At 40.6% G+C, this 124,790-nt stretch overlaps 1 long non-coding RNA gene and 1 pseudogene across 1 annotated transcript; both read right to left on the bottom strand.

The window, feature by feature from the left end:
* Positions 1–4,486: 4,486 nt before the first annotated feature.
* Positions 4,487–65,933, bottom strand: LOC116589345 (annotated as a pseudogene).
* Positions 65,934–72,773: 6,840 nt separating this feature from the next.
* Positions 72,774–78,347, bottom strand: LOC116588494. Its single transcript, XR_004284972.1, has 3 exons — positions 78,270–78,347; positions 77,849–77,989; positions 72,774–72,853 (listed from the first exon to the last, which is right to left on the bottom strand). It is a non-coding gene; the product is annotated as an uncharacterized LOC116588494 (long non-coding RNA).
* Between the last annotated feature and the right edge of the window lie 46,443 nt (positions 78,348–124,790).

The following is a 124,790-nucleotide window of genomic DNA, read 5'->3' as shown; positions in this document are numbered from 1 at the left end:
CCCAGGCACCCCTTTTCACCTTAATTTTTGAATACTGTTGTTTTCTCTCAAAAAAAATAGTCTTATTACAATTTAATTGAAAAAATAGGTGATAAAACATTTTCCCACCTTCCTTCAAGAAACTCATTTTTCCTGCCTCCTACCCTTATCTATGTACAATACACACTTGTGCACATGCCTCATGTTCCTGCAAATGTATCCTCATCCCAATCCAGCTTTCCTTTCTCTCCTTCTTCTCTGTGGAAGCTACTTCTTTTCTTGCCTCCCTAGAACCAATCTCTACACTTGCTTTTTAATTCAACTGTTACTGCCTGTGTTCATTTTCTATTGCTGCTGTAACAAATTGTCACAAATCCAGGGTTCTAAAGCAACACAAATTTATTCTCTTACATTTCTGGAGGAAAAGGTCTGAAATCAATTTCGCTAGGCTAAAGTCCGGTTTTGGTAGGGCTGGTTCCTTTGGAAGGTGTGGGAGAGAATCCATTTCCTTGCCTATTTCAATGTCCAGGGACTTCCTGCACTCCTTGGTTCGTAGTTCCTTCCTTGTACCAGTCCAACCATCCATGGCCATGTCTCCCATTATTCACTTTGAGCCTCCTGCCTCTGTCTTAAGAGGATACTTGTGATTATATTGTGCTGATCCAGATAATCCAGGATAATCTCATTACTCTCAAAATCTTTACTCACACCTGCAAAGTCTCTTTTTCCACGTTCACAAGTTTCAGGGATTAGGACAGGTTATCTTGGTATTATTCTCTCAACCCCTCTATATCTCAACTTCACCATCCCCTTTGCTTCATGGAGTCCCCATCTGTTCTGCATACTCACTTGTTTTCTCCTGTCTGTAGGATCTATCCTCTCAGCTTAAATCTCTCCTGTTTTATTTAAGTACTGGCATCTTTTTACTATGATGATCTAATTGCATGATGTTATTCACTCCCTAATCTTATCTATTGCTTATGAAAAAAAAAAAAAAAAAGACCTCTAACTCTTTTACTTTCTGGTCTACCCAACTGCCCGCTGAGAATCTCCACCTGCATGGCCTCAAGGTATCTTAAACTGGGCATGTCCAAAACTGAATGCCAAAGCTGCTTTCTCCTTCCTCTAATTCCTGGCTCAGTTATTGGTTTCTCAGTCAGCTAAATTGAGGGAGAGAATCATTTTTAAACTGCACTCTTCCCCCCTGCATTTAATTGTCCACTGTAGTGGATATAATTATGGATATTCACTTGCTCAATATCTATTCCAATCTCCTTTTACTGTTTCTTCCTGTACTAAAAAGGCCTGAAAATTAAACAATGACATTTCCCAGATGCCCTTGAAGCTAGATCTGACAGTGATTCAGATGCAGTCACGTGAGGCTTGATTAAAAATTGAGTTTAGAAGGATGAGAAGCCAGACACTAGGCATATATTTTGCTGGTGCACATTAAAAAAACAGATCAGGATCAGGAACGAGTATTAGATAGTACCTACTTTCAAATACCGAGAATCTCAACTACTTCAGAAAAATCTTTTGCATCTCTAGTCTTTTCTCTCCATTTCTACTCCCACATCTGTCTTTATTGCTTACCTGGAACAGCTTCCTCTGGCTGCCTTTCGCTTGAGGCTCTGTCTCATTTTCTTCTCTAGCACTTTTTAAAATGACCTTATTTTATTTTTAAAGTCTGTTTCCTCATCCAGACTATGAGTTCTTTGAGGGAAAGGATCCAGTTTTGCTCACCTTTTTAAACCTAGCACAATACACAGCAGATGAGAGATGCTCAATAGATTTTTTTTTAAGATTTTATTTATTTAGGGGCGCCTGGGTGGCTCAGTGGGTTAAAGCCTCTGCCTTTGGCTCAGGTCATGGTCTCAGGGTCCTGGGATGGAGCCCCACATCAGGCTCTCTGCTCAGCTGGGACCCTGCTTCCCCCCCTCTCTCTCTGCCTACCTCTCCACCTTCTTGTAACCTCTTTCTGTCAAATAAATAAATAAAATCTAAAAAAGAAAAAGATTTTATTTATTTATTTGAAACAGAGGGAGCATGAGCAGGAGCGGGAGGGGCAGAGGGAGAGGGAGAAGTAGGCTTTCCACTGAGCAGGGAGCCCTACAAGGGGCTCAATCCTAGGACCCTGGGATCATGACCTGAGCCAAAGGCAGACAATTTAACCGACTGAGCCACTCAGGCACCCTGTTCAATAGATGTTTTTTGAAACAGCTTCTTTTAGCTCAGAAAAGACCATCCAAGTGACAGCGAGTGATTTTCCAAACTCCTGTTAAATATTTGAGACAACTATGAACCATCTCTTCAGCTGTTAGGATAACTGGATTTTGAAATCATATGCAATTGTAGTCTTCCTTTCAAAGTTCTTTTGTGTGTAAAAGAACTTTGTAAACAGTAAAGAATGATCTCTATGTAAATGACACTCATTATTATGTTATTCCTGAGACAACTGTGGGATCGCGAATGCAGATCTGGAGAAATAATGAACGACCCTTAGCCAACCAGCCACTCAGACCAGGGCTCAAGTCTTCTGATGCGAGCAGGCACCGTGAGAACTCTGCAATTTTATTTATTTATTTATTTTGAGCGGCTTTCCTTGGACTCCCTACCAATGGCTAAAAGAACCCAAGGGGAGGGAAAAGTTAAGTGACTGAGGCTTGACTTCACTTCTGACTGGCTCTGGATTAGCTCAAAATCCCAAAGTCATGATCAACTGAAATAATGCATGCTAACTTCTACAGTCTATGAGAACTCTGTGTGGTGCCACTTCTATTTTCTCCCCAGGCCTTGTAGATCACCGTGATAGTCACTGTGACTTCTCCTGGCTTTGTAACACCAAAATGGAAATGATCAATTTAGTGAAAGGCACTATAAATGCTAAATGCATTTTAAATATATATATTTATAAGTTATATATATATTTACAAATTTACATACTATATAAATATATAATATATATTTATGATATATATGATGAGGCTATAATAACATAAAAAATAAAATAAAGTAGAATACAAACAGGCCAAGGGGACAAGTGAATCCTCTATTCCAAGTCTCTTAATAGTAGAAAAAGAACTGAGCATTTTTGTAGCTTCCTTTCTTTTTAATCACTCCAAACATAAAATAAATACAGAGATCTAAATCCATGGCTTAAAAAAGGCCATTAAAACCTGAACCAAATGCGTTTGTACCAAAAATAATTGAACGTTTGCCTTTCAGTTACATAGATCCTATTCTATTAGTCCTTTCCTAAAAAGATTTCTATATTAAGTTGCTGACATTTGAGTGGTAGGTGAGGCCAGTTTTGAACGCCATTTCAGTTCATGTTATGATGCTTAATTATGGCTTAGTAAATTAACAACATCAAGTGTATCCTTTCCTAGAGATTTGAAAAATCCCAGACACAGGTCTTTAAGAAAAATCCCTTTAACCTAGTCCATCATTCCTCCTCTCACCAGTGATGTTCAGAATCCTGACCTAACTCAGAATCTCTTCTCCACAAGGCTCCGGGGAAGAGACCCCACGGAGGGTAAGCTTTTACGCTGAATGCATCCAGTGCATTTGGATAAAGACCCAAAGAACTTTTCCCAAAGGGTTTTTACCGATCCTATCCTGCTCTGCTGTTTGCCAATGTGATCACGTAAAGCCTACTGCATTTCCAAAGCTTTAGGACCAGCCACAAGTTCTTTGTGAGGCCAAGAGTCCCAGTGCCCTGCTACCCCACCCCGATTCAAGGGCTTGTCCTGAGGCAACGCCTGTGTCCTTTCAGGCTGAAAGCCCTATTTGTCCTCAGTTCCGCCGAGACCCCGGAGACAGAGCTGCTTTGACAACCACCCACTCTCTGAGGGGGTCACCTGTTGCCTCACCCCGGTCAAGGGAGGTCAGCTTCTCAACAGGAATTTTTAAAAAAGAGGCAGGCACGGGTCTGTCCATAAAAGGATCTCTTTGAGGTTGGTGGAAAAAAAAAAAAAGAAGAAGAAGAAAAGCAGGGCATTTTGTGTTCCCAGTTAGACCCTCTGGAACGAGGCGGCCTGAGAACAGGCCTGTGAGCATTTCTTACTGGAGGGCGGCCAGCAGAGGCAGCCCAGACGATTTTCACAGGACCTCTTGCTGCCACCGATCACCCACGACAGCCTAAATTGGAGTCGGGGCGGCCGCCTCCCGGCCCTGCCTCCCGCCCCCAGCCTGGGCGGCTTCGGGCTTGACGGGAGCAGCTTGCCTTCCGACAGGATCAAGTAATTTAGGGTCAAGGACAGGAAGCCAGATGTACACAGACAAGCAAGCTGAAAAACTGACATGTGCTGACGACCATATGGAGCCTTCACTCTTCCAGCCTCCTTCCCCAGCACTGTAAAGATCCAGAAATCCATCCCAATCCCTTTCCCGCACGACACCCCTTTAACGCAATGTACCTGCTGAATAAGCTTTAGGGCAGGTTTTGTCCTAAGTAGGAGGTCTGTGCGCGGTTCCGGGGACTGTCGTTTGGGGTCCCTTTGCCTCCTCATCGTCCCGCTGGAGACCTCGGGGGCAAGCAAGGGAAGAGCCCCGCGGGGGGGGCTTGCACAGAGCGTGGGAGATCAGGGGCGAAGGGCAGGCGCGGGTAGCGCTTGGGCAGCTGTGGGAAGGAGCCCCACACTGTTGCTGCTCGCTCATTCCTAGAGAAGAGAAAAGAGGCCGCCTTCTTCTCCCTCCCTCCCCCAGCATCAAAGGGACCCCCAAGCAGAGGAGAGGTGTCTTACAGCTCAATAGAATCCCAGTGCTTTCTCCTCTCTTCTGCCTGCCCCCACTCCACTAGGACAGCCAAGCATTTAAAACGATAGAATTTGAAACAATCTGAGAGTTCAGATCATGTGAAATCCAAAAGAGTTTAGGGTCAGGGCTAATCCCTCCCACTCCCCCTTACTCCCAAGTAGCTAAACCTCCCCTCCCCTGGGAAGGTTGTCTGAAACAGATATTTTCTTTACTGCACTGCATGAAATTAATAGTTTCTACTTTTATATTTGAAAAAGAAAATGTGAATACCTCTAGAAAACCCTGAGTATGCCTCAGTATTTCATGCCTCAGTCTTGGGGCTCATGCTTTGTTTCTGTCTCCCCAGGGCCACGATGTTATCTTGCCTTTCTTCAGATCTAGTTCAAACATTGCCTTCTGGGAGAAGTCTTTTGTGTGCCCTCAAATACTCCCTCTTCTCTACATACTGTACTACAACTATTCTATACTCTGGAATTACAACTACTACTTGGTTTTAATGGCGTTTCTTAGCTACTGCCAGTGAAGCATGGATTTTAAAGGCTCTTCTCCAAGCACAGCAGCATGGAAACTTCACCAACATCCTTAACCCAGTGCCCCTGTGGCCATGCCAGGCGCTGGTGGGGTGGCTGGAGGACACTGAGGCTAGCAACTCCAAGAGCTTGAACTCACAACCTGGACTCCACTTGATCAGAATTCTAACAAGTCCTTCCGTGGCTCCAAGCAACCCAGCTCCAAACAACCAAGAGGCAGCACGATTAAAGGCAAGTCTACTCACTATCATGGGGAGTGGAGACTTGGGACCATGGCTCCCAGAAGCAAACCTATCCAAGAAGAAGATCCAGGAGGAAAACAAAAGAACGCCAGCATCATTCCCAACACAGCCTCTTGTGGCACCAAGTCTTTATTAGATTTGGTGTGTGTTCTTCTGGAATCTGCACATGTTTTATTATTGTCTGTTCAAGCCTGAAGCAATCTCGTCTCTCTCGGCTCGCTCGCTCATCAGAGGCTGAGGGATGCCAGTTACTGTTTAGCTGCTGGTGGGATGCTATTTGAATGAACCACATCTAAGGGCGTTGGTGCTGGTAAAGCATCTTTTTAGTTGAATAATGGAAGACAGCACATTTGGGGAGGTGGATGTCATGCGGTGGTAGTTCAGAAGGAAGACAAAGAGGAAACAGACCACTGACTCTGGTGGGAACCATGGTGGTATGTGGCATCCCTCACATAGAGACAAAGATCCCAGTAAATTACCACAATGCCAAACAGAGGGCCCTGACAGACATAATGGAACCGTATCCCTCCTTTGTCCAACATCTGAGAAGAAAATCAGAGTGTGAGCTTGTGGCATGCTCAGCCAAGAGAACTAAAAGGCATGTTTAGTCTCCCTTGAAAATGCATTTGAAAACTTCCTCAGGTGAAGAGCAACAGGACGCGTGCTTCCATTGTACTGCAATGACTATCTCAAACTGTTGAGCTATTTCCCTTCTGGACTTACTTGTCTCCCGTTGCACTCGTACTGGTTAATTCTTCCAACTCCACAAAGGCCACCTGGAAGTCTCCAAGTTGCTAGTACCTCTTCCTTCTTCAGACCCCATTTTCTTCTCAGCAAGCTTCACTCCAGGGCAAGGGCCCCCCGGGCAGCTCTTGAGCTTGCCAACCCCACTTTGGGCAGGGGCTGCGAGGATGGGGCCCAGCCTTCTCTGCTGATGCATCTGGCCCTACGCCGTTGCAGGACACCTCTGAAGGAAGTAAGCACTTGTTGTCCACGGTTTTGTGCAAAGTTCATTATCAGGTCCTTATTGTTTTATTTTTTTTTTTATTTTTTTTTTTTTTTAAGATTTTATTTATTTATTTGACAGAGAGAAATCACAAGTAGACGGAGAGGCAGGCAGAGAGAGAGAGAGAGAGAAGCAGGCTCCCTGCTGAGCAGAGAGCCCGATGCGGGACTCGATCCCAGGACCCTGAGATCATGACCTGAGCCGAAGGCAGTGGCTTAACCCACTGAGCCACCCAGGCGCCCCAGGTCCTTATTGTTTTAATCCAGTAATAAGAAGGAAGAATAAGACGCCCCTGGGCTTTTCTGTGCTTCAAGCTCCCAAGATATTTTACAAAAACACATTGCAGATGCCAGAGACTTTTAAGGCTATTGAAGAAATTGTTAAGACTCTCCTGAGCTTGCTCTAAGCTCCACTTCCCTCTTCTCCTCCCTGAGGGAGTCCTTGAGATATCTCAAGTTCAGCCTGAATGGGAGTCAGGCTGAAGAGAGATAAGGAATCTTCAAAGATTACTTAAAACTCATACAAGGTGCTTAAGATCTGCTGACGAAAACAGTATTCGAAAACAGTATTCTTTCGTACAAACATAAAGCTCACGAAGAATGCTTTGTGAATGAAAGGATGCTAATGTCTTATAATGATGAAAAATTGCCTTTGGAAAAATTCAAGTCACAGCTTTGACAAATAAAGCACAAAAAATATACTTTAGACTTAGAATATCCCATTGGCTATCCCCAGGAGGCATGGTATGCATGAAGAGCCAAATTGATGCAAGGCTCCCCTCAAATGCTGGAAGTTGAAAAGTACAGAATATTTTTCAAAATAGAGCCTTGTGTTATAAAACTCTGGGGTGGTCTTCCTCAAAGCAGTACCCAAAAGGCTCAAGATGACTTTAGGACATAGTAAAACCTAAAACAAAGGAAACCAAATAAAATCTGCAGAATCATTACATGGTAGGAAGCCAATTTGAGGCTGGGAATTTAAGAGCTGTGACCTCTGACCATCCTTGATGCCATCCTCTGCCCTTGAGACCCCAAGTCTTGTCCCCATATAACATTGCCTCTCTGAGGTGCCTTGGTGACACTCATTCATTCATTTATGTTTTTTTCAAGAAATGTTTACTCAAGTGCCCACTATTTCAATGCAGTGGGTTAGGTATTGTTGGATTTTCATGCATTTTTCATGTATTCCTTATAATCCCACCCTACAAAGTAGGTATTGTTGTTGTTTCAACCAACAGATGAAAAAACACACCTTCCCATAGACACAAATTTATTAAGGGATTTTTCTGGAATACAAATACAGGTGCTCTGACCCCAGCACCCAGGTTTTAACCAGCACACAACATTAAATAGAGGCATAACCAGCTCTGAGGAACTTACACTCTAGGGGAGGAGATAAAGCATGTCCATCGGCAGATAAACCACATGGCCCTGAGTTACCAAACAGGAGCCTGAAGTTCAAGGAAGTGGGCTAGGAGGATGGGATCACCGATGGCGGAGGAAACGGTAGGTAGTTTGAGAGGGAGGCAGGATTTGAGCTATGCCTTGAAGGATGGGTAAGATTTTACAACTGTATTGTTATCATACCTCAAACCTAAATAAAACAGAATAACCTATGATCATCCTGCTCTTTTTTTATGCCTCAGTCATGGAGTGATTTTTTTCTTGTTTTAGCGGCCCTTCACCAAGTCTTTGGTTAAAACATTTGAAAGACTCCTGAACTCATTTTCTCTTCGCTTCCTACAATTGCCAATTTGGTTCAAGACTTGGTTAAGGCTCACCTGGAACACCTCTACACTAGAATTCTCCCTCCTCCGCTGCAGTCCTCCTCACGGCTAGGGCAGGATGAATGACCTTCTTACTCACTGCTGGGGTCCAAGGACTAGAAGAGCACCTACCAAGGCCAATAGGAAGTTCATGGGATGGGCCAGGTGTATAGGTTTTGAGGACGTACTAGGACATGTACATGATCTTCACCTGGATAAGTGATGGAAATAAGAGCAGCAGACTGGGTACATACCATACTCAAGCCATTGTCTTGGGCCTGAGAGGTATTCAGAGCACACAAATTCAGAGCAGACAAAGACCCAGTTTGTATCTTCACATGGTATCACTATTGTTTTGAGCCAAGCATAGGCATATGATGAAACAATGCTACAAGGTCAGCAGAGGCTGAGTGAGTGCGGTGCATTAGACCTGGGATTGCTGTCCTGAAGAGGGAGGTGCCAATCACAACTGAGGTGGCCCATTCCCAGAAAGTCAGGTTTGAGCAAGAAGCTGAAAATGATCAACATTTAAGCAAGTGGAAAGAAGTATAAAAGGTATTTCAAGGGAGAAGATGACATATTTATTCTAGCATTTCTCAGAATGATGTCAGTAAGTACGTCACTAAAAAAGAGACAGGAGGTTTTTTTTTTTTTTAACTTTTTTAAATTTATTTGAGAGAGAGAGTGAGCATGAGTGGAGAATAGGGAGGCAGAGGAAGAGTGAATTAGACTCCTCAGTGAATGAGGAGCCCAACACAGGGCTCAATCCCAGGACCCTGAGATCATGACCTGAGCCAAAGGCAGAGACTTCACCCACTGAGCCACCTGGGCACCCCCAAAAGAGGTAGGAGTTTAAGTGTTCAAGGGATTAACACAAAAGTAAAATGATACCTTCCCCATGGAAACTTTCAGAAATACTAAATGGTAATGTGTCTTATAAGGGGAAAATATGATATACAAGCTTCTGCATCTTGGAAACTAGGGTTAAACAAAATGCTCTGCTTCTATCATATATATATATTATATGTAATATATATATATATATATATGCTGTATGTACCTATATGATATATATGTGATAATATATAGTATTATCACAGGTAGCACGAAGTACAGAGGATGATCAGGCTTCAGAGCTGGTTGATTCAGTTACTCAACAATATCAGGTAAGACCCATGTTCCTTCCATATCCCTACTCTGGTATCCACAGCACTGAGGCTGGCTTTCCTCAAGATCAAGAGTTGACCATCAGTAGCTACTAGAACAAACACATCCCTGTTCACACTCAGCAGGACAGAGAGAAATTTGGTCCTCTTTCCCAGAAGATTCAAATAAACCTTACCTTATGTCTCACAGCTCCAAACTGATTTAGCTCGCCTGTCCTCAATTGATCACTGAAAAGGGGATGGAGGTGGACAATGTGTACCACCTACACTTTGGAAACATGGACCTTTATTCATTCATAATCTCAATATTTCATCTCTCCTTCCAAACTCTATTAGCTGAGCATCAACTATGCTTCCAGGTTACCAGTCTCTTCCCCCAGGAAGCTCACCATCTGGTGAGAGAGGAAGATAACACTGCCCTATAATTTGTGTGCGGAGGACATTGTGGGGTACAGTCGAGGGAGCCTAATGAGAACTTCACAGGATGGATACATAGCTCTGCTGGGAAGAGAGGGGTCAATAGGAAAACTTTCCACATAGAAGTTGTATTTTGGTGGTCTTGGGGAAAACACACAATTTGATGAAAAGACGTTAAAAAAAAGAGAGAAGCCATTGAAAAAGAACAGAAGAGAAGGAGTAGTAGCACTAAGGAGATCAAAAAGAAAGAATGTTTCAAGGAAACCCTAATGCTGGAGTAAGATAAATGAGAACAAGACCAATGACAACTTACGAAATATCTAGCACAGCCCATTTTAAACCTTGCAGCAGAGGAGGAACCCAGGGCTCAAATAACTTCCCCCAGGGCAGGTAACTAGTAAGCTCCATGCTTGTGTCCCCCCAAAATTCATATGTTTAAACGCTAAAAATTCATATGTTGAAATCATCTTGGGATGCAATGGTATTTGGAAGTGGGGTCTTTGGGAGGTAACGAGTTCATGAAGGTGGAGCCCTCGGGATGAGATTAATGCCTCTCTAAGAGGAGCCATGAGAAAGCTTGCTTTTTCTCTTTGGTCTCTTTCATGTGAGGACCCGGGAAGATCGTGGCCATCTGGAAACTAGTAAGAGGGCTTCTCACAGAACTCAGCCATGTTGGCACCCTCCTCTCAGGCTTGCCAGCCTCCAGAGCTGTGAGACATTAATTTCTATTGTTTCAGCCACCCACTCTCTGGTATCTTGTTACAGCCCCTGGCACTGGCTAGGACAGGAACCCAATCAGGATCCGAATCCAACTAAGGCTAGTTCCAAAACACACACTCATTTACGTATTACTGCATTTTTCAGTGAAAATGGGGAATGGATTTTGAAAATAAGAAATGCAGTGTCGGTAAAGAAGGAAAGGAGAGGCCGACTGGGGATGTGGGGAGGACATACCTGCAGACGCTTGGGCTGAGGAACCGGCCGTGTGATGAAGCAGCTCACTAACTCTAGTACTTTTTTTTTTTTACCCACGTCTTTAAAGTCATGTCTGTTGCTGTCTCTGGGGCTCTTTTTTTCTCTTCGGATGCAAGTTTCACACTTTCTCTGCAACTCTTCAGCTAATCCTATGCTGGCTTATTGGTGCTTATTCCTTCTTTTGCTCTATCCTCTTCACATTCACGCCCCTCCGCACCATCCTTTTGCTCCCTCCTGTTTCATCTCTGGAGACAGAGTCAACGATCTAAGCTGGAAATGTCTGTCGCTGAGCTCAGAACTTGTGGCTTCTAGCCCGGTGGGATGTAATTTTGGATGCACATACGAATCAACCAAGAGCCTTTTAAAAAAACACAGCTTCCTAGTCTCCCTCTCCCTCAACCTCTTAAATGGAAATTCTGGAGATAGAGTTCAGATACTCCTATATTTAAATTTGCTCAGGTAAACCCATGCAACCGACCTGGCACTGGCTCACTACTAGGAGCCATCGCTCTAGTTTCTGAGTCACTTTTTTATTATTTAGACTTTGCCATTTTCTGGGCTTTGAGCTCCAAGCAAAATAACCCTTGACCACAGATATTTTGTTACTGTATCTCTTTGCCTACAGAGTCATCTCCCGTGGCTTGGGAACACTGTGGGAAATTATCTTGGGTTGACTCTGTATTTACTGCAATTTTAAAATCATATCATAATTATATCTTATCTGTCTCCTACACTTCCCTTGTCTGGGGCCCGGATCTCCTCTCACTGCTCATGTCAAGAGATAAACTGTTCCTAGCTCGAGTTAATCCAGAAAGGAGCGCTATTCTGTGCCTGTCTGCTCTGGCAGTCATTGAAAATCAAAGTCAGTTATCTCTGCCTTTATTCACTTAGTCTTTACCACCTTTCTCAGAGTCCAGATTCACATGCCTGACCTGACTGGTCATCATGGCCCACTCTTTGTCTCTCAATTCATCTTTTCTTCATCTGAGTGATATATGTCTCACACCCCCATTACCAGGAATACAGACTGGGGGCGCACTGGGTCAGGGTAGAACAGTCAACATTGGGATGGTGGAAATGTGGTAGGGGAGGATGGGAAGCAGAATCACTGTGCATCCGGGGGGAGCTTAGGGGTGGGGTCCCCCTTTGCAGATCTCTAGGGTGGGGGTCAAAGCCTGGGGTCATTTCCTAGGGATGAAGAGGGGCTGAACTGGAGCCTTGGAAGCCTCACTGTGATGGGCATTCCTGGGAAAAGAAGCCTGGACTAAATTCTGTGATTTCTGGGCCTTTAAGAGGGACCTATGAACCACGAGAACAAGGAGTTTGAGGAATGAGAGAACCAGCATTGTGAGGGGGAGGCCCAGTGCTCTGACAGAACACAGCATTCTAGGTGGAAGTTTAGAGGCCAGGGGCGCTTCTAGAAAAACCAAGTTCCAGTTCCCTATGCGAGTGATGGTAGATAAGCTTAACATCTGTGTAGTTACTGTGTATTAAGGGAGTATAGTGGGAAGGACCAGGTCTGAGAAAAGTGTGAGGAAGAGCCAGGAAGACCCCAAGGACTTTGAAGGTCTTCAGTGCTTAGAGTTCTGTCTAGTCAGTACTTAGTACACATGGAAACAATGGTTGGTTAGACTTTGCTCAGTTACCTTACTACTAATTGCCAGTCAAGAATTTCTCTTTCAATGGTTATGATCTCTCTGCTTTTTTAACTTATAAGAGAGTTTTACACAGCCTTTTTGGGTATGAAAACCATAGAACACTTGCATTTCCATGTTTGTATTTTATGTATTATCCTTTTATGGAAGTTCTTTGTGGCTACTCTATGGCAGATGTTATTTTAGCTTCATTTTCACTTCTTCCGGAATTATTTTTTCACTCTCCTTGATTTAATTTAATTTCAATGTACAAGATATGCAGTGTTATCCAACCAAAAGAATATTAATGAGAAGCGGTGTCTATTTACCTGGTAATGCAAAACGATTATCAGGTGCTAGATCAGAATTTATATACAAATCGAATATCTTTTCAAAAACATCCATTCCAAATTCATAGGGCCAGACTAGAAATGACTCTTGGTTTCAGCAAATCAATGGTCTTAAGATCAAATAAAATGTAGCTGAAAATTGAAAAATTGAAAATGAAAATATTTCTCTTTTCCCTTTTAAGAAAATGCTTTGTTTAATTCGTTCAAATGGAACAGGGAATTCCTATACTCAACCACCACAATGTTCCTAATTTGTTAAAGATGTTTCTTCTTATGATGGGGAATCATCAGATGCAAGAATGTTAAAGCTAACCTAGGGTTTATTACAAAATAAAAATTGCCCAATGACCTCCCCACTTCCTTTCCATTTGGTTTCTTTATGAATGAACTCTTTGGAGAGAAACATTACAAAGATGCTCTCAGATCTCTTGATAATATGGAAACAAACCACAGAATTAAAGTGTTTTCTAGTCCATAATAATTTTCCTCTTGATATCGTAAAGCTTTAGATCAAACCAGTGAATCCTTTGCATTCATTTAATAAAGGATGAAAGAGTCTTAACAGTTTATAATTTACTAGTAGGATTTCATTTTTACAAAAGATCTTTATTTTAAAACTATGGCAAAAGTTAGTCATTTTCAATTAAGGAAAAAAAGTAGATTGAACACAGCTTTAAACATATTCAGGAGTTGTTCAAGACCCATGTCAATCCACACAGCTGAAGATTAAATATTTCTAGGATACTCACTGGTCAAGTCACTGTCATCATTATCACAGATACATTTTCTGAGGAGAAATTTCTATGGACATAAAATGTATTTCATGACATTCAGCAACAACCACCCCACCCCTGTCTTCTGTTAACTTCTAGTGAATGTCAGTAAGTATGCATCAGTAAGAAGGAACTCACAGCAGTGAATAATTATAGTAAATGTCTTGCTCAACCACTTATTCAGTGACTTGAAAATAGGTGTTTACATCAAATAATTAAATCATCTAATTAACTGGTCTAATCAGTAGTTCTCTTCTAGTTAGTGGATGGTTCTATTACTATTGGTACAGTTACATTCGGTATCTAAAAATATCACATGAAATTGTTCTGTTTTTAGACCCCATGTGAAGAATAGAACTTGAATGGAGGATACAATATATCCACATCATTGGGGAATATAAGCATCATTAAGGCAAACCTCATTTTTGTTAATTCTTCTGGGCCAACAGTAAGCTTTAGGTAGAAAAGAATTGGCTCTTGCTAATTATAATTCGCTTCATTTTTTTCATGGAAGCTCTTCAGTGTTGACATAGAATTATGCTCATTTGTTTCTGGGACTAGAGTAAGTTGATATTTGGGGGGACCTATTTAGCATGTGTACCTATCCTACTCTTTCCACAGGCATGGTTCTTCCCTTTCCCTATAGCCTTCAACAATCTTCCTTTCTTCTCATTACATTTTCATGAGCTAAGCACCTATGTATGTGACAGGATGCTTTCCCCTAGCATGCTGGTAATTGAGAGCAATGAAAGGTGTTACAAAATGATTCTGATTCTGGCAGAATGGATTCTGCCAGGTTATTAAGAAGATGCTACATGCCCAGCACCCAAAGTAGATGCTGAGGAAACAAGAACGGATATGGCAGAGCTCCCATCCTCAAGTACTTCACCAAGTAGAAGTGAAGGTTCCTATACAACAGTGTGAGAAACACTAGCATAGTTACAGGCTCCTAATTTTATGACAAGATCATAGGGAGTATTACCTATTCCATCTGGCCAGGACAATAAGAGTATTAAGGTATACAAAAGAGAAGACATCTCCTAACATCTCCTAGCATCTCCTAGCATCTCGGGATCTCCTAGCATCTCTGGTCACCAAATCCAGAGGTTCTCATAGACCTAATCTCATAGAACCAAAAAGTTAAAAAAAAAAAAACAACAACACAAGAGAGATATGTCAGGTTGTCCATTTTTATTTTGCCAAGAGGGGACGCTAAAATCAGATAATCAGATAATTGGCTTAGATCTATTGTCACCACATGCTTTCAGTATCTACTGCTTTGTAACAAACTATCCCAAAACTTAATGGCTCACAGCAACAGCAGTTTATTATTTCTCCCAGTTTTCTAGTTTGACTAAGAATGCATGCTTCACATGGTGCCCATTGGGATGGCTGGAAAATCGAAAGGAGCCTCACTCACAGTTCAGCTTGACAATGATCTGGAGCTGCCAGACTAAGGTATTACTTCTCCTTCATATGACTACTTGAGCTTCCTCACCAGATGGTAGCTGGGGAAATATTTGATGAAATGAGGGTGGAAGCTACATATCCCTTAAATCCCATCCTCTGAAGTTAAATAAGCATTGGTTTTGCTTCGCTCTGTTACTGAATACAGCTCATAGGGCTAGCCCAGATGCAAGGGAATTAAAAATAGATTCTGACTTTTGATGGAACAGTGACACAGTCACATTGCAAAAGGTCATGTGGGAGGGGCAATATTGTTGTCACCATGTTTGGAAATACTGTCTACCACTTCTCATTTTAAAAAAGGACGTTGAAAAATGATGTATTTAGAAGGACACAATCTGAGACTAAAGGCTGGGTAATCATTTGAATTGAATAAATCTAACTTAATGAAAAACACTATGTTAGGTTATATAAGTACCAGAGACAACTTCATCAAGGACTAGTACTGGTTCAAAGACCAGCCAAGGTTTAGAGACCAATTATTTAAGCCAACAGTTTTCACATCTACTTAATGATTCACAAGTAATAATCTCAACAACCCAGTGAGCACTTACATGTACATAAAACCAATCAAAAGTTTCATGGATCTTGTACTTTCAAATAATTTCTCTTCTGCTCTTTCTGTTTCATTAAAAATAATGATGTTAATATTCCACTAAATTCATTTCAGGATCTAATAATTAGGAAATAACTATTGTCTGAAAAAAACGGTGATAAATCCTTCCCTCCGTATTTTCTCTATTGAACACCTTGAGTTCCGATGACACAACTGTCTACCAAGTCAGTCCTTATTACCTTCAGCAGTTCTTATTGTTAGAAAATCATCCTTTTATTTTATGGGCTTTTAAAAAAAAAGTTTATTTATTTATTTATTTAGTACTCTCTACACACAACATGCAGCTCAAACTCAGGACATAGAGACTAAGAGTCTCATGTTCTTCTGACTGAGCCACACAGGTGTCCCCATCCTTTTAATTCAGGTGAAATTTTCTTCCTTATGGCTTTCATATATTCTTTGTTGGGTCCAAGTCTAAAAATTTCTTCCATCTGAGAAATCGGTCTTCTAGTATTTGGGAACAGCTCTCATATCCCTAAAGTCAGCTTGTCCTTGTTGCTCCCTTTCCTTTATCTGATCTTCTGAGAACAGCCTCCTAAATTCCATGAGGACACGGCTAAAAGAGTGGGCTCCAAGGTCAGTCTGCCTGGATCTAAATCCTGGCTCCAGCTTTTATTAGTTGTGACTTTGTGTTAGGTACTCAGCTTTCCTGAGCTTCTGTCTCCTCACGTATCAACCGAAGCACAAATATAACGCCTAGATCACAGGTGACTGTGAAGGTGAAATGACAGAATGTGGTAAATATTCACCGTGATACTTGGTGAGGATCAAATATTTGAAAATTTTTAGATATTGTTTTCATACTTACCACTGTTTAGTTTGTCCCTACTCCATTTAAGATGTAGTACTGAAAACAGAATACCATATTCTATGACATTGATAATATATATTTTTCTCCATTGCCCCAGGCAAACAAGATGTCATCCTTCCTAAAGGAATACACTTTGCAATTTTCCCCCAGATTCCCTTGGAAACAACGTGCTTCCTGTAAAATGTGGTGGTCCATTTACCATGTACAGTCCATCCAATCCTCAGAGTGTCTAGAGCAGCAGGGAGACTGCCATCTTGTTCCAAGAAAATTAATTGTTCTTGGTCAGCAGAGTGCAGTCTTTTGAATCAAGTAGTCTCTTTAAAGTGAAACCTGCATTTTTTTTCAATCACTACATCTTCCCAGTAAATTCAACAGTAATTGAGATTGTCTCTGTTCCCCAATATTTTCACTTTAAAAAAACCTTTTTTTTTTAAAAGAACAGTTTTAGGTTCACAGAAGAATTGAGTAGAAGTTACAAAAGTGGTCATGTACCCCTTGTCCCCACAGAGACAGCCTCCCCAAAAAGAACATCTGGCCCACAGTGGTACATTTGTTATTATCAGTGAACCCACACTGATGCATCATTACCACCCAAAAGCCGTAATTGGCATTAGAGTTCATTCAAAGTGGTGTATATTCTATGTATTTTAACAAATAAATACAATGAAAGTGTTTCTACCATTATAATGTATATATTGTATCATACAAAGTAGTTTCACTGTCCTAAAAATCTTCTCTGTTCTACCTATTAATCCCTTCTTCCATCCTAATCACTCTTCTTTTCACTGTCTGCGTAGTTTTGCCTTTTCTCCAATACCATTTGTTAGAATCAAACAGCATGTGGCTTTTTCAGATTAGAGTTTTTCACATAGTAATATGCATTTAAGTTTCCTCTATGTCTTTTCATTGCTCAATAGCTCATTTCTTTTTAATGTTAACTACTATTCTATTGTTTGGATGTAAGACAAAGGATGTGGAGCAGATACAGCTATCTACCCACTGAAGGATGTCTTAGCTGCTTCCAAGTTTTGGCAAGTATGAACAAAATTTCTACAAATATCCAGGTACAGGTTTTGTGTGCACATAAGTTTTCATTTCCTTTGGGTAAATACCAAGGAGCATCATTACTGGGTTTTGTGATAAGAGTATGTTTAGTTTTGTAAAAACTTCCAAATTGTCTTTCAAATTGGCTGTACCATTTTGCATTTCCACCAGCCATGAAGGAGAGTTCCTGTTGCTCCACACCCTCACTTGGTGCGGTCGGTGTTCTGGATCGTGACCATTCAAACAGGACTACAGTGGCAACTTTTTGTTTTAATTTACTTTTCTCTGGGGACCTATGAAGGGGAACATCTTTTCATGTGCTTATTTACCATCTGTATATCTAGTCACACCTTTTGCTCATTTTTAAATTGGATTATTCATTTTTTTATTATTGAGGTTTAATAGTTCTTTGTGTATTTTGGCTAATAATCCTTTATCAGATATATTCTTTGCAAATATTATCTTCTAGTCTGAGGCTTATCCTCATTCTCTTGATAGTGTCTTACACAGAGCAGAAATTTTCAATTTCCGTGAAGTCCAGCTAGTCATGTATTTCGCTGAAGGATTATGACTTTGGTGTTGTATCTAAAAAGTCATCACCATGCCCAGGTCAACTAGATTTTCCCCTATCTTCTAAGAGTTTTATCATTTTGTGCTTTCATTTAGGTCTATGATCATTTTTGAGTTAATTTTTGTGAAAAAGTTTAAGGTGTGTGTCTGGATTCAATTCTTTTTTCTTCTTAATTAATTAATTGATTAATTTTTGCCTATAGATAGCCAATTGTTCTGGTACTATTTTTTGAAAAGTCTATCTTTTCTTCATTGTATGTTTTTGCCTTTTGTCAATCATCAGCTGACTATATACGTGACTATTTGCAGGCTCTCTATTATGTTCATCTAATCTATGTGTCTAATATTTCTCTACTACCACTCTGTCATGCTTACTATATGTTTATAGTTAGTCTTAAAGTTTAGTAGTGTCTTTCCCCTGACTTTCTACTTTTTCTTCAATATTGTGTTGGGTATTCTGAGTCTTTCACCTCAAGTATACTTTTTTTTTTTTTTTACTTGTTTTAGTGGTTGCCCTAGAGTTTACACATTTACAACTAACCCAAATCCACTTCAAATAACACTATCCTGGTTCACAGGTATTATAAGTACTTTATAATAGTAAGATATCCTAATTCTTTCCTCCCCTCCCTTGTATCATTACTGTCATTCATCATATATATATACACACACACATACACAGAGAAGCAAATACATTGTTGCTGTTTTTCTAACTGAACTATTACTGTTAGATCAATTAAGAGTAAGAATAAGAAGAGTTTTTATTTACCTTCACTTATTTCTTCTCTAATGTTCTTCCTTTTTTTATATATAAAGTTTCTGCCTTAGGGCTGGTTTACTGGCAATAAATTCATGTTTGTTTGTGAAAGTCTTTACCTCTCCTTCATTAATAAAGCGTAATTTTGCAAGATGCAGAATTCTAGCTTGGTGGTCATTTTCTTTGAGCACTTTAAATATGTGACCCCACTCTCTTCTTCTTTACATGGCTTCTGAGAAAAAGTTAGGTGTATTTCTTGTCTTTGTTCCTCTATAAGTAAGTGTTCCCCTCAAGCCCTTTGGCTTCTTTTAAGACTTTTTCCCTTTATCTTGATTTTTCTCCAACTCGAAGATGTTATGCCTAGGGACAGTTTTTTGTTTATTTGTTTGCATTTGTCCTGCCTGGTGTTCTCTGTACCTCCTGGCTCTGTGGTGTGGTGTCTGACATTAATTTGGGGAAATTCTCAGTCATTATTGCTTTATATATTTCTTTTGTTCCTTTCTCTCTTTATTCATCTGATATTCCCACTGTGTGTGTGTGTATATATATATATATATATATATATATATATAACCATTTGTAATTGTCCCACAGTTCTTGGATATTTTGTTCTGCTCTTTTTCCCCAGTTTTTAAAATTTTCTTTTCGATTTTCAGATTTAGAAGTTTCTACTCACATGTCCTCAAGCTCAGAGATTATTTTCTTATCTGTGTCCAGTCTACTAATGAACCCATTAAAGGCATTCTTCACTTCTGTTACAATATTTTTGATCTCTAGTATTTTTTGATTCTCCTTTGTATTTCCATCTCTGTTTGCATTATCCATCTGTTCTTGTATGTTGTCTACTTTATCCATTACAGTCCTCAGCATATTAATCATAGTTGTTCTTGAATGTCATGACCTGATAATTCCAACAGCTTTTCCATATCCAAGTCTGGTTCTGATCTTGTTCTATGTCTTGAAAGCATGTTTTTTTGCCTTTTAGAATGCCCTTGCAATTTTTGTTGAAAACCAGACATGATGTACCATGTGAAAGGAACTTTCACTAAACAGGCCTTTAGTGTTGTGGTGTTTAAGTGTGGGAGAAGAGGAAGCATTCTATATTCCTGTGATCAGATCTCAGCCTTTCAGTGAGGCTGTGCCCTTGGCTGTGAACTTCATAGCCTTAGATGGGACAGGATGGCTGGAGGATGCTGAGTTTAGGTATTTCCCAACCCAGCAGGTTAATCTCTGGTAAAATAGTTTATCTTGAGGACAGGCCTTGTTAAGAACAGAAAACTCTGGTATATTTCAAAATGGTTCTTTCCCCCCTGCTCATATAGGAAGCACAAGGATTTTTTTTTTCCTCTGATCTTCATGATGAAAACCTGGTAGAACTCCAGAAGGTAAAACTCACAAAAATGTACCCTTCTTCCATATCCTAGAGAATTTTAACTCACAGACGCGTCCATGGTAAGCTTCCAGCAATTCATTGATTATAGTTCAGGTTTACCCCTCAGGCCCTAATGGTTTCTGCAAAAGTGGATCTCTGTTGCAATAAGTTCTACTATCTCTATCAGTCTGTCAGACTCTCCAATTTTGGGGGCAGTACTTTCCCCAATGAACTCATCTCTCTGATGGAGTTAAGAAGAGTTGTTCCAAGCTCTTATGTACCAGTGAAAATAAGAAGTCTTTCTAATTTATTTTTACAGCCTGTATCATTGCCTGATAAATTAGTGGTAACTTGTTGTCTGCTTTTTTTTTCTTTTCTTTTTACTCTTTTCCCCTCTCCCCCACTAGAATGGAAGTTCCATGAGGGCAGGAAAGTTATTTTGTTTTATTCATTACTATGTTGCTTGAACTCACATCAGTACCTTGAACTCTTCTAGGTTTTCAATAAACCAGGTGCTGAATTAAGGTTTTTTGAGTAAATGAAAGAATATCAGTTTTTGTGTTACTCCTAGTTCAGTTATGTCATTTTTATGAGCAATCTCAACCAGGAAATGAGGATAGAAAAGCCTTACTCACAGAGCTGCTCTGTGATTTGAATTTGTTGAAGAATCAATATAAGGATCAGGAATAAATGTGGCTTCTAGCAGGTATCTATTTTGTTAAGGCCACATTTCTATGTCTGTTTTGTTTTGCCTCATTCATTTCATGTGAATCATACAGATTGGTATGAGAAAACAAGGACATGGGCTCTGGGCAGACATGAATTTACCCTGACCTCCATGACTGACTTAAAGTTTCACGTGGTGTAAGATGTGGTAAATATACTTTTGGTTTATAATGTTGAGAAATTTGAATTTTAGAACAGTTTTAGATTTACAGAAAAGTTGTGAAGATAGTACAGAGAATTTCTGTATACACTATACTCATTTCTTCTATTATTAACATCTTACATTATTGGTGCATCTATCACAACTAATGTACCAATATTGGTACATTATTATTAACTAAGTTCTATACTTTATTCCTATTGCATTAGTTTTTCCCTGATGTCCTTTTTTGTGTCCAAGATGCCATCCAAGAGACCACATTATGCTTAATCATTGTATTTCTTTATGTTCCTCTGGACTTGACAATTTCTCAGACTTTCCTTTTTTGTGATGACCTTGACAGTTTAAAGAGTAGAGGTCATATATTTTGTGGACTATGCCTCAGCTGCAATTTGGTGCTTTTCTCATCATTAGATTAGGATTAGAGGTATCAGGGAGAAAGACCAGAGAGGTAAGACACCTTTCTTAACACATCATATTAGGGACACGTGCTAGTCACACGACTTATCACTGATAATGTTAATCTTAATACCCTAAGGTTGCATCTACCAGCTTTCTCTTTACTGTGCTCTTTAGAAGAGTTGGGTATTTTTTATTTTCGGAGTGGGATGTTATGCTCCATCTCCTTGAGGGCAGAATATCTATACAAATTATTTGGAATTCTTCTGTATAGATTTCCTTCTTCCCCCTTCCCCCTGCATTTGTTTGTTTATTCAATCATATATTAAGCCGATGGTTGGTGGATTTTTATTTTAGTATTTTATTTTTATTTATTTTATTTTTATTTTTATTTTTATTTTATTATTTTATTTTTACATCACAATACAATGCTACTCTATTTTGATTCATACACTGTACTTTATTTGGCTATCAAATGCTCTTTCAGTAGATTCTTATGTCCTTTTGACATACTCCTGTCATTTTGGTTGAGCACTTCCCTATACTATAAAATGATCCAGGTTATTTCGTGTATTCTGTAACCAAGTTCTAGGACTTGTCACTTGTCCAAAGGTCACTGATTCATTTTATTGCAGAACGGTATTAGAAAACAAGATCTGGATAGGGATTATGCTCATTGATGTTGGAAGAAAACTGTTTCTAGCCCGTTTTAGCAGACAGATCTGCGAAATACATGCATGTACATTAACCACGCGTACACACGTATCTAAACCTATTTCCATATATATCCACTGGTATTGATATTAAGGTAACCATGAGTTCATAATCATGTCTCCAACTCTAATCCAGTATCACTTAATTCATTCTAGCCTTGAATGGTGTTTTTATAGTTTAAACTGTTACAACTGGATGAGATTGACTGATAAGAAAAACACTGGAGGTTAGTTCGAGACCTCACTAGTCCAGGTGAGAGACATTGGAGTACTATTTTGAGCAATCCCTGGAGATGCAATGAAGGGAGTCCATGCAAGAGTAGGATGATGTATTGACTGCATCTAACATGACAGTGGCAGGTATTAAATAGATGCCCACTCTATGTACTGGCATTAAATAAAGAACTGGCACAGATCCAAAATTATAGACCTTACTTCTCCCATTTATTTATTGAACAAACATCTTTTAACAGTCTACCATAGAGCAAGCATGGAACTGTGCTCTGGGTATGTGATAGTGAACAAAACAGACATGCTTCTCACCCCTGGGGCACTAGACCATGAATGAGAAGAGAGAGAGACAGGTAACAAATAAATGCTGTGTAAGTGTATGGCTGCAAACCCCTGGGCTGTGCGCTGTGAAGAAAGAGAATATGAGTGAGATTACAGGAGGAACCTAATTTGGATTCACAGTCTGGTTCCAGGTTCTGGGTTTCCTCTGAGAACAGAGGGAAGGGCTTCCACCTTTACAGAAAGATTTGGATTTAGGCATTTTTAACTATAAAGGATGCTTAATGTTGGAGCGCTTTTTACCCAAGAGAAGTAGGACACTTTCTTCTCTGCCTTTTTTGAGAAGGGCTAATTGGCAGATACACATCCTCTATTAATCCTTTCATACGAGTCATTTTCAGTTCTGCATTTCCAGGATGGGAGAGAGGCCCAGATGCCACTCTGGTGCCTGGGTTCTTCATGTGGTTTGTCTCTAGAAAACTGAAAAATAAGCTCTTTATCCCCAGTGTTTACAGGAATCTCAAACAGGGCTACATAAAAGTAGCAATTTATTTACATGCAGCAACACAGGAATAGAAATGGCAGTCCTGTTTGCTGACAGAAAAATTTTGCCTAATGTCACTTATTACAAACAAAATGCCTTTTGTAAACTCCCCAAAACACTTATTAAATATATATCGCTGTGTTTTGAGAACGTCTGGGAAGTGGCTTGGTAATTACAGCTCAGAGTTAACACCACTTACCCCCCTCCCCTTGTTCAGTTCCAGTTTTGAGATTCCCACTGCTTTGCTGGGACCCCTGTGGACCATCCTGACCACATCTTTGCCTTCTTGATACTTATCTTTCAAACCTAGCAATTATCAACCCAAACTTCACTACCACCAGAGTGGTCAGAACCTCCTGACCTTAAGGGTTTGCCAGGACTCAGTATTAAACAGCCTTTGGTTCTCCCTGCTGTACCACTGACAGCTGAGTTCCCCACACCAGGACTGTGCAAACCCCATTCCAAAGAATGCTCTCTCCTGAGCGGGATGCAGCTCATTCTTATTCATAATTTATTTAATGTAGCCTTGTCCTCCACAGGCCCCTTTTCTTTCCTTCCTTGTCCTGTATCAAACTCATAATTTGTTACCCCCTCTGCCCTTGTGAAGCACCTTTCTCTCTCTGTTTCACAGCACTCTGCATTTTCAGGGATCAGATTCAGAATGCCCTTCTCTCCCTTGCCTGTGCTGCATCTCAATTCCAAGTGTTCTGTTCTGATTTTGCTGAGATGCAGCTTGGTGTAATAGTGAAGAGCCTGGACTTTTGGGACAGACTTCCTCAGTTGGAATCCTGTGAAATCTGAGGACAGCTTTATCTTTTTTTAGCCTCAGGGTTCTCATCTATCCGTTGGCAATAATGAGGATACCTACCTCAAAGTCATAGTGAGGATTTGGTAAATTAACATATGTTAAGTGCTTAGAACAGTATCAGGCATATAGTAAGCCCTATAGAGAGCTACCATTACTATTATAATTATGTACTTCCTAAGAATAATTGACTGCGTAGTTATATAAGCTCACTGAGTCAGACTTCCGGGTTTTCATTTCACTATCACCAACTCCTTGCTGTGTGACTTGGGCACTTTCATCTTCCTTGGAGTCTCTGTTTTCCTACTCTGAAGATACAGATACTGGTAGTACCTTCCTTAGAGGGATTTGTGAAGATTCAAATGAGATCATGAATATAAAGCACATAGCATGGGGCTTGACACATGGTTAAAAAAAAAAAAAAAACCAACTGGAAATTCTACAACTGAACAATAAATTACAAAAACTAAGAACTCACTAGACAGGTTTAACTGAAGTTTAGATACAGCAGAAGAGAGAATTTCTGAGCTGGAATATAAGTCATTAGAACACGTTCAGATTGGAACAGATAAAAGAGGATGAAATGTACTGAAAAAGAGCATTAAAGCAGATGAGACAGATAAAAGGTCTAACATATGTGTCTTTGGACTCCCCAATTTGAGGGGAAAGAAGAGAAAGCATATATGATATTTGAATATTCATCAAATATTGCACATTTGAATATTCATCATTTTTCAAAACCAATGAGAGGTATCAAACCACTTCAGAAAGCTCCAGAAATTCCAAGAAAAATGAATACTAAGAAAGTCCTGGGCATTAGAATAAAACAGTGGAATATCTGGAATTCTATATTTGGAAAAAATACTCATCAAATTGAAGGGAATGTAAAATTATTTCTTGACAAAAGCAGAGAATTTGTTACCAGCATACCCACACCAAAAATGTACTCATCAGAATTCTTCAGGTACAAAGAAAATTATCCCATAAGAAATTTGAGACAGAATGAAGATCAACTTACAATTATAGATACAAGATGAGAAAAATAGTCCAATGGAAAAAACCCAGAAAGTCCAGGAATAGAATAGAAATCAAACACACACACACAAAACAAAAACAAAAACAACAAATAAAAAACAAAACACAAAACAAAACACACACACACACACACACACACACGCAAAATAACACACATAAAAACACACACACACAGGGGGTGCCTGGGTGGCTCAGTGAGTTGTGCCTCTGCCTTTGGTTTGGGTCATGATCTCAGGGTCCTGGGATCAAGCCCTGCATCGGGCTCTCTGCTCAACAGGGAGCCTGCTTCCCCCTCTCCGTCTGCCTGCCTCTCTGCCTACTTGTGATCTCTCTCACTCTCCGTCAAATAAATAAATAAGATCTTAAACACACACACACAAAAGAAATAAAAAACAGACCTGCATATATACAATCATTTTATTTATGACAAAAATGTATGTTACTGGTTGAATTGTGTCCCCCTCAAAATATCTATTGAAGTCCTAACTCCTGGTACCTCAGAGAGTGAATTGATTTGGGAAAGGAGAGGTTGCAGATGTAATTAGTTAACAGAAGGTCTTACAGGAGTAAGGTAGATCCTTAATCGTGTATTACCTCTATCTGTATAAGAAGAGGGACATCTGGGCACCTGGTTGGCTCAGTGGGTTAAAGCCTCTGCCTTCAGCTCAGGTCATGATCCCAGGGTCCTGGGATTAAATCCCTCATCAGGCTCTCTGCTCAGCAGGGAGCCTATTTCCTTCTCTCTCTGTGCCTACTTGTGATCTCTCTCTCTGTCAAATAAACAAATAAAATCTTTAAAAAAAAAAAAAAGAAGAAGAAGAAGAAGAGGGACATCTGAGCCCAGACATAGGACACTGTGGGAGAAAACCTTGTGCTGAAAAATGCAGAGAGTGAAGGGCCACAGCTGTAAGCTAAGAAATGCCCAGTATATTGCCCACAAACCACTGGAAGCTAGAAAGAGGCAAGGAAGGATTCTCTACAGCTTTCAGAGTCAACATGCCCTGCTGACAACTTGATTTTGGACTTTCAGTCTCCAGAACTGTGAGAAATAAATCTCTGTTGTTATGAGCCACACAGTTATGATATTTTGTTAGTTCCTTAGGAAACTCATACAATAGCACTGCCATGAAATGGGAATAATGATCTTTTAACAAGTGCTTCTGGAAAAATTAAATATCCACTTTTAAAAAAATGTATCTTAATATTACACTAAGAAGGATAAACATCTTATTAAAAAGAATAAAGTATATCTTGATATTTTGTGGATGAAAATATTCAATCAAATACTAATAAACATGAAAAAGTACTTAATATCATTAATTTTTAGAAGAATGCAAACTAAATTGCCATGAAATTCTACTGTATATCCTCCAGATTGGCCATAATGCAAAATAAAACTGACAATAACACACATGGATGGGTATGAGGGGAATCTGGAACTTTCGTACAAGGTTAGTGGAATTGTAATTGACACATATACCAAAGCAGAACAAACACATCCATTGATCCACAAATGGCATTCCTCACAGAAAAGTAAAACATATCTATCAAAGACATATATAAAAATGTGTATAACACAAGTGTAGTGATCTGAAGGGGCACCTGCACCCCAATGTTCATAGCAGCAATGTCTACAATAGCCAGATTGTGGAAAGAGCTGAGATGCTCTTCCACAGGTGAATGGATCAAGAAGATATGGTTCATATACACAATGGAATATTACTCAGCCATCAGAAAGGATGAATACCTACCATTTACATTAAGGTGGATGGAAATGGAGGTTATTATGCTGAAGGAAATAAGTCAGAGAAAGACAATTATATTGTTTTACTCATATGTGGAATATAAGAAACAGTGCAGAGAATCATAGGGTAAGGAAGGGAAAATTTAATGGGAAGAAATCAGAGAGGGAGACAAACCATGAGTGACTCTTAACTCTGGAAAACAAACTGAGGGTTGCTAGAAGGGAGGTGTGGGGGGACACCTGGGTGATGGGCATGAAGGAGGGCATGTGATGTGATAAGCACGGGGTGTTATATGCAACTGATAACTTACTGAACACTACATCTGAAGCTTACGCTGTGCTCCTATATGTTGGCTAATTGGATTTAAGTAAAAAGGGGCTCCTGGGTGACTCAGTTGGTTAAGTGACTGCCTTCAGCTCAGGTCATGATCCTGGAGTCCTGGGCTCAAGTCTCCCACATCAGGCTCCCAGCTCCATGGGGAGTCTGCTTCTCCCTCTGACCTCCCCTCTCATGCTTTCTCACTCTGTCTCTCTCTCAAATAAATAAATAAAATTTAAAAAAAAATCTTAAAAAAGGATGTGTATAGCAGCATTTCTTCTAATAAATAGTGAAAAACAACAACAACAAAAAAACAACTGTCCATTACCAGTAGAATGGATTTTTTAAAATTGTGGCATATGGCAATAAAAATAAATGAAATGCTGCTACCTGAAGCAAAAAGAAAGACTATTAAAAAAATAATGTTTAGAGAAAATAAGGACAGTACAAAAAAGTGTATAATGCCTTAATTCAAATATATAAAGCCCCCAAACAGGCAAATTAACCTATAATTTTTATACTTTCAAAATAATGATTATCTTGGAAAGGGTGTTAATGATTTGAGGGGTCGAGAAAGACTTCTGGGATACTGGCAATATTCTATTTTTTTATTTGGATGGTAATTATACATGTGTATTACCTTTACAAAAATTCACTGACCTATGCCCTTATGATTTGTGTGCTTTTCTGTATATGTACATTCAAAGATATTTATGAAAACAGTGTGTGTATGTTAGCTATAATGTTCTGTAACAAATTATCTCAAAACAGCAGCTTAGGCCACATTTATGATCCCACAGTTTCTCTGGGTCGAGAATGCAGGCATGGATTTAGGGGATCCTCTGGCTCTCCCTGGGTCTCTCACAAGGCTAGTCATTTCAACGCTCAGCCAGGTGGGATTTGCATCCTAGCTCGTTCTTGTGGTTGATGGCAGGATTCAGTTCTTTGCAGGTGTTTGGCTGGAGAATTCCTCTCCTCCTGAGCTACTTGCCAGAGGCCTCCCTCTTTCTTCACCCTGTAGGCCTCTCCAAAGAGCAAATCGTAGCATGATAACAGAGTGTGTCCACAGGAGAGCTTGCTAACAAGATGGAAGTCATAGTCCTTGTAGTGTTATTGTGGAAATGATATCCCATCACTTTTGCCATATTCTTTTTATTTAAGGTTATTTATTTATTTATTTGACAGAGAGAGAGAGAGATACAGTGAGAGAGACAACACAAACAGAGGGAGTGGGAGAGGGAGAAGCAGGCCGCCCGCTGAGCAGAGAGCCCGACTCGGGGCTTGATCCCAGGACTCTGGGATCATGACCTGAGCTGAAGGCAGATGCCCAATGATTGAGCCACCCAGGCACCTCTCTTCTGCCATATTCTATTCATTAGAAGCAAGTCATTAGGTCCAGCTCACCTATGAGGGCCTGAGGGCTAGGAGGCAGGGTTAGTTGGGAGTCATTTTAGAAGTCTGCCTATCACAGCAAAGAACAACAATAAAGTATATACAAATATATATAAGTCACTACACTTCCCTTTGCATTTCTTAGTACAAGGATAAGGTCAATGAAACAGAACTCTGTTAAATGAAAGAGTCTTCATTCCTGTTTCACTCTGGTTGTGTAGATGGAGAGACTGCGACTTTTAACTGACTATGGGCCTTCTTCCCAAAATTAGTTAAATTGCATTACACAGAGGAAAAAAAAAATCCCCACAAAATGAAAGGGCAGAATACTTTGTTTTAATGGGTTTTGAAGGGACTCTGCCCCAGTACCAAATGTTCTAAGTTATCCCACCACCCACTTGAAAAACCACTGACATTGGGGATAGAACAGTGTTCCTGGCCTATTGTAGAAAGCCTCATTTTATTGGAATCCAAGCATTACTGTGAAATAGGGAAGAAGAGACAGAAAATGGGAAAATGCCCTTCAACAACCACTTTTAATGGAAATGGTATGGTGGCCCCTTAGCCCCTTCTTCAGGGTTTTAAGTCTGAGATCCCCAGAGAAGGTATGTGAGGCTGTAATGAAAAATGTACATTTCAGAAAGCCTGGATGGTTGCAACTTCTCTCTTCTTTAATGCCCCTGTGAGAGAGAATGTATCCATTGTGTGGGGAGTTTTGATATGTAGCTTTGAAAAGAATACTAAATCCTTCCATGAAAAGGTTGAATATTGTGCTGTTTGCTGAGTAAAGAGAGTTGTTGTTTCTGAGTAAGGCTGAAATCCCACTCAAATTTTCTCCCTGTTCATGATCTGCTTTTTCCTCATCAATGTACCCTTTCTTTTCCTTAGCATTATTTTTCTTTTCCGTAGATGACATGACCATTCTATTCTTTGATGGGAACAGAAATACCAGACTGAGAGAGGAGAAAACATGAACACACAGGTAACATTTCCTTTTTTCAAAGAAAGAAATGAGGCAATGTCCTTCATCTAGACCAGAGGCTGATCTACTGAGGTTACAGACGTTGGAGGCTGGAGTCCATGAAGTCCGCTCCCTGCCAAACACTCATTTTCTGAGTGGGAGAAAAAAAATCCAGTGGAAAGTGCACTACCATATTAACACACAGAAATCCAGTTAACTGGATCTTTCAAATAACTGGATTTTTTTGCTGCTCAGAAGCGTTAGGAAAACATTAAGAAAGCCAAAGAGAGCTCAAGTTTAGTGGCACAACACATGCTACCCTCCCAGAAAAAGACACTGTGGTTTTGTGGCTTCCAAACTTAGCTGAGAATCAAGCTGTCTCAGGCTTCAATCGCTACAGCCTCATCGAATCTACTAAATCAGAATCCCTAGAATTCTAGTAAGGTGGGAGCATCCTCACTGTGAAGGAAAAGAAAGCCTTTCAGGTAGGGAGTTTGGACCAAAAGGTGTTTTGCAGGCAGTACTAAGACAGAGCCACTGTGGTTATATTTACCATGTAAAGCAAAGAGAGACTTTCAGATTAGAGTGATAATCGAGGTGCAGAAACCTTCCATCTGAGACTGAGAGCTCTAGCAATTGAGGGAAAATAAAAAAGTGCCATCATGCAGATAATGGCGGGAATCCCTCATTTCACATCCATGAGAGCCAGAGGAAACAGGGCTCGCCTCACTTCCAACCTCCTGGCCATAATGGTCTTCACAACTGTCTCTGTGCCACTGAATGATATTTCGTTATGTTAAAAGCTCCCTGTTTTCTACTTTGTAAAGGTATATGTTAGTACTCGAACTGTCTGTTGAAGGAAAGAGTCAAATCCTCCCTAATTACACTTTTCACAAAGTTGTCATCTCCATTTTCCAAATGAAACAATCCATCCCTCTGCTTTCTTCCTATGCCAGGCAATTGGAAACAGGGACAATCTTAACTTTCCCAGAAATACTTGCTTTTGTGCCTTTAGACCTCTACCTCCAGTCCTCAGAACAAGAGTGTCTATATCCAGGCTTGCCTCCGTAGGGCTGGGCTGGAGACTCGCTCCTCCCTTTTCTTTCTCTCAGAGGCGAGAGAGCCACATCTACTCTAGGAAACCTGTCCAGGAAGTCCTTCACACTCATCAGAAAGATCCTCCTTCAATTAACCTAGATCACAACTGCTTTAAAGAAAGCCCATCTCCTTCCCGTCTGCCAAATAGTGCTTGTGCTCAAGAAATGCATGCAAATCATTTAAACCCAGGACAGCAGTGCTGCACCTGTTGATAAACTTCCTTGGAGTCCTCATTCGTATTCACTCACTGCCATGTTTCTTCCCACCAGAGGAATGTATCCTTCAATCAGTCTGAACACAGTTGTGTTCTGAATCACTGTTAATCCAAACACTGAGCCATTTCACACATCCGGCGCTAATGGACAAGGTGTTTGCCCCACCAAACACACATTAAAAATTCCAGATCAGTTTCTCTTGAGCTCAGCAGCTGCACCCACCTAAAAGTTGCTGGCTACTTCGGTACAGCTGCTCAACTGAGAAAAACAGACAGTGGAGGGAACAGGCTCCATTCTTTGCAAAGCATTTTAAATTAGGGTCTGTGTGCCTGGCAGGATGGGAAAAGGCCAAGAACTCGGGAGTTTTTTCAAATGCACCTGGAATTCCATCGGCCACCTTCTGGCTGTGTGAACAAGTAAAATAATTTTATCTTGCTAAACCTCATTTTCCTCAGTTCTAAAATGGGAACAACACATCGAACTGACTCAGCATTGGTGGGAAGATATAGTTACAAGATGAATGGGGAAAAGCCATATAATCTGCCAGGGGTTATCGAAGTGTGCAGATTTGTAACTGGCCATCTGTTTGGTCTCCTAATCATGGTATTCCACATCCAGTGCCAGTGAACACATTGTTTCTCATGATAGTCATATTTTTCAAGATTTTCTTAGCGGATTTGTCATACACAAAACATGCATGGAGTAATAGGGTGGGGTCCTGGAGATGTGGAAGTAAAAAATAATCTACCTCTTTGCTGGATGTTTCTCTATTTCACAGTATGTCCTCCTTAGGAATCTGCCCTTTATTAATTATATTCATTCAATAAGTATTTATGAAACACTTACAATATGCCAGGCATTGTCCTAGATCATAAGAAGGGTCGACAATTAAACATATATATTAAATATATTAATTTTTAAATATATTATATATTATATTATATGTATGTACATATATATATGATGTGATACATGGTGATAAATGCAAAAAGGGAAGATAGATGGTGTCCAGTGCTGTTTCCTGAAAAAGCACAATGGAAGGCCATTCTGATAATATTGTATCTGAGAAAATTCTTGAAGAAAACTGTGTGAGAGAGCTAAGGGCTATCAGGTGGAAAGGCATTTAAAGCAGGGGGGAATGACAGTTGCAAAGGTCTGAGGCAGGAGTGTGCTTGGGATGTTTAAGGACTAGTGAACATGCCAGGGGTGGAGCACAGTGAGTAAGGTAGAGAGGAGTAAAAGGGGAGATCAGAGAGGTAGCTGGGGCCAAATCACATAGGGTCAAACAGAACTTTATAAGGACTTTAGTTTTTTCTCTAATGAATTGGGAAGCCATTGAAAAATATGAGTAAAGGAGTAAGCTGATCTGACTCAACTTGTAAAAACCCTCTGACTGCTGTGTAAAGAAGGTTTAAAAGCTCAAAGTGTAGCTAGGAGCCATTGCACTAATCTTGGCAAGAGATGATAGTGACTTGGAATGGGGTGGCAGTGGAGAAGGTGATGAGATGGTGTCAGGCTCTGGTTGTCTTCTGAAGAATTGACAGGACTTGTGGACGGTCAATATGCAGTGGGAGAGAAGGACAGGAGTCAAGAATAGCACCACGATTTTGGACAGAGAATTAGAACTTTGAACCTACAGTTTATGAAGATGGGAAGACTATAAGTAGGTCTGTAAGGTGGAAGGAGAATCAAGAGTTCCATTTTGGAGGTGTTGAGTCTGAGATGCCTGTTTATATCTATATCACGTAGAGTAGGTATTTGGATATATAAGTTTGGAGTTCAGAAGAGAGATCTGGGTTGTATATAGGAAAAGTAGAGTCCCTAGCATTTGGACACCTTTAAAGCCGTAAGAGTTAGATGAGATCACCCAGGAAATGAATATTGACAGAGAAGAGAAAACGTCCAAAATTTTCTCCATTTCTATTAACATTTAGTCTTTAAACAGAAATCTTCATAGAACCTTAATCATGTACTCAGAGACTTCTCCATCCAGTGTAAGACTTACCATATTGATACAACCCAATTTCCCAACCTCATGTCTCCTTCTTTCTTCCTTGTTAATGTATGCCCCAAATGATGATCACTCTTTCCTCAATCTTGCCATACTCTTCCCTATCTTTGAAATTTGATTGTCTTGTCTTTTCCATTGTAATATTTTGGCTTATTGAAATACCACCAGTCTCCTGAGCTCCAATTCAGCTTCTGTGTCCATGATGGGTGGCGTGACTCCTATTATTTCATAACTATATCTGATCCTTACTCTGTCTCAGCAACTACTGTATGCACTTGGACCCATGACAGATATGGCAGATTGTAGGTCACATAGCACTCATCCCAGCCCACTTCTGGACTGCCTTGTTGTACTAAAGAGGCTGGAGAACTAAAAAAGTCCCACTAATCCCAAACTCCTCCATCAAATTTTCTACCTATGCTTTAGGTTCCCCCAAGTAAACCTCTGAGCTCAAATGAGACTTAAAAAGAAGAACTGGCCATTGTGAGGTAACTGCTACCCACAGGGAGGTATATTCTTCTGAGGTAGCCAGGTAGAGAACCTAGTGTCCTAGGTGCTGAGCCTGTGGACAGCCAGGATCACCACAGTGTAATTTTCACTGAACAGTTTTGTGGTATGCTGGACCATTCTTCTGGCTGTGTAGCATCCAACTTTGCTTCCTTGGCCATTCTAGAAATTCTGTAAGCACCTTAATACTCTTTAATATACACTTCTTTCTCAAAGTAGGTCAATGGATTCTGGTTTCTGTAATTAAACATCCTGACCAATAAAATACCTTTCTTATTATGATAAACCATCTTGCTTTGCTGAATAACATGCTTTACCACACTTTCACTATTTTCTCTATTAGATTACTTAGCTCCATTAGGCAGGGAATAACTATATTAAACTCTCTCTTGTGTGCAGTACAGTGCCTAACTGCTTGGAGGGGACCCTGGAGTGCCCCAGAAAACTCACAGCCGTGCTGCAAGGTATTCTAATACGGTGATGTTTGTTGAACATGGAGCAAACTATGACTATGAAGTTGTTTGGAAATTTCTACTTCGAAAATGAAACTGTTTTTTCATATCATTCAAAAAAATTATGGAGACACTAAGAAATGAGGAACCAGGAAATACTGGTAACCTCTGTACTGGGTGCTGAAGAGAAATAAATGTGTATCACATCTGTGCTTAAATGAGACTCAGGGAGTAGAGTCCTTCTCATTCAGGAATGGAGAGCAATCTGGCTTATATGGGAACCAGTCAAGGCAAGGAGGATTGAAAAATAGGACTTAATTTTGACTGAAATTGGGGAGCATCTCAAATATGGCCTTTTAATTTTGGTCAGAAATCATGGGAAATATTCCAATGCCTACAGCAGGCAGAGAACCTGCTGCTAATCTTTGCACCATGCAGCTACAAAAGCAGCTCTCTCGAGTCCTCTTGTCAGCTCCTTCCTTATCTTTAATGCCACTGCGTGGTAGCATTCTATTGGTTAAAAGGAAGCAAACAGTCCAAAAAGGAGGTCAAACACAGGCAGACAGCCTAGCTGAGGTTACGATGGAGATGAAAGGCTGTGTTCTGACTGTTGGCATTCCAGCTCATATCTTCTGCCAAATGATATTTATACAGCTGAGAGGAGTATGTTAGTTTCGTGTTCTTTCGGCATAGGAGTCAGAGCCATTCTCAAGAGAAGGGTCCTAAATGGAACGCATATGTTTCAGAATATCCAAAGGAGCTTCCCATCCTCAGATCCTTGAGCCCCTAAATACCACGACTTTGGCTAAGCTGGAGGGCTCTTTCTGGCCAGCACTCTGATCAGAATCTAAACTTCAGATGATTATACTCCAGAACTGGGCTTGAACCATGTTGGGGTTTTGTAACGTGTGAACAAAATTCATTATGGTTAGTGAGGTTTAGGATTCATCTGTAGGAGCCAGAATTAGTATGAGGAGCCATTTTAACAGATAGTTTCCAACTAAGCCAAATTTTACCGAGACCTTAGAAACTGTGGTCCAAATCTGGGACCTCACCCACCCAAAGCAGCAATTAGGCAGCTGAAGGGCAACCGACCAAGTCAACTTGGATTTGCCTCATGGAAATGTGAGTCAGCTTCTCAGGGCAGCAGTAGCCAGGCCTGTAGGCCAGGGTTAAATAGAGTGAGAACGTAAGGAATTGACAAGCAACTTCCATTTAATGGAAAGAAATAAATTTACTAGCAAGTTGTTCTACTAATCAGGGATCCCCAAAGATAAGGATGTGGAAGCTCTTCAAGTGATCATTACAAAGCTCTCAATCTCTTTGTATTTTTAAATACTTAATCTTACATCTGTTTGAAACCCAGAGTAGGCTTGGGGCTAGAGCTGCAGAAAAGTGGGGGGATGGGGAGTCCTAGAACCAGATTTTTTAGTTAGTTGGGGAGAAATGTATGTAATCTTAGAGTCACTCTCTTGTCTCCGACTTCTACAGAGCAGTGTAGAGTGGATGAGGGCTGATGTGCTATAGAAGATAAAACAAATACTAGCTTTTTTTCTCTACCCTTGAGAACCAAATTAAGGGTTTCTCTTTGAAATATAAAATATTCCTCTTATAAGTATGCTTAACTGTAGGAGAAGAACATTGGTGACTCCTGATGATCTTTTTATCAGCTCTTTATCAGCTAAGAATGTGACTAGCACAGAATCCCAAAGAAAAGCAGGATGAAATATTCAAATATTTACCTGGCAATCTTTTGGTCAAAACAGATTTAATATTTGTGTTGACAATGCTTGCTGCTTCACAAGTGGGAGAGTTTCTCTTCACCTTGAATCACTGAAAGCAGTCTGACCTAAAATCATAAAAAAAAATTAAACTTATCCCCAAGACCCTTGAAAGGTCAATGATGTCACTAAGTTAAATGACCTTGCACGTGTTTCAGTTTGGTGTCTTTCTGTCAAGACTTTATTTTTCTTTCCTGGGAGACACTCATTTGTTAAAGTAGGTTGTTTGAATATGCAGAGATTTCTAGAGAAGGAGTCATCAGACAGGTGCCCCATCTGGCATTGTCATTCATCGGCGTGTGTCCAGTTCAACTATCAGGAGCATAGCTCACTCATCTTAACAGGACAGGGTAAAATGGAAACGCTTTCTAAGATCCTTTCCAACTTGAACAATTCCTGATTTCAAGATGTTAAGGACTCACTTTGTTGTCATTGGTGCCCCTGGACCAGCCTCTTTCTCTCTACCCTCCCATCAGTTATCATTTTCCCTCCCCTCAACACACACAGCCACATGCCAGGTTCTGTATATTCTTATTTAAAAGCCACATCAAACTCTCTGATATGGTGCTCATAAAGAATTCATCTCATCTCCAACTGAGCCTAAAAGATGTCTTTAGAGTTTTCTACAAGTGCCCCAAACAATGGTCCAATTTTGCAAACAAAATCAAAGCTGAATAAACAAATCAGTTAAATCATCAAAGAAACCGATTATTTGATCAACATGATGAGTCAGTTTGGTGGCGATGGTCCCCCCAGCCTCTGTGTGCAGACAACATGCATCAGAACAGAAAAGCTGAGAGAGGAGGCCATGTAGAGGCGCCTCCAGATGTGACTCTCTGTTCAGTCGCCCCATGGTCTTGAAGTTACGCAACATCACCTACCTCCAGTTTCTTCACTAAGTAAAATGAACATGATATTACGTAACATAGAGGGTGATTTAAATGAAATGGTGGGTATCAAATCCCTAGCACAATACCTTCTCATTTCCTTTCTCTCTCTGACCTTCTCCCAGGTTAAGAAGTCCTTTTGCAGCAACCCTGACAGGTGGACGTAGGGCTGAGAACATTTCTCCAGGGTAGGGGAGCCCGTTACTGCAGAGCCACCAAGACAGCCAGACGAAGCTTAATAGAGAAAAAAGGCAAAGACCTTCATATGGGTCTTTCTGCAATTTCAGAAATTTGAGGTAAAGATACTTACATAATCATTAAAAACAACAGCAAAAGCAGCCTTCAGCCTTCAGCTAACCACGTCTTATTTCAGCAATGGAATTTTAGAATTGACGGTATTTGTACCTGAGCAATATTCTCTTTAATAGCTACAGAATCTGTCAACCAATACGCTTTCAGAAACAGAGGACTCACTACTTTCCAATAGAGCTGTTCCACATTTAGACAACCTCATTCAACATAAGTACTAAGATCTTCTTGCTCATCTCTAATTCCCACATGATGTCTTAACTCTTCTCTCTGGAGCAACTCTGAATATTTATCCCTTAACCAGATGTAGCCCATCACATACCTGGGAAGAAATCTCATAGTTTTCCAAACCCACTCTTTCCCAAAGAAAAATTACCCTAACTTTACCTTGCAAGACACTGAAGTCTATCCCTCTTCTCTGGGACAGTGCAGGGCCTCTGAGTAAATCTGAGGCATTTTTGTAAAGGAGAAAGTGGACATTTGCTAAAACAAAGTGGTAAGATCCCGGAGAAAGTTTAACATAGAGTATTGCTTATTTTCCCTTAGAAACAATCAGACTTAAATAAAAATAAATAAAATATATATTTTTAAAGATTTTATTTATTTGACAGAGAGAGATCACAAGTAGGCAGAGAGGCAGGCAGAGAGAGAGAGAGGGAAGCAGGTTCCCCGCCGAGCAGAGAGCCCGATGCGGGACTTGATCCCAAGACCCTGAGATCATGACCTGAGCCGAAGGCAGAGGCTTAACCCACTGAGCCACCCAGGCGCCCAAAAATAAATAAAATATTTTAATCATCTCTGAACTTACTCATCCATAGCTGACAATGGATTTTCAGACATCTTGAATTTCACGGCACACGTGCCCACGCACACACGCAGGCACGCACACACACAGATACATCAGATATTGATTTGGAGTCTTTGGCAGGGGACAAAAGTCATGAGTTGTTTCAGACTAAAACAGTAACATACAGCTGATGTCCACTGTAATTATTTCTCTTGCAGCAGAGTTTAAGTGGCACTCACAGATCAATTTAAAGAAGAGAAAACACCGTCTCTTAGCGAAGCACTATCAATTTAGAGTGCCCAGGAACAGATCCAAGGAATTCCACAAACCTGGAAGTGCTGCACGGTTGCTGAACACCTCTCAGAAAACACGTGGCCTGAAACCTGAAGTCTACCTGTATTGCTTTCACATGTAATAAAGAACAGTGGCCTGATCAGCGGGGAGGGATAGGATAGCAGTTGTGAATATCGCTCAACAGGAAAGCTGGAGTGTGTGTGGGCACACGGTGTCCCTGTCAAGTCAGGGTGTCTCCACGGCTCTAGAGGTGGTTTGCTGCCTGGCGATCTGTCCAGAGACAAAGCAACAAACTTGCATAGGCTTCAGAGCTCCCCCAGACAGCCTTGGCTGATGGCTCTAGGAGCAGCAAGGCCGTTGGTCAGAGCAGGGAGCCCCGTGCCCCTCCGTGTTAGCATCACCCCAGCTCCAGGAGTCTGCTCACCCGTCTTCCCAGCCTGTCTGTCCTTTGCGCCTTGGTAGAAATACCCTCCTTGGTGTTTTTATTCTGAGTTCATACCATTCTGTGACTGTATTCACAAATACTCACTTTTTTTTTGCTTTTTTAAAAATAAAGATTTAAAAATAGATAGTTCACTTCAAGGAGATCTAAAAAAAAATTCTGGGATAATCTGCATGTTGGAATAGTTTGTTCTTGATGCTGACATATTACCCTTAAGTCTTCTCATTTTGCCTCTGACCCATCAAGGGATCTGACTACAGGGCTTTTTTTTTTTTTTTTCCAATTAACATATAATGTATAATTTGTTTCAGGGGTACAGGTCTGTGATTCATCAGTCTTACACAATTCACAGCACTCACCATAGCACATACCCTCCCCAATGCTCATAACCCAGCCACTCTAACCCTCCCTACACCACTCCCCAGCAACCCTCAGTTTGTTTCCTGAGATGAAGAGTCTCTTATGGTCTGTCTCCATCTCTGGTTTCTTCTTGTTTCAGTTTTCCCTCCCTTCCCCTAAGATCCTCTGTTTGGTTTCTCCAATTCTTCATATCAGTGAGATCATATGATGATAGTCTTTCTCTGATTGACTTATTTCGCTTGGCATAATACACTCTGGTTCCATCCACATCATTACAAATGGCAAGATTTCAAATTTTTGATGGCTGCATAATATTCCATTGTGTATATATATATACCACATCTTCTTTATCCATTCATCTGTTAATGGACATCTAGACTCTTTCCATAATTTGGCTATTGTGGACACTGTTGTTATAAACATTGCGGTGCACGTGTCCCTTTGAATCACTACATTTGCATCTTTGGGGTAAATACCCAATAGTGTAATTGCTGGGTTATAAGGTACCTCTATTTTCAACTTTTTGAGGAACCTCCACACTGTTTTTATTTTATTTATTTATTTTTTATTTTATTTATTTTTTAAAGATTTATTTATTTCTCAGAGAGAGAGAGAGAGCACAAATAGAAGGAGTGGCAGGCAGAGGGAGAAGCAAGCTCCAAGCTGAGCAGGGATCCTGATATGGGACTCGATCCCAGGACCCTGGGATCATGATATGAGCTAAAGGCAGATGCTTAACCGACTGAGCTACCCAGATGGCCCCTCCACACTGTTTTAAGAGGGCTTTTAAAGAGACCAAAACCAAGTATACACCACCTAGATGGCAACCTGTAACCAAAAAACGTAATTTTTCCCTTCTCCCTCTTGTCTCTCACCCATAGACCATAATAAGCTTCCAAAGTCTCCTGCTAATAAGCACAATGTCCTGAATCTCAGCCAAAAGAAAAATCATACTTTTTGTCTTCCCCAAAACAATGTTTTAAAATATCCAACATCAGTTCAACAAATATTTATTGAGCATCTCGTACATACTGCTCATTGTTTGTTCTAAGCACTGGGGATACAGCAGTAAAAGGAACAGAAAAAAATTGAATGTTGGACAATAAATATTGAAGAGGAAAGGAAGAAGGGAATAAAGTCTGGGATGGAGAGTAATCTCAGTAGGGAAAGCCTCACTGAGAAGATGGCTTAGAGGAAAAATCTGAAGGAAGTGAGGCCAAGCAGGAAAGGAGGTCTGATGCAAAGAGAACAGCAAGCTCGGGGAGTTTGAGGTGACCGTGTCCCCAGAGGCTCAAGGAGTAGCAGGCTGGTGAAGCTGGAGATGGGGAAGATCTGGTGAGCCAGGGAGATGGGGAAGATCTGTGCTCTGAGGGGAACAGGTGATGTGGGGCTTGCGGCCCACAGGAAGGATTCTGGCTTTTACTTTGAATGAGACATCAAACCATTGGAGAGTTTTAAGCCAGGGAGCCACAGGAGCTCACTTATGTCTTAAGAGGTTGCTGTAGTTACTGTGTCAAAAATATACTCAAGCTGGGCAATGACGGAAGCTCCAGGTAGGAGGTAATGCGACCCATCCCAGTGAAATATGGCAGTGGCTGGAGCCAAAGGGACAGCTGTGGGGGTGGTGGGAAGGGGCTGAATCCCGAGAAGCAGATGCAAGGATTTTGGCCTGGGTATTTGGAAGAATGGAAGAATGCTATTAACAGAGACAAGGAAAGCAGCAGAAACTTTGGAGCTGAAAGATCCCAGGAGTTCAGTTTGAGACATATTAAGATCAAATATCCATGACATATATCAACTTTTTCCTTGCTCTTTGACCTACAAGAGGAACTCCCTTACTCTTACACGCATTCACACACACACATACTCGTGCACATATGTGCTGTTTTCTACCACCCAGACTCAAGAAGGGAGTCCTTCGATTCCTGAAGGAGTTACTCCCCTGCTGAGTGAATTCATTCCAGGAGGTCAGGCTGAAATGGTTCCATTTCCTTGAACATAGAGATTTCTAAATCCTCATGGCTTAGAGGAGGGGTGAGCTGGAATGCCTTGAACTCTCAGCAGCAACATTTCCTAGTTACTTCTTTCTTTTCTTTTTATTACTAGTGGGCAAACAACTAGGGTGTCAAACCACAGAAAGGCCAATGAGCTCTGGAGAAAATGACAACTCTCTGACCATCAACTCCAGACTATTGTGATTCCCTGAACACTGCAGAGGTATCACAAATGAAAGGGATGAGGACAGTCTACAAAACATGTCCTGGTAACATTTACTGGCAGGGAACCATTGGCTATTGTTGTAAGAGAATGTCATTTGTCATCCAGTTCTTTCTTTACTCCTCTAATCAATCAGTCATTCAGTACACACTTCTAGAGAACTCACTATGTGGCCAGCGCTGGGATATAAAAATGAATACCATGGCCAGATCTTTCTTTCAAGGAACATAGGCCAGCTGGGGAGATGAAGTGCAGCCTATCGATGCCGTGTGTGGTCAGAGAAGGAAGTGGTGATGGTGAAGGGGAGGCAAGAAGGATGGTTCTGCCTGGGCTGAATGAGGGAGCATTGCTTGAACACTTGCAAAGACAGTGGACATTCCTGAGGCAGGCAGAGGGGAGAGGAAGTGAGGGAACCACATTTTTCTTAGATGGAATGGCTTGAACACAGAGTGAAGCTGTGGGCTCATTCACAAGCCTACAAATGAGTCCACAGGAATGTGGCTTGGAGGTCATAGGGGGAAATGGTGAGAGATGGGGCCAGCTCTCAAAGAAGTCTGGTCTGCAGGTAGTTCGGATTTATTCTTACAAGCAAAGGGGGACCACTAGGTAGGGAAATGGCATGACAGATTTGCCTTTTAGAAAAATCACTCTGGTAGAAGGACAAGGAAATGCACAGGATACCTGAACATGTACAGGAAGGTTTCCACAGGTCCTATGATAAAGACAGTTTCAAAGGTTTTCAGTCAAGTTTACTATAGGCTAATGAAGATAGTTTTTCTAAGCAAATTGACTAATGTAGACACTTGTAGAGTTGCATTTGCTCGAGAGTACTTGAGTGTTGTTTGTTTTCACAGGAGCCAAAGTTGAAGGGAAAACATTTGTATGTTTCTCTATACCCTAAGTAAAATGAATATGAAAGACAAGAAAATATTTTGAAAGTCTACTCTATCAGAATGCTTCTTTGGCTCTATAAGAGATTCAATAGAACTCATCTGCTCCATTGCCTAAATTCATTTCAAGGAATTTCTATTTAGAAGAGATTTGTGTTACTAAAGAAAACAAAAATAAAGGGCAATTCAAGTTTTTAGTTAATGTCACATGTATAGTTGAGGTGAAGAAAAGTCATTAAAAAGCCTTTCTGTTAGAATAACTGGCTTGGAAAATAACAGGTGAATATGTAGTACAACCTGTCAAAGAAATGGGAAAATTTTTTTCACTCATCCTAAAAGTCACTGGAAGAGTTTAATTACGTCATAAACATTGCTTAAAATTATAATTAACTGTTAGTGATTACTCTAGAGTAGATGTAAATAAATAAATAATAAATGAACAAGCAAAGCTGTTTAGATGCATGAGACCATCTGGAGTCCCAGATGGTTTCCTCACAAATGAAGCACCCTCCCTTCAAAGACACCTTGGTGGCTGGGCTCTGACCTCAGTAGGTCTCATCATCCACCAGTGGTAAGACACAGATAATTGTGAGAAAGTTGCCATTCCAGGGAAATGAGAAATGAATCCTGTCATCAGGCATTATTTCTCTTTTATTGACCGGCATTGAATCCAACTTGTTCTCTCAATTCCTGATCCTAAACCCTTTGAAGCAAGATCCCAACATCTCCTTACAAATGCCTTTAAAGGCAGACATGCCTATAAAGTCTTCAGGCATCTTAGAGACCTTTTTCATAGCTCCTAAATAAAAAACAGAGCAGAAAACACTTCTGAGGGGCGCCTGGGTGGCTCAGTGGTTAAAGCCTCTGCCTTCGGCTCAGGTCATGATCTCAGGGTCCTGGGATCGAGCCCCACATCAGGTTCTCTGCTCAGCAGGGAACCTGCCTCCTCCTCCTCTTCTCTCTCTGCCTGCCTCTCTGCCTACTTGTGATCTGTCAAAAAAAAAAAAAAAAAAATCTTAAAAAAAAAAAAAAAAGAAAACACTTCTGACAAAAGACCCTGCCACCTTGCAGCAATGTATCTTCTCTGATGAACTCTTTGAGTGTGGGTCTACACTGTTGGCATGAGTGTAAATTCCGAGTCCCGTCTCTTACCTCTATCCATGAGTGCCCCCATAGTGCCGTCATTCCTGCTTTTACCAGAATTCTGATACAGTTTGTGAGCTAACTTGGAATGGAAGAGAAAAGAGGAACTTCCAAGCAGGAGGTCTTGATACTGAGTGCCACCGTAGTCTATGATATGCCAAGGAGAGGCTGCTGAAACTACCACTTCCTGCCTCTGCGATTTTATGTTCCCACAAGACAGAAGATTATAGGATATGCAGGGCTGAAGAGATAGAGAAAATGTTCTCTTGTCCTAATTTCACCCAACTTACATTAATTTAAATCCCTTGGGGTGAATATATGGATAACCCAGACAAAGAACATGAAGAAATAGTTTGCTGAGTAAATGTAATCAAATGTAATCAAAATGATAGGAACAAAGAAATAGCAAGTTAAAATATTAACACTAGCTAAAATATTTTGGATACTTATCATTTGCTCAACACATACATGTTAAGTGCTTTGTGTACAGTTCTCCCTGAATCATCAGTACTGGTTTGGGAGGAGACATGTCCAACCTGAGAGTTGAAGGACTTGTCCAAGAACATAAAGTTTCTACATGGGAAATTTGAGGTTCAAAAATATCTCTTCCTGTGCTCAGTGTAATTGATGGTCTCCTGACCATTACACCGATATTGTAGGTCTCCTAGAACAAATATTATTAATACTTTGTACATGATTCATATTATTATACATTCTTAAAAGTGATACAACTGTTTTCATTTTAAAATGAATGCAGTCTGGAATTTTCACCACTCTACACTATTCTATTTAATTATTTAGAATTTGTATGACTCTACCATAAAATTCACATATGCTATCCAAAACCCAGAAAGAAAAATAAATGAATTCCGTGAAAGCAGTCCAAAAATTAGTATTATCTTGTTTTTCTTCAAATTGTATTCCATTGGTTCTAAAAGCCAAATAGGATTCAGTTGCCCAAATACACACAGCGCAGCTCAAAACATTTTAGCAGGCAATAAAGTAGACAGGGTTCCACAGAAGTTTAAAATCTAAAATTCAGTATGAGCACTTAACAATGCAAAGAATATACCTATACACTCAACTGTACAAGAAAGTACAAGGAATAATAAATACCCAAGCAAGGGGGGTAGGGAGAGGGTGTCTGGGTTATGGACATTGGGGAGGGTATGTGCTATGGTGAGTGTTGTGAAGTGTGTAAACCTGGCAATTCACAGACCTGTACCCCTGGGGCTAATAATACCTTATATGTTAATTAAAAAAATATATATATTGTTGTACTTCAAAAATAAATAAATAAATAAGTAAATAAATAAATAAATAAGCAAGCACACAAAGGATCACTAAGTTTAACATCTGTTTGAGGGTTTCATTGTTGTTAGCACTGTACACACACACACACACACACACACACTCACACATGCACACACATACATACACACACACACAGCAATTATCACCCAAATCAGGGAGAACCTAAGAAAAAATGAAAGCAAAAAAAGGACGCTTCCCAGCAGAGAGACTACTGGATGAAACCCGGGAATGGCTTTGGTGAGAGTGGGGTCTGGTCGAGAGAACAAGATGAAGCAGAAGCTGAGGAGACAGGTTTGGGCAAAATGAAGGGAACATGGAGGAAGGGAAGAGATTTGTTAGACCCAGAGATCAGTTAAAGAGCCCATAATAGAGCCTGAGCAGCCTGGCCTATAGAGAGGGAACACCACTGAAATCTGTAGCAGTGGGGCACCTGGGTGGCTCAGTGGGTGAAGCCTCTGCCTTTGGCTCATGATCTCAGTGTCTTGGGATCGAGCCCCACATCGGGCTCTCTGCTCAGCAGGGAGCCTGCTTCCCTCTCTTTCTCTGCCTACCTGTCTGCCTACTTGTGATCTCTCTGTCAAATAAATAAATAAAATCTTAAAAAGAAAGAAAGAAAGAAAAGAAAAAGAAATCTGTGGCAGTTTCAGAGGGTCAGATAACCCGACGTGGGTGGTGAAGGCATCGGCCCTGCTCCATCACCTGGATCGTCAGGGTTTGAAGTGGAGACCCCGGGCCAGAGAGAAGGACGTGGCCATGGTCAAATCTGGAACTGGTTACTCAGAAATGAAATCCCTTTCTCCGTAAAATGCACTTCTTCAGGTGAAAAGGACAGAGTTCAAAGGACAGTAAGACGTTTTCAGGCAGTAACTCTTGGCAGAGAGAAGGGCAAAGGTTCAGAGATAGAAGGCGGTGTGACCAGGAAGGAAGGAGGGAGAGATTGTGAACGGGACAAGTTTTAGTGGTAGAAACTGACATCAAATACACTCACTAGTATTTTAGTCTCTTCACCATGTTCCTCGGTGACGTTCTACATCTATTCTGAAGAATGAAAAGTACTCAAACTTCAGCTCCAAAATACTGTTATTAACAAGCTCTGTTTCTTTATTCTGAACTCAGTCTGCACCGATATTGTCTTTGTCTCCGTATGAGTTGATGGAAAGCTCTATCGCCCTTTGCAGTGGTTAGGAGGTAAGGAAGGGAATTCAGACAGAGCACGGTGCAAATTCTGGCTCTGCCACTTCCTCGCTGTGGGATGTTGGGAAGGCACTTCATGTGTCTTAAGTCTCAATGTCCTCAACTGTTAAAGGGGATAATCGTAATCTCTACTTACATGACTGCTTTACAGTTCAATAAAACAATGCACAAAAAGCGCTTAACAGGGTGCTGGCAAACAGCAAATGGTCAAAGGATATTAAAGATTAGAGTCATTTTTTCTCCAGATAAATTTCAAGCTTTCTCTCCAGATAAATTTCAAGCTTCTTAAAAGTAAGCTCAAAGTTTAGGTTACCTCTGATAGGCCAACAAAATATTATATCCCCACCTTCCACAGACAGTGGGGGGTTGAGCAGTAAAAAAGATGGCAGCTATGCCCAGGATTATGTGCCCCCCCCAACATCCGAGGAGAAAGTGGATCCTCCCATCCGTCATTCATACAGCAGCAAACACTGGGTCCGTTTTTGACTGGATGGATCGTCAGCTTCTAGAGGAAGAGATTTAAACGATGGGTTATTACGTTTACATGAATCGGGTCCCTTGTGAATTTTGTAGAGGTGTGGTAATGTTTGGTATCTAATTACTCATCCCTGAGATTTCTCCTTCTTCCTACACTTCGTAGTAGCAGTTGTCTATTTTGGATAGCTTTTCCTCTAATCGCATGACCTGCTAATAAATTCAAGCATTCTCATCCCAATAAACTCAAAATGACAGTAGCCTATTTTGAATACACATCACTGGAATCCCACTCTTGGCACATAATGAATCCCTCTGTGGCCCGCCTAGGACTCTATTAAATCTTTGTGAGCCTCACCACAATGGTTTGGTTCAGTACCCTCCACCACTGAATACATTAAAACCAAAACAAAACACTGTCATACATGGAAGAGTTCATAAAATCCAGCCTGTGAAAGACAGTCAGCAATCTGTCCAAGTCACGTCCTGGACTTTTTGTTTTACAGACTTTCCCAGAATATTGGCTCAATGTTAAGAGAGAAGCAATACATCAAACTTAAAAAGCCAGAACCTAGAGAGCAGCCCACACCTCTGAGAAACACCAAGTTTGCTAAATTGGCTCTTGTGTACTGGGATCCTATAGCTGATAAAATCAGGGGGTTCTAGAGCATGTATGCTTAGCCCTTTGGGGTTATTACTACATAGGCCTATAAAGGTTCTTTCTTTCTTCCTTCCTTCTTTCTTTCTTTCTTTCTTTTTTTTTTTTTTTTTTTTTTTGCATAAACTGCAAAGGCAGAGGCACCAGAAGCTATCATTTGCAAACACATTTTTTCCCCTTTAGACCCTGCAGTATTTTTTCTAAGTGAGAGTGAAAGACTTTGAAGTCCTATGTAAGAATAGTTATTCTCATTTGCCTTGTTCTTGTTTTTGTTTTTGTTTCAGAATTATCATCATTTTAGAGGCACCTGGGTGACACAGCTGGTTAAGCTTCCAACAACTGGTTTTGGCTCCAGTGGTGATCTCAGAGTTGCAAGACCGAGCTCCATGTCGGGCTCTGCACTCAGCATGGAATCTGCTTTAGATCTCTCTTACTCTCCCTCTGCCCCTCCCCCTTATGCAATCTCTCTCTCTCTCTCTCTCTCTGAGTTAATAAATAAATCTTTTAAAAAAGAATTATCCTTTCATATTTTTTTAAAGTGCTATTAAGTATATTTTTGAAGCAAATGATACAACTTTGGAAATAAAAAATTCTTAATAAAGGAAACTCCTACTCGGAGAATTTTAAATGATTTGCTCAAAGTCCCAAAGCCAATGAGAGCTAGATGTGGAAACAGGATCCTATTCTCCACTTCTAAATGCAGTGTTTATACCCTACCTAGCAACCCAGCTATAAAACGAAGCATGGCCCACATGCCCTGGACTGTCAACCACTCCAAACTGTAAGGCTCCCCTTGCCCTTCTTTCAAGCATTTCCCACCTTTATTCTGAACATCTCATGTTCTAGGCAATCAGATGGAATTCAAGCAGTTTCAGCACATTTCACTGGAACAGCTAAAAGCATGACTTCTTATACAACTTCCATATAAAAATACAGATATCTTAAAGGCAAAAGAATATTAATAATGTGTGGTGAATCCTCCTGACCTACCTGAGTAGCACTCTTCAACGCAGGTAGAAGGAAGAGGTGATTCATTGATTCTTCTCCTACCCACTTAAGCCCCCATGTTGTATCACCACTTCCTCATATCAGGGAGATCATATGATAGTTGTCTTTCTCTGCTTGACTTATTTCGCTAAGCATGATACGCTCTAGTTATGCTGGAAATAAAAAAAAATAATAAAAAAAGATAATTCTCAAAAAAAAAAAAAAAAAAAAGAAGGAAGAGGTGAGACTATGTACAGGGAAAACTGTGCCCCATGATGGGGTAAAGATGCTATGTGGGAGCTGAAGAGGGATCCTAATTTGGGGTCATAGAGAGAGCTCTGCAACAGATGTCCTGATCCCGATCTAAAGGATAAGTAAGGGTTGCCAGGGAAAGGGGTGGGGAGAAGTACCCCATCACAACAATCAGAGCTACCACACTACCACTAAGTAGCTATAAGCTCCTGGTCAAGTTATACATCCCCTGAGTTTCAATGTTCTTATCTATCTATCAATAGTAACTACCCAAAAAGTTTGGTGAGGTTTGAACAAACACACAGACATAATTTCTTATGAGAGCATAAGTAGATATCCCATACATTTTAGCTATGATGTTGCTGGTGATGGTGGAGTGATGTGCTCAAAGACCCGGAGGTAAAAATTGCATAGCATGTACCTGAACATTCCAGGAAAAGCAGGTAGTTCAAATGGGTGGGTGGATGAATGTAATTTAACTGAAGTGGACTCCCTTCTCCTAACTGTGGTGTCAGCAGAAATTGCACATCCCTCCGACTAACTAATGTAGTGGAATCCTCAATAAAGCTTGTTTTCTCTTCAAAGGCTTTATGGTGATAGTAGCTTTATGGCATCCTCCATTACAAGGCATGTGTGAATTAGGCATGCAATCTTGGTGGAGGAAAAAGATTTAAGTATTAAGAGAGGTAAAACGGGGCCCCAGGAACAGTGGGATAGGCAGCCAGGGTTGGGTACAGAGAACTGTCCCCATACCTGGGAGTAGACTGACAGAAGGTCTAAAGCTCAGAAGGTTCCAAGAGCACTGGCCCACAGAACTTCCTTCAAGGGCACTATTTTAATAGGGTAGGGTTTAATAGGTAGGGTTCAGAAAACTAACCTCAGCTTTTGGCTCCGGGATGACTCTTCCTGAATGGACTGTCCACCAAGTTGGTGAAAGCTCCAGTCTTGCCTATTTCTCAGGTTTGGGGGCCACCTTGTGAGTGGGACCTTTGGTTCAGTAGGGCTTCAAGTCCTAGAATGCCAATGAAGGGGCTACTGGATGGAACTGGTCACGATTACCGTGACACAGGTGTACCCATTTATTAACAGGAGATAATTCTGCTTCTAATACAGAGAAATAAGTTATTTACAAATGGAGGTGAAATGACTTTTTCCAGATGTCACAGCAAAGCTCAGGAAGAATTTGCCCTAGAGGGCAAACATTTTATCATCAAAGATCTCATAGCCATGGGGATTGTCCTTTGGCAAGAGAGAACAACTAATGAAAATAACTTAAATAAATGTCTTCTCCTTCAAAGTTAACAAAATTCCTAAATTCTGAAAAAGCTATGTGCTATAGACTGAATGTCATGTCTCTCCCCAAATTCATACAATGAAACCCAGTTCTCAGTGTGATGTACTTAGGAAATGGGGACTTTAGTAGGTGAGGAGGTCATGAGGGTGGAACCCACAATCAATGGAATGAGTGCCCTTGGAGGAGAGACCCAGAGAGCTCTCTGACCCTCTTCCTCATGTGAGGATACAGTGAGAAGAGGGCTATCTGTGGAGCAGATAGCAGACACAGAATCTGCTGGTGCTTTCATTTTAGATTTTCCAGTCTCCAGAACAGTGAAAAATAAACACTTGTTGTTTAAGCCAACCCGTCTATGGTATTTTTGCTACAGTAGCCTGAACTGTCTAAAAAACTGTCTGCCTTCTGGGGCCGTAGGTTGCTCAGTCCCATAAGCATCTGCCTTTTGCTCAGGCCATGATCCCTGGGTCCTGGGGTTGAGGCCCAGGGAGGGCTCTCTGCTCAACCAGGAGTTTGCTGCTGCTTCTCCCTCTGCCTGCCGCTACCCCTGCTTGTTCTCTCTCTGTCAAATGAATAACTAAAATCTTAAACACAAAACAAAATAGTGTGTTAGAAACACCAAAACCAACTACTCTAGGGAAGACACCCAGCAGCGCAGGAATCCAGACGGCAGGCAAAGCGCTTCCACCAAGACCCACCTCCGCCCGCGTGCCAGGCACGTGGGAATGCAGCAGCGCCCTTCCTTCGTGCGCTTCCTCCCGCTTCTCCTCCCTGCCACATTCTCCGAAGGCTGTCTGGCTTCGCAATGCTGCTTTATCCTAAAACAGACTTCGCCTGTGCCCCGCCTCAACCCCAACACACACCTAGGAGCCTCTTCTGCAGGTATCTATGAGTCATTGTCATTTTAATGAGCATTACAAAAGCCTTTATTAATCACTCCATGGTGCCTTCAGATGACAGGCATTTGGTTCCCAAAGCAAATACTGCCAACCAAGAACCTTAATACAGAGGTGGATATAAAATTGTAATAGCCAACTGGCAAGTCCTTGCTGCATTTAGAGCATCACAAGAGGATGAAAAGAGCTTCTGGTGCCTCTCTAATTGTTTTTACATTTTTATTTATGGTCCTATCAAGAGGCTCCCGGAGAGCTAGAGACATTTAAATTACGGTGATTCTTTCTGAAGGCTTTTAACCGCAAGGAAATTGGGAAATAGTCCCTTTTCGGAGGAGAGACAGGTGCCTGAGTATTCCCTAGCAGACGTCGTTCTTTCAGACTTGCTGGGTTATCAACCGTTTGCAACCTTCAGCGCGCTTCCGAGTCTCCTGACTAGGGGAGTAAAGTCCCATTGCTGAGCTCCACTTCTGGGGTGCGGATGCTCCTGGTCTGGGGAGTGTACTTTGGGAACTACTGGTATAGAATAGCCTTTGAGCTAACTGCACCAGGCCTGCGGTCATTGTTGGGTACAGCTAAAAAGGGGGTGGGTCTTCCCAGAAGCACCCGCTCGCTCCAGCGACTTTATCTCAGCATAAGGGCACAGTCCTCACACTGTGCTCTTCTAACTGCCTATGGATTCGATGCTGCTTAAGGGGAGAAAATGAGTGTCTGTTCCCAGTCATTACTATGGAGTAACAACTACTATAACCACGGAGCTGGGCCATCTCATGGCATGATCATGTGAATCCAGTAACCGTTGTTCTGGGTCCCTCAGAAAAATCCGAAAATAATTACACTGAATTTTCAAGCAAATCCAGTGACGTTTTTGTCCAGTTTTGTCCACCTCAATATACAACTGAGCTTCGAGCAACTCACATTGAACTGCACAAGTCCACTTAGACATGGATTTTTTTCGATAAAGACTGGGCGATACTTTAAATGTACTTTCTTTCATGATTTTTCTTAACATTTTCTTTTCTCTTACTTTATTGTAGGAATCCAAATAATATACCTAAGATATAAAATGTTTGTTATTTGACTCTTTATGTTATCCATAAGGCTTCTAGTCAACAGTGGGCTATTAGTAGTTAAGTTTTGGGGGAGTCAAAAGTCATACCCAGTTTTGTAGATGGTCAGTGCCCCAACCCTTGCTTTGTTCAAGAGTCAAGTGTATTCCATTTTACAATAAGCAAGGAATAGCTATAATTTCAGCAATGCAGTTGCAATAAAGGAAGTTTTCTTTATGCCTAAACTCTGTTATCTTTTGATTTCACTTCAGCCTATCCTCTAATAATAGATTATGATTCTTTGCCAAAGAATTTTTATTATATGTTGTATTTCTATTATATCACACCTGAAGACATTCTTCCAGGAAAACATCTTTTACATCTGTTAAATTCTCAGTCTTATGTTATCAATTTAATTCCTCATGTTGATTGTGCTGAAATTCATTCATTTTTTAACCTTTTATTTTTAAATAATTTCAAACATGCAAAAAAAGCTGCAGAATGGTACAAAGAACTCCCATACAACCTACACATAGATTAGCTAATTGTTTGCATTTTACCACATCTCTCTGTCTATACACACACACACACACATATAAAATACAAGAAAATATCTTGTATATGTAACCTATGCAAAATATGTATATATATCTAACACCACATTAATTACTCTATATAACATACATATTTTTCCTGAGCCATTCAAGTAGCAGATTTATCCCTCAACATTTCAGTGTTTATGTCCTAAAAATAAAGACCTTCTACTACAGGGACACCTGGATGGCTCAGTCAGTTAAGCGTCTGCCTTCAGCTCAAGTCATAATCTCAAGGTCCTGGGATCAAACCCTACATTGGGCTCCCTGCTCAAGGGGGAGTCTGCTTCTCCTTCTCCCTCTGTCCCATACCCTGCTCATGTGCTATCTCTCTCTCTCAAATAAATAAATAAAACCTTTTAAAACAGGCACTCTAACTACAAAAACACAGAACAACCAGCAGCATCAGAAAATTGACATTCAGGGGCACCTGGGTGGCTCAGTGGGTTAAAGCCTCTGCCTTCGGCTCGGGTCATGATCCCAGGATCCTGGGATCGAGCCCCACATTGGGCTCTCTGCTTGGCGGAGAGCCTGTTTCCCCCTCTCTCTCTGCCTGTCTCTCTGCCTATTTGTAATCTCTGTCTGTCAAATAAATACATTTTAACAAAAAAAAAAAAAAAGAAAATTGACATTCATAGATTATCACCACCAAATTTAGACTCCATTGAAATATTACCAATTGTTTCAGTAAAATCCTTTATAGATTGAGGATCTTAAGTCGAAGACTACTGTTGTGTTTATTTGTCATGTCCTTTGACTTGGAATAATTCTTTGGTCTTTCCTTGCATTTTATGTATTTTATATTTTTTCAAGTGTATAGGACTGTTAGTTTGTGTAGTAGTCCACAACCTGAATTTGTTTAATTTTTCCTCATGATTAGATTCAGGGTATGCTTTATGACAGGAATATCAGAACAGTGATGCTGTATTCTTTTTGGAGCATCATATGAGGAGGTCCATGATGTCAGTTTGTCCCATTCTGGGTGCTGTTAAATTTTACTACTTGGTTATGATTATGTCTGCCAGTTTTTTGGTACTGTTTATTAATATTTTATTAACAAGTATTTTGATAGGATAGGCATTGGCACTATAAATATCCTAATCCTCATCAAGCTATCACCAGCTAGCTAGCTTTGTCATCCGTCAATGATTTTTAGGTCTGAAAAATGACTAGTCAATTTCTTTGGTGAAAATTCATGGCTTTTGTGGAAAATAAGGGGCTAGGAAATGACTCTAAAACAATGATCAGCCCTTAAGTTTGCAGGCTAATTGGGAAAGTAAGAGATAAGTACAGACAGAGAAAATGACCTGCCCCATGAAGTGTCAGGCTGGCAGTGAACGGAAGTCCGATAGCTATTAAGAAGCGTGTGACATGGAGGGAGAGTTTGGGTTTCAAGCTGGCTGGGCTGTAAGGAAGATGTCATCCTGGGAGAAGGGAGGATGCTGAAGCAAAAACAAAGTACAAGGAGCAAGAATGTGATGCTATCAGGGTAGAGGTTTTTATAGAGAGTCTAGGGGAGACAGGAATAAAAATTTTGAACTGAGAACCTGTTTCACTGATTTTCAGGAACCTGTACTTTGATATATAGTCTAATCCATGAAATTATCAAATAGAAAACAGTAGAGTCCTGGAAAATCTTGAGTCTTACAGTAGTTTCCACCCTTTTAATAACCAAGAATCCATTTCCTTATCTCTTCTGCAAATTCCTGAAATGTTATGATTGACCACGATTTCTCATCTGCATGAAGAGTTAATGTTATCACTCAAAAGTGATTTTTTTTTTTTTAGTCTTGCAAAAGCAAAGAATTTTGATAGTTTAATTAATTTGAGCAGTTGTATCATGGTACAAACTCTAATTTTATTGAGTTTTTTGAAATATTAAAAATAGTTTGAGGATTCTCCTTCAGGGTCTCTTAGAAGTTGGAAATACTTGCCTATTTTAATAACAGCATATTAGAGATAAGGAAATAAGAGGCCCAGAAAAGTAAAGTAACTTGCCCAAGTTCACACAGTTATTGATGGTCATCCCAGAACTAGCCCACAGTCTTGCTATTAACCCAGAACCTGTTCCTTTGTCTTTCTTCTTAATTGAAAATTTTATTATATTCTAACTTGTGTTATTTTCACTTTTTTTTTTGCATTAATCCTTTTCCTCAAAGATTTTGAACTGTTTGAAGAAAGGGGATGTCATCTACTTTTTTGAATAATAATGATAGCAATATGTGTGAAATATTCCTAAACAACAGATGCGGTGCTAAATACTTTGTAGACATTGCTCATTCAATTCTTCTAACAACTCTGTGGAACAGGTATTATCAGTGTCACTTTACAGATACAGAATGTGAGCTTTATGAAGGTTAAGTAATTTGCCTACAATCATGCAGCTAGTCAAGAGTAGAACATAGGGTGCTGCGGTTTTTTTTTAAGATTTTTTAAATTAACATATAATGTATTTTTTTTAAAGATTTTATTTATTTATTTGAGAAAGAGAGAAAGAAAGAGGAGAGGCAGAGGGAGAAACAGACTTCCTACTGAGCAGGGAGCCCGATGCAGGGTTTAATTCCAGTACCCAGGGATCATGACCTGAGCCAAAGGCAGACACTTACCCAACTGAGCCACCCAGGAGCCCCAAGAGTAGAAAATAGGTTTAACCCCAGGTCTAACCTTCTCCAAAGCCTTTGTTCTGTCTATAAGCTAAGCTGCCTCTGAGGCTAGTCATAATTCTACATTCCCTAACTTAGCCAGAGGGCTTTTTTGAGGACCCTTAAGATGCCCAGCTTTCAGAAAGACATGAAAGTCATAAAAGCCTGGGTATTTGTTTTCTGAAATCAATAAGGTACTACAAAATACACTAAATTTATCAAAGTGAACATATGGAAGTCTCCTGTATTTATTTTCACAAGACAGTTGGAAATATATTGAATCAGAATTTTCACATTTCCTAAGATGTTTGGCATTCATTTAATTGTTTGTTTCTTCTTATCAATTTTGTCTTTTGTAGGCAATTTTTCCTACAGGCAATTTTCCAGCAAAAATATCCGTACTCCCTTGGAATGCTTCTGTTCATCTGTAAAGCCTAAAGTGTAATATTGGACATCTTTAATAAACATGTTACTTCTCTTGAGGTTTTGAATGGTCACCATTCAGGAGCAAGGGGGCCAGAGGTGGGGCCTCAGGGACCACCGGAAGTGTAGAACATCCTGCAAACATTGAGTTGGGGAGAAGGGATGACACTAAAGCTGTGTGGGAATGAGAGAGAGCTGTTTGCAAATGCAGGATTGATTGGCAGGAAGAGCACCAATTGAGAAATTAATGGTGTCCCCACATATTTAATTGATGCAGGGAATTTAATCCTGAGACATCTTAAGTTGGAGCTCACACTCCTGTTCCCTGTTGAATTTGGTGGTGCCCTGTTCTGTTACTGAGACTGGGCCCTGGGAAGGAAAAGGCTTTAGCCGAGAGGGGACACCTCTGCCATCACTTTCTCTGAGAGTTGCTTTGAGCATGGTAAAGGCCAGACCCAGAGTTCCAAAAGTCTTTCCCACAGGTCTGGATGCGTGCTTCAAGGAAGGCTTTCCCCTTTTTCCTTTCTTTTTTTCTTTTTTTTTTTTTTTTTTTACTTTTGTTTTGTTTTTAACATTTGCTTTAGATATGTTACACTGTGCAGTGGTTTTAACCATAGTCATGCATTAAAATCACTCTTCTGTATTGCTGGACTTTTTTAACCACATGAATTTATTGTTTCAAAAAAATAAAGTCACTCCAGGGCACAGAAATCTTAATTTAATTGGTCTGGAATGGGGCCTGGGAACCAGTGTTTTCAAGCTCCCCACTTGGTCTCAATGTACAGTCTAATGTACAGCTCAGGCTGGGACCCCAGAGGTCCTCAGGAACTACTTTGACTATTTCAAAGAGCCCCGGGACAGTCATCTATTTTACCCGTGATAAACTTAACGTGGAGTCTCTGGCTCTTGGCTGGAACTAAATCAACACCTGTGGAAACAGCTCTCATCACTTTCTGATGAGAAATTCTGAGAAGCAGAGTTTCTAAAAGAAAACAGAAACGGAAAATTAATTATTAGTTTATAAATACAGTTTCTACATAGATAAAACTCTTTCAAAACTGAATGGATCATGGAAGAAAGTAAATAAAAGGGTACTTTGAGATGATCAAATTGGGAAGCAATCTGATAAGGTAATCTTTTAAGTTGGTATTTAAAAAGTTAGCCTTCAAACACACAACAACAAATAAATGAAAGGCATACCAGAAAAGCGCTGGATGGCAGGCCCAAGCCAGCTAGGGGATTTTTATATTTGTCGTGGGGAACGCGCACTCAGATATGCAAAGGATGAAACTGGTGATCTTTGTCCCTGAATTCACCTGCACTCTCTTGCTGTAGGCAGTAAGTAGCACAGCATCTCCCAATCACCCCATCTCGCTTCTATCAATCCCATTAGGACCAGACCCTTCAAGACCTGTCTGAGAAAAATCACAGAGGGAAGTACTAGAGATTATTCCTACTGTCTGCCAAGTTGGTCTCTTGCTATCATCCGGAAATGTTTAACATAAGTGAATCTTTAATTAACTTCAAAAAGTGCCTGTGCTTGGTCTCAGGTATGTAAACATGGCAGGACAAAAGTCACTAATGTTTGGCAAGGGGAGTTCTGAAAACATCAATTAGAAAGAGTTGGTATGAACACCCGATGAACACCCACCTTGACAGTAGGAATGAAATTCGTGCTAATTATGAGTATCCCTCTTACTTCACCAAGCATTTGTTCGTGATTATATGCTGGGGAAATGAAATGAAGCACATTTGGGGGAGTTGTATTTTATTTATTCATACATTCAATAAATATTTGAAGAGAATATACCATGCCCTAGATACTGCTCCCGGCACTAGAAATAGAGAAATGAGCAAAATAAACAAAATTCCCCATCCCCATGAAGCTTAGGGTCCTGGAAGGGGCTGAAGTTGTTGGAATTCAAGAAGAGTGCATGCAAAACAGCTGTTCCTTAAAACTCTGTAGTAAAACATTTTTAGTTCAGACTTCTAAATAAACATGTGCCTTCTTTTGATGCAGAAAACCAAGGTATTCCTTCCAATCCTTCACAAGAGTATTTTTAATTCACAGCTTCACATTGTCTGAATTGATTAAATCAAAATTTAACTAAGAGCAAAGCATAATTGCATGTTCTTATGTTCTCCATTGCCAACACTACAACTCAGCATTCTGTAGCATGGGAGCTTACTTGTGTCATTCAAGTAGAGCTTGCTTCTTTAGAGATGGTAAGCGAGACAATGCACTGTGTTTATGGACTCAGAGGTGAGAAGAGAAAGAAAAGCACTCTTAGGAAATCTGAAAAGGAATTTGGAGACCAGTAAAGAAATTCAGAGGACATTGACATTCAAATCAGATACTGCCATGTAATAAATATTGGCTGAATATTTCGTTGGGCAGCTAGATTCCATAGATAGGGTGACACTGTGTCTCTTAAGACGCTAGTACTTTGTATGTACAATTGTACCATATAGGATACATTTCAGCTCTTGTTTCCAATTGGTAATCCTTTGAAAAAAAATCGCATAATGAGTCTGAGGCTTAGTGTAAAATTATCCTGGGGAGAGCTTCTGTGAGAGTATTGAGGCAAATGCTAATTGTACCACCTTCTTGGCTTGAGTGTTTTTCAAGGAACAGTTATAAAGCCTTTAAGGCAGAGAAAGAGATTGAGAGTCAGAAAGTATTCTAGCAGCTGAAACCCTACTCTCGAGATAAGAGCTACCTTGCCGAAAATACAGTGAATGGCAGCCTTGGGACAAAAAATTAATGTGGAAGGTGCAGCCACACGTCTTTTGAAAGCCCTACACCATTGCCACATTGTTCTGAATATTTACAAAAAGTAGTTTTCAAGGAGTATGGACTTGTCAAGGAGAGCTAAATGTTCTCTGCATAATGGGGGGTTCCATGAAGAATTATTAAGGAATCGAGAATGCTTTTTCTCAAACAGGCCTCCTTCCATTTAAAATTTTATTTTAAGGTGAAGAAAAGTATATATGTCTTAATGCTTTAGAAACAGATATAGTATAAAAAATAAAAATAAAAATTTTTAGTCAAATAATAACAGAGGCTTACAAATTTGACAAAAAAAAAAAAAAGAGTAGCTTTTCTTTTAAGTGTCTACCCACAGAGATGTCAGATAAAGTAGCAATCAATTTTACTTGGACATGTTTTTTAAAGATATTTATTTATTTATTTATTTATTTATTTATTTGACACAGAGAGAGAGAGAGAACACAGCAGAGGGAACAGCAGGAAGGGGGAAAGGGAGAAGCAGCTCTCGCTGAGCATAGAGCCCATCATGGGGCTAGAGCCCGTCACAGAGCTAGACCCCAGAACCCTGGGATCATGACCTGAGTCGAAGGCAGATGCTTAACCAACCGAGCAACGCAGGCACCGCATGGACACTTTAAAAATACTTAATTTCACTGTTCACACATAAATTCAATAAAAAAACATGTAAGTATCCTTCAGAATAACAAATACATAGGCTATGATCCCTTACATGGATTAAAAGGTAGCATTGACCACATTAAAGCATGAAAAGAAGGATTGCCAGAGAAAACACAGGACACCAAATATTATATGAGACATACTCACACTAAAAATGTTTTGCCATTTATCTGAAATGCAAATATAACTGAACATTCTGTATTCTTATTTGCTAAGTCTGGCAATCTTGAAAGAATTAAAAATTAAATTAAATTAAAATAAATTAAAAATAAAATAAAAATAATTAATTAATTAAATAAAATTAAAAATAAAATCTCTAAAACACTAATTTCTTTTAAACATTTGAAAAAATATTCATCTAGACTGTCTCCTGAAATGTTCCCAAAATGCTATGGACTGAATTTTGTCCGCTTCGAATGTATATGTTGAAGCCCTAACCAGTCCCACCCCCTCCCATGTGACTATGTTAGAAGATAAGGCTTTTAGAGATAATTAAGACTAAATAAGGTTTTTTGGGGTTTTTTAAAGATTATTTATTTATTTATTTTTTGACAGACAGAGATCACAAGTAGGCAGAGAGCCAGGTAGAGAGAGGAGGAAACAGGCTCTCCACCAAGCAGGGATCCTGATGTGGGGCTCAATCCCAGGACCCCGAGATCATGACCTGAGCTGAAGGCAGAGGCTTTAACCCACTGAGCTATCCAGGCGCCCCAAGATTAAATGAGGTCTTAAGAGTGTTCCTAATGTAATAGAATTAGGCACCTTATAAACACACATTGGTACACACACATGACCAAGGAAAGGCCACTTGAGCACTGAACGGAAAGGTGGCCTTGAAAGCCAAGGAGAGAAACTTTCCTAGAACCTGACCATGCTGACACCCTGATCTCAGATTTCTACCCTCCAGACTGTGAGAAAATTCATTTCTGCTTAAGCTACCAGTCTATCGTTCTTTGTCATGATGACCCAAGCTGACAAAGACACAAAACTTTCTGTACTTCCTCTCTGTAGTCATCACCACTCTTGCAATTGCAGTAATTTCTAAAGTTTCTTCCCTGGCACATCATAACCTCCCGTGGTGGCAGGGAGGGCAGGGAGTGCCTGGCTTGTCTTTTTGCTGTGTGCTTCGCTGATTACGCAGTGCCTCTGGCTTGTCATAGTCTTGGGTCCCCAATGTTGGGTCCCCCAATAATGGGTCCGTGATTAAAGGAGCGAGACTGATAACAAAGTGAAGGTCAAGCAAAGCTTTATTTCACACCAAGCATCGAGAATCAAACCAACCGGCCAGGGCCTCCCCTCTTACAGAGAGCGAGACCTCTCCCTGCCACACAGACTAACTTTTATAGAGGAAAGGCCATGCGGTTGAGCCTGGCCACCAGGTGGCCAATGAGATTGCAATATACAGAGAAAGCTGCACAGTCATGCTAGGTCACACATGGGTAGCCAATTGAACTACAATTCACCCCATAGTAGACATTTGAACTAGTCTATCACCTTGGTGAGAATTGGCACCCAAAAGATGGGGCCCACACTCCTTGGTAGCTAGGGAGACAGTATGTGCACCCTACTGATTGGATGTCTCCACGTGACCTGACTCATCCCTGCATTCGGGCTGTTATCTCCATCTGACCTGCCCTGCCCTTGTATTTGGGCTTTATTACCTGGGACTGGTTTCCTGGACTTGCTTTTAAATAAGGTCCCCTTGGGGGCGGGGGGCAGGGTCAATTTAAGTTTTACTGCGTAAACAACAAAATGGCTGTTCAACTGAAGTGGGGCCGCTCTGGCTAAATAGGCCCTTACAATAGGAGTTAAGTAAATATCTGTTGACTAAATGATTACTATATGAATGAAGTAACTAGAAAAGTAGACAAAAAGAATGTGTTCATCATTGCTTAGAATTGTCAAATCATTATGTTGTACACCTGAAACTAATAGAACATTCTATGTCAACCATTCTTCAGTTATTTAAAAAATGTGTTCACTACCATGTCGTTTATAATAACAACTGAAACACTGAGAAAAATCTAAATCTCCAAAACTAAGGGAATGTATAAATAAAGTAATTAAATTAATAATAGTATAATCATATGACAATGTATCATACAGTCATTAAAAAGAGTCTTACAAATACTATTTTTCAGGGCATGATAAATTTAAAATAAAGTTATGTTAAGTTAAAAATAGTGGAGGGGCGCTTGGGTGGCTCAGTGGGTTAAAGCCTCTGCCTTCGGCTCAGGTCATGATCTCAGGGTCCTGGGATCGAGCCCCGCATCGGGCTCTCTGCTCAGCAGGGAGCCTGCTTCCTCCTCTCTCTCGGCCTGCCTTTCTGCCTACTTGTGACCTCTGTCTGTCAAATAAATTAAAAAAAAAAAATCTTAAAAAAAAAATAGGGGATATATGTATCTGTATGCATACACAGAAGTATTTGGGAGTAAATCCAATTGTTAACAGTGGTTGTATTCAGAGAGCAAGATTATATTATCTTCCCTTTTATGTTTTTCTTTTCAAGTTTACTACAAGAATTATGGATGCTTTTTAATCGGAAAGAAAATCAGTAGTTATTTGGTGTGAGTTATATGGATTGGAAGATGATCTTTGTGGGGTACCTGGGTGGCTCAGTTGGTTAAGCGACTGCCTTTGGCTCAGGTCATGATCCTGGAGTCCCAGGATCAAGTTCTGCAGCAGGATCCCTGCTCGGCAGGGAGTCTGCTTCTCCCTCTGACCCTCTCCCTTCTCATGCTCTCTCTCTCTCAAATAAATAAATAAAATCTTAAAAAAAAATTTAAGAAAAAGAAAGATGATCTTTGCAAAATTTTTCTAGCAGGGAAAACAAAGCTAAGTTGGTCAAAGTCATTATCCATGCAGGGCTCAGAAAGAGCATATAAACTTCATTAGAAAAATACCTCAGTATTGAGATTAAACTAAGTTACACAATAAGGAAAGCATTTAAGGTGAGGGACAGTCATGTGAACAGATTACATCATTACCTACGAGGACTGAGACAAAGCCATGTAGTAGGGATCTGGGGCAGAAAGGAAAGACCCCGCAGCAGATACCATATCTGCCTTGTCCAGACTCCCTTCTTCAACCTGTTGTATCCAATTTATAGCTGCTGTGAGTTTTTGCGGCTAGAGGCTCAGAGCTGCTTTCTTCCCTGGGGAACTTCCTTTGACAATATTGTAACTCCTAGATGAGGGGGGCAGCAGCATTGTTGAGAAGTTCAATAGTGGATGTCCCATGTAGATTAGGATTAATGATAAGAGATTCTGCTATTGACCTCTGCTCCCCAATAACAATGGGGATGATAGATCTCAGATGGCCAGAAGCAAGGTGGGCATGATGATCAAAGTCCACAACAGAGAGATGAGCAGGCTCTGCTCAAAGAGATTTCTGAAGTTCCCTAATGGAAGATAGTATTTCCAGAATGAGATCAATGGGCAAGTGATAAGGGTCTTGCTTAATGTATATCACCAATTAAAACAGATCTTGAATAGATGAGCAGAAGGTTAAGGTCTACCACCTGAGTTGAAAATCATGATCTCTTAGTCAGTTTACAGACTTGAGCTAATTCTTAGACCCGTAACCTACTGCTTGAAGTAATGGCAAGTTTCTGTGAGGAAGGATCTTGCAACACCATGGAATGTGTATATAGCAGTGTTTCCCCCGTCTTCCTACAAAGGGGCCAATGGCCATTTACTCAAATAAACACACGCTGGGGAAAGTGGGTTGTTGAATCAGGGCTCTGAGTTGACTATGATACCGAAAGACCAAGAGTACCATCACAGATCCTCCTGTTAGAGAAGGGCCATATGTGAGTTCAGAGTCCATCTCAAAGTGGGTCCCCAGGGTTCATGAACCCATCCTACAGCTATTTCCGACTCGCTAATATTATAATCAGCATCGGTGCATTTAACATTTGTGAAAACCCTCATAATGACTAGTGGAAAAAGAGTAGCCCCCTTAAATGTTTAAGATAATGCATCAAAAACAATACCACATCCCAGATGGAAAGGCAGAGATTGGTACCACCTTCAAAGATTTAAATGGATGGATCATGGTCTTCATCAGATTTGATTCACCAGTCATGAAATAGCTGCAGACAGAACGACTCAACCAGTTGATGTCAGTCAGCTGCTGAATCCCACCTCTAAACAACACAACCCGACCTCAGAAAATCTCCTCCAGGATGGAGAAACAACTGGATACAGGTGGTACAATAGACTGCCTTAGATGCTGTTGGTGTCCTGCCAAGATCCCTTTTCTTCAGGCCAGTGTACTCATCTCAAGCCTAGTGTTAGCCGGTTTCAGCTAATGGCTCAATAGCTGCTCCTTTACCTGGAAAACTGCCTTTGAACAAATGGGAATTACCTCTCCGGAGAAGGTATTTTTCAGTTAACTGAGGAGGAATCTATTTTGTGGAGTCATCTCTTAGCATGAAGAAAAAAAAAAAAAAAGAAAGAAAGAAAGAAAAGAAAAAAAGGTCATTTCTGTCTGTGAAATATAAACTAATTCATTTCTCTATTTATTTAAATAACTTCCTAAATGCCAATTAGAGCCAAGCATTGTGTTAACTGTTAGAGAGCATCAAGAGGGAAACAGACTATCTCCTGCTTTTCAGAACTGACACTTTAGGGTCATATCTGAGTTTCCCTCAGTCTGTCTAGAAAGGTGAAAGCGGGTGCTCTGGACACAGAAGGGAGAAAACCAGTGGCTTTCTGAAGGAAGGATGATAGGAATGGTTTTCCCTGGTACAGGTGAAAGTGGGTGCACCATCTGTAGAGAATTTTAAACAGTGATTGAAACCAACTAAGTCAGTATGCACTTTATCATCACGAGCTGGCAATCCTAAACAATGATGGTATTAATGTTCACTCCCTACGCCCCATATGCCACTGAAGAGAATCCTAATATTCCTTTTTTGAAATCTCTAGACAATCAGGCTTCGTCTTTCCCCAAGGTGAGGGGTCCTAACAGCCTCCATCACCATTTTAGGAGTGGTTGGAAGGAGAGCTTTACAGCAACCGGTCCCAAAATAACCTTAAATGTCTCCACCCCTGAGTACCCCCCAGGAAAGCTTGGGCAGTTCATTATGATTAGACTCTTGCTTTTGTGTGGGGCTGGGGCGGGCGGGGGGGGGGGGGGCGCTGACCCAGCACACCACGAATTTGCCTCATCGTAAGCTTGTTTAGTTTATCTAGAGTGAGGACGCTTTGGGAAAAGTTGAAGAGGATGAATGAAAAGGGAGGACAGAATCAAACCCCTTCTGCAAGTCAGAGGGGATTGACTTCTGTGGGCTCTGAAAAATGAGTTGATCTCTTAACCTGTGCTGGCAAAGACTTAAAGTCACTTATTCTGGCAGGGAAAGTCCAAAGACCAACTGTTCATTCCTAGGGATTTGCTCAGATTTTGTCAGTAAAAAGAGATAATTAAGGTTCTAAACAACCATAGACCTCTTCCTATTCAGTGAGCTTACAAAGCAAGGTTGAGTCTTAAAAACCTTTACAGCCTAGCTGAGCTATTAACGTTCACCTATCCACAATAGTCATCGGAATGGGATGGAAAGTGATAAAATGACCAAATGCATTGCTTTTTGAAACGTGAAGTTCATTATGCTCCAATGTGGTACACAGTACTGTACTTGATAAAAGGAGAGTGAAATAATATGCATTATATTTTATGCATTGGGTAAATTTTTCATACATGAAACTTTCTTCAGGAGCCTAGGAATAAAAACAAATGGAAATCAAAAAGTTACTTGACAAAACTTAGTAATGACCTATATGGTCCAATACTAAAGCCAATAGTCACATGCAGCTATTTAAATATATAAAAATCAAACTAAATGAAAAATTCAGTTTGTCGGTTGATTTAGCCACATTTAAAAGGATATTTTTGTTTTGGAATAATTTAAGGCTCACACAGAAGTTGCAGAAATAGTACAGAGAGTTCCCATGGATCCATGGGACCATGGACCCTTATCCCCAATAATATCTTACATAACCGCAGCACAGTTGTCAAAGCCAACCAATTGATGATAGTACCATACTATTATCTATCTAATTTTTATAATCTAATAATAATATGGTTTGGATTGTTACCTGTTTTAATATGCACATTTTGGGGGTTGTATAGTTCTATGACATTTTATCATGTAGATAGATTTATATAACCATGATTATCGTTAAGATTATCACCAACTGTTTCATCACCTCTTACAGTCACACTGTCCCTCCACACTGTCCTTTTGATAATGTAACATGAATGTAATTGGCTTTTCATTATACATCATAGTGCCTTGGAAATCCATCAGGTTATGGCATTTAACAACAATTTGTTTCTTTTATCACGGAGTAGTGTTCCAAGGTATGAGTTTGTTACATGGGCTGCTGTAACAAAATGCCAGAGGCTGCATGGTTTACTAAAAAACAGAAATATATTTCTTATTGCTGTGAAGGCTGATAATTCTTAGATCAAGGTGTGTACAGATTAGGTTATCTGGCAAGAGCCCACTTTCTGGTTCACAGACAACCATCTTTTTGCCTGTGTCCTCACATGTTGGAAAGGGGTAACAGAGTTCTTCGGGTTGTCTTTTATAAGGACATTAATCCTATTCATGAAAACTCCACCCTCATGATCACCTCGAAAAAGCTCCTACCTTCAAATACTATCACAATGGGCTTTAACATATGTATTTGAAAGGTGGGAGTTCACATTCAGTCTCTAGCAATGGATATTCTATAATTTGTTTAGCCATCCACCGGCTGAAAGGCATTTAAGTTGCTCTCAGTTTTTGATTTACAAATAAAGCTGCTACAAACATTCATGTTCCAGTTTTGTGCTGAATATTTTTGGCTGGTGGTTTATCAATTACTAAGGGAAGCCCTAGCTATAGCTGTGGGATATCTATTTCTCCTTCCAGTTTTGCAATTTTTGCTTCATATTTTTGCAGGTTCTGCTGCTTTGAACATACATATTTAGGAGTGTTACACGTTCTTTTTAAAATTAACATAATGTATTATTTGTTTCAGGGGTACGGGTCTGTGAATCATCAGTCTAGGAGTGTTATATGTTCTTAAGTAATTGATCCTTTTTATAACTTTGTAACACTGCTTTTTGTCCTTGTTCTCTTTTGCTCTGAAGTCCACTTTGGCTGATATTAATACAGACACTTCAGCTTTTTTTTAATTAATGTTCACACAATATACCTTTTTGCATTCTTGTGCTTTACATTAGCTATATCATACCTATATTTGAACTGAGCTTCTTGTAGACAGCACATAGTTGGATCACATTTTCTAATCCATTTTGCAAATCTTTGTCTTCTAGTTGGTGTGTTTGAGCCATTTACATTGATTGGTTGATTGATTGGTTGGTTGGTTGATTGATTGTTAAGAGTTTGGCTTTTTATTGAACAGGTTACAGAAGAGGTTTTGTCAGAAAGACCAAAGGCCATGTCATCATCAGACTCCTCTGATTCTTCTTTCTTTGCTTTCACTTTCTTCTCCACAGCTGGGGCAGCAGCGGTGGAGGGAGCAGGATCTCCTGCTGGGGCAGCACCAACTGCTGGGGCAGGAACCACCAGCCCCAACATTGCAGACTGCCCCCCCCCCACCCCACGTTGACATTGGCCAGGGCCTTTGTAAACCAGCACGGTCAGAAAGGTTCAACTTTTACACCCACTGCTTTAATGGGGGCATTGATACTATCCTGCATGACCAGCACCTCATCGTTGTGTAGGATGAAGGCTGAGTCCACGAAGATGTGCTCCCAGAGGGAAGCCATGGTGTGGTCCAGTGGCTGGATGAAGTGCCTCCGAGCACTTCAGCGGCAGCTGAGGAAAGGGGACTAAGACATTTGCTTTTTTTTTTTTTTCTTTTACAACTTTTATTATACCATGGAATCCCCTTTTTAAGTGAAAATACATCAGATGCTTTTAAAGTAATTAATGATACAATAGAATTTAGGTCGGCTGTTTTATTGTTTTCTGTATGTTCCCACTGCTTCTTGTTTCAGTTTTCTGTTTCATGCATTGCTTGTTGGAGTATTTTTATGACAGTTACTTAAAAACCTTGTCATTTAATTCCAACTTCTGTGTGATCTTGGCAGAGCATATGTTATTGTTTTTCCTCATTTGAGTTACGGTTTTTCTGGTTCTTTGTATAATGAATGATTTTGGATTGATTCCTGAACATTTTGAGTATTATGTTAAAGAATCAGGTTTCTTTTTAAGTCATATATTTAAGCAGGCAATCAACCCTGAACATGTCTTGATTCGGTTTGGTGGACTGTAGTTTGAATGTCAATTTAGTTTTAAAACCTTTGCAGTGTTATTTTGGTCTCCCTTACCTGTGTACTTCTCAGAGTCTAATCTGAAAATGTGGTATTGCATACCATATTTCAGTTCTATAAGTGTTTGCTGTGTTTATTCTGGCAGGTTGCATGCACATGAACCATTTTTTAGGGTAGGAGGGGTAGGGAGACATCAAGCAATCCAGGACTTTAATCATAGAATTAAAGGAGTCTTTTTTCCTACCTTGTTCTTCTCCATAATTCTCCCCCCAAGTCTCTAGTGTGTTGTCATTGCTTAGTGCCACCCGAGCAACATTTTAAGCCCCCAGTAGCCACATATGGCTAGTGAGTTCTGTACTGGGAAGGGAAGGGCAGATACAGAAAATCCTCATCATCTCAGAAAGTTCTATTGTATAGGGCTGGTATACATGAATATTTTTCTCTTTGTGAACTTAAATCATTCCTGCTTTTCTTGAAGATGATAGCTTATAAAAACAAAAGTCAAAAATAGAGTGAGTGAGAAAAAAAGAATTTTAAAATTTGAAGGTTAATAAAAATGGTAACAAAAAAAAAACTAGCAGAGAGACATTGTAAATGGAGCAATTTTTAATTAAAAAAAAAAAATGCAGAGCAAGCTCCTAAACCCAAATTCTCCTAGTCCTAGTACTAAGGTAGTTTCATGTGCCAGAGATCAGGATGTCTTCTCAGAGCTGTGTTTCAAAAGCAGTAGGCTTGAGCTTCAATCTCACTCTCTGCAGTAATAGAGATACTTACCATCAGAATCTGAGAGAGCAAAAGCCACTTTAAAACAATGTGGAATTCAAATGCTACTTCCAAATACCATGCACCCAAAAAAATGCACACTTGGGAGTGCCAAGGCTAGCCTCCTTGCCATTTTTAGACTTGTCCAAGTTAATGAATATCAAGCCACCACAGGGACTTCCAGTTATGGATCCTCACCACAAACCCACTGCCCCCAGCCCTTGATGAGAAGCAACTTAGTGCTTTTCCAGTCAGTGAAGAAGAAACACTGTGGCTCTCTGCTCTTGTTCATCCTTCAGTTTGATGGACAAGGGAGAGAACCCAGATGCTGTCCTGAAAGCAGCTGGAAGTATGAGCATCTAGTACAGAAACAAAGGCAGTCCTCAGCCCCAGGGTCACAGAGAAGAGAGAGAAACTGCCAGGGGAGTGAAACTGGAGATCGGAGAAGTAAAGAAAGGTAGCTTAGAGAGCAATGGAGAGAGGGGAGTACAGAAGGAATCCAGCGGCACTAGGTGGCCAGAGACAGTTCAGAGCTAATCTTACAAGATGAAAGTCCTTTCTAAAGACTCTCTGGAGGCAGACACTGAGGGATAGAAAGAGTTGAGACAAAAGTTGCTTTCTTGGGGCACCTGAGTGGCTCAGTGGGTTAAAGCCTCTGCCTTTGACTCAGGTCATGATCCCAGGGTCCTGGGATAGAGCCCTGCATCAGGCTCTCTGCTCAGCAGGGAGCCTACTTCTCCTTCTCTCTCTGCCTGCCTCTCTGCCTCCCTGTGATCTCTGTCTGTCAAATAAATAAATAAAATCTTTAAAAAAAATTGCTTTCTTCAGAAAAATCCACACATTGGTTTTTCCTCATAGAATTTCCAAGAACTAGGATTTTCCTTTCCTAGTACACAACTCAGAACAAATTTCCTGAGAGAAGTGTTCAAAAAATTGTTCTCTTTTCCTATACTTTTTGCCAAAATTTCTCTAAGATTCTCAAATTTCATCTCAATGCTTCTTCACCTTTATCATCACTACATAAGGCAGATACCAAGCATTATAGTTGCTATGTGTATATTTTCACCACCAATATCATATTTAAGGCAGAATTCAATCTAATTATTTAAAAAACAGATTTTCAATCCAACTATGATTGAAGAAAAGGAAATATGGCCACACAGAAGTTAAAGAGATACACTAAGCCAAGAGGAAAACTAACTGTATTATTTTGGTGTGCTTCTTAACAAATCATAATAAAAAACCTAGCAACAGTTTTCAGAACCAACAGACTTTTTTCCCCAAAATGGTGCCAGAATGTGGTAGAAACAGTTCAACTAGGACTCATATGAATCCAGAGAGATTCTTGTTCTATTATTTAATACCTGGAAAAATGACCCAAGTTCTCAGCTTCAATACTGTGGAAGAGATATAATGCCTATCTTGCAAATTCCATATTAGGATTCCATGAAAGAGTGCATGTGAGGTGCTTAGCGTACTGCCTGGCACAAACCCGGCACACATGGAATGTCATCTTTCATCTTTTCTACCTTTATAACCTTGTGATACCATCACTTCTGTTGGGCCTTCACCCTTTCCCTTAACCATTCATGCTGCCAGCCAGGTGCTCTCTTCTGGGATCCCTATTCTCCTGAATAAAACCCTAACTGTGACCATTAGTATGTGTTCTTCGATTAAGCATTGTTTCTCTCGATTCAGATAATATACTCGAAGTGCTTGGGGAAATAATGGATTGGACTCATCAATAGCTTTGAGACTCTTGAAGTTCCCCCATTTGTCCACTGGGTTTGCTGGTGAGCAGTTGACTCACATTTACTTTATTGGACTAATTCAGTGTCCATGTTTATTTTACAGTGTTTATCTTTATTCCCAATTATTCTAACCCACTGAAAGAAAGTAGGGCCCTTAATAAAATGGAGCATGAAGTTTCAATTTTCACATGAGTCACACTCGTGAGTAGTGTGTTCTTTTGTCTTGGGCTCAGCTCATAGGGCAAACGGGAAGAGTTTTGTGCGTGCACACAGCTGGAGCACTGTGTTAAGTTGATAGTTTTGAAGAAACTGAAGGTCTTTTAATCTGTGTAAGGAATAAAACTAGGAAGAATCATTTTATACTTATGGGAAGGATTTACTGCATTATAAATATGATATAAACCTTTCTTAATATTAGTGCTTTGAACTTGCTGAGCACCTTTCAGTAGTGGATTCCAAAACACTTCTCCGACAGTAAGCCCCAGTACCTTCAGGATGGAGGCATAATCTCCATTTTGTAGTTAGGGAAATGAATGTAAGGAGTGCTTGCTCGAGAACACAGAACAAGTTCCCATCACACTTGGATCTTAAGAACTCAGACCAAATTTGACCTCTAGGTTACTCTTGCCACACATAATTATTTTGTAAAAGAAAAAACAATGATTTCAAACGTATATTGAGTTAAGCATAAGGATCCCTTTCCACGTGTTTTAACACATTTTTGAAGTTTTGCTTATTTTTACATTGGCAGGATTTTTACATGATTAGTTCTGAGTGTCTTTTGTTTTAAGTGACTCGTGTAAGGGATGAAAGAGTTTGGATGATCCAGGATCTTTCCACTAGTTCTTGTTCAGTCTAGTTGGGTGGTGGCCAGTAGGGGCTGTTCCAGTTCTGAGAGAGGTAATACCTTGGTCATCTTAACCTAGACTTAGGAAAAGGTCAAGGGATGGAGAGCATAGTTCCAAAATGAAAAATGACAGAATTTACATCAGGTCATTTGGGTGCTATGCAGGAGAGTCCTCTTGAAAACCTAGGAAGATGGACATAGAAGTAAAGAAGGCATAAGTTTTAGAAACAGAAAATAAACAAAAATGTAGGACAAGTCCACTAGAAGAAGGAATACTAGAGAAAGGTGGAGCTTGAGAAATGAAGTAGCATCAGCAAGGCTGATACCACCAGTGCTAACCTGCAAACTCAGGAGAGGCAGGTGACCTCACTGGACCAGGGGGATCAAAAGAATCAGGCGGCCAGGTGACGAGGACATGGGCAACTAGGAAGACGGTTTTGTCACATGAATGCCCTAGAGAAGAAGATACATAAGATATATTCTTAGTTTCTATGTGGGAATTTGCATCTATTTAATTGTCTAGTATAGGTGCAACTAATCAAAAAGTAACTGTAAATCATCCCCAATGCAAAGGTTAACATTTAACTATCAAGACTATAAATGGAGTAATAATCGACATCGTTACCCACTCAAGGCACTGTATCGATACAGGTTTTCTAATACCTCCATCCCACCCACAAATGCCCAAAAGCTTTGGAGGCAATATATAGCCTCCCTCCAATCCTCATTAAAAGGGAAGCATCAGCAGGCAGTTCTCTCCCTGTTTCTTCTTTCCTTCCTCTCAGTCTGTAGGATCCTGAAACAGGAAGTGTTTGGTTCTTGGTATTAATAGAACAATGATGGACACAGTGAATGTATTCCACTCTAAATGTGGACCACAGCAGGGAAACATTCTCACAGGAATATTTATCAAGCTTGTGCTTTTGTTTTTGAACATCCAAGTGATATTTCTCACAATTTTTAAAGAATCAAGGACGCTTTGATATTTCAGTTAAAGGAGAAATAAGCCCCACAGAACCAGAAGAATCCACACGAGCCTTGGCCAGATACATGCATGGTTCTGAGTCTGCAGGAAGGAACACATACAATTTGAAAACACTTTCCCAAAAGGCACTCTATGCACAAAATGAGTAAAACATGATTTGAGACCATCTCACTCAAATTCTATTTAACATTCACATGTGTCATAGAATACTTGTGTCCATGCTACCATGCAAACTACAATCCTGGGGCTTGCGTTTCCATTTTTTCCAGAAACAAGGAAAAGAGCACTGTGTTAAGTGGAACTTTTGCTGCACTTTTGCTGCTCTCTTCCCATGACCCTCCTTTTGGAGAAAGTCATACCTCGAGCCATGGTTTTCATACTTGTTCAATAGCATTTGATACCCCAGCATAGAAACAGACAAATGTTATTTTACTAGTGTATTTCTTCTACATAATTAATGTATAACATTGACTTATTATTAAATTAATCATTGAGCACTACGCGGTACTTTTATTTAGAAAGTAATTTGAAATCAGTCTCAGTATTTCATTTTTTGCTATACTTCATTTTGGTTGCACAGTACAAAGAAAAATCCTAATTCATCCACAAAAGTCTTTTTTTTTTTTTTAAAGATTTTATTTATTTCACAAAGAGAGACACAGTGAGAAAGGGAACATAAGCAGGGGGAGTAGGAGAGGGAGAAGCATGCCACCCACTAGCAGGGAGCCCAATGCAGGGCTCGATCCCAGGACCCTGGGATCATGACCCGAGGCAGACTTAAGGACTGAGATACCTAAGCGCCCCTAGAAGTCTTTACAAAGGGTAACACTTCTGCATAGCTCCCCTTGCAATCTCCACATACTCTCTGAAAAAGTGGGTGAGAATATTTCATTTCAAAAACTGAATCATCGGGCGCCTGGATGGCTCAGTGGGTTAGGCTGCTGCCTTCGGCCGGGGTCATGATCTCAGGGTCCTGGGATCGAGTCCCACATCGGGCTCTCTGCTCAACAGGGGGCCTGCTTCCTCCTCTCTCTCTGCCTGCCTTTCTGCCTACTTGTGATCTCTCTCTGTCAAATAAATAAATAAAAATCTTTAAAAAAAAAAAACTGAATCATCGACTATATGTAATAACTGTTCATCCCTTCTCATAAATATAAAAGCCGGAAGAGAAGCACTCAAATTTACAGTGTTGTAAACTGTCAAACAAGGTAGCCGGTCATTTATTTTTGCCCAAACATGTCGTTACATAGGGAACAGAGCATGTTTTGGGCAGATCCCCAGGCCTGACATAGCATTTAACCAAGACCAGCATTGATATAACACAAGTCGTTTGCTTGTATATGAACACACAGGAGTGGGCCTGAATTCTTAAAGGAGTGTTTAAACACCATTATGTTCCTAATCAATGGCACATTTAGAAATAAAAAAATATTTTCAGAGAAGGCAGGAGAAGTTATATTCTGAGTGTACACAAAAATGAGTTAACCTGAGTGTACAAGTTAAGACATGAGTGGTGTCGTAAGAGTTAACTTAGGGGCTCCTGGGTGGCTCAGATGGTTAAGCATCTGCCCTCACCTCGGGTCATGATCCCGGGGTCCTGGGATGGAGCCCCATGTCGGACTCCCTGCTCAGTGCAGAATCTGCTCCCCCTTCTCCCTCTGCCCCCGCCTCTGCTCATGCTCTCTATCTCTCTCTAAAATAAATAAATAAAATCTTTTTAAAAGAAAGAGTTAATTTCATATTCAGCACATCGAACACACCGGCCATTTGTATCCTTTTTTCAAATAAAATTCGAATCAAACATCTGCAGCTCCCTGAATCATTCTGCAGAGTTCACAGCCTGGCCCCGAATCAGTAATAGATGTTTGTTGAGTGGAGATCAGACTCTACTTTAAAAATTCGCGGGCATAATGTCGCAAAGTTTTCTCAAGACCCCTTGTCCTCTCCAGGGCAGGCAGAAAGAAAACCAAGTCATCTGCAGTTACCTACCTCTTGCACTTAACTGTCTTCAAAGCTGAGTTCTCCTGCCTGCTTTACAATGGAGGTTTCTACCCGTATGACTGCAGGTCTGTAAGGGAGATATTATTATTACCCTAATATTACAGCTCAAAAATAAAAATAAAACGATATTTATTGGGGTCTATTAATGATTAAAGTGTGGGATTGAGACCCTGGGCCATGGAGCCCCTAAACCCATGCTTCCCCTACGCTTTCTCTCTGTTCGATTGCTCTTCACCTCCCCCTCCACTTCCTGTCTCTCCCACAAACTGAAAACACTGCCTCTCATTGAAAACCTACTTGGACTTGGGGTTAGTCAAGAAAAGCCAGCTGGTCTCATAGTTGCGCTTGTTTACACATAAAGGATTGGAATAATAATGCATGTTATGTATACATATATATACACTACATAAGAAAAAAGCATAAACATATGATATGTATACACATCACAGGTATAGAATAAGTTTCGTCAGGTTTGGCATAAAGTACTTTTCTTATCATATCAGGGCATTTCGCAAATGAAAGCTTTCCTATTCAGAAATGAACATTTTATTCTTTCCTCTGTAACTTTTTGTTTAAGGAAAATTTTTTGACTGTTTTCTTCCCCTAGATAATGGAGAGTGTACTAACCAAATAAACATAAAGTATTATAATTGCACTGCTGATAATTTTGCTAGACCTCTGAAAATTCATTTCTTGCATAAATAAGACTAGAGACAATTGTCCAAGATCAGGGTTTCTCGGCACACAAAGTAGGCTTTGTCCAGTGGATGTTTTCCTTGGGTTTTTTCTCCTAGATAGAGTGCTAACAAAAGTATAACTTTCCTATTTTGTTCCAGAGGTGGGGGTTTGAAGTCTATTGAGGGCAACTTTGCGCCTTATCTAAGCCTCCCATGGTGGGTCACTTAGGAGGGAAAGCCCTGATTTATTGGTCCCTGGGCAGGAAAGAGGGGCCACAGTGGGGACAAAGACAAGGACAAGGAGCAGTTCTCTGCTTGAAGCGATCTGGCAGGTTTGCATTGAGGAAGGTGTTTATCCCTGTTTGTGGCATATCCCTTGTCTCTCTATATTTCCCATGGCTAATGTTACTTTTTAGAGCATATCTGATTGTCTGGGAAGGGGTCTTAGAGTTCCATGCCTTAGAAAGCAAAAAGGAAGAAAAGGAAATCTTCAGGAATGCTATCGGCAGAAAAGTTTCTGGCCTTCAGAATTTACAGAGCAGGTGAATTCTGTGAATGTGTGTATGTGAACATGTGTGTATGTGTACTCCCTTAAGCACAGACATGTGGTACATACGATGTGGGAGATTCTCAAATGGATAACTTCACTGAAAGAATCAAAAACTTCTCCTTTATATACTCTTGCATCTTCTTTAGTATATTGAATATAGTAAAATGTGTATTGAGTATTAATAATTAGATTGAAAATTATATTGTAATGTCATTTTTTGTGGTCTAAGAGATGGGGAGGATCCTACTATCTTTGAGCTTTAAACATATCTAGGGAAAAACACCCGAACTCCTGTGATCTACTTTTACTTTTATCATTGACATTATGATTTTACTAAGAAAAGAAAGGAAACTTCCAAGGAGAGTTTAATTTTAAAGAGGATGCAGGGTATCTTTTAGAAAGATTTTCTTAATCATCTGGATTAATCCTGACTTTCAACTGCAGATAAGAAATAGGATATCCCATAAGGAGGATTTGCAGTATGTAGGGAGGTTTTTGCCAACCAGGAAAGGCTCCCAGGGTCTGAGTTATTAAAGTTAAATTTATTGGTGATTATGCCTATTTCCTGTATAAATGAAACTTCAAAACAAACACTTAAAAAAGTCAAGAGAAGTCAACTAAATGGCATGGTTTTTGTAAGTATAAAAGAAGTGGCCATTTTCCAAAGGCCTCATAGCTGGGCAGATTGAATAAAATGAATGTGAGAGCTTACTGCTAACCCCCAACAAATGCTGACACAGTTGGAGCCACACACACACACACACACACACACACACACACACACACACAGTTCACAAGAAATAATAGACAAACTGTCAGGAAATACACAGCTTTAATCCCATCAAGGGGCTCTTGTGACACTGTAAACTAGTAACTAGAGTTTGAGTCCTTGAGGCTGTCCCTAGACCTTCTGGATGGGATTAATTCCATGTAATTTTCAACAGCCTTTTCTAATTGGTTAAGATGTGTGAGATGCCATGCATCATGGAATCACTTCGCCATCTGCATCTCACACAGACCACTTCAAATGGGAAAAAAAGAAAAATAGAAAAAGAAAAGAAAATATCTTGAGAAAAAAAAGCCAGCAATTGGTCTACCTTTTAGGAATATGGTATTTACTCTTCTCCCTGACACTCTGCCAAATCAAAGCAGCGAGCACCATGGCCAGTTCACCAGCAACACCCACACCCCTTCCACCACCTGTGTGGTAGAAGGGGCAGTCACGCTATAAATGAGCCTGGGGCCTGCAGAGCCAGGCACCTCTGTCTCCCCATGAGGTTTTTAACCTCTTCGGCAAAAGTAAACGTGAAGCCTCATGTGGGGATGCACCCTGGTTTCGTATAAAACAGATCTTCAAGAAGTTAAGCCGGGACAAAAATAACCTACACCAGATAGAACGCTTTTCCGAATCTGTGCCTATTACCTCCTAAAATACTTCACTCACTTGGCCAAGTTAGAAAATAATAGAATTGTCAGTGCCCCATGAAGGTCATCAGCTTGCTAGTTGAAACTTTTCATTTTCCCCTTGTTTGTGAGAGGGCCATATAAACACAACTTGAACCCACAAGTCGTTATAACAGTAAACTCAAGCAAAAGTATGCTGTAGTGTTACACAATGACCACAAGACCAGGTAATGCTCATTCCTTATTCAGGCTGAATACATGTGAATGAACCCTCATGTCCCCACGCAGTGGAGACCAGGCATGTATCTGTGTGCCTCGAAAGCAGTGAACTTAGACACTTGTGTCTGTGGTGCTCAGAGACCTCAGCACTGTCTTGGCGGCATGGACAACACACCCATGGAGAGCTACTTTTTTTTTTTTTTAAAGATTTTACTTATTTATTTGACAGAGAGAAATCACAAGTAGATGGAGAGGCAGGCAGAGAGAGAGAGAGAGAGAGGGAAGCAGGCTCCCTGCCGAGCAGAGAGCCCGATGCGGGACTCAATCCCAGGACCCTGAGATCATGACCTGAGCCGAAGGCAGCGGCTTAACCCACTGAGCCATTTTTTAAAGAGTTATTTATTTAAGAGAGAGAGTGCATACAAGTGGGCAGAAGGATAGATAGAGAGAGAGAGAGAATCCCAAGCAGACCCCTCCACTGAGTGTGGAGCCCCAGGCAGGTCTCAGTCTCTTGACACATGAAATCATGACCTGAGCTGAAATCACCAGTTGGTCACTTAACCTACTGAGCCACCCAAGGCCCCCAAGATCTACATTTTTGAGAGAGCTCAGTGAATTTAATTATTTGAGTGCCTGCTACTTTTGATGTGATGATTGGAAAAAAACATGGGAGAAAGAGTAGTTTTCTTGGTAAATAAAACTGGAAGTTACCAAAAACAAAGACAAAAAAAAAAAGAAAACAAAACAAAACCACCCCAAAACAAACAAACAAACGAACAAAAAAACCCAACATAGGAGCACATAATAAGACAAGGTAATAAAGTGGGTTTAATTTTTGTAGTTAACTGTAAGAGGGACATAAAAATTACTCATAAAAATTAGACTACATTCTAGAATACATTCTAGAATGAATATATTTAAGAGCTACATTTTTAAAAGTAGGTTCCTTGAGCCAACTCCATATGATTAATTCCTTGTCCTTATTAAAAATGCCCCCACTACCTTTTCAACCTCCATCATCCTTGCTTGATTGACTCCAAGTAATCCTTGTCTGTGATGTGCTGGGCCTTCCCCTAAACTCAGAACTGCATTGAGGTGAGGACTGTATCGGGGCACCTGGGTGGCTCAGTGGGTTAAAGCCTCTGCCTTCGGCTCAGGTCATGATCCCAGGGTCCTGGGATCGAGCCCCGCATCAGGCTCTCTGCTCAGCAGAGAGCCTGCTTCCTTTCCTTATCTCTCTGCCTGCCTCTCTGCCTGCTTGTGATCTCTGACTGTCAAATAAAAAAATAAAAATCTTAAAAAAAAAAAAAAGATAAGGACTGTATCATCGATATCTCCAGAGCTTAGCACAGAGTCTAGCAGAATTGCATGAATTAATTGTGTGAATTAATGCTGATTTTAAGAAAGTGGAATTTCATATGATTTCACCACTGAATCTGAAATAGTTACCGTCATGAGTTCAAGTCAGTCGGGTCTGCCATAAGACCTGAGCACTAAGCCAGTGCTCCTGTGCTCTTCCTAGTCAAGGGTAGGGAATGAATGTACATCAGGCATTAGGTGCCAAGAATGATGATAGCCTCTCCAAACAGTGTCTCATGTAAGCATCACAATTCCGCTACGAGGAAGAAATTGCTATCCATTAGGGAACCAAGGTAGTAGGAACTCAAGGAGGTTAGGTTACAGACTCAATTTCTCAGACCTACAAGGTGGTCAAAAAAAAGATGAGCTACCCCAGGGGGTCCTCTGTCCACTGCTGCAAGTTGGGATCAAATGTATTTTACCCAAGCCTCAAGTATTTGATTTATCCTGGACCTGCTCTAGAGAGTAAGAAAATTTCGAAAAAAGGGCAATTGATTCTATACCCCATTTCCTGGATTTTCCTTAGGTCAGGCAGGCTGTTCAAAAGTATTTATTTCCAGGGGCGCCTGGGTACTCAGTCCATTAACCATCTGCCTTCAGCTCAGGTCATAATCTCAAGGTCCTGGCTCACTGTTCAGTGGGGAGTCTGATTCTCCCTCTCCCTCTGCTGCTCCCCCTGCTTGTACTTTCTCTCTCTCTAGTACTCTCTGTCATAGATGATAGATAGATAGATAGATAGATAGATAGATGATAGACAGATAGATAGATGATAGATAGTTATTTCCAAAGCACACCACCTTAGAGCAGATGGGAAGAGACCCTCTTTCCCCCAGCTCTCATTCATCCCACTCACCAGCAGCTGGCTCAGACCAGGATTCCAAAGGGTGACAGGGTCACTCCAGGGTTCTAGGCTTCAGGCAAATGGCTCCTCAGGTGCGAGGCAGAACCTAGATCTGCACACAGGCTAGAGTTTCATGGTCAAGAGTCTGTTGCTCTGTAAAGGAACAAAGGAACCATTAAGGCAGCCCTGGGCCATCTTCCAAGAGCTTTGGAGAAAAAAGAAAAAGGTTAGTGGTCACAAGTAGAGGAAAAATAGAATTTTTGTTTTTTCTAGAGATTTATGTATGGATGCAAATATATATGTACATATGTATGCATGCTTAATTCCAGGGACCAATACAGAACAAGCTTAAGTCTCTTTGGATAGGTTTCCTCTTCTAGTTTAAAACTCCCTGTTTGATGAGCATGGAGCTGAATAATCCATTTATACTCACCACATGTGCCACTATTTGAGAGGTCTTGACATGTACATGGTTAAGATCTGCCAGGGGCCAAACAGAAAAGCTTCCCAGCAGCCCAGCAAAGCACATTCAAACACATCTCATTTCCTCAACAAGAGGTCTTTAGGTAAGATCACACTTAAAGAAATGTCATTACTGAAAAAAAGAATAGAGAAAAGTGTTTATATTCTTTTCAGATTACATTTTCCATTATCTTATGAAAATAAAATTAAAATATTTTAAAAGTATGACACTAGTTATAAGAGGAAACACCCCCCAATCTTAATTAATATGGACAAGGCCTCTTGAATAACGCCTAAATGTTTCTTTAAAAATCAGCACTCTTTTCTTTTTTTCTTTTCTTTCCTCTTTTCCTTTGTTTTTGTTTTTGTTTTTTTGTTCTTTTTGTATTTAGCCCTCAAGGAGTGAGTACATCTATGGTTCAACTTTCTCCTTCTTAGGAACATACTATATACCAAAATATGAGAATCATTCCACTTACCAATTTTTCCATGCACATTCTTTTTTTATTAAACATGCTTTTTTTTTAGCTTTCCAACTATATTTACATAAGGTTTGGGGAAGTCATAGGCAGTTGTAGGTACGGGGAAATACACCAAATTTTGTAGTGTTTTAACAGCGATTTCATCTGCCAAAGAAAACGCTGACACTACTCATTGGTGAGTTGTCGGCTCAAGTGGGCAAGAAAGATGTAGCCTCCCTTTCACCTCAAAGGAGAAGCCTTTTCTTGGATTAATAAACAACTGACTTATAAGAAGGACTTCTCCAACCCTAGCAACCCACTACCCTTTCAAAAAAATTCATACTTCATACTCTCCTTGCAAAAACCACCTTCAGTGTAATAGAAGAGTTCTAAACCACAATGTTTTCCTAATCCAGGATTGCTCACCAAAATCAGGGCTTATGGAGATACTTTTGGAAAACTTTGTTTGCCTCCATCCTAAGAAAACTACATTAAACAACACCCAGAATTGCCCACGGAGCGAAGCTCCCAATAGCATCATGGGATTGTTTCCGGATCAAGCATACAGCACTGGCTTTCCCTTACCTGTGTCCTCACCTTGAAGAGGATGTGTATGTATCCATCATAAGTAGATTTTAGCAATGTCCCTCCTCCTTCCATTGACTATAGAACTGACCAAATTCCCCCAAACTCCCTCTACCTGGAATGCTTTTCCCTCACTTCAGTCATGTTGTTGCTCAAATGGCACTCAGTTATCAAAAAAGTCTTCTCTGACCACCCTCTGTAAACTAACCCACCAACACCATCTCTCTCGATGTCTTATGCTGCCTTAGTTTGCCTGATAACCCCGATTCACTACATTTATTCACTGGCTGCTTCTCCCTAATTAAAATATTAGCTCCTTGGGTCTAGGGCTTTATTTTTTGTTTGGTGTTATACTCCCAAGGCCTGGAACAATGCCGGGACATTATTAAATTATAAAGCAAGACATTATTTTAAATATAAATTAATTATACTTCCATGAGATATTAGTTTTATGAATCACTCAATGAACGGTAAGACACCTTTGAGTTTCAGAAAGGGTTCCAAGCATTTATTGACCTTTCATGGCGTGTTGCTTTCAAATCGTGTGTGTGGCCCAGAGGCAGGGCATTACACCACAGTACCCAGGGACCTTCCTTCAGGCTGTGGAAAAGTCTAGGGTTGGTAAGTGATGGGTGACAGGAGAACTCCCCCACAAACTGTAGCCTAATCATAGGTTAAGGTCTTAGTCTGCATACAAAGCTCTCTAGAGAATAGCCTTCCAATATTTTCCAGAGTAAATATATATATTCTCAGCCAAAGAGCTATTTTCTATCAGGCCATGTTCATCCCATCACTGTGTTCTATTTACAACGTCTTATTTGCCCCCAAAATGTTCTTTCTACCCTTCCTTGCCTCCCCAGCTTGTCTTGCCATCACTACCCATCTCAATTTCATCTCATCCAGACTTAAGGCCTCCTCTCAGGAACCATGCCTTCCCTGAGGCTCTTCTTCTCATGCCCACCATCACCATCCTCACCATTCCCCCTGCTGGAAGGAGCCACTCTTCTCTGCTCTCACTGAGTTAGACCTCCATCTCCCTGATGACAGTGACACTCTTTTACTGTGTATTTAGAGACTTAGGCTATTTGTTTTTGTTGTTATTATTGTTTGCTTACTTGTTTGTTTTTGTATGAGTCTTAGTTTTGCAAATTAGACCAAGGAGGAGTTTCCCTTGTTTTTATTATTTTGCCTCCACACTGTTCACAGGCCCGAAACATTCCTGGTTCCCAGAGGCTCTCAACCGCAGAGCACAAAGCCCAGAGCCCGCGGTGGGAAGAGTCGAGGTGAGGGCAATGTGTATCTGAGTCTGGTGCGGAAGGATGGATACAGGCTGGAAGAGTACCCCACCTCTTGCTACCCTGCTCCACAATGTCTCCCATCCCAAATAACCTCCCCACACTTGAGATTGTGTATTATTCACCATTGCGTCTCGTCCATTGTCTAGCACAGTGCCTGGAATTTACTGGGTGCATGCATAAAAAAAATGTCCAATGAATGAATGAATAAATGCACCCATAGAACATCTTTCTGTTCCCTTGTCGTCAGCACCTCCCTGATCCCAGGTTTAAAACACAGATCCTTAAGGCAGGTTGTAAAACATCTTCATCTTTAATCCTTATCCCCCTCCACAGCCACACACACCATCTGACCAAGCATTTATCTCAGGGCACAAAATGCCATTTGCGTACTGATCAAAGGCTGTGGGAATGGGCAGCATGAGCAGAATGGCAGCTGCTCTCAAATCCTGCCCACACCCTTCCTGTTTGCGGCAGCCCACCCCAGGGGCTATTATGTTTTCGGAAGGCTAAGCAGAGCCCCTCCTTCCCTGGTCCTTACAGAGGCTAGCTCTGCGGATCTGAAGTGGCAGCCCCTCACCCATGGAGCCTGTTTTCAGCTTTTCATTGTCCCTATGCAAGGCGCAGATAGCAGGCCAGACGCTCCTTTCCCCTTTCCTGGGACGCTGATAAGGCAATGAAAACAGTTCTCTATTTTCCTGCACAAAAGCTAACTTAGAAGAATGGGGTGGAGCATAAGTGATAACCAGCCAGAATTTGTTGCTTTGTGAAAAGAAATGTGGTGGGGCGGGAGTAGGGGAAGACTGAAAGCTTTGAGTTTTTGCTCTGGGTTGTAAAAGTCAGCCACCATTCAATGACAATGTCCCCTTTCCAGCCTTAGGGCCTCATTTCACTTCTGTAATGGAAAACGCTGCCCTCAGGTCAGAGGGCCGCAAGTGTCTCCTCCTGAGGGTGGCTGGGCCACCTGGGAGGCTCTCCCGTGACCCACTTAAACCACAGCTGAGCTTAGGGGTTGGAATGAAGGGAGAGGGGAGAAGATGAGAATGCCTTCCAGGATGTTCTGTATGTTTAACCCATTCCAATCGAATTTCTTACCCTTTGAACCCACCGCCTTGGTCAGTTTCAGCTCAAAATGTGTGTGTGTGTGTGTGTGTGTGTGTGTGTGTGTGTGTGTGTGTGTATGTGTTTATGTGGGGAGTTTCATCAACTCCACATGATCTTGGTTTATCCCAAGTGTCTCTAGTCACGGACTCTTTAAATAAACAAAACAGCTCGGAGTTTCCAAGTTCTTTTGCAAGAGAAATCCTTCAAAGATGTAGCTGCTGTTTGGTGAGTGTAGAGACAAAAAAAGGCCATAAAGAAATAGAGAATTGCCACTTCCATCTGGAATTGGGGTGGGAGAAGGGTGGGGGGTGGGACATGAAGGAGAGAAATGAGACTTTGACCAAAACATTTCCTGGTGGGAGCTCGCTGCCCTGCGGCCGCTGCCGGCCTCTCTGCCACCACTTGTTCTGGAACCTGGTGTAATGAAAGGAAGCGGCACTTCTCATTTTGTTTGTCAGAAAAACAAGGTAGTTTCCATGAGGCCAATTCAAGGAAATTAATTGGTCTAGGGTAGGGTGCCAATACCGGCATCGTTTTTAAAAGCAGCGAAGGTGGTTCCAATGGGCAGTCAGGCTGGAGGATCAGTGAAAAGACAATCTCTAAGGTATCTGCTGCTTCTAAAAGGTTACAGCGCCATAGTTCAGGGTCCAAGTTTCTCTGGTTTTTGAAAATTTAGCTGTAGTTGGCATACAATGGAGTAGATTCAAGGGTACAACATAATGATTTAATATTTGTGTATATTACAAAATAATCACAGTAAGTCTAGTTAACATCCATCTCTGTTCAGCCTTTTCTCATTTACCGAAGGACTTGATTCACAGCTCCTTACTAGACCCCACCTATTTCTGAAATGGCTGGAGGAAGACATTCAGCAACTGGCCGCTGCTACTTTTCCCACTCTGTAACAGAAGAGCAGGTGGCTGAGCATGGCTCCATCACCCAGGGACCAAATTTCACAAGGCATGCACGTTCAGAGGGCTCTGGGAGGATTAAAGCAGGTCCATATTGATGAGCTGAACCTACCCAAGGAAAATAAAGAAATCCATTGAAATAGCAGGGGGGTGGGGTTGGGAGTAGGGGGATACAGCGGTGGGACAACCCTACTAGGCAATTTCAACTGGAATCCATTGTCATCATGAACAAGACTGAACCGAACAAATGGAACTCCCCTAGTCACTGGCTGGGATGTGCCCCCATCACTTTCCTTGAGAAAAACTTTGATTATTTCTACATATCCCACTATCTGCTTCCTAAATAGTGATATAAATCATTCTTATGGTCTCTCTGCTCCCTTTCTGCCTCCTTGCATCAAACTCCCTAAACTGAGTTTTTAGGACCCATAGTCCTGTTTTCGCTCCAGACTTGCCCCACTTGCCCCTAGGGAGTCTCTTCCAGCAATGAGTTATCTTGGGGGCTGAGGGGTGGGGATCTTCTTGACAACTGCCTAAGACAGGACCAGTAATTCTCTAGTGGTTTTAAAATCAAGTATGCAGCTGCATTAATACCAAAGGAACAAGCAGTATAAAATTAAGTAAAATGCCAAATATCTCAGACAAATGGAGTAGACAACAAAAGCAAAAAAGCAATATGATTATGGTAACTTAGATCTTTAGAATAAAATCTCAGGAATTAGATATGATCCCATTAGCCAGATAGACCAGTTCCATAAAGGATGCTCTCCTTAGCGTCCTTGGTTTACAGCCATTGGAGCTCTCACTAAACAGTCAGTGACGGGAGTTGCGCTCTTGCAAGGTGTCCCATTCCAGTTTGTATCCATTTTAATTAAAATTCAGTTGGAGTGGGGCACCTGGGTGGCTCAATGGGTTAAGCCACTGCCTTCAGCTCAGGTTATGATCTCAGGGTCCTGGGATTGAGCCCTGCATCGGGTACTCTGCTCAGTGGGAGCCTGCTTCCTCCTCTCTCTCTGCCTGCCTCTCTGCCTCCTTGTGGCCTCTCTCTGTCAAATAAATAAATAAAATTAAAAAAAAAAATTCAGTTGGAGTGAAATGCCCAGTTAGAAGGCCATCCATGGAGGAAACATCAGCCCACCTACAAGAAGAGGAAAGACGCAAATTGGGGAGGAAGTTTGTAGAATGGGTAATGGGTCTGAGATATTTATTTATGATTTTCTCTTAGAATCACTTCTAAATTGCACATTCACATGGTCTTCACATGTCCCCATCCAGAGAACGAATATTCCCATTCAGCAGCTTCTACTGTTAGATAACAAAGTGAAGGAGATAAAATAATCTGAAATCAAAAAGAAATTAATGCAAACCTCTTGCTAAAGTGAGTTGTTTTTGTTTTTAAAGTAAGGAATTTGTTCTTTGAAGCTTCAACTATTTGGTAAAAATGATCTCATCTTTGTGTTCTAGTTATTTAATGTTGTGGATAAGGAGGGAATATCATAGTTATCTGGGCTCCCCTCCGGCCCCCCGCAATTAGGACTTGTAGGAAAACCGATATAAATATGTGTAGTGATTATACAAAAGACACTGAGCATCCTTTTAGATCTGATCCTTGAAAACAAAGTTTTAACCAAGATACTGTAGGTAAATAATGTAGATGAGGAAAGATAAGGACTTACCGAGGGATACGATTTGCTCTCTGGGATCAATTCCAAATTTTAATGCATGGATTTGACCCCTTCAACCTGAAAATCTTGCTTTGTGGCTTATATTCACCAACATAAAGATATCTCATGCACATACTGTTTTCAGTATAAACCAACACAGGGCTTATTTTTAAGTACGATTGGTTCATGTAGTGCTCTGAAATGATTATCTTTTCTGAGATTACATATTTCTAAGGAAAGAAATAATCGTAATAACAGCAGACATTTATTGAGCACTCACTAGCTTCCTGGGACTATAGGTGGGAGCTTTACATGTATTATCTCATTTAAAGACACGGTCTTGATTTGCTTTATCTGAAACCACTTCCCGGGTTCTAGAAGATTGACTTAGCATCCACCTAGCTTTTCCAGAGGCATTCACATGGCATCTCACTTACACGGGACTTCAGCCTTCTCAGAGTACTTTCACATCTATAATCTTTTAAGTCCTATGTGGTCGTAGGGCAGATACTGATAAAACTCAAAAGATGTTGGCTGGAATTGCCTAAGGACAACCAAATATGGTGTAACAGAGCTAAAAATAGAAGCTAACTATTAGTCTGTCTTCTACCTTATTCATAAAATGAGAAAATTTTGAAGGTTACTTCAAATTTCTTTCTAGTTTCAAAATCCTTGCCCTGTAAGTCTTTGCCCAAGACTAAGAGGGTATCAGTTTTATTAACTTTCAGAGCATTTAGAAAACGGGCTGTATCCCTCAGCTGATTGTTCAGTCGAGACCCATCTCCACCTTCACAGATCTGGAGATGGGTCCGAAATTCTAAAATTTCACTTTACTTCAACTAAATTTGCATTGTTGTACATATGCTGGGAGTCTGAGAGATAAACGAATTAACGTTCCTACGTATCCTAAGTATCTTTGGGGAAGAAGCAAGAAAGAGATCATTCTAACGAAGATAAACAGATGTCATCAGTACATCCCGTCAAAATGAGCAGCATATCCAGGGGCTGGTTTTCAGCATGATGAAGGAACTAACTTTGTGCAGGGCTGAATTCTGTGGACAAGCTCTATGAGTCTGGTGAACTCTGTCACAGAGTTCAGAGAGTTTGCATTATTCTTGGTGTCTGGCCAGGGCTCAGCTCAGAGACAAGAGTCAATGTATTTTGTGGTTGTTGGTTTTTTTTAATGACTGAATGAGGAAGTCAGAAACTTTTAAAAAAATCAATAGAGTGATAAATGTATCTATTCACCTGCTCAACAAATAGTTCTTTTTTAAAAAAAAAAAAATTTTATTCATCCATTTTGTGAGGGAGAGCATGAGTGGGGGTGGGGAGAGGCAGTAAAGGAGGGACAGAGGGAGAGGGAGAAGCAGACTCTCCATTGACCAGGGAGCCCAATGCAGGACTCATTCCAAGACCCCGGTATCATGACCCCAGTAGAAGGTAGACATTTAACTGACTAAACGATGCAGGCGCCCCAACAAACAGTTCTTAATCAAACTCTGGACATAGTCCCTGCCCATGTGGCATTTGTAATTTAATTAGAGGGACACACATTAAACTATTAGTCACTTAAACAATTAGTCACACAAGTGACTCCAGTGGTGGCTCTCGTCTCCCTCCTAGGATCACTCCCCTGTGTCTTCTACCAGCCTTTAAGTCATCCAGTTGACTGTGGTTTCCTCCTGCTCCACCATGGGCCACAAGCCATGACTTATGTGGCTGTTATTCACAGAGGACCTCTGTAAAATGTAGCTTCCCCTTCAAGGCCCATGAGGCATGTGGAAGAGTGTGAGGCAGGCCTCACCTCCATTTGCTGTCCCATCTCTTCCTTGCTCCAGAGCCTCACCACACAAAGATATGTGGGTACGTAGATGCCACTGAATACCTGGGTGTCAAACTAAATGGTATATACGACTTCATAGCTCAAGGGGAGATAAGCCCCGAAGGGAAGCCCTCTCTAAGGGAAGAAATTTGTTCTGAACCACATCCTCCTCGGCAGAGTTTGCCCTTTCTTTCGCTCTGAGAGGACCTCTTCAAGTCTCCATGTATCTTTTAGAAAACTCCAGCTCAGACTGGCATAGATTTGTTTTGTTTTGTTTTGTTTTATTAGTGCCACATTTAGAAAACTAGCAATAGTCACGCAAAAAATAGTGCACATAAAACGTGTTGTCTTATTATGGTACCTTAGGAGAGAGGGCAGTGGAGATTACAGTGCGGCTCTTAGCATCACCATCCCCCAAACCATCCCTGGAGCTGTCCCTGGCTGAATCATTTCCACATGAGGTCCGGAGGTGCGGTGGGGACACCTTCCAAAACTAATCCCACAGAAGAATATCAGAAATGGCAGCATTCTCTAGACATAGGTTCTACTCCTAACATGCTACCCTCATGCTACCTTTTTGAGTAGGCAGATGGTGTTTCTTATTGGTCTATCAGAACACTCCCTGGTCCCTTTCTGAAAGAAAGTTCTAGAAGAAAGAGCAGGTGGCTACTGCAAGTGGCTAACGAGGGTTCCTAGGGAGGAGCCAGCATCAGAAGCCCAAGGACAGGAAGATTCTACCTGGGGACAAAAGTACAGGGAGGGAGTTCAGTTAATTTCCTCTGCCGTGCCTTTCCTGAACACCTACTAAGTACAGGCAATATACCAGCAACAACTTATGATAAGGGAGCACATAGGCTTTGAAAAAAGAATACCCATTGGGTGTAATGGGAGTAGAGATGCAGTAGCAACCGAAGCAGGGATGCATCCCAGAGAATCCAGTTCCTTAACCGGGAGGGACTGAGCAAGGGCACAGCATCAATGAGAGAGAGTCTGGGACTCCCATCCTTCGGCCAAAGACAGGAGCTAACGAGCAGGCTGGTCCAGAGATGGGTCGCCGCCAGAATGCAGGAGCTGTGCCCTTGGGTGTGTCTCTTCCCTGCCTGTTGTGCGGGAGGGCAGGCAGAGAGGGAGGTCGTGAGGCTGAGGTAGCTTGCTCTGGACTCCCACGGGGGTGGGGTGAGCCCTTCACTGAGACTCTAAACCCAGGAGGTCAGGATTTTCTCAGGTTTCCTTCTTGGTCTCTCTACCGCCTCAGACTTCATGAGGCCCTGCAGGCTCGGTCACCGAAGTGCCACAGACGCCAAGGGCCCAGGCTGGCATAGGTTCCTGCCCTGACCGCACTCTCCCCGGGGCCCAGTGGCTGCTTTCTCCCGTTTTACCTTTGTTTTCCTAGCCTGTTCCTCCCGGGCTTGTTTGTGTAAGAAAACCTCTCTCCCTGTTTCCTGTGTCTCTGCCATTTCCTCCCATAGCCATTCCACACCGTGGCACTGAGGGCCGTTGTTTTTCTTTCTCACCACATTCTAGACCCTGGGAATGGCCCGTAGGTGCGGGACAAAGAGGAGGAAGGCAGGTCGGCCGGGGCTGTCTCGGAACCACTCTCAGGCACCAGAATAGCCCAGGAACCCCGAGGCATGGGTGTTTGCTTGTCAACAAGGGAAGGAAGAAACTCAGTATCAGGAGACAGCCTCTTGCCAAAGAGTCCTCAGACACTATCCAAACGGAGGCGAAGGCGGGTTCCCAGGGCTGACGACCAGAGATGTGATCTAGCCGATAACCATCTTTGGGAAAGGAAGCTAGGACGGTCCCATTTGCTTTCTGGCTTCTTTGACAAGTTCTTACTGCTTTCAAATTAACTGAGAAATCATTGGAGCCTTACTTGCAGGGGAGCTAAACAGAGATCTGAAACCAGGCGCAGGACACGCGGATGCCCAGTGAAACGCACTTAGGAATGGATTTCCTTGTGGTTCTATTCAGTGCTCTGACCTGTTATCCCTTTTGATCAGCCCACTATTCAGGCAGCCCGCATTGTAGTGTAAGGTAAACTACTTGGTGTTTTCCTGGCAGAGCTTAAATCAGACAGGTTCTCACAGGAGCTCAGATCCTGGGTTGTTTTCCTGAGCCCAGGGGGAGAGAAATGTAAAAGTAGCTGGCTTGGGGAAAGAGGAACGTGATGCCTTTTTATTTACCATTGAAATGCCGATGCCTGCTTATATGTTGATTTCCAAATACAGATGGGAGGAACACTGTGGTCCCTAGCCCATAAATGACAGTCATGCTGGCTTCATTTGGGAACACCGGCTTAGTTTTGTAATCAAACCTTTTTTAGTGTCATTTCAACAAAATGAACTAAGCAAGATTTGATATAGAACTTCAGCTTCGTTTTCCTAAGAGACGTATTGAAAAACACACTTATTTTGTTGACTATCACTGAGCAGAAGTTTGTGGTTCCAGTTTGGTAGCCTTTGTTTCATAAAGCTTTCATGGTTTTTGCCAGCATCTTTCATCACATTTTTTCCCCATCAGTTGTGACACTCAGAGCCACTCATCAAAGAGATTTTGTTTATTTCAAGTTTTAAAGGACAACATGGTTGCCTGAAACATGTAAACCTCCAGGTTTTGGTTAAAACAATAGGAAGTTAAAAAGCACAAACATAATAGAAACCTATCAAATGAAATTTGTGTTTTTCATTAAAGGATGTAAGCATTCCCGATGCCACTCTCCTGCTGCAAAGCTGGTGATCTTGGGACACAATTTAAATATGGACGCATCTCCATTTACAACTTCAAAAAACAATGGATCCTACTACTTAGAACCAAGAGCACATTTAAGTTGGAAAATCCTTTTCAGGGACCCCTCTTCCAAAAAAAAAAAAAAATCAGGTTAGTAATAGTAATTAGTAGTAGTAAAAGTAATTTCAGAGGACACATTCTCTTTTTTAAAAAGTGGGACTTTTGGGGCACCTGGGTGGCTCAGTGGGTTAAGCCTCTGCCTTCGGCTGAGGGATTGAGCCCCACATCAGGCTCTCTGCTCAGCAGGAAGCTTGCTTCTCCCTCTCTATCTGCCTGCCTTTCTGCCTACTTCTGCCTACTTGTGATTTCTCTCTCTGTCAAATAAATAAATAAATAATCTTTAAAAAAAACAAAGTAGGACTTTCTTTTTTAAAAAAAAAAAAAAAAGGAGAGATTTCTTTTTCAAAGGAGAGTATTTTTTCAAATATTGTTTTATTGCTGGAATTAAATCATTGCTCTGTATTGAATTTAAAATAAACTCTGGAGCATACTAAAATATTTAAGGGTGAAATGCAATAATTTTTTAGTTGAGCTTCAAAATAAGGAAAGAGGGGGTTAGTGGAGTTTATACGAAGGTGAGGAATTAAAAGTGTCTTTGGGTTAGGGGGTAAAGGAGGGTTCATTACAGCATCCTGCCTCCTTTTGCATGTTTCAACTAATCTATAATAACAATTTATAAGAAAGAAAGAAAGAAAGAAAGAAGAAAAAAATAATGAGAATTAAAAATAAATGTCTTTTTTCTGTATAGCAAGGTAACTGGTATTATTTCTGCATGTAGTTTCTCTAATCAAGGAACATTCTAGTATCATGCCACTCTGAGGCTGTCTTGCAGAGGTCTGATGCCTTGAAAGTGTTCAAAATCCAAAATTCTGAGTAGGTACGTCATTTTTCAGATGTCTGATGAAAGAAATACAAATCACATAACTTCATGTAAACGACTTGCTAGTATTAACTCAGGGTTAATTTATTCCCTAGGATACGATGTATAGGGAAAATCTGAGAAATGACAGTGTTGCTAAATAAATCTGAGAAATGGGTTTTTCCATCCCTGGCTCTGGAACAAGCAAATATAGACAAGTTTGACTGGGAAAGGTCCCCGCATTTGCTTTAACGGATGGGGGTCCTTTTATGAAAAGAGGAATCCCCCTCGGTATGTGAAAGAGGAAAGGCCACTTTACTTTCAGAGACAATCCTTGATTCGTGTAATTCTGTATATTCTATGAACTTTTGACAGTAGAGTCTTGTGAATCGAGATTTTTCCACCAAGAATTTGCCAATTGGGTATGACAACCTCTCCTTCCTATCCTTCCTAGGATAGTTCGTTCCCCTTTTATCTGTTTCGCCCAAATTACATTGATACACACATATGAAAAAAAAGGCACTAAATAATAAGTCGTGGAGATGATTTTCTCATTTCAAAGTGTCCAGTGAGAGATTCTAAAAATTTCTCCATCCCGCCAACCATGGGCGAATGGGATCCACACTGGGATCCTGGCCCGGAAGCAGTTTATCAATTATGTTATGTGGTCCACGTGAGGGGCAGATAACACGGTCTAGTATTTTTTAACTGAACACTTGTATTTAGAGTTTGCCCTCCCAGAGGACATTCAACAAGGAGCCTTCGGCACCACCAAGGGAAATACCTCACTTTGGCTGCATGGTATTTATATCTCGGGCCCTGAGAGACACAGGCTGGCCACTAAACTCGCCAAAATAGCAAGAATCCCTGCCTCTGGGTGGGTTAAATAAAGATCACAAGTTACAGCAGTTGGCCTCAGAGCCCTAAACGGGCCTCTCCCCAGACACTCATTCGGCTTATCTGGAATCTTAATTCCAGTCTGCACCTTTTGATCAGGCAAGCCCCGGACCACGGAGGACTTATCGAAGGGGCTGGAATTTGCACTGAGCCCCATGCACTCCATCTTACCGGCCACTTGCAGGCTGGATTATGGGACTAACACTTCAACACCCCCCAAGTGGAGGCCTGGGAGTGGCTCCTGGTGTCCATCACAGGCAAGGTGCCACGAGTCAAGTGGGAGGTCAAGCGGAACACGCCAGAAGGCCTCCCACAGCCTCTGTGGCTCTTCCCGGCTCTCTGCGTTAACAGAAACATCCTTCCTCACGACTCAGCAGCAGGGTGATTTTCCCTTCTGAATGCAGGCATGAAACTCGGCTTCCGAGTCTACCTTCTCCGGCACATCCTCTCTTCTTCAGGGTGGTCTTGTCCCGCTGTCTCGCGGACTTCCCATCTCACCCCAGGAGCCGGCCCCCACCTGTGCGACGAGCCTGGAAAGGCCTTGCAATCTTCCCACCTGCCTGGATCTTCTGTTATCAGCCTCTAGGCCAGCAGCTCCCAGCGTCCACTTTCAGGGACAGCAGTACTCCCCTCCCCAGGCCTTCAACCCTTTTCCTAGTTAAGCAGGACAATTACTAAGATTAATTCCTGCTCTCCTCACAATCTGATTTTTCTATCACATGTGTCCCAAACCCTAATTCAGAGCCGCCCTTAACTAAAAATTATAAAGCGAAGGATCTGTAAACCTTTGGTGGCCCCTCCCTGACCTCATGCTTCCATTCCCCGTGTCCTCACGCTAACTCCTGGAGCAGCAGAGGCCCCTCGCTGCTAACCCCCAATTTGTCCTGCCCTTTTGGTGTCATTTCTTGTCCGAAACTTTCTTTTCACCTTCCTGAGTACCCAAATTTACTTTCTTTGCATCTCATTTCTTTCTGTCCCATCTCGGTGAATTATCTCATGGAAAACAAGTTTGAATACTGAATAACACAGACATGTTAAGAGATAAACAGGGCTATGTGTGTGGTCCAGTCATGTAAACAAAAGAAATGTTTTTATGCCAGAATTCTCAAGTACCCAGGGAGACGACGAGCCCAAGAAAATATACTTAGGGGCAAAGTGTCCCTTTCTATCACCTATTTCCATATAACACAACCAGCCCTTGTTCGTTAAAGCTGATTCTGATTTGTTTCCCATCCACTTTCCCCAAGATTGTACACTGTCCACTCTCACGTCAGCTGGAAGTCACCCTTCCAGATCTGGACAGCTGTCCATGCTGGGGCTGTCTACTCAGGGAGCTGGTGTCATGTCACGGAAAGAGTCCCAGCATGAGAATCAGGCAGACTTGAGTTCCAAGCCCAGCCCCACCACCTGCTAGCCTGGTGACATGGGCAAGTCATTAACTTTTTAGAACCTCAGTTTCATCATCTATAAAATGGGAATTTGTCACTTATGTCCAAGTTGCTGAACAAGGTGGAGAAGACAATAGATGTTATTTAATGGAGCAGTTGCCTTTAAAGCTAGCTCTACCAGTAGTTCTTGGAATCACAGCTTTGAACCTAAATGTCATCTGACTATGGTAAGTATGGGTTAGTTTGCTGGTCCTTCTCCTTTTCCATTAGTAATTTCTTCATTCAGCACTGCAGAACTACCAAATAAGAGCCTACCTATTGACCACAGGTGCTAGAAAACTCAGAAAGATACTAAAATATTTTGAAAGCCAATTTTTGGTGTATTCTGGACTACTTTGTGTTGATCGTGGGTAGCTTAATAATAAATGGAAAAAACGTAAAAAGTGAAATAATGAAATGTCTTACTATCACTCTTCCTGCTGAAGGCAGGAATTGCATCTGTACTAAAATTTTGAGTTTAAAGGCCAGTATCACTTTTTTTTAAAAAAAGATTTTATTTATTTATTTATTTGACAGAAAGATAGAGAGCACAAGTAGGCAGAAAGGCAGGCAGAGAGGGAGAGGGAAAAGTAGGCTCCCTGCTGAGCAGAGAGCCCAAGTTGGGGGGTGGGGGGCTCCATCCCAGGACTCTGAGATCATGACCTGAGCTGAAGGCAGATGCTTAACAACTGAGCCATTCAGGTGTCCCTGGTGTCACTTTTAAATAACATAAACATTGGTTGAAAATAGTCACTATGAAGTGATAATGCTCACTATGAGAGAAGTCTTCCCAAGTAGCAAACCTAAAGTTTCCCTCCTTTTTTGACACTTCCAGAGGATCCTAAAAGATCCATGAATGCTCCATCTGATGAAATGTTACAGTTATCTAAGCACACCTTGTGAAAAGATAGTATGTATTGATTCTTTAAGGAAGGGAAATGTATTTGACTAAAACCATGATCTTCCCTTCCAGTAATGATAGCTCTCTCTTCAAAAAGCCAGTCTCTCATAATTTAACTCACCAAATTCTTTAAGTCAGTTTGCACTTTTCATGTAAAAGTCAAAACTTGTCTGCCTCCTAGGCTAGGAATGAGGATAATAATACTTTCTTTATTTCACGTTGAGTCACTGTTTTTGTTTTTTGGGTTTTTTAAAGGATTTTATTTATTTGTCAAAGAAAGAGTGAGCGAGCACAAGCAGGGGGAGGGGCAGGCAGAGGGAGAAGCAGGTTCCCTGCTGAGCAAGTGGCTAGGACTCCATCCCAGAACCCTGGGATCGTGACCTGAACCGAAGGCAGACACCACCCAGGGGCCCGACTTTGAGTCACTGTTATTAATCTGAGACAAGTTGGTCAACTTGGTTAGAAGGTTCAAATAACAAGAAGAAAGGTGGGTGTTATTTATTACTCCCAATTCAGAGTCGAGGCTTCAAAGCCTCCAGGTTCTGGGTGTGCCCAAGGTTGCCTGGACACTGATGGCAGAACCGACGCAAGCCCAGATGGATCTGGTACCATGCTGGTGTACTGAGGCTGGCAGCACAGACTGGGCTTGTGGGCATCAGTCACCTTTTATCATTCACTTCACCTGACCCCGGGCCAGGTATCCTTCCAGAGTGTGCTGTTGTCACAAGTGGTACCAACTGAAAAAGTGAGAGAGAAAGTGCAACACACACACCCCTGCCAGCATCAACACCAGGGGGGTGCACGCTCCGAGAATGAGGCAACAGGGCTGACTTCTGTTTCTCTGTGCTCTTAGAACCCTGGTCCTCCCATTGTGTTTCAGTTGGAAAAACGAACCTATAAATTCTTCCTTCCCCATATGCCCTGGTAGGCTCCCCTTCAGAATTTATTCACCTGTGACAAACCCTCATACTTCTTTCCCCTCACCTAAGACATGCCAGTATTCTTTCTTTCAAAGACTTTTATGATCCATTCCCTCATTTCTACTCTTACTGCGTCCACCTGGGTGCTGTGTTCTATAGTTTCATATCTAGGGTCTTGCAACAAGTTCTAAATTGCCTCCCTCCTTCCCAGAGCTCCCCCATCACCGCCCGCAACACAGAGAGACTGAATCACAAACAGTTTTCCCAGTGTACTCCCTGGATTTATCTGGATTTATCAGCCTGAAATCCTGTTGGCGTGGTGGAAAGAGCAGAGCGTGTGGGGTCAAAAGGCCTGGTTCTAGCTCTAGCTGTACTGCTGATTAGTTCTATGACTTTGGTTGAGTTGTACAACCAAAAAAGGCCGAACTAGATTAAACGGTAAATCGAGTGAAGGTGGGGTCCAAGGTTCACACTGGGATGTCAACGTCTTCTACTCATTTTCCCTTAGTCCAACTATGTACATCTATTCTATGCTCTGCTTTGTGTCCTGGAAGGCTGACCCCTGTGGGATTGGGAACTTGTTAGAAATGCGCATTTACAGGCCCTGTCCCAAATTTACTGAATGAGACATTTAGAGGGTAGGTTCTAGTCATCTCTGTTTTTAACAAGCTCTTGGATAATTCTAACACTCAATAAAGTTTGAGACTCACTTCTGTAGAGAAAGTTGCTGGAGTTGACCCTGAGTCACCAGCTCAATAGGTTAGAGAGTACGGTCTAACACTGTGCTTTGCTTTGCTTTCTTTCTTTCTTTCTTTCTTCCTTTTTTCTTAAACCTTTCTCAACCTTATCAGCACATTGGAACAACCTTCAAAAAATACTGATGATACTGAAGTCCAATCCTAAAGATTCTAATTTAACTTTTCTGGGGTATATGCTGGGCATCAGGAATTTTTTAATTGCCCCAGATAGGTACCAAGGTTGAGAACTATTGTACAACAATTTCCTTAACCAGTTAATTGGACCAGTCCATGAGACTGAAGTATCACAGTTGTCCTTGGAAGAACAAGGGGATCCAAACCTTCAAAAGGTAGGAGTGTTGAAATGAATTTATTATGTGTAAACCACCCAACCACCCTCACCCCTCTTCTGCCCCATTCCCACTTCAGAAGACCTATATGATGCTCTCCTATTAAGAAATGCCTTAGGGAGAGAAAGCTCCACCTTAGAGAGCTCTACAGAGATGGACGAGTGTCTATGCCAGAGATGGGGGGGCGGGGGCTGGTAGTGTGGAGTTGGGTCCTGATTTTATCAGCGATATGGAATCCCAGGATGGGACTTGTAAAGAATAATTACCACGACAGACTGCAGATACATGGAGAGGTGATCCGTGTCACATCCGAAAAAATCTGGTGGTTGCTTTCTGATCACAGAGCCCTTAGGAATGGGAAAGATGGTCAGGTTACCAGGGTATTAGTTGAACCATATAGCTGGAAACACTCTAGGTTTAATCAGCAGGAACTAGACTGGTTTACCCAGAAAAAACTCTCAGATGCCATTCCCCCACCACTGTCCTCAGCAGATGTACCAGAATCTGCAAAGAGAGAGGAGGGGACATTTTTTTGAAAAAGTAATCAAGTGAGGCTGTTACGTGCCAGCTTTTCCTATCTTCTCTTGGATTGGGAATAAATGGATTAAATGAGTTTTTTTTGGGGCCTTCTTAAGTCAAAGACTTTATGGTTTTATGACAAGGCTAATCGTGTGTCAGTCAAAATCCTTCAGGAGTTCCTCCCTGACCTCCAGGAAATAGCTAATTCTTTACTCTGATGTTCTATTTCCTGCATGGTCCTTTAGTGCTATCTTTCACGTCCCATCTTCCACCAGTCTTACAGCAGTGTTTCCCAACCTTTGTCATTTGTGGCTCATCTTGAAAATGATAATGCGTGCCTGCACTCAGGTAAATGGTCTGAGCTAATCACAGCTGGACATGGCTGCTCTCAGTGCCCCAGGCCCCTCCAGGTAGTCCCAAAGGTTGAGGCAATCAGTCTCACATACCTCTTCGCATCTAAGCCAGACCTTTGTGCTTCACTCGGGTGAGTTCTTCTGGTTGTGAGACTCTGCTGGCCCACAAAATCCTCCCTCCATTTCAGGGCTGTCTGTCCTTAGTGCCGTATAGAAGCTTTACTCATTAACATCTCCACATCTTTGCTTTCCCACTTCCTATTTTCCCACTTCATTTGTTTCTGTCTATCCAAAACCAATGCATCCTCTGATAAGCAGTGGGCATCCCCGATCTTCCAAGAAGTCTCCTGGATGGTGGGATTCCCAGTGCCTGTTCTCTGAGCAGTCTGTTGACACTGAACGATAATCTACCTTGAATCTCTGCTACGTTTTTCAGGAGCTTACATGCTTCAGGGCCAGACTCCAGAAGCTCAACAGTTTTGAGAAGGCACTGCCAGCCTAGCTGCCTTTTTGGGCATTGACAGTGAAAGTCATGGCGAAAGTAGCAGGAGCATGAGAGATGAATGGAAGTACCAAGGAGGGGTCAAGAAGGCTCTTCCACAAACCACCTGTGAGGTGCTCTTGGGGACTTCCACACCATCTGCTGGTGTCACATGTTTCCAGCCCCAGCTGGGATGGCTCAGGAAAGGTGGGGTACTCAGAGGAGACAGAGCTTCTCAAAAACAGAAAGTATATCTCATATCTTAGGGAGTGTGTGTGCAATGAATGTACAAAAAATGTACAATAACTGTACAAAAACGTACAAAGACTCAATAGATACTGCTTCAAATTAATTAAAATCCCAGTAAAATCTTTATCAATCAATATTTTTAGGAGCAAGAAACAAAAGCTGATTTACTTAAGCACAAAGAGCGTTTGCTGAAAAACTACACGGTAGCTCACAGCTTTGAAGGAAAGGCAACACATCCCAGTCTGGGGGAGGACAGAAGCCAGGGTTGTGAGGGTTTCCTCCCCTGGAGCTCCTGGGCTCTCCAGGGCACCGCTCCCACTCCGATGGCCACTCTGATGGCCTTTGGTACAAGGTCCTAATTCCTAGGACACTGTCTGGTCTGGCCTCAGTCATGTCCCTGGCTGGGCATGCGCAGGGCTACAACAAAGTCACATAAAAATGGGGAAAGAGCATTTCCACAAGGAGAAGATGATGAACAGTAAAGAAAAAAAAAAGTAATACTTGCCTACCACAATGTCCAATAGCTTTTTCTATCTGATTAACTGACTGATTCACCATTAACATTTCATCTCACTTTATTGTTGACAAAACAATTTTCACACATTCTATCTACTTTAATCTCATTTTAAAACTCCTGAGTTAGGTTTTATTTATCGTTTCCTTTTAGAGAAAGGGAAGCTGGGTCTAAGAAAAGGTGTCACTTTTACAGAACCAAAATCTGGATCCAGTGCAAACTTCAAGCTTTTTCCATTATATAAGACTGTTAGCTTAAAAATAAAAGTTTTTTTTTTAATATGGTATTTTAGAATCAGTCCTGGATCAATTTGGACTAAACATATGCAGTATTTCTCCAACATACAAAACATCTATAACAATCTGAGCAAAAATAAGCAGGGGATACTACTTCGAAATCCTTCATATTGCTAGATTTTACTCAAATAAATTAAATTCGATAAATGTACTGAAACACATAGGATGCATCCCAGATGCTAGGGAATCAAATAAATATAAGATTCAGTCTCTGTACCCCCATAGGTCAAATTAGGTCATCTAACTAAATAAAGTCAACATCTAAATAAGTAAGTACAATAGAGGTACTTCAGGAACATTGTATTTTAATTGCCTGTTTACTTCTATTTCCCGGACACCAAGCCTCCTGGGGTCAGGGATCGTGTCTTTTTTGTTCAGTGCTGGGACAGAGCAGATTCTCAATAAATATTTATAGAATATATAAATTAATTCATGAAAAAAGACAAGTGTAATGGAAACTCAGTTGAAAGAGGGATTATTTTTTATTTCTTTTTTAAGAAAAGTTATATTTTGACAAATGGTAGGATGAGTTATAAAAGAATCCATGAGGACAACTCATCTGCGGGCTGGAGGGCGCTGTTACCTGTGCCTTTCTTGTCATGCTCACGAATAGAGAGGCAGCAGCACACTAAGAGGGGCACTGGTGCCTCTAGAAGCTACTTTTGCATTGTTGTGTAGGAACAAATAGATACTTCTGTTCCAACAGATACCCCAAAAAGTAGCTTTGCTCCTTTAAGACCTACTTCCAATCTCCTCACCACTGCTGCATTTCAATCTAGTCCCATGGCCAACACTTCTCAATCTTAATTTTTTCAAACTGTCTCAAACTGTCAAATTGTACCATGTAAATTGGCCACATAGGTGCTATATTATCATTTTTTTCTCATGGGAAATACACTGATTTATTTTTCCATTATTCCACTAAGCCTAGAGCCCTCTGCTGGGTTCACTGTGATTCTGGAACCTACATCCCTCTAACTCAAATGTAAAAAGCCTCCATCATTTCTCCCTAAGCTCACCCCTGCCCCCGCCCCATGCCACACATGAATACATTGTTCATGAGACAGTCAGCAAAAATATTTGCCATCTGACAAACTAAATGAAAACATCTCCTCTCCCCAAAGAAGTAAGTTACCAGGACAACTACTGTCTTTGTTCCAGCATGGCAGAGATCCCAAATGATAGATCCACTCTAACCCAGTTAAAGTGTCAAAGGGACAAACCTAGGAAAGCTCTAGGGTAGATGAGAGTCACTTAAAATACTCAACATCTAAGGTCAGGTCACCAGTTCGGAAAGGGGATTCTTGAAATACCTGGACCTGGAAAGCTTGGAGGTCCTGCCTATGGGATCCAAAAGCATGCCAAAAGTAAGCCGCTGTTTTGTACACACTTTGAAGAAAACATGTTTGGTGGCTGGTTTAAACGTTTGTCTTCGATTCAGAGCTCCTATTTGATCCTAGACCAAAATATGTATCCCAAATTGCAAACAAAGCTGTTAAAATATCAGAACAACCATGGACGGCAGTCTTCAGAAGCTAATCCAAAGGCACATGTAACAAGCAAAGCCCTGTGGCCACTTCACAAAACCTTTAAAGTACCAACTTCAACTAAAAACATATGGCAGCACAGGGTATGAAAAAGATCTTTTCACTTCCTAGAGAGATGCCAGTCTTCTCTTGGTAGCACAGAGAAGCTCTGCCACCAGAGAGGCTCACGGGAAAATGCAGTGGCCTGCGGGAAGCACATCGGTCCGTCTACCATCTAACTGCCCGTGCAGTAATGGTTGAAGTTGTCCCTTCAGCTGGCATGAGTTGGTATTTTATATTGCCTAAAGAAACTTGTAAACTACTTCATTCTCATCATTCAGATGTAAACCTTATGTGGGAGACTGTTTGGGGACAAGTAAGATCCAATAATTAAGTAATTATTAACAAAAAATTAATTCTTTAAGTCAATAAAGATTGCGGCCACAGGATTTTAAGCCCCAGATTGCCATAAATATGGGAGAATGCAGGTTTCGTTAATTGGATCTTCTACTTACACAGAGTTGTGTATATCCCATACACAGACCACCAGTTTCAAAAAATAGAAGACAATATATTCACCTAGTATGAAAACCATACTGAGCAAAACCATTCCTGGTTCCAAAGTGCCTTAGAATGTCATGGGCCTTAGGGTCACCATTAAATATGTCATTTTTAAGAGCTAGAGAAGAATAAACTGACTCCCCACAGACTCACCCTGGGACGTGCTCTGTTAAATTCTGCACATTAACTTAGTTACTTGTGATTTATTTCTTTCTCATAAAATGAAGCTCGGTGTATGAAAAAAGAATTCCTATTGGTTTGAATGTGGGAAACTAGACGCAGAAACTCAGTTTCCCACGTCCAGATATAACCAACATTTTTGCTGTACATATTTTTACATAGCTGAAATGACGCTGCACAGAAAAATATTCTTCTTTTTTCATTTAACAGTCTCTCCATCACGAGAATTTTTACATGTCATTGAAATCCCTCATTAACAAATTATAATTGTTACACAATGTTAGGGCAAATAGATTAGTTGCAATATACAACTTCTCATGTTTGGAAATTTAAAAAAAATCATTTCTATCATTTAGCTATTACAGATAATATTGTGATCATTTTCATATGTTAATCTTTGTCTGATGATTTCCTTAAAATGATTCCCTAGAATGGAGTTGTGATCAAAGTGTTTGGTTCTTGGATGTTAGCTAAACCTATTGTGATGATATTTCACAATAAACATACATATATTAAATCATTATGTTGTGCACCTTAAACTTACACAATGGTATAAGTAAATTATATCACAATAAAACTGGAAAATAAGACCAAAATATTAGGTTCTTGATATAATCTCTCAAGTTTACCAATTTACTCTTTATATATATGATATGATATAAACAAATAAGTGACCTATATTTATATATCAGTAATTTATATTAAATAAGTGCTATATGTGTGTATATAATTTTCCTATAGGTTTATCAATTTATCTCCATTAGTAGTATTTCTCAGTGTCCATTTACCACTCTCAACAGCACTGAAAGTTCATTTTAATTAATTTTTAATTTATTTTAAGCCTTCATGATTATCTTCACACATCTCTCCTGGTAGGTAGCCTCATCTAATGATTCATATGGTTATCTGGCAAGTTCTTCTGAATACAAACATTTATTTTTAAAAAAACACATTATAGGGGCACCTGGGTGGCTCAGTGGGTTGAGCCTCTGTCTTCGGCTCAGGTCATGATCTCACGGTCCTGGGATTGAGCCCCACATCGGGCTCTCTGCTCAGCGGGGAGCCTGCTTCCTCCTCTCTCTCTCTGCTTGCCTCTCTGCCTACTTGTGATCTCTGTCTGTCAAATACATAAATAAAAAAATCTTAAAAAAAACCCAACACATTATAAACCTACAACATATTATGAGGTTACACTGTATTCTGCAATAAGACAGGGTTATTCTTACAATTCTCTATGATTGTGAAGGCAGTTGTCACTTAGATGGAACACAAAAAACTCTCAGCTACTTCCTGATATATTTAAAATATGACAAGTAGAGTCTGCTACACTTTAGTATTTTCTACAGAACGGATATATTTGGGTTTTCATCATGCTTAGAAAGTTTATTGGAAAATCCACATTCCTTTTGAAGTTATTATGTTCAAATGTTATAATACAAAAAAGAGGACATGTAAACCTCAATAAAAATATTAAAGTCCATGTTTTCTTCTTTATTTGAAGAGGTATCTCAAGGAAGAAAAGATCTCCCTCAAACTGAAGAAGAACAGTTATGTGTGTGGTTTTCTCACTTCTCAATCTCCAGGTCCCTCAAGCCCGGTAGTGCTGTCTCAAAAAGCAATGGAGGGACACTTGATTGGCTCAGTGCATCACGCGTCTGACTCCTGATCTTGGCTCAGGTCATGATCTCAGGGTTGTGAGATCGAGTCCCATGTCAGGGCCCATGCTGGGTATGGAGTCTGCTGTAGAAATGGTTGTACAATCATACAATCATTTGAATATACCCAATTCCACAGAACATTATGCTTAAAAATAGTTAAAATGGTAAATTTTATAAGTATTTTATACCCCTCACCATCTCCCCCCCCCCAAAAAAAAAGCAATAGAGGTTCTTCTGGCTTTTTCCTTGGCCTTTTTTTTTTTTTTTTTAGCTACCTGCTGTCTGCTAACCAACCCATATAAATCTGCCACAGCCTGGTAGCTGCTGGGACCTTCAAATGATCTGAGAACTCAGAGACGTAGCCCCAGCTCTTCTTCCAAATTAGCAGCATTGGCAGTACACATCATAAATTGAAAATATCATGAGCTGACAATTCATTTAGTGTACTTCACCAGCCCAATACGATTGCTTAGCCTGGCCTTACTTTGAATGTGCTCAGAACACTTCTTACAGTAGCCTACCAGTTGGGCTAGATCATCCAACACAAAGCCTATTTGATAACAAAGCATCGGATAGCTCATGGAATTCATTGAATTCTGTACTGAAAGTGAAAAGCTAGGGGATGGGTAGAGGGTGGTTGTAGGCATATGGGTCGTTCACGCTCCTGATTGCGCCGCTGACCACAGCCTGGGAGAAGATCCAAATACAAAATCCAAAGTATGGTTTTTCCTGCTGCATGTCACTTTCGCAACATTGTGAAGTGGGAAAATCCTACATGGAACCATCGTAAGTCAGGTCTGTCCAGGCATGACCATAATATAGTTGGAGAAGTTATCCCAGAAGAGTAGCCCCTGCTGCTGGCTATTGCTTGCTGACTGGGAGACACATGCATTTTGCATTCCTCAATGGGCAGATTTCCGGAAATGCAGTATGTAAATTAAAATTAATAAAATGATGAAAAGGGCAGAGATGAAAAGGGCAACTGTATTATTATATAAATAAAGCAAATGGTGCAAAAAAGTCTAAAATATAGATCGACCTTTTAGAAATACTTTTCAAGCATAACATCTCGCTTTGTTAGTATGATCAATGCCTGTCCCCATCCCCCATCCCTTCCAAAGCCCCCATCAACTTACTTCTTGGTAGAAACTAAATGAAAATACCAGCAGGTATAAATCAAATGTTATCACAGCTATAAGAATATGTTAAAGAATTAGAGTAACCACTTTAAATACAAGAAGTGTTAAAAGAGTAGGATATTTTGGGGTGCCTGGGTGGCTCAATGGGTTAAGCCTCTGCCTTTGGCTCATGATCTCGGGGTCCTGGGATCGAGCCCCACATCGGGCTCTCTGCCTGCCTCTCTGCCTACTTCTGATCTCTCTCTGTGTGTTAAATAAATAAATAAAATCTTAAAAAAAAAAAAAGAGTAGGATATTTTATATATAAACATATAAATACATATAAACATATAACATATATTTACATATATAATAGATATAAGATATATATAACTTTATAAATACGAGATCTAAGAGTGGCTGAAGTGACAGGAGCACTTACTCTGAGCCAGGTACCATCCCAAGTCCTCACTTGTATTTACCTCTCATTGCTAACACAGTCCTTACCAGGTAAGACACCACTACTGCCCAGTTTACAGATAAGGAAATGAGAGCCAGAGAGTTTGGCAATTTGGTACTTCTAAGGCTTGCAATTAGCTGCAGTGCTCTAAAAGTGTGCACAGTACCTCCTTCCCAGACTGTATCTAGAATCTCACCCTGTATCTAAGATGGCCACAACGGGAAGGGGGAAAACTGGCTGAATTTGGGCTGTAGTTAAAAGCACCTGCTGGCTTTTACAAGTCCTATAAGCACCTCTTTGAAAAATGACCATAATCCATATCTTAAAAAAAATTCAAGAACTAGTTTGTCTTCTCTGGACCCTCAAGTTTAAGCAACTAAACTATTTCTATGCCTCCAGATTTTCCTTGTGATTAGAATTATTTCCTAGAGGCATCAGTTTGGGCAGGAAGGAGGAATGATGAAGACAAGTGTACTTAATAAAAGCTACGTCCGGTGTGGCACCTTTCCCTGCATGTTCAAATCCTGGACATAGTTACTTTCCATCATGACAGATACCTCCTGGGATGATAGTGTGGACAGAGTACTATCCAAATAGAAACTCATCCTCTTTGGATCCATTAGAAAAGCCAGAGCCTTTTGCAGACCCTATCTCCTCTGTCTTGAAAGACTTTGTTCTTTGCCCCTACCCATCCTTGCTTCCCACCACCAGCCCCAGGCTTCCTACCCCTGGTACAGTCCAAGAGAGGAATCAGTGAGGTCTTCAAACTTCTACTTATGGAATCCAACAAAGGCAAGCCCAGGATTTTGGGCGTGGCACTGGAGGTGGTGAGAATAACTTCCAATTGGACCCATCTGCAGATACTTGGAAGCTCTCAGATCACAGCTGGCTGGGGAGAGGACTTGGAGCATTGGTAACTGATCAGTGCTCCATACTACTAAGTTAATAGGAAGTAAGTCAATGAGCATCCTCTGGGAAAACAGCCAATATCTCCTTCCCTCCCCTCAGACAGAAAGTACATCTCAACAAAGCTCCTGAGTCAAGGGTTGCCATTAGTGACCAACTCATTTATTTATTTCTTGAGTTTCCATCTTTAGTACTACTTCCACATCCATAAAACAAAGAATCTTTATGCTATATTTATTTCAGAGAAAGTGTTCCAGTGTCCGTATGGAAATTATGACTACAGCAGTGGACAAAATGTGATCAACTATCATGCATTTACGTTCTTTCTACACAGGAAAAAGATGAGAGGCAGAAAGAACACCAGAAACTTCTAGGCCTTTCCTTTACCTTGTGACTAGAAGCAAATCATTGGATTCCCAGAGTTGCAGGTTCTTGTCTGAAAAAGAGAGATAACACTCCTAGGTCTTCTTTTTTCATTTGGGTGTGTGAGGATCAAATGGAGAAATGTAAATAACAATGTAATTGAAAGGGCTGTGTAAATGATCCATTAAAGACTATATGAGTGATAAGCTATCACCACATAAGGTGATAAAGAAGATATTCTGTCTATAAACAAACTAGATAATGACTTTTCTTTTTAAAGATTTATTTATTTATTTGAGAGAAAGATAGGACACAAGTTGGAGGGGCAGAGGGAGAAAGAGAATCCCAAGAAGACCCCAGGCTCTGCATGGGAGCCTAAGAAAAGGCTCGATGTCATGACCCTGAGATCATGACCAGAGCCAAAACCAAGAGTTGGTCCCTTAACTGACTGTACTACCCAGGTGCCCCCTAGACAATGACTACTTAAGGGTGTTTTGGGATCTAATGTTTTATAGTTCAGCAAATGAAGATAAACTTTGCCATTCAATGAGGTAAGACCATCACAGTCAATGAGCCCACAGTAGCTTAGGCTAGCCCACAGTGTTCATACCCTCCCTCCAAATACATTGCATATGTTGTTTATATGATGCACTTGTTTATATGTAAATTAATCACATGCTGCTTAATGATGTCATGTATTATTATTTACCTTTTTTTTAATTTAATTTTTCTCATGCAAATATATGTCTCATATATTCGACTAGACTATGAATCCCTTCAGGAATATTTAATGAGCTTGTTGTGCATGTTAAATGAGATGGTATATATCAAAGACATGGTAGTCTAGTCATTATTTTTTTCAGAGGATCTAGCATAGATTTAGGTCCAGAATATGTACAAAGACTCTCTGTGCTATATTTATTTCCAAGAAAGTGTTTCAGTTTCAGTATGAAAATTATGACTACAACAGTGGATAAAGTATGGTCAACTACCATGCATTTAGGTTCTTTCTACATAGGAAAAGGATTAGTGGGATTATCAATTAACTCTTTCAAGTAGGAAACTCCATGCTATAGGATATTGTTTGAAAACTCCCTTGAGCAATAATCATATAGAACTTCAAAAGTATATTTCAGGGCCCCTATAAAATGACATTTCCAAGCGAACAACAATATTTAAGAGACAAGAGCAAGCAGTTATGATGAACACAGGCTTTGGAGTCAGACAGACCCTGGTTTGAATATCTCCTCCAGCTCTTCCTGGATATGTGACCTTGGCCAAATTACATCGCTTTGTCTACTCCAAATGAGAATAATAATACCAGTACCAGTGGTGTGATAATGAACAGAATCAATGTAGGCAAAGAACTGACACCAAAACAAATAGTAGTTGTTACTCCTATTATTAAGAGTCCAACAATTTTGTGTTCTAGGATTGGGTAGTCTACTGTATGAGAAAGACGAACATGTCCACAAGTAAAGAGAAATGAGAATTTAGTCTGACTGTCTCCTAGTCCACCAACTCAATCTTCACACTTTGGGAATTAAGTAGAACAGATAGGCCAGATAGCCCATATATAAACACATTTAAGGCCTACATTTTTCCAGAAGAATATGTTTAAAATTCTAGAAAACGTATGTTTAGTTTGAAAAGCATGCCTTTCTGGCTTAGACTAAGATTGAATTAGTTATCATCAAGGAAATGCAAATCAAAACCACTGTGAGATACCACCATGTCCGCTGGGCTGACTATAATAAAAAAGACAGACAATAATAAATTTTGGTGAGGATATAGAGAAAAGTTTGGAATCCTCATTAACCATTGGTGAGAATGTAAAATGGAGCAGCCACTTTGGAAAACAGACTAGCAAGTCCTCAAAATTTTAAGAGTTACCATTAGAATTAGCATCAAAGTTACCATATGACTCAGCAGTTTCACTCTTGGGAATATACCCAAAAGAAATGCAAACATACGTGCATACAAAAATTCCTACACTGATGTTCATAGCAGCAGTATTAATAGTAGCCAAAAAGTGGAAATAATGCAAATGTCCACCAACTGATGAATCATTAAACAAAATGTGATATACCTACACAATAATTATTCAGCCCATGAAAAAAATGAAATATTGGCAAATGCTGTATAGCATGGATGAATCTTGGAAATATTATGTCAGATGAAAGAAGCCAGTCACAAAAAGCCATACATTATGCAATTCCATTTGTATGAAGTATTCAGAATAGACAAATTCACAGAAAGAGAAAGTAAATTAGTGGTTGCTTAGGGTTGGGGATATTGGGGCCGGAGGGATAGGGAATGATTGTTAATGGGTACGGGGGTCCTTTTTGGAGTGATAAAAATATCTTGAAATTGACCATGGGGATGGTCGCCCAGTCCTGTGAATATACTTAAAACAGTTGAATTGTACACTTTAAATAGATGGATTATATGGTATGTGAATTATATCTCAATAAATTAATTTAAAAGATTGGACTAGTGCTATATTAGGAAGACCTCACTAATTTACAGGAAGACTAAAACATCAGACCAGCAGAAATATCACTAACAAAACAGTAAAGATTATTCGAGGTTTTCATTTTTATTTTAGTTAATTAATTAATTATTTTAAAGATTTTATCTATTTTTCAGAGAGAAAAAGTGAGAGTACAAGCAGAGGGAGTAGCAGGCAGAGGGAGAAGCAGGCCCCTGGCTGAGCAGGGAGGGAGCCTGATGAGGGACTCAATCCCAGGACCCCAAGATCATGACCTGAGCCTAAGACAGATGCTTAACAGATTGAGCCAGCCAGGCATCCCATATTGAAGAGTATTTAGAGATACAAATACATCACTAAAATATATCTATAGTTGACAGCTCATTTTTTTTTTGACAGTTGAATTTTTAAATGTGCTATAATACACTCAAAAATTAAGTTAGAATCATAAGACTCCTCACAGGATATGCTTTAGTAAGCTACCTAGCTATTAGATTTATAATAGACTATAAAACCATTTTATTTTACTTTTTTTTATTTAAAACCATTTTAAAAGAAAGATAATTAACTTTAAATTTCATTTTGTTTCCATCTGTTCCATTTTGTTCCAATTGTTTATAGCATCAAACTCTTGAAATATTTGTATTGGGGTGCCTGGGTGGCTCAGTGGGTTAAAGCCTCTGCTTTTGGCTCAGGTCATAATCCCAGGGTCCTGGGATCAAGCCCCACATCAGGCTCTCTGCTCAGCAGGGAGCCTGCTTCCTCCTCTCTCTCTCTCTGCCTGCCTCTCTGCCTCCTTGTTATCTCTGTCTGACAAATAAATAAATAAAACCTTAAAAAGAAAAAGAAATATTTGTATTAACAGAGTTTTTATACCTTTCTAATCAACCAATAGAGATGTTATAAAAATTATGGGGAGTAAAGGGTTACCAAAATATGTAGTTAAGAAATTGAATAGATAAAGCCTGTGAACCAATTATAATCTGATACATGACACATTCTAAAACTTATAATGAGATATTCAGTAACTAAAGTGTCTTTTTACCATTTTGGCAAGAAAAATAGTAACTTTACAGGATATTTTGGAGGGGGGATTCTTATACATGCTTTCATTAACTTATGTAATGGGAATTGTATTTAGGCTTTGCAGCACCAATATTTAACATTTAAATTTGAAAACAGTTTTCTTCTTAAACTACCAAATAAGCCCATGTCTTCTAAAATTAAATACTTATATTATTGCTCAAAATAAACTTCACTCAGTAAATGTATCTAAATGTAAATAAAATATTCTTATCATTTCTAAAGTGCCAAATTCAGATAATACACTTACAAAAGAAATAGATGTTGTATAATAAATAAGACTACTTAATTCTACATCAAAAGAAGATGACTTGTGGTAACTTAAAACTTTCAAAAAAATATATCTGTCTTTGCACAAGAGAAACATTTTGAGATTAAAATGTCTTCAAGGGGTGCATGGGTGGCTCAGTGGGTTAAAGCCGCTGCCTTTGGCTCAGGTCATGATCCCAGCGTCCTGAGATAGAGCCTCTCGTCAGACTCTCTGCTCAATAAGAAGCCTGCTTTCCCTTCTCTCTCTGCCTGCCTCTCTGTCTACTTGTGATCTCTGTCTGTCAAATAAATAAATGGAATCTTTTTAATAAATAAATAAATAAATAAAATGTCTTCAAGGTTCACATTTATTTCACTCAAAGGGTCCATGTTTAATTTTTCTCTCTTTTAAAATTGTATTTGAAATATATATATATAAAATATATATTATAAATATGTAGAGAGAATGTCACATGCCTCTTAATTTTGGAATTTGTTTCCTGTTTTATCTTTATAAAAATTTTTGTAATACAACTAGAAGACACTTAGCAGCAGTTGAAACAATAGTTAAAACATTTAAAGTTGAGGTAGATTTAAAATTAATGTCATGTCAATCATACCACAATAGCGTGGTTTAAAAAGTAAAATTAAAATAATTTTCAGAGTCGAGGCCATTACAATAAATAAAGAACACTTCAATTTTAAGAATTTTGTCAGAATGCAATACTTGTTTGACCCCAAATTGTGTGTGTTTCAAATTGCTTCATATTTCTTCCGTCTGTCTGGTGTCACCTTTGCTATATCCCAGAAAACAAATTAGAGGAAATATACCATTCAAGCAAATCACACAATTAATATTAAGAAGTACATGTACCTCATTCTATAACTTCAAAAAAATAGAGGATTCCCTTTTCTAAATTTCACTGAGATCTGCGTGAATTGAATATGTTGCTTATACATGAGTTGTGTTTTATTTTCTCACCTTTTTTAAAAGTTGAGTTGGGGCAGGGAAAATTTACATTTACACATGAGGAACTTTCCTAACACTTGCTTCTGATTAAGGACTCTGGATCACAGTGATTCAGCGAACATTGATTTACACGGAGCTTTAGAAAACAGCTTGACTTTCAAAGAAGTGAGACTTTCTCAAATGAATCATAAAGAAAGTCTTTAAAAGTCAACAACAAGAGAAATTTCAGATTTTCCTCCCACCACAATAATTTGGCACATTTAAAAGTACTTTTGTAGTCAGAATGCTATAGAAATCTGGAAGTAATTCTGATTTTAAAAGGCAACATTTTCAGAAGCATGAAGTTTCTAAGTGTCAATTAAAAGCCATAGGTAATGTTTCATTGTAGTTGGAGCTGTTATGCTTAACACTCATAAGGTAATGATAATGGGAGGTACGAAAATACACACTAGATAGAACTTAATTTCATGTTACCGAATGTGCATTTCTATAATAAAAATGCACTGCATATATGCAACACATTTAAATACTATCATGCTATCTATAAATTTCTCAAAGGCAAAAAACAAACTTTTCAAAAATCTAACTGAAATAACCTTGTACTCCAATACAAATTGGAGTTCTCGGATTGTTTATGTGCACTGGTCTATAATAGAAATAAGTGGAGTTCAGATGAGTTTCCTGGCACTGTGTAATAAAACCCACAATTATATATAGATTCTTAATTTTCTAACAACAAATTCAGGGCCGAGCAATGTCGTTGGAGCAAATTCCTGAAACAGATGTAAAGGTCTTGATGACAGTTACTTTCCAGGTCTACGTTCCCACAATCACATCTCTGAAAGATTTTTTACATGAAGTGTTTGAAGAAGGGGAGGACGTGTCAGTGATCCCTGAAGCCCATTCTGGGTCCCCTTTAAGGTGGAGGTGGGGCGAATAGGAGGGAAGAAAAGGTAAAATGCTGATAAGGGAATCTGAACCAAATGTTGTCGCATGCTAGAAATGATTAGATGCCCTTGTCACGGAGCTGTTGCAGAGGTCCAGGGTGAAAGAGGGAAACAAGGGGTCAAGTGTGGGCACATGAGTTAAAAAATTTTTTTTTGTCGTATAGTGGAGGGAAAATGAATCTTTAATCTACTCCTAAGTCCTCTCTTCTTTTCTTTTTTCAATATCCTTTGGTCCTGGGATGGGAAGAACGGAGGTGGGTCTGGATGCTATTTATCAACACATACTAGGTTAAGCTACACAGTATGTTTGTAATTAAAGTAAAAGCTGTAGCAAGAACATTCTGTTCCCTTGCTTAGAGGTGATCGCCGAGCACAAGGGTACAGCCACTGGACTGGGCTTCATCATGCAATGCCTATTTTTAAATGTCTATGTCTTATCGCTAGAGTTGCTTTTTGGTGGGAGACATGTCTTATACATTCATTCAGTGACTATGCACTGAGGGGCTGCTCAGTGCCAGGCCCTGTTTTGGACAGTGAACAAATGGGGAAATCCTGGTTCTCATGGAATTTACAGAAGAGTAGCCAAAACAGACATTAAACGAAGTTAAACGAGTAAATTGGGGGTATTATGGTTCATGAATTTTTAATACATATTTTCCACATTTTAATGTATGTAAATTAGGATGCATTTTTAAATGGATGGTAAATCATATTTTAATTGGTGATTTTTTTTTCTTTATGGTGGGCCATAAAATAGTGATACCAACAAACCTACAGTGATAGCATTTAGAATTCTAGAGAATTCAGTAGAGTATTAGAGAGTAATAAGTACTTTCAGAGAAGATAGAGGAGCAGAGGAATATCAGCAGTGTTGCCAAGGACACCCTCACTGAGGAGGTGCCATCTGAGGCCAGGCTTAAAAGTTAAGCCAATTAGCCATGCAGAGCTTCCCAAAGAGAAGAAACTGCAAATGCAAATGCCCTGAGGCAGAGGGGCGGCTGGTCGCATTCCTGGAAATACAAGACCAATGTAGCTGGACTGGAAAGGGGGGTGAGGATGGCAGCAGGAAAGAGAGAAATCTGAGAAGTAACAAAGAAGCGAGACTGTAGAGACCCCAACAGACCCCTGTAAGGACTCTGATTTTTACTTTGAGTGAGATGGCAAGTCACAGAAGTGTTTGGAAGCAGACATCATGATATGAACTCTACGTGAAAGGTCTACGTGAATGGCTGCCGTGTTAAGAATGGATGGACAGAAGGAGAGCAAGGTGGAAACAAAGCGAGCAATTCAGAATCTTCTGTATGATGCCAATAAAAGGTGATGGTGACATCACCAAGCTGTTAGCAGTAGAGGTGATAAGAACTGGTTGGATTCTGGGGCGCCTGGGTGGCTCAGTGGGTTAAAGCCTCTGCTTTCGGCTCAGGTCATGATCCCAGGGTCCTGGGATCGAGCCCCACATCAGGCTCTCTGCTCAGCGGGGAACCTGTTTCCTCCTCTCTCTCTGCCTGCCTCTCTGCCTACTTGTGATCTCTGTCTGTCAAATAAATAAATAAAATATTAAAAAAAAAAAAAAAAGAACTGGTTGGATTCTGAATAGATCAAACCGACAAGATCTATTAATTTTGGATGTGGGGTTCAAGAAGAGGTGTGTCATGGATGACTCCAAGCCTTCTGGCCTGAAAAACTGTAAACCAGAGAGGCCTCATAATCTACAAGTTTCCAGCTGAACAGAGACATGTGTATTCAAAAAAACGCAAAGAAGTCAATCATAGTGACAGTAGGAGTTCTGGCACCAGTATAGACGAGTGCTGCTCACCAAAGGAAGGGAAAGACTGAGAAAGGTGAGAGGGAAGGGGAATTGGGTTTATTGTACCAAGTGGTTCGTGTACATGATCTCATTTAATCCCAACGACCACCACACAGTGTCCTGATCACTCTCCCCATTCCACAAGCAGAGACGTTAGACTTTAGGTTGGTGAGGAGCTTCCCAAGTTTACACAGCGATGGTCCTTGCGAGTTCTCCTCTTGGAACTGGTTGCAGTTCTTCAACTGGGTTTCCAAATCAGGTGCCCTACTCTGTTTTGTTTTGTTTTGTTTTGTTTTGTTTTAACAGCATCCAGTTCTGCTCTCTTTCCTATTCCTAGAGAAACTGAAGGATGTTTTCTCACTATAGATCAGCAGAAGAACATTCCAGTGGACACCACACAGTGTTGTTCCAAAAAAACACCCTTCAGCCAATATACGTCAGTGTCGAGGAGAGTCTTATATTTCACCCCCAGAGCTCTCTCCTTAACCAGGAGAGATAACCAGCCTTTATCCAACACCCAACCCCCTTCCACACCCCTTCACTTCTTTTCCCCAAGACTCTCCATCCTGGGGGGGGTGGTGGTCAGACTCTCCGTCCTGGCGGGGGTAGTGGGGGTGGTCAGCCCTCAAACCCGACAGATTGTCTAACTGCCTTTGCTTACACCACCATGAGATCCTCACCCAGCTATGGTACCATGCAAACCTCAAGCAGCAGTCACGTGAGAGATCTGCCAGCTGTGATGCTAGCCCTTAGATGGCAAGCCTTCCCCAAACAGGTTGACAGGATCTAGTGTATCATGAAGGGTGAGGGCTTTGCTATCAGCTAGGACTAGCTTTAGCTCTGAGTTTCTGACACTTCCTGGCTCTATGACCCATGGCAAGGTATCCAGCTTTTGGAACTTCAATTTCTTTATCATTAGAAAGCATAAAATTATAACTATATTACAGGGTTGTGAGAATTAAAGGGGACAGTGTTTGCCAGAGCCCCTGGCATAGGGTTTGATAACTAGTAAATGCTTCCTATATATGCACTATACTATTTCCTGACTCTTCTCCCAATAATGCAATAATAGGAGATGCATATCATGCCCAGGGAGCTCCCAGATTGCAGTGGGGGTTCTGCAACCAGAATCCCACATTTATTTTCCAAATACTGCTTTTACTCTGAAAAAGCCAAGGCTGCATATTTTTTCCAGTATCTACGGCCACTCAGGCTAGCTGGTGAGCTGTAACTAGGTGGAGGTAGAGTCACGAATGAGCAAAACAGCAGTGTTGGAAAGACTGGCATGGTTGGACATCAGGAGAAAAGCCCCATATGGTGAATGGCACAACACCCTCTTCTTGCTCATCAGCTCTTTGACTCAACAGTTGGGAAAAAATTTGAGAAATGGGCTAGTCCTCTTTGTTGCTCCAAGCTACTATTAGCAGTTACATGAGCATTTTGCAGTTACAGACTGCATTCTGCAGTTAAAGACTTCAAAAAAAGAAATAGATTCCCATCTTGGTCCACGTTATCATGTGGTCAAGTCATTGTCCTGCTGTCATCTCATGAAGGTGGCATTTCAAGAGTCAATTCTCTTATCCTATGTCTCCTGGGTAACTGGTATTAAACTAAGGACATGTGGAGAAGTGGCCCAGTACTGAGCTCCCTCTCTGCCAGGTCTGTGCACAGGTCTGTGCTGACCTGCGGGAGAGGCACTAATTATCACCTCTTTCTGTCAGAGGTCTTAGTTCACAAGATGTCTCTGGGGCACCTCTGTCCCAATTTGTCTAAAACAACACCCCTCTCGGGGCGCCTGGCTGGCTCAGTGGGTTAGGCCTCTGCCTTTGGCTCAGGTCATGATCTCAGGGTCCTGGGATCGAGCCCCACATTGGGGGGTGATCTCTGCTCAGCAGGGAGCCTGCTTCCTGCTCTCTCTCTCTGCCTGCCTCTCTGCCTACTTGTGATCTCTCTGTCAAATAAATAAATAAATAAATAAATAAATAAATAAATAAATATTTTAAAAAAGAAACACCCCTCTTAGCCCCACCTTCTCTTGCTCTGGTGCTTGTAGCAAGGACTGGAGATACGCCCATACCAGATGTGAAGCCATCAACACAAATCAGGTTTTGAATCTTGTGGAGTTGGGTGATTCTCTCTCTCAACTATCCCTCCAATCTACTCTCTTATTGTCATTCTCCCGCCTCATCACCTCTTACCTGGCATATTGCTTCTGCCTAGTCCAAGGCTCCCCATGTCCAACCACCTCAATGACCACAGACTTCATATGAAAACAAGAATATTAAATATTTCCTTAATTATTCTGGCTGCTCCCACGTTGAAATGATAATATTGGGGGATATTTGAGGTTAAATAAAATGTATCATTAAAATTAACTTCATTTGTTCCCTCTTTTTTTTTTTTTTGTGCTACTAGAAAATTTGAAATTGTGATACTGCTGGTATTCTGGTTCTATTTGACACTGCGACTGTTCTGGGCCTTCTCAACTCATGACCTTTGCACCAGCTATTCTTTCCTTCTCCCTGAACTCCCTTCATCAAGCCAACTCCCATTCATTCAAGATTTAATTAAAATTAACTTTCTCTGTGAAGACTTCTCAACCTTTCCCTTTGTCAGTCAGTCCTTTGGGGTTACCTGATTTAAATATTTATTTAGAAATTTATTTCTTTAATGTCTCTCTCCCTTACAAGACTGCCAGCTTCACAAAGGAAGGGATCCAACCTTGTCCTGGATCCTTACTGATCTTATAAATCTTCTTTAATGTCTGGGAGACACTATAGGAGTTTAATAAATTCCACTTAAATAAATGAATGAATGAGACATCCTGGGTCCCTTCCCAGGTAGTGTTGGTGGGGCTGATTGGTAAACTAATCTTCCTTCCTCCAGCTGGCATAACTGAGACTGAATAAGATAGTGCAAAGCAAGACTGGTCCACAGTTTTGCTCCACATTGCTCCCTCTATCAGTGGGTTCAGTGAAAAGCTAAGCTTCTCCCCCCAGTCAGCACCAATGAGGTGAGCCCAGGGGAGCTGAGCTTACACCCTGACTCAGAAACAAAAAAGCCATGCCCCACTTTCTTCTGGAAGATGTCAAAGGGATGAGAGGAAACTGAAGCGCCAGCCCATATGTCTGCAACAAGGCAGAGTAGAAAAGTGTTCCACTTTGCTGGGACAGTGTCAGCAGGCCCAGCATGAAGCTCAACACAGACCCTCACCCAGCTCTCGAGCTACACCTCAACAGGAGACTGCCTGCTAAGTAAGAAGGATTAAATGGATACAGAGCTTCATAATAGAATATTCCATATTCCATGATCAAAAAAAAAAAAAAGTCAATCTTGGGTCATACCAAGAACAAGGAAAAAGCAGAACTTGGGTGAGAAAAGATAATCAACAGATCCCAATACTAAGATGGATCAGATGTTAGAATTATCTGACAAGAATTTTAAAGAAACTATCATAAAAGTGCTTCAACTGGCAATCATGAATTCTCTTGAAACAAATGAAACATCTAGAAAATATCAGCAAAGGAAGAGAAATTACCAAGAATAGAAATAACTGAAATAACAAATAAAAAATTCCCTGGATAGGTGTCATAGTAGAGTGGAGATGACAGGATAAAATCATTGAACTTGAGGACAGATCAAAATGATTTACTTATTCTAAACAACAGGAAGAAAAATGGAGTAGGGGGAAAAAAAAGAATAGAGTCTCAGAGACCTGTAGAAGATTAAAAAAAAAAAAAAAAAGTTAATAGTACCATTTAAGTCCAGAAGGAAAGGAGAGAGTGGGCTGGAATGTTTTCAAAGGCATACGTGACTGAAAACTTCCCAAATTTGGAGAATGACATATACTTACATATTTAAGAAGCTGAACCCCAAATAGAATAAACCCAAGGAAATCTAAACCAAAACATACCCTAATCAAACTTTTGAAAACTTAAAACAAAGAAAAAATTTCTTAAAATCATAGAGAAAAAAATTACACATTATGGGGATTCCTCATCTGAAACCAAAAAGGACAGGAGAATATTTTTCAAGCACTGAAAGAAAAGAACTGTCAACCACATTTTCTTTATCTGGTAAAAATATCCTTCAGTATCAAAGGGGAAATAAAGACATTTTCAGATGAAGAAAAACAAGAAAATCACCCTTGAAAAATGGCTAAAGGGGGAAAAATGGCTAAAGGAAGTTCTCTCTATATAAAAGAAATGATAATAGAAGGCTTGGACTTTCAGAAAGGAAAAATAAAGCATGAGAATAGGTAAAAATAGGTAATGGGCAAAATGGGCAACTAAAATACACTATCCTTCTTTTCATGAGTTTCCTATATCATATTTGATGTTTAAAGCAAAAATCATAAACCCATCTGATGTGGTAGGTAATGTATATAAAGGAAATTATATTTAAAAAGTAGGTAATGAAACATAAGTTGGTACCAGTAGACTGTGTTAAGTTACATATGCATACTATCATCAGAGAACAACCATTAAGAAAAGTGTCCAAAGCTGAACACTCCAAAATACTATAAATAAGTCAAGATGGAACAAATGTATAAATGAATAAATAAATGAAAACTTGTTCTCAGGAATATCTAATTTTCAAAAAAATTTGCTTTCGACAACAAAAAATTATGGCATATAAATTTTTAAACCACCACAATTACAAGTGATAATGATCAAAAGATTTTTGTAAATCACTGAATTAAGCAATTAAAATTTTTCACCACCAAAATGTGTAAAATCAGTGTAAATGAGAGATGAAATTAATCCAACTATGACAAAAGCAGACCATGTAGTCATTTCATCATTAAGATCATGTCCCAATTCCATCATTTCATTCATGTTACTTTTGTTTTTAATTTACTGCTTCAAACTTGATCCAAAGCAGCTGTTTCCCTACAGTCTTATCTTTTTCAGCCTAGAGAATAAAATGGGGTTAAAGATGCAACCAGATATAGCCCCATCTCATGAAACTGCCGGATGGGAGAGGGTATGCACAGTGCCAGAAGCTCATAAAGTTGGTGTGAAGACAGGATTATCTTATTCTCTCAAGACAGAAATCATTTGAACAAGGTGGATGGCCACTCCACGTAGACATCTCCACAGCAAGCGCATGCCAGACCTCTTTCAGTGTCATTGGCTGTGCTACACTCTTCAAAGAGAGGTCAGCTGTGCTGCTGTTTGCCCAGTGACCCCTGGTCCAAATGGACAGAGAAAGGGACACTGCCTCTCTGGAGATCAAAGCTCCAGCTTTACCCACTGCTTCTCTTAATTCTCCTGCTGTGGAGGCTGAAGGGGTGCTTAATGAGGGAGGGGGTGGGGGAGAAAAAAAGGAAAGGCATTTTCGCACAATGTAAATCACTGCTAGGGCCACAAGAAACACTTTGCTGAGGGATCGCTGGCCAGGTGACTAAAATGTAACTAGCCAGCTGCCACTGCCTCAACTACTTTTACAACACCAACATCTAAAGGGGGAGGCAAGGGGGCCGCAGGTAATGAGAAGAGCAGAAATTAAGTCTGGAGAGTGGCTCTGACAGACAGAACTGCTCTCCTCTGGCATCTCCTTCCCACAGAAACTTCTGACTCACTCTTCACAGCTGTCAAAGCAGAGGTCAAAAGGAGGAGAAGGGGCACCTGGGGCCAATCCACCTTTTCTCAGAGTGTTTGCTTTCTGGTGCTTTGACATCATTTAAAAACTTCCCAGTTTCCCGGATGGGGATATCAGTCACTCGGGCTCTTTGTTCTGTTATAGGGTAACCAACCACCCCAGTTTTCCTGGCATGTACCTTCCTCTGCTTCAACACTGGAAGGCCCACTTCCAGAAAATCTGTCATATGGGGAAAACTGAAACAACTGGACACCCTAACTGTGGAACAGGAGGACTACACAGTTGACTGTGCTGTATGTATAGTGACTTGAATGGTGTCCACCACCCCCTCCACCCCCACCCAAAAGAATGCCCATACCCTAATCTCCAAAACCTGTGAATGTGACCTTATTTGGGAAAAAGGTCTTTTCAGATGTAATTAAAGATATTGAGATCATCCCGGATTTAGGCTGGGCCCTTCATCCAATGACAGCTGTCTTTTTCTTTTCTTTTTTATTTCTAACATCCTAATTTTATTTTATTTATTTTCATGTCCGAAGATTCATTGTTTATGCACCACACCGAGTGCTCCATACGATACGTGCCCTCCTTAATACCCACCATCAGGCTCACCCATCCCCCCACCTCCCTCCTCTTCATAACCCTGATTGTCTCCCAGAATCCACAGTCTGTTATCTTTTGTCTTCCCCTCCGATCTACCCCAATTCAATTCTCCTTTCCTTCTCCTAATGTCCTCCATGTTATTCCTTATGCTCCACAAGTAAGTGAAACCATATGATAATTGACTTTCTCTGCTTGACTTATTTCTCAGCATAATCTCCTCCAGTCCCGTCCATGTTGACACAAATGTTGGTTATTCATCCTTTCTGATGGCTGAGTAATATTCCATTGCATATATGGACCACATCATCTTTATCCATTTGTCTGTTGAAGGGCATCTTGGCTCTTTCCACAGTTTGGCAATTGTGGCCATTGCTGTTATGAACATTGGGATACATATGGCCCTTCTTTTCACTACATCTATATCTTTGGGGTAAATACCCAGGAGTGCAATTGCAGGGTCATATGGTAACTCTATTTTTAATTTTTTGAGGAATCTCCACAGTTTTCCAAAGGGGCTGCAACAACTTGCATTCCCATCAACAGTGTAAGAGGGCTCCCCTTTCTCCATATCTTTTCCAACACATGTTGTTTCCTGTCTTGTTGATTTTGGTCATTCTAACTGGTGTAGGGTGATATCTCAATGTGGTTTTGATTCGAATCTCTCTGATGGCTAGTGATGATGAACACTTTTTCACATGCAATGACAGCCATGAGAGACAGAGAGCACACCGAGACACACAGGAGAAAGTGATGTGAGAACCGGGGCAGAGATTGGAGTGATGCTAACATGAGAAGCTGAAAGAAGAAGGGAACAGAGTCCACCTGAGGACATAGCCCTGCCAACACCTTGATTTTTGGACTTCTGATCTCCAGAACTGTGAGAAAATAAATTGCTCTTGTTTTATGCTGCCCAGTTGATAGTATTTGTTGTGGCAGCCAAGAAAACCAATATGAGAGCCTAGTGTTTGGGTGTCTCCCCCAGGCTACAACAAAGTAAGATTTTTCTGTGATGACACTGGGTAGCTAGCAGGGAGAACAGATAAAAAGTATATAGTCAGTTAGGCTAAGAAAGAGTTTTAAGATAAATTCTTAGGAATCACCAATGAGTTTATCAGACTGACTTCTTTCATAACAGGTTACATACCAATATGCCTTCAGGGAAAAACACAAACCTCCCCCAGATAGATAGATAGATAGATAGATAGATGATTGATAGATAGATAAATAGATAGATATAAAATATAAAATAAATATATAAAATAACTATGATAGCTATGATAACTATGATATCTATACCAGATACAGATATCAGATAATTGATATATCTGAGATTTATATATGTAATATTTTTGCCCAGTGTAGATATAGGCTAATTTTTTCAAAATCATTCTTTAATTAAATCTCTCAAGATAATTTCCCAAATTTAGAAGAAAAGAACTTATGTCTGTTAGTGGAGGATCCCAGTCTCCTAATAATGTGGCATGCTTGAAAAGGGAACTGACTGTGACACTGGATTCCTAGTTCTGGCCTTAGGAGTCACTAAGTCACTTTACTTCTCTGGTCCTTGTTTAAAATTAGGAGGTTCAATTAAATCACCTCAAAAAGATTTTCATATATTAGCGTTTGAGAGATATGTGTCAATAACGAGATTTTAAGTATTAAAAATACCCTATTTCCACATTTTTAAAAGTCTCTCTATATTAAGAATCACATATGGGTTTCTCCAAGTGAACTTACTTTTATTTCAAGGTAAAAGCATCCCCTAGTTTTGCTTCCTGTTGTATAAAAATAAATTTCTTTATGCATTTTTTTCAACTGACTGAGGATGGCCAGCAAAACGTTATGCTGAAGACATTACAGTTTATTATTACTGAAATTCTATGAAAGCTAAAAATGAGAAGGCAGAAAGCAAATGCATAAAATGTGAAAGCTACAATGAAAGAGATGCTACAATTAGCATCTTAGCTTATTAAAAGTGATCTGAAATCACCACAGAGTACACTTCCAAATAATGCGACAAGTCGGAAAAACATCAACATCCCCAGAGACACTGAAGAGTAGGGGCCCTCTACTCTTCCAGCATATTTTAGTTTTGTTGACCACATTGAGAGATGGATGGATGGGCGTTTCCAGAAAAGCATTTTTTAACAAGTGTATCTATTACCTGGAAGGGGAATTAAGGACTCTGAATAGATGCCTCTATCCAGAAATTCCCAATGTCCACACTATTCTCTGTAACACAGGTATGTCCTGTGCACTGTAGTATGTCTGGCATTAGCCCTGTTCTCTAACCACTTAATGCCGGTAGTGACTTCAGCTGTGGCAGTGAAAAGTGTCCCCAGAGGTTATCAAATATTCCCTGGGGGACAAAACTGCCCTGGGGTTGAGAACTAGTGCTCTCATCTTTTCTTATTAGCACACTGGAAGAGGGAAAAAATTAGTTCATCAGTTTACTGACACCTTGATAGGTACCAAGCATCTTCTCGGAAGTGAGTAGCCTACTGCAGAACCAGGGTAATGGTGGGTGTATACCAAGACAAAAACCCCAGTTGTTTATCCAGTTCCACCAACTGTGCCCTGAACCGGTGCACTACCTTGCCTCCTCTTGAGGGGGCCCCAACCACTCCCAAAATGCAGTGGGGAAGCCTGTTGGCCCACCACTATAGTCTGAGCTCGCTCTGATTGGACAGGCTTTTCCAGCCTCCATGAAATGACACAGTGCCTTTCTCCCAAGAGAAACAGGACATTGTGTGACCAGCAGATTGTATTCCCAGCTCTGTTTTAATTTCCTCACCCAACTACAGATCATCAATATGGCATCTCCCTTATATAAAGGAAATAATCTTTGTCCCCCATTAGATTATTAAGACTTCTCAACACCACTATAAACCCACTTCTCTTACCAAACTGTATTTATTTGAAGTTAACAGGCAATAGATCATTGAATTATGTAGCTAAAAGTCAAATCTAATTTTAGTCCTAAATTTCAGCATATTCTCTTTTACCACCATTAACCAGAGCAATGAACAAGTACAGTATGTGACTGCTTTTCCTTTTGTCATTTTTCTTCCCACATATATTATTCTGATGACTGTTGGCGGTCATCTGTAAAATGGCAAAACATAAATAGATAAATAAAAAGGAGATAGGAGGTGAGGAGGAAGATCAATAATGTGCCTAGAGAATTTGCACGTAATGAGTCAGCCCCTGATTAGTCAAGATCAAAAGCTACTGGAAGCCCAGGTAACAGTGATGGAAGGAGGAAAAATGAGCCAGTCACAGTGCAAGTGGAGGCCATCAGGTCCTCTGCAGGGGACCTTCTCAGTACTGCCGAGTAACTCCTCTGGTTTGACACCTACTGTGCCTCATGGAGGCTGAGAAAACAAAATTGACATTAGGAAAGCAAACGGAGGACTAGAAACAATCCCTTCCTCAGGTAACTGGCGGTCCAGAATTACAGACATCACTGAAGAGAGGAAATAAAACTGAAAATTACCACAGAGGTTGCCAAGACCCCAGCCAGAATAAAACAAAGTCAGATGGCATGGAAGCCTCACATGCCTGAATGAAAAATGACTAAATAAAACCAAATTTTGTCCCACAAGAAGAATGGGTAAAACTTTTAACTAATTAGAGAAACTCCATCATGATCAAATATGAGCCACATAATTATTACATGGAACAGTAAACATTTTAATTATATAATTAGAAACAAATGTAAGGGCCTTTTTCCTTCTTTTTTGTGTGCTTGTATTTTTCTGCTTTCATGGTCAGCAGTCTAATGTAGTGATTTAATTACCTCAGAGTCAGTCAGTTAAGCTCGCTGTCTGAGAACTGCCTTTTCACAATGCCCTGAACTGACCTGAAGTGAAACTCAAACTCACCCTTTGTGCCCAGGGCTTTCCTGACAACAAAAGAGGTATTGGTTCTCCTTTCCCCAGATACCAGCCCTGGGCTTACTTCCCAGTGCCTTCTCCTCCTCCTTAAGTCTCCTTCTTCTACCCATTCCTTGCCTTCACTCCACCCACCATCTCATTCCTCCACCAACCCTCCCCCCAACCCCCACCACCACCACACACAATGGACGGGAATGCTGAATCTGCCATCTTGTTTCACTTGTTATCACAGAAACAAGAACGTGGAGATTGTTCTACACTTCTAGGCACATGAAACCCCTCGTTCCTAAGCACTCTGACCTTGGCTGCTAGAACTATGTAAACAAGGCAGGAGAAGATCTCACGCTTACATTTCAGAGTCATATGTAAGAAGAGGAATCAGAAAAACAGCCTGACGGAATGAACTGGACAATCGCCTGGCTTGTTAGACGAGCAAGAATTAGACCAAGAATCTTTCAGATTCTGCTCCTTTGATTCACTTAATTAAAGAGAATCTTCTACAGAGAAAGGCTTTAGTGGTTAGAGAGGGATTCTCTGGCGGGGCTTCAGTGGCTTTTCCTCTCAAACCGCACTACATATGATACCCAAGGAGGTTAGAGCGCACTTGAGAGAGACCTGATATTTTGAGAGTGAGAACAAAGCTCAGGACCTCCTGCCTCCATTTCTCACACAGGACCCACCCTCTTGTCCTCTACCTCACTCTCCATTATCATATGGATGCTTTCAAAATCTCTTTTGGGAGTCCTGCATACAAATGTAGGATAATTATACTTTTCAAAATATAGCAATATCTCACAATCCTGAAGAGCAAATGAGAATGAGAATGGAGCATTGATATAAAAGGAGAGAAAGAGAGCATCAATAGTTTTTGTTGAATTATTTAAATATGCTACAGGATATGGGTTATTCCTCTGAATTTTTTTTCTATTTCAATATATTTGCTATTTCTGGTTGCCTAGAGTCTAAGTAAATAACATAAAGGACTCTTTGAAAATTGATTCTGAAATCTTCATAGTTAAGATCCTTCCATGTTAAAAAAAAATGAATTCACTGCATAATGGTCCAAGGAAGTTCCTTAATTACCCTGAAATATGACCACACAAATAGAATATTTTCCACGAGTAACTCTGTGGAAACAAGTTCTGTGAAAATTTGGTCCTGCAGTAGTTTTAAAACACACTACCACTAACAGAATTCTGTAGTCTACGTCGACCATTGCTCCTTCTATAACTTCTATGCATTTCTTCTATAACTTGCTTCATGGAGAAAACAGTCATCGGGTGATTTCTTGTTGTTACATAGTCTATGATTCTTAGGAGCAGCTAATGTGGTGGTCACTCTGCTTAGAGATTAAAGATGTAAACTCTTGTTCTTCAAAGAGCTTTGCAAGATCGGCTTCTGTAACTCGGCTTGCTGTGGTGGCTTAGTTTCTTCGCCTGTGGAAAGGATCCTTGTGTGTGTGGCACTCTCAGAGGGAGACGGTTAGAAGCAGACACTACAATTCAGCATTGGTCGGTGTGAACTGGGTGTTCTTTCACATGAGGGGAGAAGGAGAATAACAAACAGATACGGTAATCTTGTTACAGAAGATCCAGACCAATAGACAGACTCTATTCAGATTTAATTCAAGAGGGGAAAAAAAGGTTCGATCAAAATAGATAAGGGATTTAAACTACAGTATAGCATAGTTGGGCAAAGTGAAACAAAAGTTTGTATCTATGGAGATTTTTTTTTAAGATTTTATTTATTTATTTGAGAAGGAGAATGAAAGAGAAAGCATGAGAAGGAGGAGAGTCAGAGGAAGAAGCAGACTCTCCACTGAGCAGAGAGCCTGATGTGGGATTCGATCCCAGGACTCCAGGATCATGACCTGAACAGAAGGCAGTCGCCCAACAAACTGAGCCACCCAGGTACCCTCTATGGAGATTATTTAAGTAGTATATGAAAGATATAGAATCTCTTTCTCTGTAGTTTCAAATGGATTCATATTCCATTAATGTGAATGTAACTAAATAATAACAGGAAGAATTCCTAGGGATATTTTTAACATAATTATTTCAGTAAGATAGTTTCAAATATTAAAAATAATTCAAAACTATATTCATATTTAAATAATTTCAAAAGAATATGGTTGTTTCCAATTGCATAGGATTTGTTATTGCAGTACTAAAGAATATTTATATTTATGTTGTACCAGAACAGTTTTAGACTACGATTTAACTGTTTTTGTTAGCCATTAAGGTAGTGCATGGGTCTGATAAGAAATTACTTATAGGGGCTCCTGGGTGGCTCAGTTGGTTAAGCAACCGCCTTCTGCTCAGGTCATGATCCTGGAGTCTGGGATCGAGTCCCACATGAGGCTCTCTGATTGCCAGAGAGTCTATTTCTCCCATTGTCCTCTCTCTCTCATTCTCTCGCTCGCTCTCTCTCAAATAAATAAATAAAATCTTTAAAAAACAAAACAAAAAAAGAAATTACTTATATGTACTGAGCTCTAAATAGCCACATATTGGACAATCCCTTTCCACCAAACGCTGCTCAGCATTCAACTGTTGTCTCTACCCTCTCAGTTAGAAAGGTGTAAGGATTTCTACAGTAGGTACAAAATATACATATTTCTGGGTTAAACCAGCTAAAATCAGGGGTTGCCCTAACCTAAGGAGGAAGACCTGTGAATTTCAACCTTTGGGTCTTTGGTCACCTTTATTTTACAAAAAAATTAAGCTTAAAAGAAATACTGATTTTTATAGTTAGCATGCATTACTTTGGTAAAAAGGATTAAATAAATAAATAAATGTGCAAAAGTACATTAAAGTAGTATCAAAATGCTCAGCAATCAGATTCCACTGGCTCGTCTATCGTTCCAGTCTCACCTTTTTGCCTTCTACCTCCATGTAGGTTCCCAGCCATTCTTGCGGGTCTCCCCTGTAAGGAA

The sequence above is a fragment of the Mustela erminea genome, chromosome 4 (assembly GCF_009829155.1).
Source record: "Mustela erminea isolate mMusErm1 chromosome 4, mMusErm1.Pri, whole genome shotgun sequence".
NCBI lineage: Eukaryota > Metazoa > Chordata > Mammalia > Carnivora > Mustelidae > Mustela > Mustela erminea.
Note: the sequence above shows the minus strand (reverse complement) of the source record. Positions and strands in the feature narration are given on the sequence as shown.